General features: G+C 40.8%; 5 protein-coding genes and 2 long non-coding RNA genes across 23 annotated transcripts; 1 reads left to right on the top strand and 6 right to left on the bottom strand.

Moving 5' to 3' along the window:
- Positions 1-47,184: 47,184 nt before the first annotated feature.
- Positions 47,185-50,999, bottom strand: LOC131250893 (putative disease resistance protein RGA3). The gene has a single exon (XM_058251286.1). It carries the CDS (start codon positions 50,826-50,828, stop codon positions 47,202-47,204), a length of 3,627 nt encoding a protein of 1,208 aa, XP_058107269.1. The 5' UTR covers positions 50,829-50,999; the 3' UTR covers positions 47,185-47,201.
- A 13,030-nt stretch (positions 51,000-64,029) lies between these two features.
- LOC131250892 (uncharacterized) lies at positions 64,030-67,071 on the bottom strand. Of its 6 annotated transcripts, XR_009173489.1 has the most exons (6): positions 66,926-67,071; positions 66,087-66,205; positions 65,881-65,956; positions 65,076-65,441; positions 64,319-64,787; positions 64,030-64,153 (listed from the first exon to the last, which is right to left on the bottom strand). It is a non-coding gene; the product is annotated as an uncharacterized LOC131250892 (long non-coding RNA). The 6 variants fall into 6 exon arrangements; XR_009173488.1 differs by lacking the exon at positions 66,926-67,071 and having other exon boundaries at positions 65,076-65,459; positions 66,087-66,915; XR_009173486.1 differs by lacking the exon at positions 66,926-67,071 and having other exon boundaries at positions 65,076-65,143; positions 65,264-65,441; positions 65,881-66,913.
- Positions 67,072-67,920: 849 nt separating this feature from the next.
- LOC131251911 (uncharacterized) lies at positions 67,921-71,355 on the bottom strand. Its single transcript, XR_009174047.1, has 3 exons — positions 70,676-71,355; positions 70,472-70,508; positions 67,921-68,670 (listed from the first exon to the last, which is right to left on the bottom strand). It is a non-coding gene; the product is annotated as an uncharacterized LOC131251911 (long non-coding RNA).
- A 14,910-nt stretch (positions 71,356-86,265) lies between these two features.
- LOC131250891 (putative disease resistance protein RGA3) lies at positions 86,266-89,839 on the bottom strand. Its single transcript, XM_058251283.1, has one exon. The coding sequence runs from the start codon at positions 89,485-89,487 to the stop codon at positions 86,266-86,268; it is 3,222 nt and encodes a 1,073-aa protein (XP_058107266.1). The 5' UTR covers positions 89,488-89,839.
- A 17,337-nt stretch (positions 89,840-107,176) lies between these two features.
- Positions 107,177-107,948, top strand: LOC131250890 (succinate dehydrogenase assembly factor 1, mitochondrial). The gene has a single exon (XM_058251282.1). It carries the CDS (start codon positions 107,392-107,394, stop codon positions 107,665-107,667), a length of 276 nt encoding a protein of 91 aa, XP_058107265.1. The 5' UTR covers positions 107,177-107,391; the 3' UTR covers positions 107,668-107,948.
- Positions 107,949-113,484: 5,536 nt separating this feature from the next.
- LOC131250888 (uncharacterized) lies at positions 113,485-120,636 on the bottom strand. Of its 12 annotated transcripts, none has more exons than XM_058251273.1 (7): positions 120,480-120,593; positions 118,037-118,133; positions 117,775-117,896; positions 117,595-117,637; positions 117,410-117,498; positions 116,828-117,086; positions 113,485-114,465 (listed from the first exon to the last, which is right to left on the bottom strand). In XM_058251273.1, the coding sequence occupies exons 3-6, from the start codon at positions 117,862-117,864 to the stop codon at positions 116,829-116,831; spliced, it is 480 nt and encodes a 159-aa protein (XP_058107256.1). In that variant the 5' UTR covers positions 117,865-117,896; positions 118,037-118,133; positions 120,480-120,593; the 3' UTR covers positions 113,485-114,465; position 116,828. The 12 variants fall into 12 exon arrangements, 9 of the variants coding, with proteins under 9 accessions (XP_058107256.1, XP_058107257.1, XP_058107262.1 ...); XM_058251274.1 differs by having other exon boundaries at positions 118,037-118,127; positions 120,480-120,569; XR_009173483.1 differs by lacking the exons at positions 118,037-118,133; positions 120,480-120,593 and adding an exon at positions 114,594-114,650 and having other exon boundaries at positions 117,775-118,029.
- Positions 120,637-125,154: 4,518 nt separating this feature from the next.
- LOC131250887 (probable glycerol-3-phosphate dehydrogenase [NAD(+)] 1, cytosolic) lies at positions 125,155-143,105 on the bottom strand. Its single transcript, XM_058251272.1, has 5 exons — positions 141,502-143,105; positions 140,256-140,477; positions 128,548-128,795; positions 126,929-127,068; positions 125,155-125,428 (listed from the first exon to the last, which is right to left on the bottom strand). Exons 1-5 carry the CDS (start codon positions 142,157-142,159, stop codon positions 125,305-125,307), a joined length of 1,392 nt encoding a protein of 463 aa, XP_058107255.1. The 5' UTR covers positions 142,160-143,105; the 3' UTR covers positions 125,155-125,304.
- Between the last annotated feature and the right edge of the window lie 1,074 nt (positions 143,106-144,179).

Below are 144,179 nucleotides of genomic sequence, written 5' to 3'. Positions count from 1 at the left end.
ATGGGGTGTGTAAGAAACTTTGACTTATGGGTTGCTTGGGGATGGGTGTGAGGTGATGTTGTACTTGACCCTTGATGGGATTGATTGATTGATTGATGTGAGTGATTGATTAATGGGACATGTTGTAGAGATTTTCTTGGGATTGTAAATGCGCGGTGTTTCTTCGAAATAAACGCCGACCCGCATCTTCTGGTCAGGGTATCGGATCGGTGCATAAGACGCGGCGTTAGAACCACGGCGACGGCGCGGTCGCTAAGGTACAAGTTTTGAATCGAGCCGACATTGGTATGTGGGACCCAGCTTAAGATCGCGCGCAAACGTCGGATATGAGTCGAGGATTGCCGGAATTAGACCGGAAGGACCGTGGAAGCCTACGGAATGGTATGGACTAGGATACGGGTCTTACATGTATGTATGGATGCGTAAGTCTTTACCTTGAATATCCCCGCATCATTCACCCTAGATGTGTGCACCATCCATTCACATTTATCTTCGAAACACGCCATGGTAAATTTCTTGGGTGACGTGTAACGCCCCGAACTTTTCGATACTAGAGCATCAAAAGTCCTCGAGTGTTACCAAGAAGTTAGTATAATTTGTGCACGTGTACGATACAAATCTCACCATCCTTACCTTACACCTATACCCTGACATAAATCCAACCGTTGGGAATAATGCCCATTCACCAAACAGGTCATCCGACCGTTGATCATGTGGATTAATATACGTACATTCCCTTAAGTCAAATCGATGGATGATCCTGCATCCATAAATATTTGGACATAAGTCCTTTAATAAGAAAGGCTTAGAACCACAACCACAATGGTGTACAACAGTTAGATTTCACAAAACCTACACATTTTTAATAATTGCACAAATACCATTACACTAAACCCCTGTATTCAAGATCACACGATTTCCATGATCCTTTTGGCCTGATAACCGTGTACAAAGCTTAGGTATCATAAAATAACCGTACGTTCAGAGTTCACCCCATCAGATCATGGTACAAGTGGGCCAGATTGAGATCAGACATTAAACGCCAGTTCGGGGCCCACCTGTTCATTGGATATGCTGAAAATTTGGAATCCCCACCTAAAATAGACAGACATAGTGTATGGATGGACTAGATTACATGAAAAACATCCCTGTGGGCCCATCTGCGATGTGTGCGTACACTCGACGCGTGCACGCGAGGTACACAGCACCGGGACGCCTGGTCAAACCGCGTTGACCCGACGGCATCCCGCTCGAACCGGGATTCTCTTCCCCTGTTACGCAGGCCGAACGGCGGGTCTGACTGGATGGTTGTGTGGCCCACCGAAGATGATCGAAGGATCGATCCGGACTGTTCATCACGTCCATACGGAAAAAATTACTACACAGAAATCAGTTTCTCAACTGGAAAACCCCGCATGCGCGCACGAGCTGGTCCGTAGAGGAGTCCGGCCGCGGCTGTGTTTCGCACTTCCTTTCATGTTCGGGTGTGAATCTAGCACCGTGGGAGGATTCGGTGGGGCCCACTGCCAAGGTAACGAGGCCGATATGGACCGTTCGTCGGACACCATAGCCACGACCAGATCAAACCTCCAAAAAATGTGGCTGATCAGACAACAGACGATCCTGTATTGCGTTCGGTCGCCGCTGCGAAATAAGGATGACTACGCAGAGGATTTCCCAGGCTCTCTGCGAGATAGTTACGCAGGGAAGTAGAGAACCAACAGAGGACTTGGGGAGTTCTCTCCTGGTTTATAAAAAGGACTGCTGTCTAACGACAGAAAGAAAAAACAGAGAGAGAGAGGGGTTGCGGCTGATCACAGCAGCCCCGTCCGCCTTGCTGTCGTCCCAGAAAAGTAGAAAGGGAAAAAGGAAAGAAAGACAGGAAGAGAAGGAGAAGAAACGTGAGGGCGAGGGAGAGAAGACTACTGCAGCAACTGAGTCACCTTGCTAGACGTTGCAACTAGAAAGAAAGAAAGAAAAAGGGAAGAAGAAAGGAAGAAAAAGAGAGAAAGAAAAGAAAAGAAAGAAAGAAAGGGAAAGGCGGGAGAGCAAACCGAGTCAACTCAAGATGACTCAGCGAGTCAACTGGCTGAGTTGGGCCGACTTGATAGGTAAGTTCTGCTTAAATTGGAGTTTTACTGATCGAGGTTAGGGTAAATCGCTCATATGCTAATGACCCTATACTAGACTCAGGTCTCAAATCATTACTACTTTAAGCCTAAACCTAGATCTTAGGCAAAATTCTAACCTCTTGAATTGTTTTAGAATTAAATCATGAGGCGTAAACCCAAGAGCTATAATGACAAATGAGGGCGATCCGACATCAAAGGTGAGGGTTTTATCCTTTAAGCTTACGTTAATTTAAGTTGATATATTTATCCTGCCCTTTTATGCCTTCATGCTATTTTATCATGCCCTTCTCGTACCTTTTGTCTTAATTGAGTGGATATTTTTATCTTACCTTTACACCTATCCTTTACATGCCTTTTATCTATCCTCAGATTTTCATTATTTTCCTTCTGTTTTCATTTTAATTTGTTATCATCAATTATCGACCCTTTTGAGATTTTTACATGATATCCATTGTAAGAGGCTTTCCTAGATTTATGGGAGGCTATGGATACAAGTCTTACTCTTGCTTTACCATTGATTTGGCTCTGCCACTCTCCATTACCAAGAATCGACGATGGTCGCTCTTCTAATTATGGAGTTGGCCATTGCTACCCCTAATAAAGAATTGGCTGTTGCCGCTCTTCTATTATTTGAGTTGGCTTTAACCTCTCTCCTCATCTTCGAGTTGACCTTTCTCACTCTCCTCTTATTCGAGCTGGTTATTGTCACTCGCAAATGGCCTTAACCACTCTTCTCAGTTTGAGTTGACCTTTGTCACTCGCCTCTTTATACCTTAAGGGCTTGGCAGGTGTCTTGATATTCTTAATGGACCATGGATAAATGAATTCTCTCTTGATGCAAGTATTATGTTGGAATCCCTCCTTTAGCGATAGATGAAATATTGTGGACGTAATACGCTTTCGGTAGCGGCCCTTGGGGCGACACGTAAACCCTTGTTTCATGGCTAGTGGTATGGGATGTGGGTCGAGTCGGATAGTTCTAATCATATTCCACATCGTGGCGATCGCTAAGTGTGATATACCGCATATACTTTGCTAGGCACACATCTCATATAGATTGTTTGCGTATTGATATCTCTTGTAATGTGGATTACTTGACGTATTAGAACATTTATCTTGCTTTCATGAATCTCTTGAATTACTGTTAATCTTAAAAGATAACCTTCACTATGAGTAGGGCATTGACCCTCTCCCAACCGTACAGTTGATGCAAGTGGTGTACAGATTGACGACCTAGATAACTACTTCCCTATAGAAGATTATCTTGAAAGACTAAGAAGATAGTTTTACTATTTAGTTTTATACTTCCGCTGTGAACTCTGATGTTGTAATGATCCTCCCATTGTGAGGCCATCTGATTATTCTTTTTACTCTAATGAAATATAATCAATACAGTTGATTTGTTCTCGTAAATGAGTACCTTCATGAATGTATATGGATGTAATTAAACAAAAAAAAGGGTGCCATCTTAGAGCATCCAGTTGTACATTATTAACACCGGGTTTCCTCGGGCACGAGTACATAGTCTGGTCGTGAAAATTCGCAATGTTACATGACGAGTACAAAACCCTATATTGAAAGTTGTTGCGAATTACAAATTGACTCAAAACATACTGACATCGGCTCTTGTCCTTAAACGTTTCGCCAACGACTATATCAATCGTCTCATCTAGTGGATACTTATACAGTGACAGGTCTACATTAGTGAATGCATCAACCTCAAGAGGGACAATGGCTTGACCAGTGATGAAGTGCGATGTTCGAGCCTGCTCGGGCATGGAATGTTGCTTCCCCATACATATTTGGCGTTGGCTGATGAAGGTAAATCCACTCTTATACATGAAGGTGATGTCGTATATTTACTTCTGAGTTTCCTCTCAACTACCAAGCTCACTTGACTAGTCATGAAGTTTGATACTTGAACCGATTCGAGTAGTGGAGTGTTACTTGGAGGAATCTGTGAAGGTGATGCCATATATTGATATTTTGTAACACCCCGTACTTTCCAGTACTCGAGTGTTACCATGTAATTTAATATAAATACAAAGAATAATACAACCTAAATATATATATACTATGAAGTGTATATACTTTGTAAAGATTTAAAATTTCATGCTAAAATGATACATATGTATTTAATGTATATAAGACATTATGAAAATAATATTATATTAAATAAACACAATGAAAAATAATTTCACAACATAAAATCAAATTTTAAATAATAATGTAGCAGTGAATATTTTTATATCCGTATGTATACAAAAATCATTAGATATTTTAATGAAGTTTTATATTTAACAATATTATTAAATACAAATATAGTTTTAATTAAATATAATATTGTATATTAAGAATTATGTATATTAATGAATGTGTGAACAACAACATGTAATTAGTGATATGTTAATATTAAAATTATATTTATATATATGTATGAGATTTTAAATATTGTAATTATAGGTAAGATACAAAAATAATAATAAAAAAATTTATATTAATATTAATATCAGTTAGTAATATATGACAAAAGCCTTACAAATGGCCCATTAAGACCTTTTAACCGTTGACGTCCAACGTCGGGATGATCTGACCGTCAGATCAATGAAAACCCCCAATTTAGAGGCAAAATCCGCATGTATGGCCCACCTGAGACTTGGGTCAACCTGTTCTTTGGTCAGAGACATTAAGTAGGCCCATCAAGCGAGATGGTCGGATCAGATCTCCCGCAGACATCATGATGGGGCCCACACAAGGGTGCGCATGCACCACAGCCAGCGTGCAAGACGTGCACCAGTCCGCTCGACCATTTAAACCGGGCACTGACCCGCTATTTCCTTAAGCGGAGAGAGATTCTCTCTCCCTCTCGTTGTGCCAGCTGACGGACAGCGTCCGTTTTGGACCCACCATGGCCCACAAATGTGGACCCACCTTGATGATTCAGACCGTCCATCGTGTGCACGGCATAGGTGCAACCAAAACCTAGCCTTTTCCAAGTGCTGTAGAACGTTTGCGCGTGCACCATGTTCGACCCAATCAAGACCTTCAAACTCAACATTTCCAGAAATGGAAACTGTCTTCCTTCCAGCTCAGCGATCCGCGTGCCCTCTCCCCTTCCAATCCCAGCCATCCTTCCTAGCGAGATCTCAGCCGTCCAAACCTGGTTTCCACCTCAACAAAACCCGACCGGTCTCCATTCCGCCCACTGTTTTGGAGGCGGTTTCAGCCAGCAGAGATCCTGGCCACTTGTTATTGATCCGACAGTTTAGGAGGGATCAGGGCAAGGATATAAGGCGTGCGGATCGAGGAACAGTAGCTCACCCTCCATTTTCGCAGCCACAACCAAAAACCGGCTGTTTCCCTCCAACCTTCGAACCCACCAAGAAAACGTTGTTAGAGCTCCACTCCTACTATCCCCCAAGTTCCATTACACCCCTAGAAACCCTCTCATGTTGTCGGATTAAAGGAAGAAGCTGAGGGAGAGAATCTGCCATTAATGGCGGAGCTTCTTCCTCTTTCAAGTGGCGCCAAACCGAGTTGATTCGGGTCGAATCTGGCAGTTCAGTGACTCCGCTGGACCTGCAACAGAGATGGAAGAAGAAAAGGAAGAAAAAGAGAGAAACAGTGGGAGAGAGTGAGGGAGAGGGCAAGTGCAACTGTTGCACTCACTGCCGAGTCAAGGGGACCCGACTCGCCGGCATCTTCTGCCTTCATTGAGTCGAGCTGACCCAGCTGAGTTGCATGTCTGGTAGGATTCAGGCCTGACAAGCATCCCTTCCATCAATTGAAATGTGGAGTGTGTGTGCTTGTGTGCTGCGTTGGCTCAACCCAACCGAGTCGCTGGTGCGACTGCTCGACTCGCTGGGTTGAGCTAGGCGTTTGGAGTCGGGGTTAGCTCGAGCTAGGTGCGAGTTTGGTCTGTCCCAGACCCTGTGAAAAACCAGGGAGAGTATAGGGGCATGTAATAGAAAGAGAGAAAGCAGGATCAGTTGGTGGGTTGCAAGGCAAGCGAGTTGACTTGACCGTGTTGGGTCTCGCCAGCCTCCTTGCTGGAGTTTTCCAGCTAAAGCAAGAGAAGAAAAGAAGAAGAAAGAAATAGAAGAGAGAGAGAGAGAGATTCTAGAGAGAGAGAGAAGAGAGAAAATGAAGGAGAAGAAGATGGGCTGTCCGGCCCAAACTGAGTCAACTCATCGAGTCTGAGCAAGTCAAGCTGGGTTGGTCTGTCCAGACCCATTGCTGGACATCCTAGCAAGGGATAGAGGAATGGAGGAATGAAAGAGAAAAGAAAGAAAAGAAAGAAGAAGGAGAAGGTGAGATTGAGAGAGTTGAGCTGAGTTAACTCAAATGCCAAGTTGTATTGATTCAAGTCAAATGAATTGCAGGTGCGTTTTCTCTAAAAATCTTGTATTGGAATTTTAATTAGAACATTGGTAAGTTATTTATGCTATAACTAGCTATTATAATCAAAGGCTGTAATTATCAAATCTTAGTATTTATTACCATCATTAATGTGGCTATGATTATTGCGATTATTAAATATGGCTAACTATTTGTTAATTCTGCTAGTGTTAGTTATTATGAGCATTAGGTACAAACATTTATCATGCTATACCTTTTATCAGTATAGGTTATTAACAATAAGATTAACATTGATAGCATTAATAGGAAATTATTATCTACCTTTACTTCATTCTAAAATTAATATTAATTAATTATATGAATTTGATTTCTAAACTCTAAGCCAAAGCCTAAAGTTAGGTTAGTGGACGAAATCCTGAGTCTAAGTAACCTAAACCATAAGTTATGATCCTAATCGTACAAATTAATAAGTTGTTCTCTAAGATATCATTATAGGTCCCTTTTACCGTTGTTATTACTATCATGAGTCACTATTAGTATCACTATCCGTGTGTTGTTAGATATAATTTAATATGATATTAGCCGCTGTAATATTCTTAAAATTTACAACTAATTTATTTATTAATTTTACTCATTCATTACTCCCATTAACAATACCATTAATGGCCACACGAAATAGAGTTCAAATTTCATAATCTAAACCTAGAACTAAATCCTAAGATGAAGCCCTAAACTTTACATTAAAATCCTAAAATCTAAGTATGGGACTAGACTCTAGAATAAAACTCTAAAAATATGTAACCTAAACCCTAGGTCATATTAACCTTGACCTTAAATACTTTGTAGAAACCTGATCTCACGTACAACTTCACAATCCATGGTAGGATTCAATCCTGAGGGTGCACGCGCTTCGTAGCAACGCCAGTTGGCGATTCGATGCATGAGGTGATGATTCTTCCCCTTGAGCTTTCCATCTTCTCATTAGCTTAAGTTATAGTTTTTATTAAAAATTATAATTGATATCTCTCTCTTATAATCACATGTGTTAGCTGGTGAAAATTGAATTGTTATATTACCTGCTTAATGTTCATCCTGTATATTTGTTCATGCCTGTGGATTATTTATGTATTGCTTATGGACTTTAAACTGGTACATTAGTGGGAAACCCCCACCTATAAATGTACACCCATACTTAGGATGTAACCCGACTGGTTGTAATTAAAATGGACCTTTGACTTAGTGGTTATTGAGTAGTGGTCTAAATGGATCATTGATGTGGGCCTACCATCCAGGGTTATTGTGTCCAAATGGTTTTCAAGGATGGTCTTTCATCGCATGGTTTTGACACTCGCCCTATGAGGCCTATTTTGATAATTGCCCTATGTGGCTTGTTTGATATCGCCCTATGTGGCTTTGTTCTAATATTTTTCCTATATGGGTTCGATGTTTTATACTGTGTAACCATACGATGGTAAGCCCCATATATTGTAATATGATTGGCCACTAGTCGACGGGTTTCCATTAAACATCCCAAGATGGTAGCCTCATGAGCCGGGGATGGTGGTAATGGGACACTATGCCCGAGCTGTCGGCCTACGCTGGGCCATGTGCTCCCCGTAGTGACCTTTGAGCTTATTTAAATCGGCTGGTTGTAAATGGACTAATAATGACTTGGCTAATCATGCATGGCATACTACGACGGATTGGATCATTATGCCCATGCGATTACGCTGCGAGTTGCGCTAATGACTAGCCGATCGATTTATGATGATGACTTGGATCACTCATGCCCATACGATTACGCTGCGTGTTGCGCTGATGACCACTCACATCTTTTGGGTGACGACCCCATTGCCTGTCTGGATGTTTTTCCTGGGGCACCGACCGTCCGGATGATTTATCCGGGTCGATGATTGCATTCATGCATCCATGCACCTAATAAGACTGCATTTACTCTGTTTTGGTTGTCTGGATGTTTTATACTATCTCTTACCTAATGTGGCGGTGTGTAATCTTGAGGGGAATTCACACCGAGTTGGTCACTCATCCATCAAATATAAAACCGTACAGGTAGTACAAGTGGCTGAAGTGATTTTCATGTTCAGTCTTGATAAGGAGCAGGGTACGATCACCAGGAATGCATGACTATATGCTTGGAGGAGTTATGTGATCTTGCGGCTTATATTTATATGCTTTCTATTATTTCTCATGTATTTAAATCATGTAATTCTTGTATTTCTAAGTTTTGGAGACAGTGGTTTGTATAAGTCATTATGGGCATATTTGAATGATAATGAAAATTTTCTTTATATCGATTTGTCCACACTACGCTCATTTGCTTACTCTGATAAAAGAAAAATATTATATCTGACCATCCTTTAAAGTTAACACTCGGGTTTTTGGGACACGGGTCATATAATCGGGTCCTGAAAATCGGGGCGTTACATATTTCACGCCATGTTCCTCAACCAAACTTCCAACTGTTGGGGCGTCATGTTTGACACCACTATAAGCCACGGGGTCTTCGAGTATTGCCTTGTTAACGCGCTGCATTGTCTCGATGAATAAAGGGATGTAGTTATCCGGATGGTCCGACTGTGCTGCCAAGAACATTCTCACATCTCTGTTGTCTTCAATTACAGTCGGAGGGATTGATGGGTTTGAGCAAGTGTACAATGCTTTCAACCTAATATCATAATCCTCAGGCGTACTATTCACAATCCTATACATTTTAGATAGAAGTTCATCATATGTAGTCTCGACGCCCACAATAGTAGTTTTCAAGTTTTCACCCTTGTACATGTATCGGTTGTTTTCGCTTAGTAACTCCCTACCATATGAGTATATGATGATTAACGAAGCCATTTTCTGAAAACAAACACAATGACACATCAAATATAACTCGTTTAATATTCACATGTATAAGGTGGAGTTGACCAAGTAGTAGTAAATTCACCAGTGTACGAGGTCAAATATGACCGACTTATCGGTCAAATTTTTAAAGTTCTTGATCAATCACTTCGCGGTTAAGTTCACTCACTTCGTGGTCAAGTCTAATCACTTCGCAGTGAATTTTAATCACTTCGCGGTAAAGTTCAATCACTTCGTAGTGAATTTCACTCACTTCGCGGTCAAGTGAGTGAAATTCACCGCGATGTGTGTCAACTTGACCGCGAAGTGATTGGAATTCACCGTGAAGTGAGTGAACTTGACCGAGATGTGAGAGAAACTAACCCTGAAGTGATTGGACTTGACCTCGAAGTGATTGAAATTCACCGCGAAGTGATTGGAATTCACCGCGAAGTGAATGAAATTGACCATGAAGTGAGTGAACCTGACTGAAGAGTGAGAGATTCACTGCGAAGTGAGTGGAGATCACATGAAAGTGAGTGAAATTGACCGCGAAGTGCGTGAAATTCATCGTAAAGTGAGTGAAGTTCACCGCGAAATTCACCGAGCCTCCCACAGCCGCCGTATCAAAAGACAAAAGACTGATTGAGAGATACAACAATAATACAATTCAAACCTGAAAAAGGCCATACACTACCAAAAAACTGGGCAAAGTTGACGGACTGGGGGTGTTTTTGGCTACGGCGTTTAGCCTTCAGTAACGCTGATGGATTTTAGCCGTAGCCGTAGCCCAAATCGGCGAAGATTGATTTTTAATGGTGGACGTCTAACCAATAATGTTTTATGATTGTGTGGTCCACAAAAGATTTATTTCAATCTAGTTTTTTGGGATCTTATACAAAATGATTTCTTGAAATGGATGGACGGTATGGATGAAACAAATCTATCATGGTGGGGCCCATAGAGCAATACCAGGTCCAAAGATCGGCTTACCGTTTTAGATTTTAAGTGTTGCATTGTGAGTCTTGTATTTTGTGTAAAATGGTGGTGACTCATCCCTAACAATAGTGGATAAGATATAGAATTATCCAGACCATCCAAATAATTAGTCTAGTTGTAAATAGTAAGTATTTATACATTTTATTATGTAAAACAATTTTAACTATCCATAAAATGGTCTAATGTATGTACAATCGTTAATAGAGTTTGTGTTGTAAATAATGGTAAACTCGCAGTATACGGATTTGAAATTTTTATCTAAAACCACCCAACGCCCGCTCCTCTTTTCCCTCTTTTCATCTTTTCCCTCTTTCCTTTATCTTCCATTGACGAGAAATCCTCCCAGGGCCGTTTGAGCATCATACGAGAAATCCTCCTAGGGCCGTTTGAGTGTCATCTTCCATTGAGCATCACCTTCAAACGGAAGGCCCTGCATTCCTTTTCACCTCCACTGAGGTATATTCTACTTTCCCATTTCATTCCTCCCTCGAATTGTATTACAACAAATTTCTCTAATGCATTTCCTTTTCTTCTCCTTACTTTCCTTACAAAATCTCTTGCATGCATTTCCATCAAAATGGTGGACCCCACGGAACGCTTGACAACACTGTCCATGTCTAATTTTATTTTTTATTTTTAATTTTAAATTTTAGGTGGATTTGTTAGGGTTGGCAGGTTGTCCAGATGAGATGAGTGGGTGCAGCTCATTGTTTTGATTATTTTTAGTCCAGGTTATTCAGATGCTGCTATTGGCATAGATCGTTTCATGGTTCAAAGTTGGATCTACAATGGGTTTTGGGCTGCCTATTGCATCTGAGTTTGCAATAGTATCCATCCATATGCCCATCAATGCAACCCATTGTTTAAGAGAATGTATTCTATCTCAAGGGGAAAGTTGGAAATAAAAATCTCGAGGGGATTGGTCTTTTTTAATATAGGTGTGAAGTGATTACATACTGTATCTGTAAGGACGGGTAATTCCCAGTTAAAAGAGGTCTCAAGTTCAACTGCTTGGGCTATCAGTTGGTACACCCGCTAGGTAACTTCTAACCTTTGTGTGTATGTACCACAAGAACCGTCCAACATGTTAGCCCTTTGATGAGTGTGAGACCCGTATCCTATCCCATACCATTCCGTATGCCCCCACGGTCCTTCCCGATAAATTCCGGCGACCTGCAATTTGTTATTGGCGTTTGCACGCGATCCTGAGTCGTGTGTCGTATGTCAGAGTCGACTTGACTCGAAACTTGTACCCTTACGACCGCACCGTCGCCGCGGTTCCGATGCCGCGTATTACGCGCCAAGCCGATACCCGGGCCAGGAGATGTGAGCCTGCGTTCAGTTCAAGGAAAACGCCGCACGTTGCGAATTTTAAGGGAATCTCTACGACCTATCCCATCAATCAATCAATCAAGTACATCACCTACCCATACCCATGCCACCTCACCCCCCTCACAAGTCAACTCTCTCTCTCCCTACTCATTCATTCTTTATACAAAATTCAAACCAAACCATGCCTTCCCATCCCCTCCCTTACAACAACCATTTCATCCATCCCTTTTCATCCATGATTTCTCTCTTTCATTTCTATCTCTCCAACCCCAAGAGATGCACCAAACGTCCATGGCTCACCATGAGAAGAGCTAGTGTAGCCCACCTTCCTACCATCTAATCTCATCCTCCATTATCAATCTCAACCATTGAAATTCTTTCCTTGGAGTTCTAACATGCATTGGCGGAAGAAGGAGGAGATCCAAAGGTGGGTGATCTAGAATTTTTACCATGGATTTGTATGATTAAGGGCCCACTTATGGTGGGACCCATTTGATTTATGCATTGTATCACGTATAAGGAGGGCTCATAGTGGCGGAATCCCTCCCCTCCATGCGTCCATTCTCTCTCTTTTTTTTTATCCCTCTTTTCTTTGTTGATGGCCCACCTTGATTTGGAGTGGGGCAGCCCACCCTTTCGTGGACCCCACCACAACGTATCTACCATCCATGCCGTTCGTACAATGATCAGGGGTCCATCGTGCTGCTGGATAGACCGTCCAGCGGCCTCCCTGCTGACAGCTCTGGATAGGACTATTTGAAGGGAAAACCCTCCCTGTACAGCAACTGCTGGACTCTGGTTTTGATCCATACCGTTCGGTCCAGCGTGGACCATGAGCCCCACCTTATTGCATGCGTTGTATATTCGTGCCGTTTGTCCAGGTGGGCCTAAACGTGATGCTTGTGTCTTATATCCATACGGACCATACACGTGGACCCCATGGCGTGGCCCACCTTCAGGCCGGGCCATCCAGACCGTCCAATTAAGGGCGTCCAGCAACATTTGGAAGGGGAGGACGGTGGGTCCTACACGTGTGGACCACCTTTACTGTATGTATTTCGTCCATGCCATTCATCTGCACGACAGCTCGTGGGGCCCACCCACACATTCTGCACGTGTGGGATGGGACCACCTTGATGTGTTTATTCTACATCCACACCGTCTCCCAGGACGGTGGGACCACTGTAACGTATGTGTTTTATTCGTACCGTCCAAACATTTTGGGCATGGGACCCACCCACACGTGTGACACGTGTGAGCAGTGGGTCCCACCTGTGATATATGTTGTGTTGTACCCACCCTGTTCGTTCGGACCACAGGTCCCACCATGATGTATTGTTTCATCCACACCGTCCAGATCATCTGGACGATGTTGGACTACTTGGATGGTGCCGTGGACCCCACACATGATCTATGTATTTTATCCATGCTATCCAGTAGCGCAGGCCCTACATGCGTGTGGACCCCACCTACATACTGATGTATTGGCGCCACCAAGTTATGTGGGCCACACGCTGATGCATGTGCACCATGATACATGCATTTCTTCAACGTTGTCCATCCGTTTTCCTGATGGGTGGGCCCATCCAGACGTGCTACACGTGTGGGATGGGCCCACCTTAATGAATGTATCCTTCATTCCCATTGTCCATTTGATTTGGGACGATGGGATGACACGTGATGCATGAGTTTTCCCTAGTCGTCCATCAATGGACGTGCTGGAGCCTTGCAATCATTGTGATGTACGTGTTTTACTCCCACCGTCCATCTGCTGTCTGGACGGTGCAGATGTGGGGCCAGCCATGATGTATATTTTGATCCGCACCGTCCAGAATGTCTGGACGGTGCTGGACCACCTTTGGACGATGTTGTAGACCCCACCTCGATGTATGTTTCATATCCACAGCATCCGGAGTATTTGGACAGTGCTGGCAATATTTGGACGGTGCCGGCAATGCTGGACAATGCTGGATCATGTTTGGACAGTGGTGATCATCATTAGTGGGCCATGTGCCCCATGGAATGACTGTGTATAGTGATACACATGTTGCACCTGCAACTATTTAAATGATTTTAAATGTAATCCAAGCTCCCACATGAGGCCCACTTTGATCTATTTCATGGCCCATCCATCAAGTCCACTTTGATGTATTTTATGGCCCATTTGAGAGGCCCACTTCAATATACTTGTGGCCCATCTGTGAGGCCCACCTTGATATAATTGTAGCCCAGGTATGAGGCCCGATATGATGTATTTAAGGCTCATGAGTAAGGCCCAATGTGATGTTTATATGGCTCACGTGAGGAGGCCCATTGTGATGTGTTGGAAGCCCAATGTGATGTTTATATGGCCCACGTGAGGAGGCCCATTGTGATGTGTTGGAGGCCCAATGTGATGTTTATATGGCCCACGTGAGGAGGCCCATTGTGATGTGTTGGAGGCCCATAGGCAAGGCCCATTGTGATGTATTTGTGGCCTATGGGCAAGGCCTATTGTGATATGTATTGGGCCCATGATGCGTGACCCATTTGATGTATTTGGACTCAAATACATGGCCCATTTGATGCATATGAAACCCTTGTGTAGGGCCCACATGTTATGTATTTGAGACCCATAAACAGGGCCCACCTGCTGTGTATAGGAGGTCCATTGGTGTGGCCCATTGATGTGGCCCACTTGTTGAATTTAAGGCCTATGGGTTGCAGCCCATCATGATGCGTATTAGGCCCATGTGATACGACCCACCGTGACGTGTATTAGGACCATGCAATGCGGCCCTTAGTGATGTGTATGTAACCCTCGTATGAGGCCCATTGTGATGTACTTCCGACCATATATCGTAGCTCACTGAGATGTATTTCCAGCCCATTTGGTAAGGCCCATCGCTATGTATATTAGCCCTTGTTTGAGGCCTTGGGCCCACTATATGTTTGTTTCTATGTGGGCCAGTCCTTTGGAGCAATATTGGTTAAATGTCCACATTGATAGGCAATGACGGTTAAATGTCCACATTGTGACCTTCTCTTAAGCCCTTTGTTAGGTCGATTCCGTTTGTCGAGGCTGATTCGGATTGTCGATTCCGATTGTTGAGGCCGAGTTCGATTGTCAAGGCCGAGTTCGATTGTCGAGGCTGATTCCGATTGTTGAAGCCGATTGTCAAGGCCGATTTCAATTGTCGATTCCGATTGTTGAAGCTGAGTCCGATTGATGAGGTCGATTCCGTTAGTCAAGGTCGATTGTCGATTCCGATCGTCGATTCTAATTTATCGAGACCGATTGTATAGGCCGATTCCGATTGTTGAGACCGCTTGTATAGGCTCTTATCGATGTCAATTGCCAATTACTGATTCCGATTGTCGAGGCCGAGTAACGAGGTTGATTCCGATTGCCGAGGCCAATTTTATAGACCGATTCCGATTGTCGAGTCCGAGTATCGAGGCCGATTCCGAGTGTCGATTCCTATTGTCGAGGCCGATTTTGATTGTCGAGGCCAATTTCGATTACCAAGGCCGATGGTTGAGACCTATATGATGTATATGCGACCTGTAGTTGGGGCCCATTATGATATGTATTCAACTTGTGTGATGTATATGCAGCTCGTGTTTAAGGCCTAATGTGATGAATATGAGGTCTATGTGATGAGGCCCATTATAATGCATTTGAGGGCCAGGTGATTGAGTCTATTGTGATGTATATTAGGCCCATATGAGAAGCCACTACAAGAAATACCACTTTTAGCGACGAAGATTTTCGTTGCTAAAAGTCATATTTTCGTAGCTAAAACAATTTAGCGACGAAAATTTTCGTCGCCAGATTTGTCGCTAAAAGACCGACGTGCATGCCATTTAACAGCGAAAAAATGAAATCGTCGCTGAAGAAAGACTTTTAGCGACGAAAATTTTCGTCGCTTACGAGACTTTTAGCCGCGAAACTTTTCGCTGCTAAAAATTCATAGTTTTAGCGACGAATACTTTCGTCGCCAAAAAAACTATAAAACACTTTTAGCAGCGAAACTTTTCGCCGCTAAAAGTATTATAAAGTTTTTAGCGGCAAATATTTTTGTTGCAAAAAACATACTTTTTCGCTGCTAAAATTTTATACTTTTAGCGACGCAACTATCCGTCGCCAAAAAAAAACTGCGCAAGACTTTTTAGCAGCGAAATGTTTCGCTGCCAAAATCTTCCATTTTAGCGACGAAAAGTTTCGTCGCTAAAATTCTCATTCACAAATTTTAGCTACGAAAAATATCGTAGCAAAAAGTAATCGGTTCGAGAAATTATGTGTAGCCTTTGGCGACGAAAATTTTCGCGGCTAAAAATCTCATCTACGATATTTAGCTACGAAAATTTTCGTAGCTAAAAGTAAATTGTTTGCACCCTTTCGCAGCGAAACTTTTCGTCGCCAAAAGTCTCATCCACGATTTGTAGCTACGAAAATTTTCGTAACTAAAAGTAATCCATTCCATTACGCGGAAAAGTTTGTTGCAGCCTTTAGCGACGAATATTTTCGTGGCTAAAAAGCACATCTACGATATTTAGTTACGAAAAGTTTCGTAGCTACAAGTAAAATGTTTGCACCGTTTAGCGGCGAAAAATTTCGTCGCTAAACGTCTCATCCACATTTTTTAGCTACGAAAATCTTCGTAGCTAAAAGTAATCCACTCGTTTTTAGGTTACGGCCTTTAGCGACGAAAATTTTCGCCGCTAAAAGTCTCAACGATGATTTTTAGCTACGAAAATTTTCGTAGCTAAAAGTAATCTAATTCATTTTGGTGGAAAAGGTGGATGCGGCCTTTAGCAACGAAAATTTTCGCCGCTAAAAGTCTCATCCATGATTTTTAGCTGCGAAAATTTTCGTCGCAAAAAATTTCGTCGCTAAAAGTACACTTTTGGCGACGAAAAACTATTTCGTCGCTAAAAGTGTACTTTTAGCGACGAAAATGTGTTTCGTCGCTAAAAATTTCGTCACTAAAAACCCTCTTTCTTGTAGTGAGCCCATCATGATGTGTATTAAGTTCTTGAGTGAGGCCCGTGGTGTTGTATATTAGGTCCTTGTGTGAGGCCATGGGTCCACTATATGTTAGGCTTCATGTGGGCCATTCCTTGGGGGTAATGTTGGTTAAATATTCACATTATCGAGGCCGATTGTTGATGCCGGTTATTAATACCGATTATGAGTATATGATAGCATAACATCATGATACATGCCCATACACATCATCTGCATGTTTGTTATGAGATGTGGTTGACCATTGCATGTCATTGGGCAGGTTACTATAAGACTCCCTGATAGGCGGAGGTTATCTCATATGAGCGCATAGTATGCGCAGGATTGATGCATGACTGGATTGTATGACTCATACATCTTACATTGTGTGTTGTGACTACTGTACGCCCTAGCGACATCAGGGCCGTAGCCTCCATAAGCATATCGTGGATGGCCAGATGGGACATCAAAAATTTGTTATTAGCATCGGGCTGCCATAGATGGCCCTGAGTGAAAATCCCTAAACATCCGGATCAGGAGACCCCCCAATGTCGAGACCGAGTGGATATATGAGCACGTGAGGGTCATATACCAATAGGCTGCGTCTCCCACTATGTCGTGGTCGGTTAGGAGGGGGTGTGGCCTTACCCACCCGAGGCTAGGGGGCATAACTAGGCTGAGCTTGACCAGCTCGTGAATGGGTACGCTATCGACATGCCGGATAGATATTGGCTGACTACTGGCTAGGCGGATAGTGAGGTCTCTTCCACTTGCATGGTCGCACATCAGTGGCGATGATTTGCATGTAGAGTGTATTAGACCCCGATGATGATCCCAGAGATGAACTGTACTGATGTGTGGACTTATTGAGCAGGAGTTGCATACTCATTCATTCACTATCCACTCGGGTTGGTGGCGCGCAACTATTTGATATATGTACATTCGTAATGGCTAGGATTTCGATTGGGGCACGCGACTAACCTGAGATCAGGAGTTTACCGCATAGAGTTTGACTATCCAAATCTAGGTATGAGACTGGTTTGGATAGAAGTCCCTTGTGATGGACCTCATAGCCTGCGATATTACATACTATCATCCCGACTTTACACTCCAGCATAGTCATTCCATTCACACCGCATATTGCATTACATCTGCGGCATATGATATTTTAGGTTACTGTGTTTCTGCATTTATATGGCCTAGATACGGCTGATGCTATTCGTGAACTCATAAGGAATTGTATATTACATTGCATCATCGACATCTGATATTTGGCTCTTTATAATTCCTCATTTGCATAGCTAATTTGTATTACATACTCTGATATGGTTTGACTCGTGGACTTGTCAGTATTTTCGTTTCCTCTGATATCATATAATTCATGATCTTACCAGTATTTCTGATATTGTATGATTATGACATTGCATTGAATACTTGACCCTTACCTTGTGCACACACTTATACCACCCTCTAAGTTTTTTATACGCTTATGCACGATAGATGCGTGCAGGTGATGTTAGGTTGCAGTAGCGTGGAGTTTGGAGCATGTAGCTAACGATATATATATATATATATATATATATATATATATATTATCCCTTTCAACATTGTATTCAAATGATTATATTAGTGGATATATGATGATGATGTTGCCTTTGTAATTTGGGTAAACTTATGGTTATGCTTCTTTTTAAAAAAATGTATGTTAAAAAATCCTCTTTGTAGGATCCCAGGATTGGAAAGTGGCGTATAGACGCCGGGAGCCGAGAATGAGGTACTACGGAGGCTGTCGGCACCGGATTCGGCGATCGGAATTCCTGTGAGTCCGATCTCCGGGTCTGGAGCGTGATAATGAGGATCACCTTGTAAAAATACGAATGACGTTATGAATAGTATGGATATGGGGGCGTTGCTGGTGGATGGATGGAGAGGAGAGAAGGGAAGAGCAGATGATCTGTTTTGGGATTGTAGAGGGAAGAACCCCATGTTTTGTTTATGGTAGAAATGCAAGAGATCTAGATCCATGAGTAGCTTCCTTTTGTGTGCTTGATTTTTTTAATGTCATTGCATTGTTTTTATTTTATTTTATTTTATTTTTAGCCATTAGATGCGGATGGGATTTTTGGTTTTTTATCTGCCTGGTGATTGATTAAAGGCTGGAGATTTAATTTTGGCTGGGGTGGTCATAATTCAGTGATCCAAACTGTTTATATGGTGGGCCACAGCAGATGCAATACCCAGAAATAGAAAAGAATTCTCATATTGGATCTGCTGGGCCATCTCAACCATTGTTTTGTGGGCCATTGATTTAGAGTTTAGGATATCTGTTTCATGGCCGTTGATCAAAAGTTTAGGATCTTCCATTTTGGAAGATTTCAAGGCTGCCAGCTTTGGAATTAATCGAACTATATAATAATGCATAGTACAAACTACACTAGTAGTTGTACCTATTTAATTTAATGTGTTACTGTTGGACATGAATCTGGGCTGTCAAAGATGGTGGCTGAACTCCCATGCCAGTATTTTGTTTATACATTATTTAATCATTGTCATCATCATTATCATTTTAGCCTTTTCCCAACTAGTTGGGGCTGCTACACGAATCCTATTCTGCCATTCTACTCCATAAAGGACCATATCCACAGTTAAATCGTATATTGAAGAAATGGAATATTATTTTTAACGATATATTGTAATTATTTACGTGTAAAAAATTCCAATAGATAAATAATGATAACAATAAGGGAATTGCTATTGGCACCCACTGACCTTCAATCGCAAGTACAATTCTATATTATAAATAGAAGTACAAACAATTCTTTAAATAAAAAAAAAAAAAAAGCAAAGCAAGGATGAGTGTTTTAGCAGTTGATGTGAGTGTACGTAGTGGTTTCCCATTCCCTAATGATATACCTCAAATTTAATTACTTTTGCAATGTTGTTATTTCAAAATTTAAATATTAGTCTTGAGTCGTGTCCACTGTTGTCAAGCAGGTGGAGTTTGGACACAGACTCCATGTTGGCACGACTCAATTTCAGAAGTGTGCTCGTTGCTAGGTACATACCCTTTAGCATGGTACAAAAATACAGTAGTTCATCTGGACAAGTTTATAACTGATATAAACTTGTAAAACATGAATGTCTAAAAGTCCATGGTCATTCTCTCTCACACAAATTATTGCCTTGGGCCGCTATGTAACAAGGACACCACTTCTTTTGAAATTGTGCTAGTGTGAGTCCTGCAACGTGTTCATGTACATGTCCGCGTCTAGCTGATACTCATGGCTAATAAAATGGTATTTTCATCTGTCGTTATCATTATCTTCTATTGCTGGGGTACATTTTTTACATGTAATTATTTTTTAGGTTTATTACCATCATTAGCTGACCCCAAATAATGATGAAGTTTATTGTTCTCATTATTCAATGGTTGGGTTCTTTTCTACATACAAATAAGTAAAAGTAATAAGGATCTTGGGAAGAGAGAGGCTGGAAGACTTAAAGGAAATGTTGGAATAGGCATCCAGGCTAAAGAATGTAAAAGCTTGTAAAGTTGTCTTTGCTCAGATTGTAATTACTGGGACTGTATTCTTTTCCACAATGATGTTTGTCAGTGTTTTTTTTTTTTTTTTTTCAAATAAAATGGAACCAATTATCCTTCAGAAAAAAGTACATAAATATTTGTTGGGTTCTTTTCTAGGTACAAATAAGTAAAGGGTACTACTAAAATTTTTAATAGATCTGACCCAAAATTCCACCCTAACCCATTGCCAGACCAGAATTTGTTGATCAAGTGACATTGGATTGTTGAAGACTTTCTTAGCATTTGGAATGCAACGGAAAAGGGCAATATAAGGCTCGTTCCTGGTTCTCTCTAATCCTAGATTTTGATCTAATCAGTCCAATTCAGATTTTCCATATTCCTTGGCCTGGGACCATCACTAAAGCACACAATGACTTAGACCTTCTCTATCAAGTCATTGCTTCTGTTGTCAAAACTAACTAAAATCCGTCAACAATTTCATTGTTAGAGGCTTAGAGATGCCCTTTTTGTGACTTGATATTGCTTTTTCTTTTTGCAATTTATCATATTTAACTATGTTTTGGCTTTATCAACCTGTTCAGGGTATAAGAGTATTACATCCTATTTTTGTTTGAGGCTTTTTGTTTTAAGGTGTCTAAGATGTAGTGGTTTTCTTTTTTCCAGGGGTTGTTGACTGGATTGCTTAGGCAAGCTACATACAACAACACAACTTGGGTCATTTAGGTGAAACTCTTGCACATGAAGTACAAATAATTTAGACCGTGTATGATGTTTTCGAGATAAATATGTTTTCTGTACTTATTTATAGTTATGCTTAAAAAACTGTTGAAATAATTGATTGTGTTTCACTATAACCCATTTCTTCTTAGATGTTCCTTCATGATACAATTACAATTAGTATTTATGCCACCTAGTGGTTTACAATGTATCCCCCGTTTAGAAATTTATATTGAACAAGTATATTTATTTGGCTGAAAATGCTTGTTCTTTATGGATTCCTATATTGTCCCATTTTGAACAGTTCGGTACCATACCATGTACTTAAGTTGTCATCATTTTCAGTTTACATATAGTTGAAAATTTGGTAGTGTCTCCCTATATTTTCTCTGGATATGTGGTTCTTTACTAATTGGTTTCCTCTATCCATGTGTAATGGATTACCTATGGCAACTAGGTTTTTTTTTTTCATTCATCACAGAAAAATGATGGGTCGCAGAAGATATCAGGAAATGCTTTAAAAGATCTCTACAAATCATTTGTGGCTGAGTATCCAATTGTATCAATAGAAAACCCGTTTGATCAACAATGACTGGGAGCATTACTCCAAGTTAACCTATGAGATTGGAAACAAAGTACAGATAGTGGGCGATGACCTCTTGGTCACCAACCCAAATGTTAGCTCCGGTAACTCTTTGTTTTTTGTTTTTGATTTTTTTTTTCCCTTTCTTTTCATTTTAGTAGAAATCATGAATGTTACGTGTCCAGTGTTTTTATAGTAATAAAGAAGCACGTGGAAAATCTTTTGGCTAATGGTTATAGGTTGTTTATTTCATTCCTTATAGTTAATACATACGAGAAATAGAATCAATCAATGCATCCAAGAAAGGTCTTAACTAGTTCCAATCATATTAGCATAGCTAAGAACTGATCACCTACACTCGTAGAATAAGTTATGATGCAATCCCATCTTTTATCATGTCATTATCATGCAAATGGTAGGCCATCATGAAGATCACATGGCACAGAAATCAGGTTGGTCCACTCATAGCCCATCTGACTCAACATGCAAGGTGTGGCCCAACTAATGTGTGGATTCGCCTTATTTTTTGAAGTGGGTGATCTTCAAGATGGAGCCTACCATTTTCCATGGTGCATATATCATACACAAAATGGGATGGGTGATCTTCAAGATGGAGCCTACCATTTTTGGCTTTTGTTTTTCATTTTCTAAGTCCAGGATGGTATATGACATATCATGAAAGAAAAAGCTTCTCCCAATGGTCCAAAGGTGCTCTTAAAATATGAAGTAAAATTATTTAAATACAGCACAATCAAACACTTGTTTGTTCAGTTGCATGTGTGCTCTTTATTGTCTGTTTTTGAGTTATAATTTTTTATATAATTGACACCTTTTATCTCGGAATATGATCTATGAAGTAGCATATGAACGCAATCCTTATCAAAATCCACACCTAGGGGAGCGCAAATAAGAGGATTGATCTTAACAGTATGGTCGTCATGTACATAAAATGCTTGCAATGAATGTTTATGAGTACTTGGTAATTTTGGAGTCCTTCTTGGTTAGGGTTTGGGCTGAAAGTACGAGTGTTGGAGCCGACTCTTTCGGAGTCTGAACTCATTCTTTTGAAAAATAGAAAAATGGGAATATTAGTAAATATAGATTTTCTTGTTAAGAAGAAAATGGAAGATGGATTGAAAAAATATAAAAGAGATTTTTTTTTTTTTTCTTCTTCTTTTTTGCTTCAAGAGAGAGAGATGGAGAGGTGAGAGTGGGAAAATCGGGGGAGATAGTGGGGGAATGAAGTGGCTGCATGAGATTTGAAAATAGCGAGTGTAGGCAATTTGTGGGGAAATCTTTTAAGATAGTGATTTGATTTTATTGAAGACAATTGAATTACATAGGCAAGTGTTAAATGCAGGGAACTTCTCTGGAAATGTTATTCTGATAACTAACCTGATGAGAGTAATTTGTAGTTCAGTTTCTAGACCAATCTCTCTATATTATTCAAAGAAATCCACATTTTTTTCGTGTTTCTTACATGGTTCTTTTTCCCATTTTTGTTTGACTTGAAAGTAAAGGTGATGCATCTTCTTATTTATTCAATCATGGAATGTAGGATGTTGCTGTTAAGGTTCTTACAGATCAGGACTTTCATAAGGATCAACTGAAGGACTTTCTAAGGGAGGTATGCATTTGAAACATTGCTAATAATGTTCTTTGAAACTGTACTCATTTATGTATCACAATTCACAAGCAATGTTTTCCGTATCGTTATTGCGTAATGTATCACACCCTTGGGATACAGATACATATCACACCCTTATAGTTCAAGTTTTGTGATATTCTTACATTTGCAACTTCTTTTACTTTGACTTCTTTATTACTTACATATGCCATTTCTTATTTTCATTTTTTTGATAGCTATTATTGTTTAACACATTTTTTTGAATCATCTTCTCCACTAAACTTTCCTTTAATTGAGTACTAATCCCCACCAAACTTTCCTTTATGTTCCTATCTCAGGCTAAAAGAAAAGAATGGTTAATTGAGAAGCTGAGGAAGTGTGTGTATTCACCTTTAAAAAAAAATAATCCGAAATGATTCTCATTCATTTTCTCACAAATCCTCTCAAGAGTAGGCAAAATAGAGAAAAGACTCATTTCAGATTTTTTTCTTTTTTAAATGAATGGTCTAGAAGGTGGGAGCAGACCCGGATGTGCGTCGGAGTTATCCGGATGTTGAGCAGGGGTTCCTTGAAGGTGGGAACCACTATTATGACCATGATGAAGTTGTCCATTTCCTATGGATAGCATTCGAGTGGCCCTGCCATTTGGACAGGTCGTGTTTATATATTAGCTCGAATTTGTAGGAGCAGGCCCATGTAAATGTATTCTCAAATCCCTAAACCTAAACCTAAACCTATAACCTACAACATTAACATAAACTTATAACCTACAACATTAACCTAAACCTATTCTCAAATCCCAAAACCTATAACCTAAACCTATAACCTAAACCTTAACCTATAACGTATAACTTATGACCTAAACCTATAACCTAAACCTAAAACTAAAACCTAAACCTATAACCTAACCTAAACCTAAACTTATAACCTACACTTATAACCTAAACCTAAACCTAAACCTAAAACCTAAATGGATTTTCAAATCCCTAAACCTAAACCTACACTTAATCCTATTCTCAACTCTCTAACCTAAACCTAAACCTAAACTTGAAAACCCAAACCTAAACCCGATCCCGAACCCAAACCCGATTTCCTAAACCTAAACCTTAACCTATTCTCAATTCCCTAAAGCTATAACCTATAACCTAAACCTAAACGTATGACCTTAACCTAAACCTAAAACCTAAACCTAAACCTAAACCTAAAACCTAAATGCATTCTCAAATCCCAAAACCTAAACCTACACTTAATTCTAATCTCAATTCCCTTACCTAAACCTAAACCTAAACTTGAAAACTCAAACCTAAACCCGATCCCGAACCCGAACCCGATTTCCTAAACCTAAACCTTAACTTATTCTCAATTCCCTAAAGGTATAACCTATATAACCTATAACTTATAACCTAAACTTAAACCTTAACCTAAACCTATAACCTAAACCTAAACCTTAACCTAAAACCTTAACCTATAACCTAAACCTTATCCTATAACCTAAACTCAATTCCCTAAACCTTAACTAACCTAAACCTAAACCTATAACCTACCCTTATAACCTAAACCTAAACCAAAACCTAAACCCTAAACCTAAACCTATAACCTTAACCTAAACCAAAACCTATAACCTAAACCTTAACCTATAAACTATAACCTATAACCTAAACTTATAACCTATAACCTAACCTTAACTTAAACCAAAAACCTAAACCTAAACCTAAAACTTAAACCTATAACCTAAAACCTAAACCTAAACCTAAAACTTAAATGTATTCTCAAATCCCTAAACCTAAACCTACACCTAATCCTAATCTCAACTCCCTAACTTAAACCTAAACCTAAACTTGAAAACCCAAACCTAAATCCGATCCCGAACCCGAACCTGATTTCCTAAACCTAAACCTTAACCTATTTTCAATTCCCTAAAGTTATAACCTATAACCTATAACCTAAACCTAAACCTAAACCTAAACCTCAACATGAACGTATAACCTAAACCTAAACCTAAACATATAACCTTAAGATAAACCAAAACCTATAACCTAAACCTTAACCTATAACCTATAACCAAAACTTATAACCTATAACCTAACATTAACATAAACCTAAAACCAAAACCTAAACCTAAAACCTAAAACCTAAACCTAAACCTATAACCTAAAACCTAAATGTATTCTCAAATCCCTAAACCTAAACCTACACCTAATCCTGATCTCAACTCCCTAACCTAAACTTAAACCTAAACTTGAAAACCCAAACCTAAACCTGATCCCGATCCCGAACCCGAACCCGATTTCCTAAACCTAAACCTTAACCTTGTTCTCATTTCTTTGATTTCCATTTTCTTTCTAGAATTTTCATGGTGCTTGTGTTATTATTGTCAGGGCTCAAAGGAGAATATATATTCCTTACAACAACAAAACAAGGAAACTTGCAAAAGCTATTCTAAGGAAATATGGTAACATCCATAGATTGTTGTTCTTTTCATAATGGGCCTTTGAGGAATTCCATCCATTTGAAATGGAGAAACACAATCTCTCTTTTCATAATAGGCCTGTTTCAAATTGCTTAAGATGGAAGCACAGCATATTCGCAATTCCAGCTTGTGTACCACACGCGTGGCAATGTTGGTCCTCTTGTGAGCAAATCTCTGTATCCTTATAAATTTTTTGTGTTGGTTATTAGGTCTCACAATTTGTCATTCACATATAAGGCTTGCATATTATGGATATAGTCGTCAATTTCTGCAGGTTGGGTTGTTTTCGCATTTCATCTTGCTAGGGGATCTTTTTCCTTTTCATTTCATCAATTTCATTACTATATTTGTCTTATCTTTTTGCATTATCTCTGTTCTAATGTGCTTAATAATGTGATTGTTTGTCTTCAACATAATCACGTGCAAATGCAACCCAGATCTGAATTTTTGAATGTGGACTACATTTCTAGATTTAAAGACAAAGACTTCAAGAAAACCTCCACAGGTCAAGTAGCAAAAAAAACTAAGAGACTTAAATGATATGTGGTCTCTTTTTTTTAAAGCATATATCCAATCAAAATATTTGGAATTTGGATGACATATTTGATTTTGATTTCTTCCTTTTCTATTGTGTAGACTTACCTTCTCAAATAGGTTGATTCGTTCAAAACTATGGAGAAATGGGTATATCCAGTTTTGGATGTGCGTGTTGATTAATACACAACTAGATATACCAATTTCTCTCAAGCTCTAATTAACCAACTTATTTGAGAATGAAAAGTCTACACAATAGAAAAGGAAGAAATCGAAATCAAATATATCATTCAAATTCTTAATTTTTTTAATTATTTTTTTAATTAATGAAAATCGCCAACGGATTTTAGCCGCCGACAACACCAACGGATTTTAGCTGTCGACAACGCTGACGGTTTTTATCCGTCGGTGAGCAACGCCGATGCACCCTTTACAGACGGACCTTGCGATGGCTAAAAACCGTCAGGGAAGGTCACTGGCGATGGTTTTTAGCCATTGGCATTGCCCTATTTTTTGATAGTGATATATTTGGTGGCTAACATTTTTCAATCTTAAATAAAGCTATCAATGGTGATATCTATCATATCAACGGTTTGGATCACCACATAAAACTAGAAAAACCCAAACATACCATGCAAAACCTCTACAGAGCTTTAAAGAAAGGACCTCAAGGCAAATATCAATTTGAAATTGACCAAGCCTAACATGAAATGACTGAGCCCAACTTGAAAATGACCGAGCCTAACATGAAATTGACCGAGCCCAACTTGAAATTGACCAAGCCTAACATGAAATTCACCGAGCCCAACAAGAAATTGACCAAGCCTAAGATGAATTTCACCGAGCCCAACATGATATTGACCGAGCTTAACACAAAATTGACTGAACCCAACATGAAATTCACCGAGGCAAATATGAAATTGACCGAGCCTTGGTGAAATTCATGTTAGGCTCAGTCAATTTCAAGTTTGCCTTGGTGAATTTCATGTTCGCCTCGTTCAATTTCATGTTAGGTCGGTGAGTTTCATGTTAAGCTCATTCAATTACGTAAGCCTCGTATCCTAGATCGTACCGTTCCTTAGACTTCTGCGGTCTTCCCGGTCGATTTCCGGCAACCGTCGACCCTTAACCGGTATTTACGCGCGACCTTGATTCTCATGCCGTCAACCCGAGTCGACTCAACCCAAGACCTTGTGCCATAGCGACCACGCCGTCGTCGCGGTTCCGATGCCGCGACTCGCGCGCCAAGGCGATACCCTGGTCGGAAGATGTGGGACAGCGTTCAGTGCGAGAAAAACGCCGCACGTTGCAAAACCTGAGAGAATCTCTACGACTTGTCACATCAATCAATCCCATCATATTAAATACATGTCAAGTACACATCACCTTTCACCCTTTCCCAAGCAAGCCCCAAAAGTCAAAAAGTTCTTACAAAGCCCATACTTTTCTTACAACATTTGCCACAAAAGTTAAAAAAGGGCTCTTACACCCATCACTCACCACATCAACACATCCATCACCCATCTCTCTCCCTTTACAAGTCTCTCTTTTATTCATTTTTAAACTCATTCCCAAGCAAGAAAGAATCCACACATCCAAGCCTCTCCCCATATCTCCCAAGCTACAAGTGTGGTCCACCTTTCCTCCCCTTTCATCTCCCATCTCAACCATCCAAACCTCATCTCCTTCGTTGGAATCGAAGCTAAGGAGCAAAGGAAGCCAAGGGAGCAAGAAAATCAAGCAGTGGGTGCTTTGATAAGGTAGTTTTAATATTTTTAAGATGGGCTAAGTGAGGCCAACCGATCAATGGTTTGGATCTCACTTTGGACACTAAGATGTGGCCGATGGCCCACTTGGATCATCATGATCATTCCATGTTGGGGCCATTCTCCATGGACCCCATCATGATGTTTATTTTCCTTGCATACTTAGGGTCATCTAGACCATCAATTTTAGTGGAGAAGGGATCTCCACCGTTGAATTTTGATTTAATGGGCCCATGTGTAATGGGACCCACTTGATGTATGATTGATCTCATGGGAGGGCTCATAGTGTCGGGGTCCCTCCATCACGCGTGTCCCACTCCCACTCTTTCTTTCTCTCTCCCTTTTATGTTTTTTTTTATGAAGATAATGAGGCTGTGTGGCCCACTTGAATGGACCCCACCATGAGGCATGTATTCTATCCAAACCATCTACAAGTGGGGCCCACTTTGTGTGTGTTGTATCCACACCACCCTCCATGAGGTGGCCCACCTAAGCAGGGCCCACCTCTATTGTAATTGCTACGTGCAACGTCTAGCGTCCAGGGACACTGGACGTTTGTTGGAAAACACAAATATTAGTTTGGTTCCAAGCCAATGGGGTGGCCCACTTGTGTAGGCCCCATCTTGATGTATGTTTTCAATCCATACCATCCATTCCTTTCCCAAGCTCCTTTTAGGCGTTGAGCCGAAAGATGGGACCAATCAGACCTTCGGGCAGGCCATACCATAGCAAATGGTAGTTTTCATCATTGAAACCTTCCCTGATATTTTTATACACCGAAATATGCCCAATATTGGGCTTGTTTTACTTATCTTGAGCCATGGAGGTCTATTGGACGAAGTGGATTCTTAAGATGTGGACCCCACTTGTGAAAACCATAAAAAAACTTGAAATAAAAAAAAAATGTATAACACAACTGCCGACGCTGCTATGTCAGAAGGCAGCAGGCGTTGCCTATGCACGCTCGGGCGAACGGGCTGGCGGTCAGCAACCCACGGCTCTAGCCGTGGGCCCCACCTTGATGTTTATTTGTCATCCAACCCGTTCACGAGGTGGGCCACTCCCAGCAGTGGGCTCCCTCCAAATTTCAGATCCATCCATAACTCAGGTGGCCCTCACTGCAGGAAACAGCGATCTTAAACTTCTGCCTTTGAAACTGTTTTGTGGGTCACAGAAGTTTTGGATTAGGATGAAATTTGTTTTCACTCTTCATGTAGGTCTGCGTGACCTTATGGGCAGAATGGATGGCACATAAGCATTATGGTGGGCCCCCCATGGGACCCACAGTGATGTATTTGTTTTATTCACACCGTCCACCATGGACGGTGGAACCCACCATAGTGCATGTGTCTTCACCACACCGTCCAGGGCTAGACGGTGGGACCCGATGATGCATGTGTTCTCTCCATGTTGTCCATCCATGCGGACCCCACCATGATGCTTGTGTTGCACCCCAACCGTCAATTCATTTTGCAAGCTCATTTTAAGGCATGAGCTAAAGAATGAGTCAGATCCGTGGTTCAAGTGGGTCCTGCCACTACTATTTGAAGTGAGGATCGGTTGATCCTTTGACATGATTCATGTATATGTATATACTTATATATATATATATATATATATATGTATGTATGTATTTGTGGCCATTTTTTTAGGGCCCACCTTGGCATTTATAAGGCCCATGTTATGAGGCCCATTTGATGAACATATGTGGCCTAATTGGTGCTGCCCATTTGATTTACATAAGGCCCATGTGATTAGACCCATTGTGATGTATTTTAAGGCCCATGGGCTATGGCCCATTGCAATGTACATAAGGCTCGTTAGTGAGGCCCATTAACGCGGCCCATTTAATGAATGTAAGGCCCATGTGATACGGCCCATTTGATATATTGAAGGCCCAATGGGATGTACCTAAGGTCCATTGCAATGTTTGATCCCAACATGATTTATGCAATGATGTTTACGACGGTCGTGCCTTGGGAGCAATGTTGGTTTGACGTCCACAATGCAAGTATAATGTTGGTTAATTGTTAACATTACAACTCTCCCTAGGGCCCATTGTTTGACCCGTACTTGTTGTATGTAAGCCGTCTAGGCCATCTGCATTATAAGGATAGTGCATTACTTTATAACATGTATAGTATAGCTCCATAACTCATGATCATACGCATTATATGTATGCTTGATATGAGAAGTGACTGATCATAGCATATGCCCTCGGGCAAATTGTTCATGGGCTCCCGGATATGCGGTGCTGCCCTGTATAAGCGCATGATATGCGCAAGATTGCTGCATGACTGGATAGCGTGATTCATGTATACGAATTGTGTGATATGGTATTGTACGCCCTAGCGACATCAGGGCCGTAGCCTCCACAGGAGTATTGTGGTTGGCAGGATTGGATACCAAAAATCTTATTCTACATGGGGTGCTATAGATATCCCTGAGTGAAAGTCCATAAACCCTTATGGTACCAAGAGGTTGCTCCAACGTCTAGACCGAGTGAGTGCATGAGCGCCGAGTGCCGATTACCAGACGGTTGGGCTTTTCACCGTGTCGTGGTCGGTTGGAAGGGGGTGCGGCCTTACCCACCCTTGAGGAGGGGGCAAAGCTAGGCTGAGTCTGACCGAGTCTGACCAGCTCGAGGAATGGGTCCGCTATTGACTAGCCGAGCCCGATATTGGCAGGCAGATAGTGAGGTCTCTTTCACTCACCTTATTGTGCGCGATGGGGCGGTAATCTGGTTGGAGTGTACTAGACCCCGGTGATATTCCAGATTTTGAGCTGTATTGATATGTGGACTTAGATGAGGATTTGTATGCTTGAGTTACATTTCGCATTGTATGGCCTTAGTATGGCCGACATCATTCTTTGAACCGCAAGGCCTTGGTACGGCTAATGGTATTCTTGGCTTTTATCAGCATGTTTCGCATTACTCTGATACTGCATAACTGCATTACCACCTTGAGCACACACTTTCACCACCCTCTAAGCTTTTTATAAGCTTATGCACGACTGTTGCGTGCAGGTGACGTTAGATCGCAGTAGCGCTGAGGCTTGAGCACGTGGCAGATTATTTTGGAGTTTTTGTTCATCATCATTGTATTTCCCTTTATGCTTATTGTACTTGTAAAGTTTTTTATCATAGTGAAAATGTGATGGAGTTTTTGGTTGTTGTTGTGAGTTATGCCTTTGGTTATGCTTATTACAAATCAAACTGATGTTGAAAATCCTCCTTGTAGCATCCCAGGATCGGAACTTGGCGAATGGGCACTGGGAGCTGAGAATGGGGTTTTACGGAGGCTGTCGGTGCCGGATTCGGCGATCGAGAATTTTGTGAGCCTGATTTCTGAGTTTGGGGCGTGACAGAAGTTGGTATTAGAGCATAACTCGAGAATAACTAAGAACAACATTACATGTCTGCTATGCATGATTAAGTCCTAAGTTCAGATAGCTTAGCAATATTTTATTTCAGACCCTTAACGTGCATGCCTTCACGAGCCTTTAAGTTAATAGGCACCTTTGCTCTTTCCTGTAGGACATGCCGTGCAGGAAAGTGACCCGATCGACTCTCGCACCACCCCCTGAGACTCCGGCTCCACCACCTGCGACTCCCGCCCTACCACCTACGATCCCTGCTCCACCACCAGAGATTCTCACTGCCCATCCTATGGATGTAGCTCCTCCACCAGAGACCGGTGCGGATCCGAGCGTATCTGTGAGTGCCTCCCAGTTACAGCAGATGTTATAGGCTGTGACGGTCGCACTTTAGGTACAAAGCAGACACCCAGTTGTTTCACCGGCCTAGGCAGAGCAGGAGCGCGCGAGTGCCCTCCTTCGAGAGTTCCGACGACTCGATCCCCTGCATTTCCAGGGTGAGCCAGACCCGACGGTAGCTGAGAGATGGCGCGCCGATGTGGAGAAGATATTCGAGATGATAGGATGTGCGACCGAGCGGCGAGTCCTATTAGCCGTATTTCTTCTCCATGTTGAGGCTGAGCACTGGTGGACGTCAGTCTCCTGAGCAACGGGCGTTGATTTTGTATAGATTTGGGAGGATTTTGTAGATCGGTTTAACTGATAGTATTTTCCTGATCACATCCGACGATAGTGAGCGTTGTAGTTTGAGGCCTTAGTGCAGGGTGATATGACGGTGGCTCAGTATGCCGCTCATTTTGTAGCACTGTCCAGATTTGCACCATATCTGGTGGATGATGAGGAGCGGAGAGCCCGCCGATTTGAGGGCGGCTTGCGTTACAGTCTTCGAGGCCGTGTTATTAGGCATAAGCTCCCGACTTTCGAGGGAGTGGTACGGAAGGCCCAGATTTTTGAGGCTGAGTGGGACGGTTCTCAGTCTGATCGCAATCAGTGGAGAGACCGGAAGAGGCAAGCTTCTTCCAGTGATACCCAGCAAGGTTGACCACAGCAGAGGCGCAAAGGTCGCCTAGCCTTCTGAGCACTAGCAGCACCTTCAGCACCACCTCCAAGGCAGTTCACTGGCACTTGTTTTAGGTGCGGTGCGGCAGGACATCGTATGTGGGAGTGTCCTCACCCCCAGCAGCAGCAGAAAGGTCCACAGCAACCTCCACCACCACAGCAGCAGCAGAGACCCCCACAGCAGCAGCGATAGCAGCCCCCACTATCGAGGCCACCTCAGTAGCAGCATCAGCATCAGCCTTCGAGGCCATAACATTAGAGACAGCAGTTTCGACCACCTCAGCGACAGTAGCAGCAGCAGCATGCTCAGAGGGGATAGGCACCTCCCCATCCGACTCAGGCTAGGTTTTATGCGGCTCAGCAGGACCCGCAATCATCTGGGGGAGTCGTTAAGGGTATACTTCCAGTATCTGCATGCATTACACGTGTGTTGTTTGATTCTGGTGCATCACATTCTTTTATGGCCGAGAGTTTTTACCGATCGTCTGGCTTACCATTGGAGTCTGCTCGTGAGGGGTTGACAGTATCGACTCTCTTGGGAAAGACTATAGTGTTGGGCCGATTTTGCTCGTCTTGCCCCGTTCTGGTTGGGGAGATCTTTTTACCTGTCGATTTGTTTGCATTGCCGATGTTCGAGTTCGACGTCATCCTAGGCATGGATTAGCTTGTTGAGTACCATGCCATATTGGATTGTTCCGCGAGGACAATCACATTTTGTATACTTGGCTTGCCGCAGTTCCAGTTCGTTGCTGAGCCCAAAGGAGAGCCGTTGTCTTGTTTGATGTCATGTGCCATAGAGGAGCCCATAGCGGTGAACATCGACCAATTGCCTATGGTTTGTGATTTTTTCGATGTGTTCTAGAAGATTCCGGGATTACCGCCTCGCCGACTCACCGAGTTTCAGATTGATCTCGTGCCCGATACCGCGCCTATTTCGAAGGCCCCGTATCGTATGGCATCATTGGAGTTGCGGGAACTGCAGAAGCAATTGGACGAGTTGCGCGAGTTGGGCTTTATTCGTCCGATCAGTTCACCGTGGGGAGCGCCGGTACTCTTCTTGAAGAAGAAGGATGGCTCGTTGAGACTTTGCGTAGATTACCGCGAGCTCAATAAGGTCATGATTAAGAACAAGTACCCGCTCCCGAAGATTGATGATTTGTTTGATCAGCTGCAGGGTGCACAGTAATTTTCGAAGATTGACTTACGTTCCGGTTATCATCAGATTCGAGTCCGAGAGGAGGACATTCTGAAGACAGCATTCAGGACGCGTTATGGTCATTTCGAGTTTCAGGTTATGTCCTTCGAACTGACCAATGCGCCCGCAGTATTCATGCAGTTGATGAATGAGGTCTTCTGCCTTTATCTCGATCAGTTTGTTGTAGTCTTCATCGACGATATTCTGATCTATTCGAGGACCCGTGAGAAGCACGAGCAGCATTTGGAGGTTACGTTGTAGACCCTCTGCACACACCAGCTGTATGCGAAGCTAGAGAAGTGCGAGTTTTGGCAGGAGGAGGTGAAGTTTCTCGGTCACGTGGTGACGAGGGAGGGTGTCGCAATGGACCCCTCAAAGGTTGAGGCAGTGCGTCAGTGGGGCAAGCCCACGAACGCGTCCGAGATCCGCAGTTTCCTTAGTTTGGCGGGCTACTGCCGGCATTTCATTGAGGGATTCTCTAGTATTGCAGCCCGCTGACTAGGTTGACTCAGAAGGGTGTAGAGTTTATTTGGAGCGATGCCTGCGAGCGAGCATTTATGGAGTTGAAGGACCGCCTCACGTCCGCTCCTGTCCTCACTCTTCCTTCTAGGAGTGATGGATTTATAGTATTCACCGATGCCTCGCATATTGGTTTGGGTGCTGTCCTGATGCAGCATGGGAGACCAGTGGCCTTCGCGTCTCGCCAGCTCAAGATCCATGAGCTGAACTACCCCATGCATGATTTAGAGTTGGCTGCAGTTGTCTTTGCACTGAAGGTGTGGAGACACTATCTTTATGGGGTCAAGTTTGAGCTATTCTCCGATCATAAGAGCTTGAAGTACCTCTTCTCGCAGTATGAGTTGAATATGAGGCAGAGGCGCTGGATGGAGCTCCTGAAGGACTATGATTTCGATCTCCAATACCACCCGGGCAAGGCGAATGTGGTGGCAGATGCCCTCAGCCGTCAGCCACGAGGCCTGGTGGTGCATATGATGATTCAGGAGTGGCGGATGCTCGAGGATATAGCAAAGTACGACTTTGAGTTTGGCTTGCAGTCTTCTATTATGCAGTTATCGAGCCTGTCGATTCAATCCTCTCTTATCGTAAGGGTTATCGAGGCTCAGCAGGCAGACGAGTCATTACAGGATTACCGAGCAAAGGCAGCATCTGAAAGTCAGGCAGATTGGTTCTGACGGTGGACTTCGCTTTAGAGGCCGGTTATGTGTCCCGGATATTCCTGAGTTACGCAGGGATCTTATAACCGAGGCACATCGATCGCGGTTTTCATTCCATGTTGGGGCCATTCTCCATGGACCCCATCATGATGTTTATTTTCCTTGCATACTTAGGGTCATCTAGACCATCAATTTTAGTGGAGAAGGGATCTCCACCGTTGAATTTTGATTTAATGGGCCCATGTGTAATGGGACCCACTTGATGTGTGATTGATCTCATGGGAGGGCTCATAGTGTCGGGGTCCCTCCATCACGCGTGTCCCACTCCCACTCTTTCTTTCTCTCTCCCTTTTATGTTTTTTTTTATGAAGATAATGAGGCTGTGTGGCCCACTTGAATGGACCCCACCATGAGGCATGTATTCTATCCAAACCATCTACAAGTGGGGCCCACTTTGTGTGTGTTGTATCCACACCACCCTCCATGAGGTAGCCCACCTAAGCAGGGCCCACCTCTATTGTAATTGCTACGTGCAACGTCCAGCGTCCAGGGACGCTGGACGTTTGTTGGAAAACACAAATATTAGTTTGGTTCCAAGCCAATGGGGTGGCCCACTTGTGTAGGCCCCATCTTGATGTATGTTTTCAATCCATACCATCCATTCCTTTTCCAAGCTCCTTTTAGGTGTTGAGCCGAAAGATGAGACCAATCAGACCTTCAGGCGGGCCATACCATAGCAAATGGTAGTTTTCACCATTAAAACTGTAAGACCCGTATCCTAACCCGTACCATTCCATAAACTTCCGCGGTCCTCCCAGTCGAATTTCGACGACCCGCGACGCGTAGATAGCATTGGCGTACGCTCTTGAGTCACATCCTGTAAACCCGAGCCGACTCAAAATGAGACCTATGTCATTGCGACAGCGCCGTCACCGCGGTTCCGACGACGCGTCTTGTGCGTCAATGCGACGCTCAGATTATGAGATCCGGCCCGTACATTATCTTGGTCGTTGATCGCTTGATCGTGGGACCCACCTATCACTGTTGTTGTACTTCCCTAGAAACATAATTACTATGATGTCACCCTCGGTGTGACATCAGCCTACCATACCCCTAGCCTTAACCCCTTATAAGCAACCACCCCTCCCATTTTCCCCATAAGTCAAACTCATTAATTGCCATCACATCTCTCTCTCTCTTATCTCTCTCCCTCCCTCTTTCTTTCTTATTTCCTAACAAGAGGAAGCTCCCTACGTCCATGAGAGCTCTCCATTTTCAACCCTTTTGCAAGCTCTCCACCCTTAAATCCAACCCTCCAAAATCAATCCCAACTATTGAATCTTGTTCCCTTGGAGCTCTAGATCACATTGGTGGAAGAAGAAGTCCAAGATCTAAAGTGGGTATTTCTCTCTCTCTCTCTCTCTCTCTCTCTCTCTCTCTCTCTCTCTTTCATTTTTGTGTGATGTATGGCCCACTTGGATGGACCCACCTTGATATATGTCTTATCCCAACCATTCAAGTCATGTGAACCTTACCTTATGGATGATGAGAAAACATTAGAAGACCCATTAGGTGGGCCACGTTCATGTGAAACCCACCTTAATAAAGCATGGGCCACATACATATGGGACCCACCATAATAATGTGTTTATCCAAGCCTTGGGCGCTGGACGTGAAGCTGGCTAGCATGGATTGCGTGGACTGACATGGGTGTGCACTGACAAGCTAACAAAAAAAATGTAAATATAATATATATACACATAACGTCAGGGGATTTTAGACTTTTGGGTGGGTCACTTATACAGGCCCCACCTTGATGTATTAATTTAATCCATGCCGTCTATTCTGCTCCCTAGCTTATTTTAAGCGTTGAGCCGAAAAATGAAGTAAATCCGATTATTCGGCGGGCCATAGCATAGAAAACAGTATTTTCTACCCTTAAAATCTTCCCTGATGTTTTTATACACCCAAAATATCTCGAACATTAGGCTCATTTAGCCTGCCATGGGCCATAGAATCCAATGGCTGGATTGGATTCTCCGGACGTGGGCCCTACCATAGAAAATCCTCAAAAATTCTTGTTTTCAAAAAAAAAACTTTTGCAGCAGCATGCGCAGCAGCGGTTGCACCGTGGACGGTAAAAAGGGGCAGGGACCATGGGCCCTAGCCACAGGCCCCACCGTGATGTGTGCCAATTATCCACACCGTGCATTAGGTGGCCCCCCTGCTGACCGTGGGCCACCCCAAAGATCAGTTGTACCTAGAACTCAGGTGGCCCACATTACAGGGAACAGTGAGATTAAATGGCTGCCGTTGAAACTCTTTTTGGGCATCACAGAAGTTTTGGGTTAATGCGAAATTTGTTTATCCTCTTGATTTAGGTCTTTGTGACTTTACCAACGGATGGGATGGAAAGTAAATGTTATGGTGGGCCCCACATGGGACCCACTTACTGTAACAGCACCTGAGAACCGTCCATTCATCGGGCAGGCGGGGGCCACCATGATATGCGTTTCATATCCACACGCATGTAGCCCACCTTGATTTTTGTGAGTTAGATCAGCACCGTCCAGAGCATCCAGGGGTCTCTGGACGGTGGCTCTTCTTATGTACCCCATGTTATGTGATAATATAATATTATATATTATATTATATCATCTTGATATGATATTATAATATATTATAGTATATATATATATATATATATATATATATATCAGCTGACATCTGCAGCTTGTGGGTTCCACCAGGTATGTGTTATACCTAACTGTCCATCCCTCTACAGTATCTCGTACGCCCCACCCTGATGTGTTGTTCAACCCATGCCGTCCATTCAAATGCCGTGGGACCCACCTTACTTGATGATGATTGGCTGGCTACCACATCCCAGCCACCTTATTGTTGTGGTGAGCATCAGCAGACATGGTGGGTCCCACCACCGTGCACCCTACCAGGATGTATGTATTTTATTCACATTGTCCTTATGTGGGACCCACTCAATGTATGTGTTTTATACCCACTGATGTATGAGTTTTATTCACACTGTCTATTACATGGACGTGAGCCGCCTTAATGCATGTACTGTATATCCATGCCGTCCATCTGTCTACCGCTTGGATCACACCATGATGTATTTGTTTCATCCACACCATCCAGACAGTTCTGGATAGTGCTGGATATGTTTGGATGGTGCAGATTAACATTGTCAATGTTTGGGTGGTGCTGATTTACTGGGAAAATGTTTGGACAGTGCTGATCACATTAGTGAACCATGTACCCCTATAATAGCGTGCAGTAATGCACATGTTACACCTACAACTATTGAAATGATTTTTGTTGTGGTCCAAGCCCACTTGTAGCCCATTTAGTGAGGCCCGTGTAATGTATTTAAGGCCCATGTGCAGGGTCCGCCTATTGTGTATTTATGGCCCATTTGGCGAGGCCCATCCGTATATATATTTATGGCCCGTTTGGTGAGGCCCACTAGTGCGGCCCATTGATGCGGCCCACTTGGTGTATGCAAGGCCCACCTTGGTATATTTGTAGCCCATCCATGAGGCCCACCTCGATGTATTTGTGTCCCATCCATAAGGCCCAACGTGTTGCATATGAGGCCTATGTAATGTAGCCCACTTGATGTATCTGGGGCCCATGGGTCGTGGCCCATTGAGATGTATCTTCGGCCCATATCTCATGACCCATTGGGATGTATTTGAGGCCCATAGTGATGGGTATGTAGCCCTTGTATGAGGTCCATTGCGATGTATGTTAGGCCTTTGTGTGAGGCAATGGGCCCACTATATGTTTAGCCCTATGTGGGCCACTCATTGGGAGAAATGTTGGTTAGATGTCCACATTGATGGGCAATGATGGTTAGATGTCCTTATTATAACCTTCCCTTAGGCCTTGCTAGGCCATTCTCATTGATGTCGATTGCCGATTCCGATTTTAAGGCCGATTATCGATCAATTCTGATTGTCGTGACCGATTGCCGACTCCGATTGTCATGATCGATTTGCCGATTCTGGTTATTGATCGACCCGATTATCATGGCCGATTGTCAATTTTGATTTACGTGACCGATTTACCGACTCTGATTATTGATCGACCTCGATTGTTATGGTCGATTGCTGATTCTGATTTACATAGCCGATTTGCCGATTCTGATTATCGATCGATTCTGATTGTCATGACCGATTACTGACTCCGATTGCCGTGACCGATTTGCCGATTCTGGTTGTTAATCGATCCGATTGTCATGACCGATTACGGACTCCGATTGCCATGACCGATTTGCCGATTCTGGTTATTAATCGATCCGATTGTCGTGACCGATTTGCCGACTCTGATTATTGATCGACCCCGATTGTCGTGGCCGCTTGCCGATTCTGATTTACATGACCGATTTGCCGATTATGGTTATCAATCGATCCGATTGTCGTAACCGATTTGCCAACTCTGATTATTGATCAACCCCGATTGTCGTGGCCGATTGTCAATTCCGATTTACGTGACTGATTTACCGACTCTGATTATTGATCGACCTCGATTGTCGTGGCAGGTTGCCGATTCTAATCTACATGACCGATTTGCTAATTCTGATTATCGATCGATCCCGATTGTCGAGGCCGATTGTCGAGACCTATATAGTGTATATGTGACTCGTAATTGAGGCCCATTGTGATGCATTTGAGGGTTAGGCAATGGAGGCCATTATGATGTATGTTAGGCCCATGTGAAAGGTCCATCGTGATGTGTATTAAGCTCTTGAGTGAGCCCTATGTTGTTGTATATTTGGCCCTTGTGTGAGGTCATGGGTTCATTACATGTTAGGATCTATGAGGGTCATTCCTCGGGGACAATGTTGGTTAAATGTCCACATTATCGAGGTCGATTGTCGATGCCGGTTATTGATACCGATTATGAATATGTGACAGTATAACATAATGATACATGCCCATACGCATCATCTGCATGTTTGTTATAAGATGTGGTTGACCATTGCATATGTCATTGGGCAGGTTGTTATGAGACTCCTTGATAGGCAGAGATTGTCTCACCTGAGCGCATGGTATGCGTAGGAGTGTGCATGATTGGATTGTATGACTCATGCATCTTACATTTTGATCACTGTACGCCCTAGCGACATCAGGGTCGTAGCCTCCACAGGTATTTCATGGATGGCCAGATGGGACACCGAAAATCTATTTTACATGGGGTGCTATAGATATCCCTGGGTGAAAGTCCCTAAACCCTATTGGTTTTAGAGGTTGCTCCAATGTCTAGACCGAGTGGATGCATGAGCGCATGAGGGCCATATACCGTTAGGCCGCGTCTCCCACTATGTCGTAGTCGGTTGTAAGGGGGTATGGCCTTACCTGCCCCAGAGGAGGGGGCATTGCTAGGCTGAGTCTGACTAGCTCGAGGAACGGGTCCGCTATCGACGAGCCGGGCCCGATATTAGCAGGCAGATAGTGAGGTCTCTTTCACTCACTTTGTTGCACGCGATGGAGCGGCAACCTGGTTTGGAGTGTAATAGACCCCGGTGATTTTTCAGAGAGTAATCATACTGATATGTGGACTTATTGAGCAGGAATTACATATTCATTCATTCATTCATTCACTATCTACTCGGGCTGGTGGTGCACAATTAATTGCTGTGTACCTTCGCATGGCCAGGATTTCGGTTGGGGGCGCGATTAACCTGAGATCAGGAGTTTATATATTGGGTCTGACTATCCAAATTTAAGTATGGGACTAGTTTGGATAGAAGTCCCTTGTGATGGACCCCATAGCCTACGATACTATGTACTATCATCCCGACTTCACACTCTAGCATGGTCGTTCCATTTGCACCGCATATTGCATTACATTCATGGCATATGGTATTTTGGGTTACTGTGTTTCTGCATTATATGGTCTAGAAACGACTGATGCTATTTATGGACTTATCAGGAATTCATATTGCATCGCATCCTCGGCATCTGATACCTGGCTCTTTACGACTCCTCATTTACATAGCTATTCTATATTGCGTATTCTTATATTGATTAATTCATGAAATTGTCCGTATTTCCGCTTACTTTGTTATCGTATGATTTATGATCTTGTCATGAACTTGTCAGTATTTCTGTTTACCCTGATAATTCATGAGCTTGCCAGTATTTCTGTTTTTCATGTTTTTCCCGCTGTTTTCATGTTTCCCCCGCTATTTTTCTAATTTGTCCCGCTGTTTTTCATGTTTCTTCCACTGTTTTTCATGTTTCCCCCGCTGTTTTTCTAGTTTGCCCCGCTATTTTTCATGTTTCCCCCGTTGTTTTTCTAGTTTGCCCCGCTGTTTTTCTAGTTTTCCCCACTGTTTTTCACGTTTCCCCCGTTTTTTTTTATGTTTGCCCCACTGTTTTTCATGTTTCCCCCGTTACTTTTCTAGTTTGCCCCACTGTTTTTCTAGTTTGCCCCGCTCATACTTCAGTTTGCCTTGCTATTTTTCTAGCTTGCCCCACTCATATTTCATGCTTACCTTGCTCATTTTCATGTTTGCCCCGCTCTTTTTCATGCTTGCCCCGCTCTTAGGATCAATACCAAGACCTCAAGCGTTGAAACGAGGTATTTCCACTCAGTCTGCCAGTTGAGCTATGGATCTAGGTGATAGCTAGATCTGTCTTATTTTTCATCTCAAGCCTTAATACGAGCTCGTCAAATAGATGGACGGTTTGGATATAACACGTACCTTATAATGGGACCCACAAAATGCCGTAGGAATTATAACGAAAAAAGAAAAAGAAAAAGAAGCTAGTGAATTAGGGTCAGTGGGGCCCTATAGCTAATGGTGAAAATAAGTGTTTTGACCTGATAGAGGGAGGTGGTTTCACACATACTGCATAGTGGGCTATATAGAGCATGAGTGTAGGCCTATTTTATTTTGCCCCGCTGTTTTTCTAGTTTGCCCCACTCATATTTCAGTTTACCCCGCTGTTTTTCTTGTTTGCCCAGCTCATATTTTAGTTTGCCCCGCTGTTTTTCTACTTTGCCCCGCTCATATTTCAATTTGCCCCGCTGTTTTTCTACTTTGCCCCACTAGATTTTCAACCATCGACCCGAGGAAATCTTGGAAAATAACTAGGTTAGTTGGATAAATTAGCTTCTCCTACCCCAAAATCATATGTGCATTATACCCTCGGTATCTGATATTTGGCTCTCTTGACTTCTCATTTATATGGCTGATCTGAATTGCGTACTCTGATATCGTATGACTTATGGGCATACCAGTATAATTCTGCTTACTCTGATATCATATCTTGTCAGTATTTCTATTTATTCTACTGTCTGATTCATGGCATTGTATTATATACTTGGCACTTACCTTGTGCACACACTTTCACCACCCTCTAAGCTTTCTATAAGCTTACGCACGATAGATGCGTGCAGGTGTTATTAGGTTGCAGCAACGTTGAACTTGGAGCGTGCAGTTGTCTTCTGGAGATTTGATTTCGATATATGTATTTCCCTTTCAGCATTGTGCTCAAATGATTATATTAGTGGATATGTGATGATGATGTTGCCTTTGTGAATTGGGTAATCTTGTGGTTATGCTTATTATGAGTTAAATGTACAAAAAAAATCCTCCTTGTAGGATCACAGGATCGGAATCTGGCGTATGGACGCTAGGGGCCGAGAATCGGGTACTACGGAGGCTGTCGGCACCAGATTCGGTGATCGGGATTCCTGCGAATCCGATTTTCGGGTTTAGGGTGTGACAGTTTATTTGCATCCAATCTGTTCATATGGTCACGTGGACCTGGGCCCACCGTGATATGTATTTGCCATCCAACGTATACATGGGGCCCACCATGATATGTATTTGCCATCCAACGTATATATGGGGCCCACCGTGATATTTTTCTGACATCCAACTTATTTAAAAAGGTCACGTGGACCTGGGAAAACTAGGCCCACTGGAATGTTTATTTGCCACCTAAACTGTTCATAAGGTCACAGTCAGGGGCCCACCGTAATGTGGTTCGCAAATCTAGCCCACCCGTTATGTGTGTCCCGCTTGGCTGAGGGTTCAAACCAAGTTTCAGCAGCATCCAAATTTCAGGTAGGCCCCACCAAGTGATTTTATATGTTTTAGGCATGTCTTCACATGATTTTAGATGGTGTGGCCCACCCGAGTTCCGTATACGGCTGATTTTTGGGGTGGCCTCCTGGTCCGAGGGGACCCATCAAATGCATGGTGTTCATGTTCGAAACGCATCACGGTGGGGCCCACAACTGGGGCCGTGGGAGCCAGCCCGTCCGTCCGCCAGGCGCAAGCAGCGCCTGCGTATGCTCTGACAGTAGCAGCGCTGCTGCTTATTGTTTTTAAAATTAAAAAAACAGTTTTTCTGCGGTTTTTAGTAGGTGGGGCCCGCATCAGCAAGATCCACTCTAGCCATTGGTCCTTGTGGCTCGATACAAACCTATCGAGTCTAATATTGGATGGTTTTTTATGTACAGGAGTGTCAGGGAGTGTATCAATGGTAAGAACACTGTTTCCTATACCATGGCCTGCCAGGAAACCATATTAAGTTCATTTTTCGGCTCAACGCCTAAAATGATCTGAGGAAGAGGATGGATGGCTTGGATTAAGTACCTGCATCAAGGTGGGGCCTACATGTGCAGCCCACCTCAAAAGCAAATATTATTATTTTTGTTAGTACACACTCCATATATCCATGCCCAGCGTCCAGCGTCCAGAGACGTTGGACAAACGGATGACAGTGGGCCCCACATGCATGGACGGTTTGATGAAACACATGCATCATGCGGTGGGGCCCACATAGTGCACACACCAGCTAGCCACCCTTGCTAGGGATTGACACCAAGACCTCAAGTGCTGAAACGAGGTATCTCCACTAAGTCTGCCAGTTAAGCTATGAATCTGGGTGTGTGTACTGCACGGTGGAGTCCCATTGTCCACGATGGACAGTGCATATAAGACATGAATTAGTGGGGCCCACTACATCAAAATGGATAGAGAGAGACGGTGAGATAGAGAGGAGGGACTCCGCTATTATGGGCCCCTCATGAACACAATACATACATCATAATGGGTCCCACCAACAAGTGGGCCCAAAAGTTGAAATCATTGGTGGATCACCCACCTCTAGGCCTCCTCCTTGCTCCCTTAGCCTTCTATGCTCATTGCCTTCACTTTTGATAGTGGTAGATGATGGATCAACGGTTGAGATGGGAAATGAGAGAGTAAGGAAAGTCGGCCACACTTGGCATTTGGGAGGGAGAAGCTTGAAAGTATGAAATTGTTGCTTAGGAGAGTGTTTGAGTAAATGAGGGATAGAGAATATTAAGAGTGATGGATGGAGTGGTGGGTGTAAGGAAAAATGATGGAAAAGTAAGATTGTGTTTGAAATTTGTGAAAAGAGGTATGGTGGGGGATGAGAGAATATTGACTTAAGAAAAAGGAGGGATGGGTTGTTGTACTTTGGGTAAGGCTTTTACTTGACATTGATTGATGGGAAATATCATAGAAATTCCCTCGATATTCGCAACACGCGACGTTTCTTCGGAATAAATGCAGGCCCACATTTCCTGGCCTGGGTATCGGTTCGGTGCGCAAGTCGCGGCATTGGAACCGCGGCGACGGCGCGGTCGCTATGATACAAGTTTTGGTTCGAATCAACTTAGATATGCGGGACTTGGTTTAGGATCGTGCGCAAACGTCGGATACGGGTCGAGGATTGCCGGAACTCGACCAGAAGGGCTGCGGAAGCTAATGGAACGGTACGGACTAGGACACAGGCCTTACACTTTGTCTAGTAGAATCTTGTAACTGTCCAACAACTCCATCACTTTGTCTAATGAATCATGTCACTTTATCAAGTAAGACTCCATTTTGTCTAATGGAACCACGTTACTTTGTCTAGAAACTCTGTCCCTTTGTCTAGTAGAACTCCATCATTTCATCCCATAATTCTATCACTTTATCTAGTGAAACCCCGTCATTTTATCCAGCAACCTCGTCAATTTGTCTTGCAGAATCCCGTCACTTTGTCTATTGGAATCTTGTCACTTTATCCGTTAATCCAGTCACCTTGTCTAATAGAACTTCATTACTTTATCCGGCAATCGAGTCACCTTGTCTAGTACCCATCACTTTGTCTAATAGAACTTCTTCGACTGTATATGGAGTTTACTTACAAAAAAAATATTTCTATGGACATAGTTATTGACTTGGGGCCCACCGTAATGTTTTTTAAAGATTTACTCTGACCATTTGTTATTAAGTCTCATATTGGACATAAAGACAAAAAGTCATAACGACATATGATTCCGGCGTGCCGCATTAAAGGAAATGGTTGCAAGAGAGATGTATACCCTTGATTTTTAAAGGGTTCACCATGATACTTGTATGAAATTCACTCCAACTACTAAATTGCAAAAAATAATAATAATAATAATAATAATAATGAGGCCTATGCTCTAAAAATTGTAACCGGACGTGAATCACTTGGGCCACACCAATGGAAATAGTTTAGCAGAGCCCTTTACATTAAAGTCAACGTAAATGATAAATGGAATTGATTTTTGGGCCCATGGCCTAACATAAGGTCAAAAACCTAGTGTTGGGGTTTATTTTACGTAAATATTATATCGAGTCCAACTTGATACACCAATTAACCATTTGCTGTTGCAGGTGGCTGTGAGAAATGATACTTAGATTGCGTAGGGCAGCATGCACCATGGAGGGTTGCATGCTACTGGAAAAGCTTTGTAGGTCCTACCATCATGTATGAATATTATTCACGTTGTCCATCCATTTTTATGGATCGTTGTAGTGCATGAGCACAAATTTGAGTTAGATCTAGATCTCAGGTAGAACAACCACAAGAACTTGGTGCATGAGCACAAATTTGAGTTAGATCTAGATCTCAGGTAGAACAACCACAAGAACTTGGTGATTGGACGCCCACTGTTGAAAACTTCGGTGACACTACGAAAGTTTGGATCAAGCTGATATTTGTATTTTCTTTTCATCCATGACTTTGTAACTTTATCAAGAGGGGTGTTTTTTTTCCTAACACACGCATGCACACCACCACACAGTCACGCAGTAGTGGAATTTCACCACCTATGGGTACTCGAACCCTCAACCAGGTGTTGAAACTCCTTAGAGTCTATCACTGGAGTAAGAGTAAGGACCCTTATCAAGAGGTTGGATGGTAAATAAACATTAAGTAGGCCTTAGGAAGTTTTTAATGGTGAGCTTTCAATCACTATTGTTTAGGTGTGATCGACTTGAGATTTGGATCTACCTCATTTTTTGGGCTCATGCCTTAATATGAGGTGAAAAAATGGATGCACACCGTGGATACGACACATCTATCATGGTGTGCTCATGAAGATTGTGCATTAGTACATAGCACCCACATGGGTGCTCCTTGCTACACCATGCAATCTGGTCTTGAAAATGTAATGCAGTAAAAAAAAAAAAAAAAAAAGGAAAAAAGCTTGAGGGTGTAGATATATAAAGCATGCATTGAGGTGACGGTCAGGTCCCACCAATATCACCAAAATCGGATTGCCTCCTCTTATCAGTTGGGCCCACCTTGAATGTATATGAACTATCCACGACGTCCATTTATTTTTCCATCTAATTTAAGGGTCAATTCCAAAATTGAAGCATATCCAAAGATCAAGTGGATCATAACACAGGAAACAGTGGGTATAATGATTTTGACCGTTGAAACCTTGCTAGGCCCCACAATGATCTATATTTGTCATCTAACCTGTTCATGAGAGCATACAGACATGGATAAACGGTAAACACAAATATAAGCTTGATCCAAAACTTTCGTGGCTCCTAAGAAATTTTCAACTGTAGAGGTTCAAATCGACTGTTTCCTGTGGTGTTGTCCATTTGAACATTTTATATGATTTATTTTTGGGTTCAAGCACTAAATTTATCTGGGAAAATGGATGGACGGAGAGGATAAAATAAATAAATCAAGGTGGACCTCACTGAGTCTACTCAGTAAACTCACTATGCAATCCGCCTCCCAACATCACCCATCCCGGGTGGCAGCCAGGCGCTCTTGAGTGAGCTGTTGGAAACGTAACAATCTTCTTAATCAAGCAGTATTTTGTAAACTGGTCATTACTTCATTGAAGTATTGTGCTGACATGAGCATAAATGACGCGGACCAATTAAATTTCAAGACGCGGGGAGCCACAGTTCGCTGGAAACAGAGGATCCGCACACGCAAGCTTTATTAATAAAAGGAAAAATTACATAAGTAGGAGGGGGGCAAAGAACCTAACCTCCAAAACAACAAACAACAAGACGTGAAATAAGTAGAAAGGCTGTCATATAGATTAATTGACATGTATTAAAAGTAAATTCATTAAAAAAAAGGAAAATGAAAATAAATAAATAAAAAGTACACAAATCATGAAAAGCTGTTGTTGATTTCCTCTCCTCGAATTGGAGTGGATCATTCAAATCCCATGTCGATATACTTGATGTGGGCAATCTTGTGATGATCTTCTCCTCCATCTTTGTAGCGCTCTTTTAAGACTGGACAATTCCGGATCAGAAGATTTTGGAGGGCTTTGAGTTGTCCCAATTCCTTGGGCAGATACTCCAACTGTGGACAATTATTGATCCACATATGTTTGAGGGCTTTGAGTTGTCCTAACTCCTCTGGTAGAGACTTCAACTGTGGACAATCATAGATATGCAGAATTTGGAGGGCTTTGAGTTGTCCCAACTCCTCTGGTAGAGACTCCAATTGTGGGAAATTCTTGATTTCCAGAGTTTGGAGGGCTTTGAGTTGTCCCAACTCCTCTGGTAGAGACTCCAACTGTGGGCAATTCTCGATTTCCAGTGTTTGGAGGGCTTTGAGTAGTCCTAACTCCTCTGGTATAGATCTCAACTGTGGGCAATTCTTGATTTGCAGAGTTTGGAGGGCTTTGAGTTGTCCTAACTCCTCTGGGATAGACTTCAACTGTGGACAATCATAGATCCGTAGATTTTGGAGGGCTTTGAGTTGTCCCAACTCCTCTGGTAGAGACTTCAACTGTGGACAATTGAATATCTCCAGATTTTGGAGGGCTTTGAGTTGTCCCAACTCCTTTGGTAGAGACTTCAACTGTGGACAATTGAATATCTCCAGATTTTGGAGGGCTTTGAGTTGTCCCAACTCCTCTGGTAGAGACTTCAACTGTGGACAACTGGAGATCTCCAGAGTATGGAGGGCTCTTAGTTGTCCCAACCAATCACCAAGTAGTGACGTCAGCTCATGAATCCCACTAATCCTCAAAAGGTTAAGGTTGGGGAGCACAGGTAAGTGCCCTCCTGATAACGTCCCATTGTTAATATGGGCTAAAATCAGGTTTCGGAGGAGAGGGAGAAGGTTGCAGTGCAAAGCCTTCAGCTTTGGGCAGTCTTCTATTTTTAATTCAAGGAGTGATGGCATAACCTCTCCATCTCCACCTCTCAATTCCCACTCCTCCCAATTTGGCATTTTATAGAAAAAGAGGGTCTCCAGCTTGGGGAATGAGACACCACCACCACCACTTCCATCATTTTGATCATCCCCACTAAATTCACCGCCCACTTTTTTCAACTCTACCATTCCCTGAATAAAAAGGAATTTAAGGGACGGTAGTTTCCCAAGACCCGGAAGTTGTTTACACTTGAGACATTTCCAGAGATTCACATTAATTAGATTGGAGAATATTGGATTCCCTATCCACTTGGGAAGCTTGGAACCTTTGTAATATTCTATGTTCAACCGTTTCAAGTTTGTGTGGGGCTGAAGGCTTTCGAGTACATCCTCCATCCTCTTCACCTCATCATCCAACGGTTCAGCATCTTCATCATCGTACTCCAAGGATAGAGCATGAAGGTGCTGCTTCTCATGCAGTTCTGCCTTGCTAGCTTCGTCCCTGCTCCTGACATTTTGCAAGCCGATAATTGGAAGACAACCTTGAAGATGATTGAGGTGTTTCAGTTCTCCACATTTACAACCTTGGTCGTCACCCCCCACAATGAACTCTGTTAGCGTCCGAAGCTCGGTTAGTCTCCCTATACCCTCTGGTAAGTACCTCAGATCATCTGAACCTTCAAATTCCAGATGTCTCAGGCTAATCATTTTCCTCAATCCTCTAGGCAGTTTTCTTAGCTTCCGACAGCAATTGAGTCTCAAGGTCTGTAAATTTCTGCAATTACTTAATTCCTCTGGCAACTCCTCTATGTATGTGCCAGATAAATCAAGATATCTTAAGTGTTTCAACTGTCCTACTGTCCTAGACAATTTCTTGATGTCAGTGCTACTGAAGTCCAATGCTCTTAGGCATCTCAAATGATGAAATAACTTGTCTGGCACCTTGGAGATTCTCGAGTATTGTAGTAGCAACGTCTGCAACTTGTGGGCCTTATGCAAGGTGGCCAAAATGGAAGCCAATTTATGATCTTCATCACCAGCTTCGTCATTGTCAACTATAAAAGAATGCCGGACATTATTTAGGTTTAACGAGGCTTCCTTGCTAATCTCCACCACTGAACAATCACTTCCTGCAACATATTGTGCTAGATCATGAACTAAATCATGCATCTTGCAAGAGACTATGCTGCCATCACTATTGATTTCTGCATCTTGGAGCAGTGAGCGCCTTAGAAAATCATCAAAATACAGTTCACCGATTTCCTCCATGTCACCACTCCCACTAATGGAGCAGATGAAACCTTGTGCCACCCATAACTTGACTATCATATCCTTCCCTATCACCCAATCTTTCGGAAAGACAGAGCAATATACAAAGCACTGCTTCAGAGCTGGAGGCAAATCATAGTAGCTTAATAACAAAGCTGGTAAAATGCCTTCAAAGACATTACCTGAGTTCCACATCTCGCTTCGCAAGACAAGCTCCCACTGGCCTCTAGTCCTTCTCGAGTGCATGACACTCCCTATTGTCTTTGCAGCGAGAGGCACCCCTCCACATTTCTTTACGATTTGCCTTCCAATCTCTTCCAGCTCAGAACACTCTTCTTCAATCCGATGATCCAGCGCTTTAATTCTGAACAGTGACCAGCAATCCTCATCGGATAATACCGCCAGTTTGTGCATGTGATCAGTGCTTCCCATGATACCTGCAACATCTTCAATACGAGTGGTTACAATGATTCGACTCCCGGGTGCACCAGCTTGGAAGGGAAGTCTCAGCTTCTCCCATTTCTCACTATCTTTGCTCCAAACGTCATCAAGCACCAGCAAGAATTTCTTTGCCTGCAACACACGACATAGGCGATCCTGCAACGGGTCCAAGTCTAATGACTCGCAACCAGTTCCAGTTGCAGATTCTATGATTGATTTCGTAATTCGTTTTACATCGTAATCTTCTGAAACACAGACCCACATTCGCATGTCAAAATGCCCCTTCACTTTCTCATCGTTGTAGATGAGCTGAGCAAGGGCGGTCTTGCCCAAACCCCCCATTCCAACGATAGAAATGACAAAGGGCACCTCAGTTACCTCCTGCAGCAGCAAGCCTATGACTTCATTTTTTTCACCTTCTCTGCCTATCACTGACGGTGGGTTGACCAAGGAGCTTGTCTCTCGCTCTCTGTTCTCACCCCGCCTGATCAATTCACTGATCACTCTCTCACCCTCCCCACTATCTGCTCTAAGACCCAATTGATTCTTCTCTTCAGCAATACCATGTAATCTACCCCTCACTTCCTTTATCCTACTCCCAATTTTGTGGCGTAACTTGAGGTGATTGAAGCTAGAAACAGAGGAGAGGAAGCTTCTTACCTTCTTCTTGCTGAAAGGGGACCCAATACCTTCATCGGGTGCTTGTGATTTGAGAGCTTCTATCATCCATTCATCTAGTATGTCATCTACATCATAGGCCACATCTTTGACATTCTGCAACCAGATCTTCACAGCCTCGTCCTTCGATCGCCGAGTTTCAGCATCTTTAAGCACAGCTTGGATTAAGGTGAACGTACAGGAAAGCTTTTTGATCTCGTCGGTGACACCCACCAACAAAGCTACCTCATCTTGGATGAGGTTATTCAACTTCTCTGCTACGATCGAGACCAGCGGATAAGCCATACTTTTTTTTTTTTTTCCTTTCGGTATGTATGGATGGTAAGAAGGGAGGAGTTTGATGTGTTAGAGAGCTCTGTAAGGCTTAGAAATTTGCAATGGTAAGTTCTTTCATGAATCGAGGAAGAGAGTGGATAGAGAAGAAAAAAAGCTGAGAGAGAGAGAGAGTGTGTAAAAGCAGTAAAAGCTGCAAATGTAGAGAATAATAGTAGAGGAGAAAGAAAGGTGAGGTGTCGATGTTTCCGATGATTAAGAAAAGTAGCATAGAAATGGTTAAAAGTGAGGTTGCATGTGAACAATATCAAAAGACCTAAAGGAAGCGGATTAGCTGTACCAACCATCAGAGGGAAACGGATTGGCTACTCCCCCTGCCACCGGCCCCCTGGCTGGTGTTCGGTGCTCTGTGGGCCCCACTATGATGTATGGGTTTCATCCATTCATTTCATCCATTTTAAAATATCATTTTAGGGCTTGATCCCAAAAATCAGAGGGATATAAATCTCAGGTGGACACACCATAGGAAAACAATAATGATTGGATATCCACCATTAAAATCCTCCTAAGGCCCACTGTACCGTTTTTTTGACATCCAATCTGTTGATTAGGTCATAAAGACCCAGATGAAGGGAAAAAACAAAGATCAGCTTGATCCAAAACTTTTATGGCACCCAAAAAGTTTTTAATGGTTAACGTTCATTCAACACTGCTTCCTATAATGTGGTTCACTTGAGATGGGGATATATCTCATTTTTGTTCTCATAATATAAAATGATCTAGAAAAATAGATGGACGGCATGGATGAAACGCATATATCATGATGGGGCCCACAGAGCACCGACCACCAACCATTGGCTGGTGGCAGGGGAGTAGCCAATCCGTTTCCCCATCGGAGTACCAAACCATGGGCCCCATTTTAAAACCAACGGTCGAGCCACTTGCATAATTCAATCCATCAGCCTAAGCTATTAGTTTTTAAAGGCATCCGTTGGGTTATCATGGCATCCAACTATTCCCTTAAAAAATGAGCGGTTGAGATTGTTTGTACAGAAATAAGTCCAATCAACATTCTGAGCCATCCTTTTGTCAGAGACTATCATGGATCACTTACTGTTTTAAAGAACTTCTTTTATTAGGCAATTCTACCCATTGCATCCGCCGCTTAAAAAACAAACATCTATGTAAGAGAAGGAAAACTTATGAAATGCTTAAATCATCCTCTCATTGTTAATTTTAACCGTAACCCTTAAAAATATGTTCCGGATGTAGTGATCGGTTCAGATTGAACGATTGGATTATCTAAATATCACAGCTCTGACTATCATGAACATGCGGCATTGAGACTGAGGGCGAAGTCAGGTCGGTACGCGAATTGCGTGAGAACCGAGTCCGACGGGACCACACAGCATTGAGACGGGGCGAATTGCAAGGTGGGTAGGTGGTCGGTCCTCTATGGGCCCCACCATGGTGTATGTGTTTTATCCGTACCGTCCATTCATTTTTTCAGATAATTTTAGTGCTTGATCGCAAAAACGAGGTATTATAAATCTCAGGTGGACCACACTACGGGAAAAGAGTAGTGATTGAATGTCCACCGTTGAAAACCTCCCATGGCCCACTGTAATGATTATTTTACATCCAAACTATTGATCAGGTCAGACACACAGACCTGGATGAAGGGAAAAAACAAATATCAGCTTGATCTAACTTTTGTGTCCTCTAAAAGGTTTTTAACGGTGGTTGTTCAATCAACACCGTTTTGGTAACGTGGTCCACTTGAGATTTGGATCTACCTAATTTTTGGACTTATACCATAAAATGACTTGAAAACAATAATAGTTAGCATGGATGAAACAAATACATCACGGTGGGGCTCATAGACCACTGACTACTGGCCATTGGCTAGTGGCAGGATCACCGGCTAATCCGCGTCGGTTGAAAATGAAATGCATCCAACGGTCCTATTTCCACTGACAAGTTTCTCCGAATCAAAGGTTAGGATTGTTCAACTAATCTGATCTTGGGATTATGAATTGAAGACGGTCGTTGATTTTGAGTCAGGGCCCATCTACACTGGAGCTCACAATATAGTAGGTTTTATTTCAGTCAATATATGCCACGTGTACAAGTTCTAACTGCCTGCGTATCAAGTGTTGTACGCAGCCTGAGTATTATATAACTCTTATTTTTCATTGTAGATTTGTATAATAGTTTACCACCATTTTGAAAAGTGGTTGTGGGTTGTGGCCGCTCTATCTAACACATGTAACGGTTGAAAGGAAATCCAGACCGTCCAAATTGTTGAAACAATTGTCCGATAGAGAATTTCATTAAAATTTTCATGGGCCCATAAGACTGACCATCTTACCCTTTTCATCAGAATTTAGACCGCTCACTATCGTAAGTTTAACTATCCATTTAATGGCCATTAATTGGATGGTTGTGATTGCATGATTACCAAGATTTTAAATACATGCTTCACAGACTATGGTATCCACAGTTTGGTTGGTATGGATAGTGATAAATTAGTGCCACGTGTCACGAGGATGAATCACCACCATTTTCAAAATGGTTCTGAGACACCACCTTCTAATGTGCACCGGTTTAGATATTGTGGTGACTGCTCAATCTCACACAGGGGAGTGGTTTTGAAGCAATCTAGACCGTCGAAATCCCTGAAACAATTTTGGAGATCATAACCGAAACTTAAACTAAGAAAATGATATTAACCATCTCATTTTGCAGTTAGAATTTGGACCACTGACTGTTTTACTCATAACCATCCATTTGGTTGCCATCATTTGTATGGTTAAGATTATTTAGTCAGTGTGGTATTAGATATATGATCCATCCACATTTTGTATGGTCTAGATAAGTGCACTCACGTGTGAGGATGAAGATGATGAGGCGATACCATTTTACAAGCGGTTGTGAACTATCATAGTAGTCCTTAATCTCTCTTTTAAATTAATTTGGAGAAAGAAAAAAAATCTGATGGAGAGTATGATAGTTCACACACATGCATGTGAAGTTGGCATTTTTAGCACGTATGGTCTGCGAGCTACCAAACTTTTTTTTTTTTTCCGTTTCTTTGACAGAACGTCAAGACCTAATGACGAGCAGCATTGGAAACAAGTGGGCCCATGATTCGGTAATCCAGACCATTGATACGTTGACTCCAACTAAAGTGAGATCATGCTTTTAAACTCTCCCAGTTTGGACTATTCTAGTAGCAAATATAAGGATTTTTTTTCCGGTTGAACATGGACCGTGGTCGTGTTTTTCATTCCAACCGTTTATCTCTAGGCCTAAAAATGAAAAATTGTAATCGTACCAACATGGATGATTTTCATATCTTGTCCATCCACGGTGGGAAAAAATTGATCAATTGTCTAGATTACCGAAATATATGTCCCACTTGTCAGAATTGAAACCCATGTGTACTGTAGAGAGATCCCGGCCACATATCATACGATTCCAATTCGAGGCGTGTAGCCGTTTGGAGTGCTAAGTTCATTCGAGCGCGTGTGCTTTTTTAACATTAATCTCTCAAGCGTGTAAACATGTCATGATTTTGCAAGATCCAATCCATTCATCAAGTGTATCTAACGTTTATTTTCTATTTATTATATAAAAATTTCAACACGACTATTTTATGGACCAAATATCAAGATAAATTAAACAGTGGTCCAAGTTACAAGTATATGTTCCGACTGATAAAAGATCAGATCTATCTGATTTTGGACACAAGCATACATATGCCGATATCCAACTGATGGGAGGATTGAATATCGAACACGTGAGCAAACTTGAAGCGTGTGCGAGGCAAGCACTGAAGAAGTGAACTACCTTTCTTACGCGCGCATTGCTTAGAGCGTTGGCGCTGCCGATGATTCCGAAGGCATTTCATCGATGCGGCCACACGTCTTAGTTGAATGGTCGTTTTCCAGAGCTTAGGAAACGACGGATTATAAATTACTCGGCCCGAGATTTTATATATCGCTTGCTCGGGTTTTTCATTCTGTATTGGTGGGGCCCATCGTTCAATGATCCAAACCTTTGATATGGTGGGCCCCATAGTCTATACACCATAAACCAAGAATCTCCGAGATTGATAGATCCTGGACGTTAATTTTTTGAGTTTTGATGATTGAGCATGGACAACTGTATATTTCCTCAGGTTAATTGCACCCACCTCACCTCCGTTACATTACGATAATCAGATACAGAGATACTTCCCTTCTATTGCAAGATTTATTATTTTAGCAACTGACCATTTTACCCCTATCCTATAAGTAACTAAATGTAGGCGTGTGGCCCACCATTGTGCATGCATATCATCCAGTCCATTTGATGTGATGTTTCCACCGTGAAAATGGGACATGCCAAAAATCAAGTTGATCCAACCATCAGATAAGCCACCATGTGAATTAGAAGGTTTGTCATGTAAAATTTGGAGGGTTTTTGGTAGTTTTTTATTTTTTATATGGTGTGGCCCACCTGGTAATTAAACTAGCCTCATTTTAAGGCATCCAACTTCTATGGTAGCAACGACTTTTCTAACTGGTTAGATGACATTTATACATAACGGTGGGCCCACAAGTGGAAAAATGAAATTTTAGAAGAGGGTATTTTTGTCATTTAGTATAAATTCCACCGACATCTCAAAAGAGCTCATGCAATAATCCAAACAAAGGGATGTAAGTATAATAGTTAGGTAATTGAAGGAAGATTCAACGTACGTACATTATTTAGATGAGCTTAGTGGGTGTTACCCTAACCGTGTGGGGCCTACCTTGATGCATTTGTGGTATATCCACTCCGTCCATCTGTTTTTCCATCTTATTTTAGCACTCGATCCCAAAACTTATGAAGATCTAAATCTTAGGTGGACCATACCACTAAAAACAGTGATGAATGACCATTAAAAACATTTTGGGGGCCATGAAAGTTTTAAAACAATATGATCTTTGTATTTTTCCTTCATCCATATCTTCTTGACACTATCAACGGTTTGGATGGCAAATAAACATTATGAAAACCTTATGATAGGCCCTTTGGAATTTTTAACGGTGAAGCACTTGATCACCACTGATTCCTGTGATGTGGTCCACCTGAGATTTGGATCTAATTACTTATTAAGACCACGTCCTAAAATAGGCTGGAGAAATGGATGTACAGCACGGATATAAAACATCATCAAGGTGGGCCCCACCGTAAGGTGGGTGTTTCCCGGGTACACGTAATCCGCTCCTTATTCAGACAGCCGTACATGAGTGCCACGTGTAGAGAAACCAGTGGCTACCATGTTTTTATAACGGTCATATCTTATATTTGAAATTGTCATGTCAGCCAACGATACCAAAGTCCATGAAATTGCGTAGACTTGAAGATTCCAGGAAGCGGAAAGATGGAGTTGAAAAATAGAAACTTTGGTAATAAATAACTGAGGCTGGATTCTATACGACCTGATTTTCAAATAGTGGCCCACCTATTTTTTGTACAAACTTGATTTTTAAATTAGAATCATCTACAACACTTATTTTTCCACCTACTACCTTAAATCCATTCCATCCATCAGGTGACCGTTACTTTAATCGAGGATATAAAATATTAGCCAGAGACCTTGATGATGATAGGATGACTAAAAAACGACTGAACAATCATCAGGTGGACCACACCATGAAAGATGATACCCCACCCAAAATGTCCAAATTCATGTGTGATCCGTCTAACGATTGGAAAGAATTTCACCTTAGGAAATTGCATTTATCAATCCAACAGAATTGTTTTTTAATTTTAGTTTAGTTTCCATTAAAAGTATTTACATAACTTAATACTCATTGTATGATTGCACAAGTTAGATAGGGTACAGTTCGAACAAGTTCCAGAAGCAATTAACAGGTCAGATTTACATATTGAATAGTCTGCCCACTCATTTTCATCCAAAATTAATAGGTAACACTCAAACATACTTTATTTAGATAAAGTTGTTCAGACTATTTCAAAGGCTTTAAAAAGTCCAAAGGAACACCTCAGAAGAGCCTTCAATGAGATTTGAAAAATATCAAAGAAGCAGATTGACGAACCCACATTCCGTTTGGCTTGATATTGGCCTAGCCTAAAGATATTTGAAAGTTTCAAGTCAATTAAGATACATTTCTTCAACTCCAATGATACCAAAAGCTCATGAAAATCCAACTGAAAAGATCTCTGACACCTCCCCAAGATAAGCAACATATTTAATCATCCAGTACCGAAAAATAAGTAGGCAATAGGATCAAAATGAGCACCAAACACTTTAAGCGTTGAGCTGGAAAAGAGCACTCCAAAATAAAGCCCTTGAAGGCCAATGGCAAGAAAGGTCCATTAAAGGTAGCCTAGATACCCCTTATCAGGCTAATATGCTATACCCATAAAGAAAACCTATGGGTCATTATTTGGCTTATTTAAGGACTGTGGCTTTGAGCCATTCCAAAAAGGATGGACGGTCGAGATTTGAGAGGGGTTGAAGCTGTTGAGGTGATGAGGATGATTGAAACTCTTGATGAGCTACACTGAAGTCATTTCGCCCTTGCAATCCAAGGATACATATTTACAAGTTCATTCTAATTCATTGTCAACTTCAAAAAGATATGTGCATCGTTTCTTCTGTCTAACCAAAGGCTTAAACAAGCTATTCAGTATGAGCTTTAAAAGCCAAGAGAATGATTGGAATATATATATGTTTGATTTCTCATTTTTCTTCTCACATTTTAAATGAACTTGCTACACTCCCACATTACGCATATATGCACATTTTTATTTTTCTTTTTTATCATTCCTTTTTTATTTTTTAAATATTTTTATTATTTGAGGCCTTGTTATCCTGCCCAATATGAATTCATATGGTAATTATGAGGTTCATTTGAATCCTTCCAAATAAATATAAAATTTCATAAAGTAAAGATTGTGTTCTATGTCGGTGAAAAAGGATACCTAATTCCCTTTTTTTTTTTTTGTTTTTAATAATTGAGGCTTTTATCTAAAATTTATGGTGCAAATCAACCAATAGAAATTACATGGGTTAAAATTTTTAGTAATTTCCTAATTCATGAACGATTCTACAGATTTTAAGCAATCATAAATTTTAAAATATATTTAAATGGGTGACTCCTGGCAAATTATCTAAATCCAAGATATATCCCAGAACATTGCACAACAAAAGCCATAAAAGTGATTCAAGCTCATAAATTATTGTAAAATAAACTGGATTAGAAGGTACATAAGGCAGGAAATCATAGCTTGCTGAGTGCGTTTGAGTTTGCTCACATAATGGCGTTCATAATACTATGGCTAGGTATGATAAACAGTATGCAAGTAGTTAGAGGTTACAGGAAAATTAATTGTGCACATAGCATAAAAATAATTCAAACTAAACCTTTTAAATTATCGTCATCATTTTAAATAATGAGTCTCACACACACACATATATACGGGAAATGTTATTATGAGGTCGACCTCATGGGAAGGTTGAGCTATGTGGCCCTTACCATGATGTGTATTAAGCATCAACATCGTGCATTTGATGGTTCCCCTTTAGGTTATGGGATATCGAAAAAATCAGTCGTATAAGGAATTTAGGTGGGCCATACCATCTAAAACCATGTGAAGACATTCCTAGAACATATAAAAGCACTTGGTGGAGCCCATCTGAGTTTTGGATGCTACTGAAACTTGGCTTGACTACTCATCGAAGCAAGACACGCATAATGGATGGGCTGGATTTGTGAACCACATCTCAGTGGCCCAATAAATGATTATAAATGTTTTAATAGGAGGATAATCCCTCTCAACTTTTGTATGTGGTGTGGCCCACCCAAGTTATGGATTAACTAGATTTTTAAGCATGTGGCCCACCATGAAATGGTGCATCTGGTTGATAGGGTAGATGTTCAACACACATTATGGTGGGACCCCACACAGCTCATCCTCATGGAAAGTTCTCATAAGATCGACCTCGTGGTACCATTTTCATTATATATATATATATATATATATATATATATATATATATATATATGTGTGTGTGTGTGTGTGTGTGTGTGTGTGTGTGTGTGTCCCCACACACTCATGCTAAAGGGGGATTTCACCGCCTATGGATACTCGAGCCCTTGACCAGGTATTAAAACTCCGGGAGTCTACAGCCAGAGCAAGAGTAAGGATCCCTCTTTTGTAATTTGGTCAGCCTAATTTAAGTAAACATAAGCTAGGAGTCATTTCGAGAATGCTTGCGTATGAAGCATCTCATGCAGACATAGTATCAACTAACTCCCTAAATCATTCGACAAGATTGCCCTGCTAAGAAAAATTAAATATTTTACCATTTTTCTACTGTACTATATCTTAAATACATGCGTACAACTTCATGCAACACTGTGAATCCTTGCGTATGGGGGAGTTATTTGCTACTCCGGCTGGGAATAATGCTTGATATGCAGGCACTTAAAGATGATACACGTGTCATATCCTGGTAGTTTACACTCTAAAATCAAGATGGTTTGAACAATCTTGGCCTCGGAGTAGTGTATGCTTGTTTTATTTTTATTTTTTATAATCAGAACATAGGTTTTTTGTTTTCATGTTTAACTGTACAATAAATAAATGCCCAGAAATTTAATGAAGTCATATGAACATAAAATTTAAATATTAATTCATAATACATCTAAAACGGTACTGATATTGTGACGGTTTTGTTTTAATTAATTACATAATTTCTCAGTAATTTCTAACTGCCTGCGTATCATCCTTCACAGTCTGCCAGAGTATCAAATCATTTCTCTTGCGTGTGATCCATGATATTGACCCAAAAGTAAATGATGAAAAAGTAATGGCCCAAAATGGGTACATTGCTTCAGTTGGTCCACACATGCGATTTATCAATCCTCGGGTCAAAACCATATCTTACAGTAGAGGACGTATAAATGAACTTACCCAGTGTACTTTGTAGGTGTAATCGGCTTACACGTGTAAACAACATGAGTGGCCAAGATCGGAGCTGTGCGTTACACGATGTCCGGTATTTAGATACCATATCTCTAAACTCAGAACAATCTGATCATCAAAGGAACCACACGTGTGTACATGTAATTTAGACCGCTGATCAAAATAGATTGACCATTCGTTTGTTCTGTATATGCATGGCATATGTGATGATCATAAAGAGATGAGATTTGAGGAATTTGGACATTGGGAACCGTCTAATGAGCGGATCTCATCTTGCAGAAGTACGCCTCAGTCGCACGTGAGGGGATTACGGAATTACAAAGCGTACTCGCGCGAGTGCACTCAGCATTTCTAATTCTGGTGCTTTCCCGAGGAGGAAATGGCGCGGAAACGGATTGGCTACTCCCCGTGCCACCAGCCAATGGCTGGTGGTCGGTAATCTGTGGGCCCCAAATGATGTATATGTTTCATCCATGCCGTCCATCTATTTTTCCGGATCATTTTATTGTACGAGACCAAAAATGAGGTATATCCAAATCTCAAGTGGACCACATTGCAGGAAACAGTATTGAATGAGCATCGACCATTAAAAATATTTTGGGGGTCATAAAATTTTTGGATCAAGCTGATTTTTTGTTTTTTCCCTTCATCTGGGCGTTTATGACCTAATCAACAGATTGGATGTCAAACAAACACTATAGTGGGCCTTAATAGGGTTTTAATGGTGGATATCCAATCACTATTCTTTTTTTTTTTTTTGGTGTGGTACACCTGAGATTTATTTACCTCTCAGTTTTTGGATCAAGCCTTAAAATGAATGATAAAAATGAATGAACGGACTGGATGAAACACATACATCATGGTGGGGCCCACGGAGCACCGACCACCAGGCTGGTGGTAGGGGGACTAGGCAATCAAAGTGACAAGATTAGATAAAGTGATTGGCTTACCAGATAAAGTGACAAGATTCCACTAAACAAAGTGACAGGATTTTGCAAAACAAACTGACGGAGTTTTTGGACAAAGTAACAAGGTTTCACTAGACGAAGTGACAAATTTCCACTAAACGAAGTGACAGGATTATGGGTCAAAGTGATGGAGTTCTATTAGACAAAGAGACGGGGTTTCCAGACAAAATATCATGGTTCCACTAAACAAAGTAATGGGGTCTTATTTGACAAAGTGATGAGATTAGCAGGCAAAGTGACATGATTCACTAGACAAAGTGATGGAGTTGTTAAACAAATAAACAAAATTCTACTAGACAAAGTGATGAGACTATGAGATAAAGTGTTATGGTTATAATAGACAAAGTGATGGGTTTTATTAGAGAAAGTGACTGAGTTGCTCGACAAAGTGGTGAGGTTCTACTAAATAAAGTGACTGGGTTGCTAGAAAAAGTGTAGTGGTTTTATAAGATAAAGTGATGGGGTTGTTGGACAAAGTGACGGGATTCAACTAGACAAAGTGACAGAATTACTAGACATAGTGACGGGTTCCACTAGAAAAGGTGATGGAATTGTAGACAAAGTGGTGTGGTTATACTAACCAAAGTGATGGAGTTTTATTAGATAAAATGATGAGGTTTTACCAAACAATTTAATGGGGTTCGATTGAGTAAAGTTATGGGGTTACTGAACAAACTGACACAGTTCCACAAGATAAAGTGGCGGAGTTGAATGACAAAATAACAGGGTTATCAGACAAAGTGATGAGATTCCTCTACATAAAGTATGAGATTATTGAAAAAAGTGATATGGTTTCACTAAACAAATTGACAAAATTCTATTAGATAAAGTGATGGGATTCTCCTAAGTAAAATGATCAGGTTCTATGAAACTTCTATATATAAAATTCACTCCAATCACTTGGATTTTTTTAGGTTAGTTTGCTTTATGCTGTTTTAAGTTAGTTGGTTTTATGCCATTAGGTTAGTTTGCTTCCTGCATTATTTTAGGATAGTTTGCTTTCGTGTCTTCACTCTCGTGCTGACCGGCTTTCATGCTGTGATAATTGTGGAAACGCCTTCCTCGATTCCTTCGTCCAGGTACTATCTTTCCATCACTTCTCATTTACTTTCGTTGTCCTAGGTGCATTGTATGCTCATATATATTTTATATTGAGGATAATGTAGATTTTAAGTTGGGGTGGGAGATTAGGTCACCTAATCAGTGTTTTCTTGGTCTTGAGCAAAAAATTTGTGAAAATTTTTAAAATTTTTCTGAAATTTCTTGTAAATTCGATGTGATTTTGACAGCCATCTTTGATTTAGAATTATAAGATACGTGATGTTGGTAATTTATGACTCTTGGATTCAGTATCTGTTAGATTTCACAGTTAAGTTTAAATTGTTAATCCAGAATTAGAAGTTGTAAACATTGATTGAGTTATGATTTCACATGTCACATCTCGCTTTCATATTAAGGTTTCAGTTTGATATTGAAGGGTTAACTTGGTAATCACTAAGCATGCAAGGAACCAACCTGAAAAATTTGCTTGTCATAATCAATTGAAAAAAAAAAAAAAAAAACAAATACCTTTGAAAAGAGTTGGGTGAATAATCTTCACCAGAGGTTTGCTCCCTATAGGTGTAGATTTAATTCCTCATGGATGATATATAAAAATGGTTGGGCGTACAGTCACTACAAGAAAAGACACTTTTATCTACAAAAATTTTCGTAGGCAAAAGCCTTTTTTTCGTAGGCAAAAACTTTTGCCAACGAAAAGTTTTGTCGGCAAGTTCGTTGGTAAAAGACCGTGGGAAAACACTTTTACTAATGAAAAAAACATATTGATGGTAAAGGTAAGCCTTTTGCCAACGAAATTTTGCGTAGGTAAAAATATTGACAAAACTTTTTACCTACGAATATTTTCGCCGGTAAAATATTTACAACACTTCTACCTACGAATATTTTCGTAGCTAAAAATATTTTACCTACCAACATTTTCGTAGCTAAAAAGTAGTACAAGACTTTTACCCACGAATATATTCGTTGGAAAAAATACTTCGAAAACATTTGCTTACGGATATATTCGTAGCTAAAAATTTTACAAAGATAATTACAAAACATACACTTAGGGATTGTTTCGTAGGTAAAAATATGTACAAAGGTTTTACCTACGAATTCTTTCGTTGGTAAAAATATTTACAAAACCAAAACTTATACCTATGAATAATTTCGTAGCTAAAAATACTTACAGAACTTTTACCTACGAAAAGTTTTGTAGATCCATGACTTTTACCCACAAAAAGTTTCGTAGGTAAAAGTCAATATTCGTAGGTAGAAGTTCCTTTTTTTTTTTCCTACTATTCCAGCGCAAAATTCTTGATATAGACTTGATATACACCTGTTACAATATATTTTATCATATTCTTCCTGATATAGACCTGTTATGTAATATATTTCATCATATTTTGACTTAGGCATCAGTCTAATGAAGGCCATAAAAAATAAGGCAAAAATGTGATGCTGGCTTGAGAAATTTGTTCAGGAACAACCTTATGTGTTCAAGCCATGTTTATGATTTATCAATCTCCTTATTAATGGGAACCAATACAACAATTAGTAACTATACCTTCACTTATACCCTTGATCAAGTTTTGACTCATCGGTCAACCAAGGTGAATCTGCATTCCTAGTTTTCAAACAATTTTTCAAAAGCTTATTCTAGCCATATGTTTAAAGTAAATGCTTAAAGTAGTGCTGGGTACGAAGGTTTTGATATCATTACCTCAACCAAGGGCTTTTTACTATGGAGCAACATATCAACACTCCTTTCAGTTTGCATAGAATAAAAGAATAATATAAGATGCATAGATTAAAAGAATCATGTAAGATGCAAGGATTATCACCCATGATCATGTCTCGAAATATTCTGAACAAATGTGTGCAATGAGCCAATGACAAACATATAACATGAGCTCTTTCACTTTTAGATAGGAAAAGACCTATATCTGGAGCTAGTAATTCATAAATAGAGTGCAAATGAATGAAATGTAAATAGAGTACATAGATGCTGAGAATATCAAAGTTTGAAGGCATGTTTTCTTTATGGGCTACACAACTGTATTTTCCACCATTTGGGCTACACAACTGTATTTTCCACCATTTGCTTCAAATGGTGGAGAAGACTGATCCACGGTACATGCGGCATGAATGGATGTCACTCCAGACCATCCAAATTGTGGTCTCAATTGTTAACATACCCGATGCGTGACCCAATATTTCTTTTCCCTCATTTCAATCAAAAAATGGAAGGTTGTAGGAGCTTCTCTCAAGAATGCTTTTCTGACAACCTCTAGCACGGGCTTCATCATCTCCAAGAGTAACAGTCTCAACTCCCCTAACCTAGATATAAATTGACTCAAGTCAAACTGAATAAATTGTAGAAATCGTTGTCTCAAGCTTGCAGCCCAAAAGCTATATTCATTGAACAAATCCAACATCAACTTAATACAAGTGTGTGCATAATCAGAATGGCTCATCAGTCGATCCCCAAATGAGGTTTCTCACCTGTCGGATGTTCAGATTCTATTGCTGACTCAGGTCCAGTCCCAAATTTGCTCTTTGTTTTTGTGCCGCCATAGACAAAACTCCCAACTATTAAATGTACAAGACCAATAACCATCTGGTTTTGTTAAAAAATATAAGCACTTCTCTAATCAATGCTAAAGATCCACATTTTTCAGTAACAGAGTTACTATTCATATAAAAAATGCTCCAGATAACCAAACTTCATCAAAATTTGATTAACCATTGCCTTGATAACCAAGTTGCATTAAAATGTGATGTGTCGATCTGTGCATGTGTTATATAGCTACAACATGTGTTTTTCCTGACTTCATTGTGTTCAACACGCATGATCCTTGTTAGCATCACCCACCTGTAACCAAAAATAAAAACTCGCATTGCTCTGTTTTCTCTGCTTCTCTTTCTTTCAAGCCCTCTAAAAATCCCAAAAACCATTTTCATTGCTTAAAATCTTCAACAATCCAAAAAAAAATAATTAAAAAAAAAAAAAAAGCTTTTTGTCTGTTATTCTTCTTTTCTTCTAAAAAAAACTCTAAAACATTATAGGAACCAGAAACCAACATTCCAATAACGGCTGGAAAAACCTAGCAAAGAAATCCAAAAAAAAAAAAATCCCAAACAAATGGAAAATACAAATTAAACAGCTTTTTGCTGAAAAGAAACAGAGATCCCACATGAGAAAAAAGAAAAAGAAAGCAAATCCAACCCCAAAAAGAATTAGAGAAAAAGAAAAAGCAACCTGCACATATATGGTGTTTTGATGACAGTAGCTTTGAGAAGATAATCAGTACCCCAACGAATAGCTTCCTACAACGAATATCATCATACAGAAAAGTTATGCAGCAAAATTGAAGAACTAAAAATATAGAAAAAGATAAGGATGAGATGTCAGAGAGAGAGAGAGAGAGAGAGAGAGAGAGAGAGTACTTCAAGAGCACATGCTCATCCTCTCAATTATAAACTTTGAAAAACTAAGCAAAATCTGCATTATTTAAAAACCAAATAAACATCCAACAATTCATGGGCTGAAGTGAATGCTTCCCCATAGTTTTGTTCAAATATTAATCTTTCCCGCTCTTTCTTTAGATCCATAGGTGCCTCAAACCTGTTGGACAGTCATGGCCTGAAAATCAGCAATACATAGCCTCCAAAACATATAGTATTCAATTATCAACTTTCTTTTAGAAAGTTTTAAATCTCAAGTTGGTAACACTGGAGTAAAATGCGAAATATGGCATGGACATTTCAAACATGAGAATTATCTTCAAATTACCCCACATTATGATCCCAACCATTGAATGAGTGGGCCTTACTAAAACTTGCTGTCCAACTATTTTTGGGCACTCAGAAACATCCAACCAGTAAGATATTACAATGTGTGACCCATAGATTGGTAGATTTGGAAAAGCCAAACAAATGCACCAAATGGACAGAAAAGATAGCTTATGTGTTCAATGTCTTGTGCATCTATTTTTATTTCATGTTGGGAAAACACTACTTTTGCAATTGGTGCAATATTTGAATGGAAAGTTCTGTTCTCGCACCTTATGTTATATTGGTACATATGGCTGTATGTTGTTGCAGAAGGCTCTACCCATGTGTGGGCTTAGCAAACTTCACCTAGAAAATATGCCCAGGTCCAAGAATCAGGTTGGTGTCAAACTAGGTGAGTTAAATGTATGCTAAAGAAATGGACAGTCAACATTTAATCTATATATATGGCTTATCAAATGATAAGAGTTAGACTGACCAGAATTTTGGGTAGGGAAGGCAGGATTGTGACCTGCACCTGCACCTGTTGGGCAGCTTTGATCATGGACCTATGTAAACTCCCCGGTGAAGCATTGTGGACCTCCTCTCGAGCCTACACTCTAAATAACTGTTTCACTTTGAATGAGCATATTACATCCAAACATAGATAAAGTATTAATACATCTCAAGCATTATAGAAACAACTTATTGTATTGAAGTACTGAACATTAGTAGCCAAACCAAACCACAAAAAAAAAAAAAAAAAAACCCCACACACAAATGCCTATCCTTAAAGCATTATTCCACTTTTCAGGCTAAAAATTCAAATAAGGGTGCCTAAATGCCCATCCTTGTAGTGTTTTGCCTACTTTTCAAGATAAAAATCATGGTAAAGCCACAGGCTATTCTTGAGGCATTTTGCTCTCTATTCAAGTTAACAATTCTAGCAAGGGCATGTAAATGCCTATCCTTGAGGCATTTAACCCACTGTTCAGGATAAAAAAATTATGTAAGGGAACCTAAGTGGCCATCCTTGATGAAAATGTCACATCTTTTCAAGATAAAAATCATGTAAGAGAAGCTAAATGCATTTCCTTGATGCATTTTCATCACTTTTCAGGCTAAAAATCAATATGCCAGCATGTAAATTTGTATCCTTGTGGCATATTCCCACTTGTCAAGGAAAAAATTGGAGTAAATGCACCTAAATGCCTATCCAAGAGGCATTTTCCTGCTCTTAAAGCTAAAAATAAATGTAATGGCACCCAAATTCCCATCCTTGAGGCATTTTGCCCTCAGTTTCAAATTTAAAAAATCCATGTAAGGTCACCTAAATACTGTGCAGTATCGCCAGGCACATGGATCTTAAAAATTACAGACTCAGCCATTGAAATTGAGATAGAATTAAGAGAGGGGGAATATTGCCTCGGAAGCAACAACAATAAAACAGGTCATGAAGATCGTCAGCATTATGCATTTGGCCAATGCGGATGGACACAAATCAAGTCACAGAATGAGATATGGCTTTAAAAATGACACACATAATCTCATGGATGAACTGGAATATACCCGGGGGGACCATACCTGTAAATTCGCCATGGGCGCCAATTCACAGCCCAGAGTATGGAAACAGATAGACTGTCATGCTCTGCTGGACATAGAATTCTGTGCAAGCATTACACCTGCAAAGAGGATTTCTCCATATCTTAGAAAGAAACATGGGTTTTTTCTTCTCGGAAACAAATGAGGTTTGACGTGGATCCACTCCAAATATACAGTTGGGATTTGAAACGCTACCATGGGCTGCATCCTACTTTAAAGCCACATTTTTCTCCAAATTCACTCCAAGCAGAGGATCCTTCTCACTCGGCACAATATTTGCAAATAACCTGATTTATCAAAGGGAAACAATCATAGTTAAAAGCTTAGTATAGGTATTATAAGAAGAAAAACTTACTCAAATGAAATAAAAAAGAAAATGTACGCATTTTCCTTCAAAAATTTTGATCTGACAATGAAGACTGACCTCAATGATGTTGCCGACTAAGGGAGCTGTTTGTTGAGTTCAACAGAGAAAAATGTGCATCGTATGCTCCAACGAAAGGGACTTTATGAGGGAAGGTGCAAAATCCTAACTGTGGCCGCACCACCACGCTAGAGCAACAATGCTGAGTAGAAAAACTACAACAACTAGCATAACGTAAATAGTCCCTCCTAAGATTATAAAAAGTAAAGCATTCCTCAGGCAAGATAGTAGCCATAATACAAATCATTGAAAAAAAAAAACCAATCTACTTCAATGTGAGATTTATGGCCTTTTTCATATCGATTTTACAGCACATGCCAAGGGATATTACTAACTTTGTAGATATCTCATACGGCATGATATTACTCACTGACCTATGACCAATAGTTCCCGCTTACTATCAGTTCTAAAGTCAGACAAGTAGAAGGGCAAATATCAGCCTGCAACTTATCTATAGTATAGAGTTAGTCATGTCATAACACTGTCAATATCAGCATGTTGCATTGCAGAATGTATAAAATGCACCTAATGAAATGGGATATAGTTAAAAATTGGGGCACATATATTGGTGATCCTGGAAGAGCTGGAATTTGAAGAGGCTTCAAATCTATGCCGAGTGAATATGTTGCCACAAGCAGAAGCATTAACAACATACTCTTTCTTATCATGAACTGTAACACAAGCCAGCAGCCAAATGATCAGTGCCATCACATTCACAAGTAGCTTGGGAGTTAATGTGGCCTGTTAGCACTTAAATGAAAGACAAAAATGCTAAGTAGGATACATTATTCAGCCGAATCATATCACCACTAGTCATAAATAGGTATTTAGACCACCATATTAAAATGAGGTTGCCAGATGTGGGAAATTAGGGAAAATTGACATCCAAGGAGTTGCCTTTCCTCAGACCTTAACCGTTAAACAATCTGTATTAAGAAATTGAGAAGGTCAAGGATTTCTGCAAAGGCATCAAGTACCTTCCAAGGGATGACAATCCTCTTGCTAGCCCCAAAAGAACACCATTGAGGGTGTATCCCTTGATGATTAAACCATAACCCTGTGAGACAGAAAGGTGCATCTCAAACTCATCTAAAGTGACTTGGACTAAGCCACTGTAATCATTTCCTCAAGGGTGCCTATGTGGAGAAGTAAAACTAGCCAACAAGAATGGCATTAAACACTCTCATAACTGATGGATCCTGGGTTGTTTTTGCTGGAAAACAGTCAACCTTATAAGTAGGAAACAAGATTTTAAAAAATAATAATAATAAAAAACAAACAAAAAAACAAAACAAGAAAAAAGCCCATGCAATAACAATGTGTCTCCACAAAAGCGTAACTAATCTTTCCCCAACTTTTTGTAGCCAAAGTAAATATCTTAGGGAAGTAAGGAAGGTAGCAGGCTAGTAGTTCTATTGTTCACCTCCCATCTTTGTATAGCTAACAAGGTAAAGTTCATAAGCATATGCGACATTAAAGAAATGATCAGGTTTCTATTTAGCCATAACCACCAAGAATGGTGAATGAACATAGATCATAGTAGACATTTATCATATTGTTTGATGTTTGATTTAGACATTTCAAAATCCAAAAATATAATCTGAACCTGCCACCACACAGATTACCACAATTGATTCTTTCTGCAACTAGAAAGCAGGAATTACTTCAATGCAAAATTCAAATTACCCAAACAAATAGGCTGAAGTATCCAAAACAATCAAAATCTGGGAAGATAAATTAGCAAAAGAGTAACTGCAAGTCTTTACTGGTGCTGGAACTAGCAGTCCCTAACAATTGATGAATAAATGCCCCTTCAGTTTTCTCAGCTGAACAAAAGAGTAACTGCAAGTCTTTAATAGTATTTGTGTTTTCAGAAATCTAGTTTGCCAACTGCCAAAGGGTTACATGCCAAAACAAGGCACTGCATTAGCATCAGTTGCACGAAACAAGGTACTGCAGCAAGGAACAAATAGAAATTGAGTTACATGCCAAATTCCTGAAGTAGTGTTAAGGGGACAAAGAAAGACTTCGATGCATACATCATATCTACCCATCCACCAGGTAAATTTATTGACATTAGCCCTTGGGACCAAAAATCAGCCCAAACCAAACCTTAGGCAGTGAAAACCAATGGACGGAGAATGATATCATATACACATGTAGGACCAAAAATCCATGCCAATGCCGCAAAACCAAAACCCATCAAGGCAATCGAGTCATAACGAGGTGGAATTAATCAAATACAATATGCAGGACCAACGGCACGAAAACTTTGAAAACCAAAACATTTATCCAGAATCAACAAAAAAATAAAAAAATAAAAATCAAGTGAATTGAATTGCAGCAAATAGTTAGTTTAATCAACAAGAAATGAGAAAAACTAATGATGTTTTCTAGTATTCATAGGGGGAAAGAAGCCCTCAACTTGCAGTCATGTTTCATTTGAGTCCAACTTGAGAGGAACATGACTGCAATTTGGAGCTCAACCCTCGATAGGAAGGCTAACTACAATCTATTTATCTCCACTTTATTATACAACAGAATTGCAATCCAATTTAAAATTGCATCCAAACGCACCCTGAAGAACCAGAAACAACGTGTAATGCATAATCTTCACCAAATGCTCAAAATCAAAACCTACTACACGCAGAATCTACAGGCAACACTGCAACCATTTAAAAATAATCTCATGCAAAATCTTGCCTAATGCTCTGAAAATCATACGAACCCCTGCAAGAGCCAATGAACTCACATCCACAATCTTCAGAAAATACTAACAATCAAAATCCATATGCAGAATCAACACAAAAACACTCCAATTACAAAACAGAATCAACACAAAAACACTCCACACTTACAGCCCCTACTCATGGGCTTGTGCAGGCCCTTCTTTACCTGCAACCCACATATAAAATCAGCAATTTCACTTGCAAACGTAAACAAAGGAAAAGAAGAGTAAAGTTTGAATGATTTTCTCTGATAATCGAGATCTTCGGTCGAGAATCGGAGAAGATTCGCAAAAGATAAGGAAATCAGTAAAAAGAAAATGAGAAATCGCTCACCTTTCCAAGTCCGTTGAGATGGCGAGAGAGAGAGAAAATGCTAGGGCTTTGAAAATGGGATGGTTGAGAGAGAGGGAGGGAGGGAGGGAAGGAGGGAGAGGGTTTTGGGCGTAAAGAGGGAGAGTCGGTTTTGGACGGGGAGAGAGAGAGAGAGGAGGCCGTATGTATTTTTGGGCGCGCGGCTCTATTTTGAGCGCGCGCTCAATTATTTTGGGCGCGGATTGGGTGCCTACGTGGGGCACCCAATGATGCATATGGTTTATCCATTCCATCCATTTATTTTTATAAATACATTCAGTGAATGATCCTAAAAATGAAGTATATTGAAGGCTCAAGTGGACCACACCATAGGTATCACGTGTGATTTAATATCTACTGTTTCCGACTGTGTGGTCCACCTGAGATTTTGATCTACCTCGTTTATGTGATATAGTATTAAAATGATGTGCAAAAATTGAAAGATGGTGCAAGTAAAATGCATAGATCTTGGTGGGGCCCACAGAGCACCAACCACTGGACACCTGGCTTCTCGCATCACTAGCCAAATCATGTCCAAATTGGCACATTTACCACACACCACCGATGTTGCTGGTGTGTTCTGTGGGTCCCATATGAGGTATGTGTTATATCCAAACCGTCTCTCCACTTGGAGGGCCGAAAAATAAGACAAATCCAAAGATCAAGTGAACCACACTACAAAAGGCAGTGGGAGAATGAATGTCTACCATTGAAACCCTTTGGAGGGTCACAAAAGTTTTGGATCAAAATAATTTTTTGTTTTTCCACTTCATCCAGGTATGTGTGATATTATTAACAGATTGGATGGAAAGTAAACGTTATGGTGGGCCCTACGGATGTTTTAATGGTGAGAATCATTGTCCATGTCTGTATTAACTTATGACAAGTTGGATCTAAAAAAACATGTGGCGGCCCATAAAAAGGTTTCATCGGTTGGTGTCACCATCCTACTCTTTTCCATGGTGTAGTTCACTTGAAATTTAGATCTGCCCCATCAATCAGATGCAACATTCATGGCGGGCAACTCTGAAAGGGCCGCAACATAGGAAAAGGAGAGAGAGAGAGAGAGAGAGAGAGAGAGAGAGAGAGAGAGAGAGAGAGAGAGAGAGAGAGAGAGAGAGAGAGAGAGAGAGACCGTATGAAATCCCTAATTTTGGGTGCAACTTTTTTTTAAGCACGCGCCCAAATTTGAGAGGCAGATTGGCTACTGATGGTGGGTGCTCTGTGAGCCCCACCATTATATATGTGTTTCATCCATTCCGTTCATCTATTTTTAGATATCATTTTAGGGCTTAGTACAAAAAACGATAGGTATATAAATCTCAAGTGAACTACACCATAGGAAATCAATAATGGTTGGATATACACTATTAAAATCCTCCTAAGACTCACTGTACTGTTTTTTTGAAATCTAATATGTTGATTAGGTCATAAAGACCCGAATGAAGGGAAATAATAAATATCAGCTTGATCCAAAACTTTTATGGCCCCCAAAATGTTTTCCATGGTCAACGTTCATCTAACACTTTTTTCTGTAATGTGGTCCACTTGAGATTTAGATATACCTCATTTTTTCTATCATATCATAAAATGATCTATAAAAATAGATGGACGGCATGGATTAAACACATACGTTAGGGAAGGGCCCACAGAGCACCAACCACAAGCCATTAGATGGTGTCAGGGGGAGCAGCCAATTTGTTCCCCTTATTTGTGGTGTGGTTCATTTAATTAATATTTGGATATAAATAATTTTTTGGATAGTTCTCTAAAATGATATCGAAAAATGGATGAACAAGCCAATGATCCCGAATTTTCGGTAAATCCAAAACTCAAGTGGACCATGCCACACGAAATAGTGTGGAATAATGATTTCCACCGTTGATACCTTCCTTAGGTGCATAGTAATGTTTATTTTTAATATCCTTTCATGCAAAGGTCAGCAAGTTAAGCGAAGAACGCGTCCTTTCGACTAACTATACTACAAGAAAATCATCAACAACTTCCTCGAAGAAAAAGATGTACAAAGAATGGACACGGATTAGGTGGATCCCTGACTGTGGGGCCCACCACATCCCACAGTCAAGGATCCATTAAAGCCCTGTTCATATAGAATGAGATTTTGTAAAAATCATCAGGTCAAGTCAGTCCTTGAGAAAATCACCAGCAACTTCCTTAAATAAAAAGATTACACATATCAAGCAATTAGGACACCTCTGGCCCACCAGACCAAAAATTCTAATCACCATATATGTGCTACATCTAAGACAATTAGCTGTTCATGCTGAAGAGAGTTGGGCCATGGCTCAACACCTGAGATGAACCAGACATGTTTATGGTGGTACCTCAAATTGTGTTTCTCACCAAATTCATGCCAAGAAAGCCTAACCAAATGGCCTCATCAACTAATTAGTTGCGATCAAGATCGCACACATCTTTATGGTGGAGATTGGATTGAACACAATTTGTGAAAGAGCTTCCTAGAAATGTAACCTGATTAATGGAGTTGATTAAATATATACCACATGGTGGCCCATGCACAAACAAACCTATATATGGTTGACATCCCATTTACATCATTTCATGTGGTGTGGCCCATTTAATTTGCGGATCTAGTTGATTTTTTTTAAACCTCAGGACCTAACATTGAGTATAAAATTTGTTTAGCATAATAAATTTTGTAATTAAAACATGATGGGGCTCCTAGACTTGGTAACTAGTGTCGAACATCTACCCCATCAGTCAGATGTACCATTCCATGATGGGCCTGATGCTTAAAAATCAAGACAATCCGTGACTTTTTCGGGCCACACCACATACAAAAGTTGAGAGGGGTTACCCACCATTAAAATATTCATAATCATCTGTTGGGCCCACCGAGATGTGGTTCACAAATCCAGACCATCCATTATGTGTGTCCCACTTGGATGAGGAGTCATACCAAGTTTCATATGCATCAAAATTTCAGGTGGGCCCCACCAAGTGCTTTTATATGTTTGAGCCATTTATTCACATGATTTTAGATGGTATGGCCCACCTAAGTTTCGTATATAGCTGATTTTTGGCATATCCCATAATTTAAAGAGGGCCCATCAAATGCACGGTGTTGATGGTCGACACGCATCACAGTGGGGCCCATTTAACTTTGACATCCTTTAAACCGTTCATACAACTCAGAGCACGAGGAACGTTAGTGCATAAACACTCTCCCAACCCTCTCTCCCTACCCTCTCTCCCTATTCCTCTCTATCCCCCCTTCTCTCACTCTCGTGCCCTAAATATCAGCAGTGAGGGGCCGTTGCAGCAGGTATTTCTCTCCTCTCCTCTCCTCTCGTTGATTTCATGCTTGGTCGTTTTTCTTTTGTTGAAACTTGAAGAGAATTGTCAAAAATCAGAATTGGATGTGGTCCCATTCTCAAACTGCCTGCATTATTATGATTGCCTCCATTAAATTAAGATCCTCAAAAGGCATTACCATCGAAAATTCTGGATTTTCATAATTCTGGGCTATGCAAGATACTACAGTCATATTTTTGAAATCGTTTCATCCCTTTCGAATTCCGAAATCCACTAAAACCGCAGGCGCAAAATTTGAGTTCCTCCCTATTTCAATAACATTACAGACCGCTGGACGAAATCCGCATCTGCATAAACCCTAGAAAAATGAGAATTCGGGTTTTGGTATGGAACACGGAATCTGATGAAATTGAAATAAAATCCTACTTCCTATTCGTCAAGGATAGTCCAAATAGAGAAGAAAATGCGACAGATATTTCAGGATTTTGTGATTTATAGGGTTTTGAATGAATTGAGAAATCGACAGACGAAAATTGCACGATTTTTTTCCTTTTTTCTCCAGATATTCGTTTCATATCATCGCATAAAAAGAGAGAAATCGCGATTTTTTTTACAGAAAATGGAAATTTAAATAGAAAAATCAGAAAATTCGAAGAAATTACCAGAGGTTTTGACGATCTAAAATTCGGAGGCCTGCAAAAGCAGCTAAGAACGAGGGACAGAGAAGCTTCTGCCTTTTGCTGGAAAGGAAGTGGAAAGCTAGATGTATTCGACATGTGGCAGGGATGAGAGGGTAACTGGAGATGGATGGCTGATATTGAAGAAAATGGATGGAGGACGGTGGGAAAGAAAAGTACCACAGAATCATCCACCACACCTGTTTTGCGCAACTCCGTAAAACATCCAATCTCTGTGGGGATCACCGAATTTATTTTTTTGTGTAAATCCACTCCGTCCATAAGGTGACAAACATTATTCTAACCGTACATACAAATGATCCGAATGATTAGAAACTCTCATGGGACACATTAAGGGAACAAAACCTTGAGGCCTGCCCAAGGTTTTGTGCCACTGATCTAATTAACCCTACAGTGGATAGTCCATCCCTAAAAATCTTCTAGATGAAAGATCCTAGCCACCAACCTTTGACATTTTTTTCAATTGAAAGTTGACCACTGGTGATGCAGTTAACTTGAAAGCGGAGAGTTTTGAACTAGACAAGTGCTTTTCCTTGATCATCACTGGGATGCATCAACTGTTTTATATTTTTCTTAACCATCTATTTGTAGAAGTGAGTCAACTTGGTTTTGGTGGGCGATGGTAAAAGAAAGTGTTTTAGCGGTCAAAGAAACAAGTCGCTAAGTAATTCATGTTCCAAAACCGGACTGTGTTGGAAGTTGGAACAAGTCTTAGTGAATTATACTGATAGGGCTGTCAACAGGCCAGGCCTAGGGTTGTCTTTGGCTTGGATTTTGAGCTGGTTGGGCTGGATCTATTCAAAATTTTTACTCTGTCTGGCCAGGCCCTAGCTCCTATTCAAAATTGAGAGGGCTAGCCTTATTCTCATAATTGTCACAGTATGTGTGACTATTGTGGGTATGTATTTCTCGCTGAATGCTTAGAATTATCATTAAAAACAGCAAGACCTCAAACTTGCTTAATTCATCCTAGTTTTTATTGATTTCATCTACATCAAGATGATGATTGAAATTCAGCATGATTGCAAAATCCAAATGCAGGCTTCTAACACTGTATTTCCTGATGCTGCTGCAAAGATTTACTTTCAAACAGCTTAGAGAAATGGTAAGATAGTCAACTGTATCACAAGCTATGGTACAACTAGTTTTCTGTATGAATGTATCTTTAAAAAAAAGGAAAAAAGAAAAAGAAAAATCAGCAATCCAGCAAAAGAAACAACAAGGAATTAGAACAAAGATTGATCTAATATTAAGTAATGCATGTATGGAATGGGACAAGATGTATAGAAGACAAATGGAACAATCGGTGTAGAAGACATACCAAATTTAATAAAAGCATAAGGCCTGGCAGCAATTTCTATTTGACTCCCATTAACTTTCTCAAATTCGTTTTTGAGGTCTTCTAGGCATTGAAAAGTAAGTTTCTTCGGATAAGAACGATCACACATGGTTAAATAACATACACAACCTTTAATAATATAGTTGCAAAATTAGGTCAGGGTAACAATTGCATTTGATTTAAATGGACTGGACATAAAATGCCTAACATAGAAAAATACGGAACAGGGGAGAAAATCCATGTTGTTTTCTTAAGTAGCCAGTTCTGCTACATGGATCAAGCTGAAATGCTACAATTTCTTGTTCTGCAATTGGAATCCTTAGGAGAGCACTTCTTATAAACAGGTGGTGTGAGTTGGCCATTTTTCTTATTTGGTGCAATTGCTTCTTAGTTATTAGTAGTACATGTGACTCTAATCACCGGTTAGAAATTATCGTTGCGCATCCTTCCCTGCTCTCTCCCTTTATATATATATATATATATATATATATATATATATATATATATATATATATATATATAGAGAGAGAGTGAGAGAGTAGTGGCACGGAACTGGTGCGAACTTTTTTGAGAACCCATCATACGTGATGTGGATCCAAAATCTAAACCGTTCATGTGAAGCAGCGCCTCGTTAAACCCTCCACGCCCAAGTTTTACTTTGATCTAAAACTTTGATGGGCCATGAAAAATGAAAACAGTTTCCTCCCTTGATTTGCATTTCTCTTTGCTATGGCCCACCAGAATTTTAGATCAGGGTGAAAATTTGTCACATGGGGTTTCATGGGATTCTGCATCACATGGACCGTTCAGATTAGACACCCATGACACGTGTGCAAAGGTGCGCACGTGCGTAGGTGCGCAGGTGAGCATGACTCTCTCTCTCTCTCTCTCTCTCTCTCTCTCTCTCTCTCTCTCTATATATATATATATATATATATATATATATATAAAGATATATATATATAGTAAATTCTTGATGTAGTTTGTTTTCCATTCAGCATTGATTTCTTTCGGGGATTGGCACTATTGATTTGTGCATTGCAGGCCCTTTATCTGAATTGCCCAGAGCTTAACGACCTAAATCTCAATTCATGTACAAACTTGCATCCAGGTAGTTACTGAATGTTCTACTTGTAGGTAGCTGACATGGAGACTCAGTGTTAGACACTACAAACCTTGAGAATCCAAATGCAGACATCTCTATATGGGTTATATGTTATTGTCAAAACTTAGAAGATACAATCATCATCTCCATAACTTTGTCCTAGCCATTTGTTGCGTGATGTGAGATTATACATGCGTACATATAGAAAAAAATGTTTCTAGTTAAATAGGAATTTGCCTAGAACTACATAGTTAGAATGTGGATGGTGCTTGTAAATGAACAAGACCATGAACTTAGATTTTACCCTACCAGCTATTTCAATGTGTTTAGCACAGATGTGCAGCTTATGCCCGGGATGGGTATTGTTTGAAAAAAAAAACAAAGTTCTTTATACATAGATTGGAGGTGGGTGGGGGAAACATTTAGTACGTAAAAATATAATTAGGTTCTTTTGAAGCATAATCCTTCTTTCAAATTTGAGGCCTTGCTCTTTTCTGGTTCTTCAAGTTTGCATTACTGCATCACCTTCTTCTCCTTCTTCTTCTTTTTAAATTTTTTTTACACATTTAAACCAAATCTGATGACTACAAAGAAACTGTCTTAGTTCACTGATTATGTTACATACTTAGATTTCATTTCTTTATACAAATTTTTTATACACATTTAAACCAAATCTGCTTTTTTATATGAAAGAGCAATTTGCACTATTGGAGCCAAATAAGAATGGGTGCATCTCACTAGAAAATATAAGAATGGTTAGTTTCTTTCTGTAATATCTAGATTTCTTACTGGGCATGTTTACTGTTGGTTGTTAAGCTACAATGCTCAGTTACTTCTGTTGATGATTACTATTGAATATTTTGGCCAGGCATTGGTGAAAAATGCAACAGATGCTATGAAGGAATCCCGCATTCATGATTTTCTTGCTTTGGTATCTATTTTACTGTTGACTCTGTAGTTATTCTTCAATTTCAAATGGTTCTGTATGTTTTATAACTTTTTACCAATACTCTTTTCTTCTATGACAGTTGAATGCTCTTCAATATAGAAAGATGGACTTCCACACTAGTAGCTTTATGGTCAGAAGCTAACAAACACGTCTACACACAAATGAGAGAGAGAGAGAGAGGATCCATTCTAGTGTAAAGAAGAATCATCAACGCCTGATGAAAGGGTGCTGTTCTTTGAAGTGGACATAGTCGAAGTGGACATAGTCCTTGATGTTGTCTCCTTCCAACTTGAAGCTGGCCCACCACACCAAATCGCCTTCCACCTTTAGAGAACCCCCACCAACAGTGGTGGTAGAAGCAGCAGCATTATTACAGGGAACTTGAAGAGGAAGATTATTCAGCTTCGGACATCCACTCACTCTCAGTTTCTCCAATGTCGGCAAGCACACCTCACCACAAAAACTCTCCAACTTAGGTAGCTCCCACAGACACACTGTACGTAGTCTTTGGAGTGAGCCTTTAGCTACCCCTTGAAACACCGCCTCCAGTCTATTGCAGAATTTGATAAGGAGAGTTTTCAGGCTTTCTAAGCATACAGCTGAGGAGAAGATGACCAAAAGTCTCGGGCAACAATCCAGATATATGTGCAATTCCTAAAAAAACACAACCAAGGAAAAATTCTCTCAATGAAACCAGCAGCAGCGGCAATAGCAACAATGACAAAAATCTTGGATGTACAGCAGCAACAGCAATGGCAGTGTGTTTGTTTTGAAAACTTTAAATATACGATTAATTGTTTTGTTGGTTTTGTGCTGATTGTTGTCTTGATGGATGTTAAATGGGCGAAACATGCACAGTTCAATCATTGGTTGATTATACTATTGTTAGCTTTTGTTGATGGAAACTAGATATAGCCTTGGTTATTGATAAATGATGTTAAAAATTGAATTTAGTCCTAGTTGATGCCAACAAAGGCTAAATCTATCTTTAGTCTTAGTTTTGCCTCAATTACCTAAACTGAGACTACAACTCCCGTAGTTAAAGGCTTTAGCCTCAGTTGTTGAGAACTGAGGTTAAAAATGGATTTAGCTTCAATTGGAGGCAACTGAGGCTAAAATTTGGATTTAGTCTCAGTTGGAAACAATAGAGGCTAAAATTTTGATTTAGCCTCATTTCAAGAAAACTGAAGCTAAAATTAAAGGTTCTTTTAGCCTCACTTAAAGAATCGAGGCTATAAAAGTCATTTTAGCCTCGGTTGCTAAAACTGAGGCTAAAGCCTTTAGCCACGAGGGTTTCAACCTTGGTTTGGATAACTTAGGCAAAACCCAAACCTAAACTTAAATATATTCTCAAATCCTTAAACCTAAACCTACACCTAATTCTCATCTCAAGTCTCTAACCTAAACCTAAACCTAAACTTGAAAACCCAAACCTAAACCCGATCTCGAACCCGAACCCGATTTCCTAAACCTAAACCTTAACCTATTCTCAATTCCCTAAAGCTATAACTTATAACCTAAACTTAAACCTTAACCTTAACCTAAACTTATAACCTTAACCTAAACCAAAACCTATGAGCTAAACCTTAACCTATAACCTAAAACCTAAACTTATATCCTATAACCTAATCTTAACCTTAACCTAAACCTAAAACCTAAACCTTAACTTATAACCTAAAACCTAAACCTAAACCTAAAACCTAAATGTATTCTCAAATCCCTAAACTTAAACCTACATCTAATCTTAATCTCAACTCCCTAACCTAAACCTAAACCTAGACTTGAAAACCTGATCCTGAACCCGAACCCGATTTCCTAAACCTAAACCTTAACTTATTCTCAATTCCCTAACACTATGAATAATTTTTTGTATTTTATTTATGATGTTAAACTTATATGTATTTATGCGTGGATGAATGTCATGTGGATAAGATTATTTGTGTTTGAATGGATGTAGTTTATGTTTGGATGGATTTACGTAGTTTGGGTTTAGATGGATGTAAATATGAATATGATGAAATATATTATATAATAGGTGTATATCAAGAAGAACATAATGAACTATATTGTAACAGGTGTAGATCAGAAATTTTGAACTGGGAAAAAAAAAGACTTTTACCTACGAATTATTTTGTAGGAAAAGGTTTAAATCATGTAAGTGAAATATTATATTTTTACCTACGAATTATTTCGTGGGTAGAAGTAGTTTTTACCTACGAAATGTTTCGTAGGTAAAGGTCTCAACTATGTTTAATTTAAATTTTTTAGCTACAAAATATTTCGTAGGTAAATGTCAATTTAAGTTACTTTTATATTACTACCTACAAATTATTTCGTTAGGAAATGTCTCATAAATATTTTTACCTACGAAAATAGTCGTAGGTAAAAGTCATTTCAAAACACCTTTGCCTACGACAACTTTCATAGGTAAAGATGGGTTTTACCTACCAAATTACATTTCGTAGGTAAAAGTAATCTTTCGTTTATTTGTATTTTGAAAAATTGAAAACACCCTTTACCTACGAAAATTGTCCTAGGGAAAGATGACTTTTACAAATTCAAAACACCTTTTACTTACGAAAATGTTTGTAGGTAAAGATGACTTTAGGTAAAAATCAACTTTTCGTATGTTGTATGTTGAAAATTTGAAAACACCATTTACCTACGAAATTGGCGTAGGGAAAGATGACTTTTACCTACGAAAATTAAAATCGTTGGTAAAAGTAAACTTTAATACATTTTTCAAAGGGGGAAGAAATTCAAAACACCTTTTACCTACGAAAATATTCATAGGTAAAGATGGCTTTTACCTACGAAATTACAGTTCATAGGTAAAAATTTTTTTTTGTATTTAAAAAAAATTTGAAAATACACTTTACCTACGACAATTTTCATAGGTAAATATGACATTTACCTACAAAATATAGTTTCGTTGGTAAAAGTGAAGATGCCCTTTACCTACGAAAATTAGTTTCGTCGGTAAAAGTTTCGTCGGTAAAAATCATATTTCTTGTAGTGAGTCTTCATCATAGGTTTGTTCCCTATAGGTGAGGATTTGATTCCCCTTCTTGGCATTACTTTTAATGGAAAAATCAAAAGCTGGAAGAATGAAAAGATGATCTGTGAGGCAAGTTTTGGTTATCATGAATTCTCTTATTGGTTACCAATGATATCCTGAAATAGAGAAGTGAATTTTAATGATGATAAGCCGAGATTAGACTATACCCTCATGGATCCTAATGTTTAGAATTTTTTTCTAATTGATGGATTAATACTTTGATCTTGATTATGAAGTCTACCAAGTGCTTGAGTATAGGGAATGTAATGCCCAACATTCATGAATCTTAGAATTCTAGTATCTGGATTGTTTTCAAAAATCACTCTAATTCATAGAAATTGGTCCTGTAATTCTCAACTTATTTTCTGCATACTTCGCCCAGGACTAGAAAAATGCTGGTTGGGGGTTGTGTTAAGGGTGAAGTATTGCATAGTAAACCCCAATTATTACCTGATTTTACGAACCTGATACCGTTTAATGCTCTATTTTAATCGCGTTTGTGCTGCAAGGTAAATTTAGGAGCTTAGACTGAAAAAAGGTGCTAAATGCATGAATTTGATGCTCTAGAATCACCAAAGCAAGGGACGGACCCCAGGGGACCGAGATCGATAGATTTACATGCCAGATATCTGAAAAAACCAAGAAACTGAAGCTCAAGTGGCTAAAAAGGGTCCAAAATGTGAAATCATAGGGTTCCCGCCATCCGATTGGCTTGAAAGTGTATATATGGCCTACGGACTATAAATTAACCGTACATGTAGAATTTCAACCATTGGATCCCTGTGAAAGTGGCCCAACGGACATATCAACCCATAAATTATCAATTTTTGGGCTCACTTAATCTCTGGATATGTCTCAATTTTGAACTCAACGCCTTAAATGATATAACAGAATGGATGGACGGAGAGGATTTCATATATACATCACAAGTGGACCCCACTGGCAGCTCCATGCACAATGCACAAGTGCACTTGACGTGCACTGGACAAAGAACCCCAGTCAACGGAAGGAGACCCGTCTCCTTCTCCAGCACGGACGACCACCGGACGCACGTGGTCCGTCCAGTTTTGGCCAGTGGGCCCCACTCATTGCTCGGATCACTGATTGGGACCGTACATTGCATCTCTATGGCGGGCAAGACCTTCTGCTACGTGTCTGTTTTGTCTCTTGCAAACATACACAGATTCCAGCCGTTTAAACGTAAGATAGACGATGATAAGAAGAGTCCATGTCCCACACCAAATTCGAGCCATAACGCATCAAACCTAAAAAAAATTTCGATATGATTTCAATGGACGGTGTGGATTTCCCAACCGAGCTCAATCATGGGTCCCACCGAACACATCATCGCTTCTTTGTTTACGCAAGAACCGAGCTTGCGACTGCCGTCCGTTCGGAGGATGTGTGGCCCACATTCATCATCCGGATGGATGATCCGAACCATCCCACGTACTCAGGGGGAGAAATATATCAAACCCTGATCCTTTCCATCCATTCGTGCACAAGAACAGGACTGCACAGTCCAGATCTTTCTCCGTACGTTAATCAATGCCGTGGCTCACCAAAAGCTCAGATCCTCTTCAAATTTGGCATGATATACTAAATCAACCTCACAGAGCCAATGGACGACTCTGATGAGACGTGAAGTCGCTATAAGTGGGCCCCACAGACACCATCGACTCTAATACCCAACGTGCGTCCGCTTTCTGCTACGAAAGAAGGGTCAGTGCTCCACCTCAGCCGACCTACATCAGGAATAAAAGGATGAGGGAGAGAGTAGGGCAGGGATCGGATCTGGGAGGGGACATGGAGCAGAGAGAGAGAGAGTAATATTTATTTTTATTTTGTTTATTTCTACTGTTTCTTTTTATGTTTAGCCTAATCATGTCTATTCTAGGCTAAAACTCTTAGCTAGGGCTAAGAGGTGAAGCTTGTAGCGTGATGGGGAGACTTTTTATTTGTGCCTTTTATTTAAACTGAACTATGTTGATTTTAGTTTAATTAAAGGAATGTTTTTAGTTTTTAATGATCTGTTGTGACTAAAATTACAATGGGTCTGCGATAACTTTGAGCATGTTCATTCTTTTTTTAATGTTTATGACGTCAGGAAGCCCCGTTGTTCACCATCGTCTCCTAGGCATGGTCGGATGACGGTACCCTTCCTAACCTTCATACATTGTTGATTGGTTGGTAATTAGTTTAATTTTGTTATTTACTTTGTCTCCTGGGCATGGTTTAGTGATGGAATCCATTCTAATTCATATACCTTTCATCTCTTGAAAACTATATCAAAGGAAGTTCAGTCTTAATTTCCATGGTTACACTCTTCAACTAGATGAAGATGGGACTCTAAGTCCAGTTGAGTTCTTGAAGCAGGCATAAGATCTCCCTGATCTCTACAAGTGGATCATCTGAATCCCTAGTTTCCTTCTCCTAAATTCTTTAAGTTTTAGATAATTATTTCATCATTATTCCTCAAATTACAGTCGATTTAGATTTCATCTTATTTTAGTTTTAGTTCTGATTATTTTCAGATTACGTACAGGTTTCAGTCCCTTAGGATTCGACCTCGGTCTCACCGAGTTTATTACTACATCACAACCATATACTTGGGGAGTGAACAATAGAACTTCTTCAACTGTATATGTAGTTTACTTACAAAAAAATATTTCTATGGACATAGTTATTGACTTAGGGCCCACTGTAATGCTTTTTGTAAGATCCACTATGACCATTTGTTATTAAGTCTCATATTGGGCATAAAGACAAAAATCATAATGACATGTGATTCTCGTGTGCCGCATTAAAAGAAATGGTTGGGTGAGAGATGTATATTTTTTTATTTTTAAAGGGTTCACCATGATACTTGTACGAAATTCACTCCAACTACTAAATTGCAAAAGAAAAAAAAAAAAACCCGAGACCTATGCTCTAAAAATTGTAACTGGACATGAATCACTTGGGCCACACCAATGAAAATAGTTTGGCAGAGTCGTTTTATACATTATATCCAAGTCAATGTGAATGATAAATGGAATTGATTTATGGGCCCATGGCCTAACATGGGGTCAAAAACCTAGTGGTTGTGGTTTATTTTACATAAATATTATATTGAGTCCAACTTGATACACCAATTAACCATTTACTATTGCAGGTGGCTGTGAAAGATGGTACTTAGATTGCCTAGGGCAGCATGCACTATGGAAGTTGCATGCTACTGGAAAAGCTTTGTAGGTCCTACCATGATTTATGCATGTTATTCATGTTGTCCATCCATTTTTATGGATCATTGTAGTGCATGAGCACAAAATTGAGTTAAATCTAGATCTCAGGTAGATCACCCACAAGAACCTGGTGATTGGACGCCCACCCATAAAAACTTCTCGGTGGCTCTACAAAAATTTGGATCAAGCTGATATTTGTATTTTCTCTTCATCCATGACTCTGCAACTTTATCAAGAGGTTGGATACAAATAAACATTACAGTGGGCCTTGTAACTTTATCAAGAGGTTGGATACAAATAAACATTACAGTGGGCCTTACGTGGTTTTTAATGGTGAGCTTTCAATCACTATTGGTTAGGTGTGATCCACTTAAGATTTGGATCTATCTCCTTTTTTGGGCTCATGCCCTAATATGAGGTGAAAAAATGGATGCACACCGCGGATAAGACACATCTATCATGGTGTGCCCATGAAGATTGTGCATTAGTACATAACACCCACACGGGTGCTGCTTGCTACACCATGCAATCTGGTCTTGAAAATGTAACGCCGCTTTGTTGCAACCGCAGATGCCAAGACGTGAGTGGGACATTATCATGGAGTGCACTTTGATGTATGTAGCATATATTATGTTATATATTTGTTTTGATTTTAAGGAATGTAAAAAAATAAACAACAAAACAGACGCAAATCTTGAGAAATAAATATAGCCATGGATAATAGGAAGTTTTTCATGGTGGTCGTTCGGTGACCAATGTTCCCCGTGACGTGGTCCACCTAATATTGTATCTTCTTCATTTTTTGGAGAATGAATGTACAAAAAAAAAGAAGGAATGGAGGATGTAGATATATAAAGCATACATTGAGGTGCACCACGGTCAGGTCCCACCAATGTCACCAAAATCGGATTGCCCCCTTAGGCTCTTATCAGTTGGGCCCACCTTGAATGTATATGGACCATCCACGACGTCCATTCGTTTTTCCATCTAATTTAAGGGGTCGATTCCAAAAATGAAGCATATCCAAAGATTAAGTGGATCATACCACAGGAAACAGTGGGTAAAATGATTTCCACCGTTGAAACCTTGCTAGGCCCAACAATGATGTTTATTTGTCATCTAACCTGTTCATGTGATTATAAAGACATGGATGAATGGTAAACACAAATATAAGCTTGATCCAAAACTTCTGTGGCTCTTAAGAAATTTTCAACGGTAGACATTCAAATCAACCGTTTCTGTGGTGTGGTCCATTTGAACATTTTATCTGATTTATTTTTGGGCTCAAGCAATAAAATTATCTGGGAAAATGGATGGACAGAGCAGATAAAATAAATAAATCAAGTTGGACCTCACTGAGTCTATTCAGTAAACTCACTATGCAATCAGCTTCCCAACGTCACTCGTGGCAGCTAGGCGCTCTTGAGTGAGCTGTTGGAAACGTAACATTCTTCTTAATCAAAGCAGTATTTTGTAAACTGATCATTATTTCATTAAAGTATTGTGCTGATGACAGCACAAATGACGTGGACCAATTTAATTTCAAAACGCGGGGAGCCACAGTCCTCTGGAAACAGAGGATCTGCACTCTATCTTTATTTTTGTTTGTGCCGGTGTTTTTTCTTTTTTTTTTGTTTGGTGTGTGTGTGTGTGAAGGTGGACAGTACCACTGCAAGCTTTATTAATAGAAGGAAACGTTACATAAGTTGGAGGGGGGCAAACAACCTTACCTCCAAAACAACAAACAACAATACGTGGAATAAGTAAACAGGCTGTCATATAGATTAATTGACATGTATTAAAAGTAAATCTATTAAAAAAAGGAAAATGAAAATAAATAAATAAAAAGTACACAAATCATGAAAAGCTATTGTTGATTTCCTCTCCTCGAATTGGAGTGGATCATTCAAATCCCATGTCGATATACTTGATGTGGGCAATCTTGTGATGATCTTCTCCTCCATCTTTGTAGCGCTCTTTTAAGAGTGGACAATTCCGGATCAGAAGATTTTGAAGCACGGTGAGGTGTTGCAATTCTTCCGGCAGAGACTTCAACTGTGGACAAGCACAGATCAGCAGAGCTTGGAGGGCTTGGAGTTGTCCCAACTCCGCTGGTAGAGACTTCAACTGTGGACAATTGGAGATCTTCAGAGTTTGGAGGGCTTGGAGTTGTCCCAACTCCTCTGGTAGAGACTTCAACTGTGGACAAACGGAGATCTCCAGAGTTTGGAGGGCTTTGAGTTGTCCCAACTCCTCTGGTATAGACTCCAACTGTGGACAAGTGAAGATCTCCAGAGTTTGGAGGGCTTTGAGTTGTCCCAACTCCTCTGGTAGAGACTTCAACTGTGGACAATTGGCGATGTCCAGAGTTTGGAGAGCTCTTAGTTGTCCCAACCAATCACCTGGTAGTGATGTCAGCTTTTTGCAGTCTTTTATTGTTAATTGGAGGAGTGATGGCATAACCTCTCTATTTCCAACTCTCAATTCCCACTCCTCCCAGTTTGGCATATCCAGGAAACAGAGGGTCTCCAGCTTGGGGAATGAGACACCACTTCCATCATTTTGATCATCCCCGCTAAACTCACCACCCACTTTTTTCACCTCTACCATTCCGTTAATAAAAAGGAATTTAAGGGACGGTAGCTTCCCAAGACCCGGAAGTTGTTTAATCTTGGGACAATGCGAGAGTTTCACCTCAAGTAGATTGGAGAACATTGGATTCCCTATCCACCTGGGAAGCTTGGAACCTATATAATTCTGTATTTCTATCTCTTTCAAGTTTTTGTGAGGCTGGAGGCTTTCGAGCACATCCTCCATCCTCTTCACCTCATCATCCAACGGTTCACCATCTAAGTCATCGTACTCCAAGGATAGAGCACGAAGGTGCTGCTTCTCATGCAGTTCTGCCTCGCTAGCTTCGTCCCTGCTCCTGACACCTTCCAAGCGGGTAATTCGAAGATTACCTTGAAGATGATTGAGGTGTCTCAGTTCTCCACATTTACATCCTTGGTCGTCACCCCCCACAATGAACTTTGTTAGCGTCCGAAGCTCTGTTAGTCTCCCTATACCCTCTGGTAAGTACCTCAGATTATATAAACCTTCAAATTCTAGATGTCTCAGGCTAATCATTTTCCTCATCCCTCTAGGCAGTTTTCTTAGCGTCTGACAGTAATCGAGTATCAAGGTCTGTAAATTGATGCAATTACTCAATTCCTCTGGCAACTCCTCTATGTCCATGCCAGATAAATCAAGATATCTCAAGTGTTTCAATTGTCCTACTGTCTTAGGCAATTTCTTGATGTCAGTACTCCTACTGACAGATATATCATAATATCTGGGGCGAAAGTCCAATGCTCTTAAGCGTCTCAAATGATGAAATAACTTGTCTGGCACCTTGGAGATTCTTGAGTATTGTAGTAGCAACGTCCGCAACTTGTGGGCCTTACACAAGGTGGCCGAAATGGAAGCCAATTTATGAGCTTCATCACCAGCTTCGTCATTGTCAACTAAAAAAGAATGCCGGACATTATTTAGGTTTAACGAGGCTTCCTTGCTAATCTCCACCACTGAACAATCACTTCCTGCAACATATTGTGCTAGATCATGAACTAAATCATGCGTCTTGCAAGAGACTATGCTGCCATCACTATTGATTTCTGCATCTTGGAGCAATGAGCGCCTTAGCAAATCATCAAAATACAGTTCGCCAATTTCCTCCATGTCTCCACTTCCATTAATGGAGCAGATGAAACCTTGTGCCACCCATAACTTGACTATCATATCCTTCCTTATCACCCAATCTTTTGGAAAGACAGAGCAATATGCAAAACACTGCTTCAGAGCAGGAGGCAAGTCATAGTAGCTTAGTAACAAAGCTGGTAAAATGCCTTCAAAGACATCACCTGAGTTCCACATCTCGCTTCGCAAGACAAGCTCCCACTGGCTTCTAGTCCTTCTAGACTGCATGACACTCCCTATTGTCTTTGCAGCGAGAGGCACCCCACCACATTTCTTTACAATTTGCCTTCCAATATCTTCCAGCTCAGAACACTCTTCTGCACGCCGATGCTCCAGCGCTTTACTTCTGAACAATAACCAGCAATCCTCATCGGATAAGACTGCCAGTTTGTGCATGTGATCAATGCTTCCCATGATGCCTGCAACATCTTCCAAACGAGTGGTTACAATGATTCGACTCCCGGGTGCACCAGCTTGGAAGGGAAGTCTCAGCTTCTCCCATTTCTCGCTGTCTTTGCTCCAAACGTCATCAAGCACCAACAAGAATTTCTTTGCCTGCAACATACAACATAGGCGATCCTGCAACGGGTCCAAGTCTAATGACTCGCAACCAGTCCCAGTTGCAGATTCTATGATTGATTTTGTAATTCGTTTAACATCGTAATCTTCAGAAACACAAACCCACATTTTCATGTCAAAATGCCCCTTCACTTTCTCATCGTTGTAGATGAGCTGAGCAAGAGTGGTCTTGCCCAAACCCCCCATTCCAACGATAGAAATGACAAAGGGCACCTCAGTTACCTCCTGCAGCAGCAAGCCTAGAACTTCATTTTTATCACCTTCTCTGCCTATCACTGACGGTGGGTTGACTAAGGAGCTTGTCTCTCGCTCTCTGTTCTCACCCCGCCTCATCAATTCACTAACCACTCTCTCACCCTCCCCACTATCTGCTCTAAGACCCAATTGATTCTTCTCTTCAGCAATATCACGTAATCTACCCCTCACCTCCTTTATCCTATTCCCAATTTTGTGGCGTAACTTGAGATGATTGAAGCTAGGAACAGAGGAGAGTAAGCTTCTTACCTTCTTCTTGCTGAAAGAGGACCCAATACCTTCATCAGGTGCTTGTGATTTGAGAGCTTCTATCATCCATTCATCTAGTATGTCATCTACATCATAGGCCACATCTTTGACATTCTGCAACCAGATCTTCACACCTTCATCCTTCGATCGCCGAGTTTCAGCATCTTTAAGCACAGCTTGGATTAAGGTGAACGTACGGGAAAGCTTTTTGATCTCGTCGGGGACACCCACCAACAAAGTTACCTCATCTTGGATGAGGTTATTCAACTTCTCTGCTACGATCGAGACCAGCGGATAAGCCATACTTTTTTTCTTTTTTTTTTTTTTTTTTCCTTTCTTTATGCTTTAGGTATGTATGGATGGTAAGAAGGGAGGAGTTTGAAGTGTGAGAGAGCTCTGTAAGGTTTAGAAATTTGTAATGGTAAGGACTTTCATGAATCGAGGAAGAGAGTGGATAGAGAAGAAAAAAAGCTGAGAGAGAGAGAGTGTAAAAGCAGTAAAAGCTGCAAATGTAGAGAAGAATAGTAGAGGAGAAAGGAAGGTGAGGTCTCGATGTTTCAGATGATTAAGAAAAGTAGCGTAGAAATGGTTAAAGGTGGAGGTTGCATGTGAACAATATCAAAAAGAGTTTTGAATCATCGTCCACCCACATCATGACTAAACGGAAGCGAATTAGCGGTTACCAACCATCATAGTAGCAAACCATGGGCCCATTTAATCCATTCTGTTCATCCATTTTTACGGATCATTTTAACACTTTATCCCAAAAATGAGAGGGATATAAATGTCAGGTTGAACACACCACACGCAAACAATAGTGATTGGATATCCACCATTAAAATCCTCCTAAGCCCACTGTACTGTTTATTTGACATCCAATCTGTTGATTTGGTCATACATCCTATAATGTGGTCCAGTTGAGATTGGGATATACCTCATTTTTGTTCTCGCTAACATAAAATGATCTAGAAAAATAGATGAATGGCATGGATGAAACACATACATCATGGTGGGGCCCACAGAGCACCGACCACCAGCCATTGGCCGGTGGCAGGGGGAGTAGCCAATCCGTTCCCCCATCCGAGTAGCAAACCATGGGCCCCATTTTAAAACCAACGGTCGACCCACTTGCATAATTCAATCATCAGCCTAAGCTGTTAGCTTTTAAAGGCATGCTTTCGGTTATCAAGCTAAAATCGGAAAATCAAGGCATCCAACTATTCCCTTAAAAAATGAGCGGTTGAGATTGTTTGTACATAAATAAGTCCAATCAACAATCTGAGCCATCCTTTTGTTAGAGATTATCATGGATCACTTACCATTTTAAATAACTTCTTTTATCAGGCAATTCTACCCATTCCATCCGCTGCTTAGAAAACAAACATCTATGTAAGAGAAGGAAAACTTATGGAATGCTTAAATCATCCTCTCATTGTTAATTTTAACTGTAATCCTTAAAAATATGCTACTGATGATACAATCGTAAGCTACTGATGATATAAAATCCACTCCACTCATTAGACACCATGTTAAAATTTAGGCCAGTAGCCCAAACTTAAAACCATCCATCATTCAAGTGAGCTTACACCATAGCAAACAGTTCAGATGCAAACACTTATTGTCCGGACGAATTTCACCTAAATTTCATGGTGAGACCCACCTGAGCCGCTAACCCATTTCCTCACATGGGCGGTTGTTAAAAGTAAAAAATTTTACAAATTACTACCCTATTAATTAGATGTTTACATCCTGTTACCTTTTAAAAATCAATTTCAAAAAAGGTTTTCAATAAAGGTTTTTAATAAACTACCTTATTCATTCAAGTTTCATCTTCCGTGAGATTGCATTAAGGGAAGTTAAAAGATTGCTTTAAGGGAAGTTAGGTTTTGATGTGCCAATAAGGGTCCATAGCCCAAGTGAGCGGCATTGTAACGTTTATATGAAATCCACTCTAACCAACAAGTGTCACCCCACATTAGGCTTAGGGCTAAAAAATCAGCTCCATTCATGCTTCAGGTGGACCGAATGACATAGAATTTTGGAACCCACCAAAGCCACTTACCATTTGCTTTCCTGGCGTGACCAGTTGAATTAATGTGTGGGCTTATTGAAAACCTTTACTGAAAAAGGTAGCATGATGTAAAAACATATGTAATAATGTAGAATTTTATAAAATTCTATAAAAATATAATAGAATAATAATTAATTAAATAAGGTAGCTTAATGTAAATTATATATTAGTTAGTTAGTTTTTTAAACCTCCTAAAAATAACAATCACTTTTAGGGCCTGTTTGATTTTCTAATTACAGTGCTATTTCAAAGTAAATGGGTAATAAATATTTACTTTTGTATTTACCGTTGGATTTTCAAGGTGATCGTTCACGGCCACCTTCATTTATAGCGCCCCCCGTGGTGCACTGAGGATAAAAAAAACGTTAAATCATGGTGCCCACTACGATGTATGTGTCTTATCCGCACTGTCCAACCTTTTAACAGCTCATTTTAGGTTGCGTGCTGAAAAATGATGCAGATCTAAAGCTAGCTCAAGTGGACCACACCACAGGAAACAGTAAGAATTGAACTCCTACCATTCAAAGCTTCTTGAGGACCCCAAAAGTTTCGGTTCAACCTGGTATTTTTGTTTCCCCTTTGTCCATAACCGTCTGACCTTATGACCAGGTTGGATGACAAATAAACATCAATGTAGGCATACAGAGAAAACAACTTTCAACTACTGACATCTTTATGATAATTTTTTTCCTGTGATATGGTGCACTTGAGCTTTGGATTTACCTCATTTTTGGGCTCATACCTTTAAATGTTCTGTTAAAAAGAATGAATAGTGTGGATAAGTCACACACATCATGATGGTCCCACATATTTAAATTAGTAATAACATAGTTTTTATACACCAATTTTCAAAACATAATTCCTTCCAATTTAGTAAGTCATAATTAATTATTTTCATGTATTTATTAGGGAAATTAAAAATTAAACAGCCCCTTAAGGATTTGGGAGATCCAATTTTAAAATAAAAAATTATTCATGTCCGTTTCAATGGAGCCGGTGATTGAAAAAGATCCATCGTTCTGGTTAATTTCCAAGATTCCATGTGTCTGGTGCATGTCTTGGGAAAAGAACTAGCCGTCCACTTGCCATTAAATACTTCTTTTTAGACGAATTTTCAAGTGCCGCGTGATTCATGAGATTCCTTTAATCTATGTCTTTGTTAAAAAATAGCTGCCCACTTGCCATTGAATACCGTACATCTTCTGAGACGCAGATTGCACCGTGAACCCAAGCCACGCAATTCCCTGATGTAAAGTTTGTATGGTTCACTTTGATCTTTGTGTTTTATCCATGCCGTCCATCTATTTTGCCAGCTCATTTTACGCCTTGTTTAGCCAATTACATTAGGTGGGATTAAGCGGATGGAATTGTAAAAGTTACAATAAATACATGTGTAAGGTATTATCCCTGATTGGGTGTATCCATGTTTTCAAATTGCATTTGGATTGAACTTGGATGAAGCAAATATTCAATATCAGTGGGTTTTATAATCCCATCTCATACTTTCCAATACAAGGCTCATTTTCGAAAGCCTACAAAGTTAATTTTAATCCCATCTCACACTCCTTCTAAACATGTCATTTTGAATTTTAAAGTGAGATTAGTAATGCAATCCCATTTACTACAACTTAATACCACTGGCCAAACAAGCTCAAAATTCATAATATTTTCTTTCTCTTTTTTTACCCGAACAAGTGTCGCACCCATTTCGATCCAGCCACTTAGCAGCTCGGCCCATTTGTCATCACTGTTCATCTTATTCATTGATCAGCCTTACCCCTCCTCTCTCTCCTCTTTCATTCTCTGTATCTAATATCTCTCCCTCTTAAAATCCTATGGAACCTCTATGCTGGAGAGATCTTGAACCAGATGTCGTTTATTGAATCAAATGTCATCAATGTTGTTGCACCCAGTTTCAAATTCAGCCTCTGGATCTCGATGTGGCTCGGTTTGGTCTGCAGCTCCTCGGGAATGTTTCATTAGTAGGACAGGTCTACTAGAAGGGTTTGAGGAGATTGCGCAGGTCTGATTTTTTTTTTTTTTTTTTTTAATTTTCCATTAAAAAAACCCATTTGAACCGATCGGAACTGTACCTAATTCGATTCGACTCGGTTTCTCTAACCGAGTTGGACTCAGATCGAATCAGTCCAGCAATGCATCGAATCGGATAGAGTCAGATGACCCAGACTTAGTCCCGGATCGGATCGAGTTCAAGTCAGGCTATGAAAATTTCTGACTGAGTCGAGTTGGACCCAATAGACCGGTGGGTTTGTGTTTTTCCCTCATCTCTCTAGCCAATTTTCTTAGCTTCTTACAGCTATTGAGACTCCTGCCTGTGAATTTCCCTAGAGTGGATAGAGAAGAAAAAATGTTGAGAGAGTGGGTAAAAGCTGTAAAAGCTGCAAATGCAGATGAAAAAAAGTAGAGGAGAAAGAGAGGTCAGGTCTCCATGTTTCATATGGTTAAGAAAAGTAGCACAGAAATGGTTCAAGGTGGAGGTTGCGTGTGAACAATATCAGAAAGAGTTGATGGTCCACCCACATCATGACTAAACGGAAGTGGATTAGCTGTTACCAACCATTAGACTAGCAAACCATGGGCCCATTTTAAAACCAACGGTCGAGCCACTTGCATAATTCAATCGATCAGCCTAAGCTATTAGCTCTTAAAGGCATGCTTTCGGTTATCAAGCTAAAATCGGAAAATCAAGGCATTCAACCGTTCCCTTAAAAGATGAGCGGTTGAGATTGTTTGTACATAAATAAGTCCAATCAACAATCTGAGCCATCCTTTTGTTAGAGATTATCATGGATCACTTACCATTTTAAATAACTTTTTTTATCAATAAAATTCTACCCATTCCATCCGCTGCTTAGAAACAAACATCCAAGTACGAGAAGGAAAAATTATGGAATGCTTAAATCATCCTCTCATTGTTAATTTTAACCGTAACCCTTAAAAATATGTTCCCGATATAGTGATCGGTTCAGATTGAACGATTGGATTATCTAAATATCACAGTTCTGACTATCATGAACATGCGGCAGTGTACTCCCTCGTGAGAACAACCAGTAAAATTGATAAGGTCACGGGTGAAAGATGCCTCCGGCGATATGACTGAGGAGATCTCCAATGGCAAGTGGACTGGCACGGGGGAGCGCATCAGGTGTTACCCATGGGAAGCGGATTGGATACTCCCTGGCACTAGCCAATGGCTGATGGTCGGTGAACTGTGGGACCCACCATGATGTATGTATTTCATTGTAGGACGTCTGATCAAAAAAGAGTTAGATCCACGACTCAATTGAGTCACACGAGGGAAAATTGGGGAAAGAGATTTATACTGTTGAAACTTTCTTGGACTCCATTCTGATGTCTATGGGCCATCCAAACCGTTTATAAGGTCACTCTCAGTAGGATAAAGTGAAAGAACCGAAAAAATATCCTGATACAGAACTTTCATGTCCATAAGAATGTTTCAGCGGTGCTCGCGGAATTCCCATTGTTTCCTCTCTTGTGGCTCACTTGAGCTTTGGATCCACCTAATTTTTGGTCACGTGTCCTAAAATGATCTACTAAAACGGATGAATGGAGTGTATTTCTCCAAAATATCTCAGTGGGCCCTACCTAGCATTTATGACTGAGGAGATCTCCAATGGCAAGTGGACTGGCACGGGGGAGCGCATCAGGTGTTACCCATGGGAAGCGGATTGGATACTCCCTGGCACTAGCCAATGGCTGATGGTCGGTGAACTGTGGGACCCACCATGATGTATGTATTTCATCCATACCGTCCATCTATTTTTCCAGAGCATTTTGTGGCTTGAGACAAAAAATGAGATATATAACGATCTCAAGTGGACCACATTATAGGAAACAGTTTTGAATGTGTGTTGACCGTTAAAAACCTTTTGGGGCCATAGCAACCTGATATTTGTTTTTCCCCTTCAACCGGGCCTGTGTGACCTAATAAACAACCGGGCCTGTGTGACCTAATAAACAGATTGGATTTCAAACAAACAGTACAGCAGACCTTAAGAGGATTTTAATGGTGGATATCCAATCACTATTGTTTGCTTGTGGTGTGTTTCACGTGAGATTTATATCCCTCTAATTTTTGGGATAAAGCCCTAAAATGATATGTAAAAATGGATGAATAGAATGGATTAAACACATACATCATGGTGGGGCCCACAGAGCACCGACCAGCAGGGGGAGTAGCCAATCCGTTCCTTACCCATTGGTGTTGCCCTTAACCGTGTGGCCCATCTTGATGCTTGCGTTGTATCGACGCCGTCCATCACTTTCTCCACCTCATTTTAGTCCCAAAAATAAAATGTATCTAAATCTCAAGTGGACCACAGCATTAAAAACAATGATTATTAAAAACTTCCTAAAAGCCACCGTAATATTTTTATGCTATAATGCAATGTGTACATGCGACGAAGTTACGCGAATTGCGTGAGACCTAAGTCCGACAGCCCGACGGGACCCACGCGGCATTGAGACGAGGTCTGCCAGCCCTACCCACGCGGCATTGAGACTGAGGGGCGACTTGACCAGCAAGGTGGGTAGGTGATGTATGCATTGTATATCCACACGGTCTATCTTCTTCGGGAGTTTATTTTAGAGCTAGGTCACAAGAATGAAGCATATCTAAATTTGAGGTTTTGGACACTACAGAAACAGTGGTTATTAACTATTAAAAACCTTCGTGGGCTACAGAAGTTTTGGATCAAGCTGATATTTGTTTTTACTCTTTTCATCCAAGTCTATCGGACCTGACGGACATTAGGAAGTTTTTAATGGTGGGCATTCAACAATTACTATTTTTTGTGGTGTGGTCCACCTGAAAAAACAGGGCAGGGGCTTTGAGTGGCCACCGTGATGTATGGGTCTTATTCACACACGCTCATCCATTTTTTTCATATCATTTCAGGATATAAGCCCAAAATTGAAGTAGATTCAAGACAAATGTGGACTATATAATAGGGATTAAACTCTTACTGTTGGAAACTTCCCGAGGGCCACATACTTGAAGTAGATTCAAGACAAATGTGGACTATACAATGGGGATTAAACTCTTATTGTTGGAAACTTCCCGAGGGCCACATAATTTTTGGATAAAGCTGACATCTGTGTTTGCTCTTTGTCCAAGTCTATGTAACTTTATGAATAGGTCAGATTAGGGCTGAAAGTTGGGTGGGTTGGATTAGGTTGATGCCCAACCCAACCCAACCCAACCCAACCCAACCCAACCCAGGGTTAAGAATTATCAACCCAAGCGTAGCTTAAGTGGGCTCGGTTGTGTTAGTCCGGTTGATACATGTTAATATTTTCGTTATTACATTAGTTTATTATATTTTCAATACACGTCTTATTTTTTTAATCTATAATTTTATTAATTATAAATGGAGTTATTTATAGTAAAGAATTTCAATTTTTCTAAACAAACAAGTTAAAATATAGGACAACTATTCTCTTAAAAGTCGTATTGTGTAGCATGCAATCTATTTGGGAGAGAAATCTGGCCTATCGTATTAGCTTGAGTCATAGGAAATGATGTGGACCAATGAAACCTGATGGCACTGGAATTTCTCGTGCCTTTAACACAGATGATCCGCACTCAATTATAATTTATAAGTAACTTATATATCAATCGGGTTCGGGTTGGGTACCTCAACTTGAGCCCGACCTAAGTTTTATCGATTCGGGTTGGGTACCTCAACCTAAGCCACAATTCGCTGGAAACAAAGGATCGACATTCATTATATATTTGTTAATTTTGTTAATTAAGGAAAAAAAAATAGAAAGTGTTACGGATTGCTGAAGCACGTATGACCACGTTATCTTTAAAGCAATATTCATCCTTTTTTTCAAAGTAATTAAGATTGCTGACATGTTAAAGGCAAATAGCTTGTAGGAAAAGATGAGCCTATGTGTGGTTTTGTGTTCAATGAACACGAAGAAACTACTAATAGAACTCTATTTACACAGTTTGCTAGTAGATTTAAAAAACTTAAAAGAAAAATCTAAAATCATAGAGAAAGTTAGAAAATAAATTGTTGACTTAGACCACTACACTTGTCTATTTCTTGAGGACTTGTTGGCTAAGGTTTGTATTAAACTTTGCCTACTTGATCAAAGAACTCTCGAGTTTTTTACTGGTTCATATGAGAAGGTGATTTGAGTGGTTTGTGATGGTGAAATGAACCATTCAAGATTTATTTATATAGGCTAGGGTAGCTGGACGTTTTGATCCAAGATCATAACTCCAAATGACCATTTCTGACTATTGATGAGAAACTAGTCGTTATTTGGCTGTTTTTGACCGTTTTGCATTTAAGAAAACCAATTGCATGCTACCCGTTTAGACTCAGTGGCTAGTTGTTTATGACTGTTGGGCTAGCCACATGCAATAATTTCTACATGGTCCAGTTTATCACTGCACGAGCAACTGTTGCACCAGTTCGCATAAGGTCGAAGTGTAAAGTGCACTACTAACACCTATACAGCCACACTACCTCACACGCCCATGTTTAAGCCCAAGGCCGTGACCGAGCATGTATGCCTGTGTTCAGTGCAAAGTCTCGATACTTCACGAATTCACCAAGCAAATAATAAGGTACTCGACACCCTACTTATTAAGACCAAAATTTCTTCTTTCCTTTCTAATATGGGACTATTCCCAAAACACAAAAAATTGAGTTTTTACAAACCTCTTATATATATTTATATATAATTTTTAATTGAAAATATTTTTAAATCAAAACATTTTGTATAACACTTCATTTTTAAGCTCATGCCATAAAATAATTTGACAAAACATACGTAGAGCATGCATATATCAAAGTAGGCCCCACAGGGAAGGCAACGCTATTTTGGGTGTTCATACCTCAAGCATAGATTGAGCAAAAATAACCTTGTTTCAACACTAAGGCTTTGGTATCTATTTTGGGTGTTCATAGCTCAAGCATAGATTGAGCAAAAATAACCTTGTTTCAACACTAACGCTTTGGTATCGATTCCCAAGTAAGGTGTGGCTAACATTAGTGTATGCACTAACAAGTTAACTAAAAGAAGAAAAAGAAGAAGAGCAAATTAGGCAAGACACCAAAGGATAAAAATTAGGCCAGATACCATACTCACCCAAAGATAGTGCATTCCTTTACCGTGGGGCCCACATGGATATATTTAATCTATTTATTTTAATGGCATTGTCCTATAAATGAAGTAGATCTAATTATCAGGTAGACCATACCATAGGAAATAATGACGATTGAATGCCCTATTAAAAACTTCTTAGGACATACGTTAATGTTTTGGTAGTGTTTATGTTCCATCCAATTTATTGATAAGGTCAAATCATGAAGGTAAGAGAGCAAATATCAGCTAGATCCAGCACTTTTGTGGCCCATTAACGGTCAATCACCACCGTTTCCTATGATATAGTCTACCAGGATCTACTTCATATTTGGGATAATAACTTAAAATAATTTTTTTAAAAATGGATGAACAATATATCTACATACATCAAGGTGGGCTCCACAGTAGGGGCCACGTCATCTTAGGTAAGTATGGAAACGGATTGGCCACTCCCCCTGCCACCAGCCAATGGATGGTGGTTGGTGCTCCGTGGGCCCCACCATGATGTATGTGTTTCATCCATGCCGTCCATATAATTTTCCAGATCATTTTATTGTATGTGACCAAAAATGAGGTATATCACAATCTCAAGTGGACCACATTACAGGAAAAATTTTTGAATCAGCGTCGACCATCAAAATCCTTTTGGGGGCCATAAAAGTTTTGGATCAAGCCGATCTTTGTTTTTCCCTTCATCTGGGCCTATTTGACCTAATCAATATATTGGATGTCAAATAAACAATACAGTGGGCCTTAGGTGGATTTTAATGGTGGATATCCAATTGTTATTGTTTTCCTGTGGTGTGGTCCACCACAGATTTATATACCTCTCATTTTTGGTATAAATCCCTAAAATGATATGTAAAAATGGATGAAAGGAATGGATGAAACACATACATCATAGTGGGCCCACGGAGCACCAACCACCGGCCACGTGGCCAGCTGGTGGCGAGGGAAGTAGCCAATCCGTCTCCGTTAAGTATTTAGTCTCACCTCACCCCTGATGGTGCATCAAATCTCTCCGGCCTCACCCCCTCTACCCAGGCCTCAACGAATTCAGTTTTCACACATGAAACTGAATTCGATCGGTCCACTTATGAGTGAATTAGTCAACTTGCTTTGTGTAGCTCTTTTTCCTCATAGCACATATGGACGCTGATTGCGTACTGAGTAAACTCTATAGGGTCACCATCATTTACATATTTTATCCACTCCGTCTATCCATTTTAAAAGATAATTTGAGGTCTTTAGACCAAAAATGAAGTATATCCAAATCTCAAGTGGACCCAACCAAGGGAAACAGTGTGAATTGAAATTATACCATTGAAAATTTCTTGGGGGCCACAAAAGCTTTGGATCAATCTGTTATTTGTGTTTTCCTTTCATCCATGTTGCGTGTGATCTTATGAACAGTTTGGATGACAAATAAACATCACTGTGGCCCACTTGAGCTTTGGGCATGCTTCAATTTTCGGCTCAACCACTAAAATTAGCTGAAAAAACGGATGCATGGCATGGATAACCCACGCACATTCACAGTAAGCCCAACTGAGTTTACTCAATACGATAAAGGCGTAAGCAGTAGCTCAGCATGCAATCCGATTTCAACACATGGCACACTTGGCCCGATGACCCAATCAAATCTCACCTGCCTTATTGTCTCCTGTTTTTTTACTCATGCTCTAAATCGATCAGTCAAAATGGTTCGACAACTTTGCTAAAACATATATATATATATATATATATATATATATAGAGAGAGAGAGAGAGAGAGAGAGAGAGAGAGAGAGAGAGAGTCCCTGTCTCCTGCGCACTGTACCACATGAGATATTTTACGCACCAACCAACACAAGTAAAAATGCGTGGGCTGAGATTAGGCCCCATCATGATGCGTTCATGAAATCCACCCCCATCATTTGGTCTGTGATAGAAATTTAGTAGTATATCTTAAAAATTAGGTAGATTCGTGATTCATTTCGGTCACACCAAGTAAAACCGTTTGGATAGTTGGCATCCCCTACACTGTTTTTGCTCATGTGGCCCACCAATATTATAAATGTGGCCGATCTTTTATCCCTATGATTAAATTATTGTCACACACCTTATGGATGGAGCGGATTCAAATAAACATCAAGGTGAGCCAACCCCTAGCCAACTCAGTAGTGGTTGGGTTGCGTCAAAGACGCGGATTGCATGCCGACCCTGTCAGTAATTAACAACCTTGCTAATGGTTGGTGTAAGCCAAACGAATGATGTATATATTTAATCCAAGTCGTCCATCCATTTTTCTACCTCAATTTATGGTATGATCCCATAAATGCATAATATCCAAATTTAAAGTGGACCACACTACATGAAAATAGTGGTGATTAAACAGGTTAAACGCCCATCATTAAATTTTTTTTAGGTATAGTTTATCTACCATCCAACCTATTGATTAGGTCATAGAGTCTCGGATGAAGGAAAAAAACAAATATTAGCTTGACCCAAAGCTTACTTTAGCCCAAGGAATTTTTAATGGTGGGCTTTCCAGCAATCTTTCTCATGGCATGGTCCACTTGATATTTGGATCTAACTCATTTTTTTGGAACATGCCATACATTCAGTTGGAAAAATAGGTGGATGGCTTGGATTAAACACATACATCATTGTTGGGCCAACTAGCATGAACCAGTTGTTAGGTGGCTGATGCCCGTCGCGGCATCTAATCCACAGCCCAGGACAACGTCCCAACCAATACTGGGTCAACCAGAGGTGGGCCCACCTTGACATGTATGTAAAATCCACTCCAACCATAATGGATCACTATGATAATTTAGGGGTATTGATCCAACATCAACCACATCCATAATTCTAGTGGGCCACATGAGTGGAAACCGTGTAAGGAACACCCACTATTAAAATCACTTCATTTGGTGTGATCAACATAAATCAGGTATAGGTCTAATATTTGGTCTCCATGAATTAACCTCTACGAGGCAATTAATGGATGGAATGGATTTCACATAAACATCATGGTGAGCCCTGTAAAAATTCAAAGGTAGGTTTTTCCTTTCTTACTGTTTTATATTTTGTGGCCTAGTAAATCACAAATCAGCCATATTTTTCAACCATATTTTTTGCACCCTACGGTTCAATTAATATCATGGACTGAATTGTTAGAATGGATCATAGGAAAACATTATGGTGAGGCTCACCTACAACATACATGCACATATTCTACTACTTTTACTTCTGTTTTTTTATACTCTTCCTACTTTTCTATTACTTATATATATATATATATAGATATATATATATATATATATATATATATATATATATATATATATATATATATATATATATGTGGAAAAGGTATTATGCGCTCGACCTCACAATAAGCTCCCATGAGGTCGAGCTGTGTAGGCCCCACCGTGATGCGTGTCGACCATTAACATTGTGCGTTTGATGGGTCCCCTTTAAATTATGGGATATCCTAAAAATCAGCCGTATATGGAACTCAGGTGGGCCATACCATCTAAAATCATGTGAAGACACCGTTAAAACATATAAAAGCACTTGGTGGGGCCCACCTGAGTTTTGAATGCTTCTGAAACTTGGTATGAACCCTCATCCAAGTGGGACACACATAATGGATGGACTGGATTTGCAAACCACATCTTGATGGACCCAAAAAATGATTATGAATGTTTTAATGGTGCACGGCCCCTCCCCACTTCTGTATGTGGTGTGGCCCACACAAGTCACGAATTGACTTGATTTTTGAGACCTAGGCCCATGATGGAATGGTGCATCTGACTGATGGGGTAGATGTTCGAAACACATCACAGTGGGGCCCACACAACTCAACCTCACGGGACGTTCCCATCCGCTCGAGCGCATAGTACCTCACAACAAGCTCCCTTGAGGTTGAGCTGTGTGGGCCTCACCATGATGCGTGTCGACCATCAACACCGTGCATTTGATGGATGCCCTCTAAATTATGGGATATCCCAAAAATCAGCCGTATACGGAACTCAGATGGGCCATACCATCTAAAATCATGTGAAGATACCGTTAAAACATATAAAAGCACTTGGTGGGGCCCACCTAAGTTTTGAATGCTTCTGAAACTTGGTATGAACTCTCATCCAAGTGGGACACACATAATGGATGGGCTGGATTTGCAAACCACATCTCGGTGGACCCAAAAAATGATTATGAATGTTTTAATGGTGCACGGCCCCTCTCCACTTCTGTATGTGGTGTGGCCCGCACAAGTCACGGATTGACTTGATTTTTAAGACCTAGGCCCACGATGGAATGGTGCATCTGACTGATGGGGGATGTTCGAAACGCATCACTGTGGGGCCCACACAGCTCGACCTCATGGGATGGACTCGTGAGGTCGAGCGCATAGTACCTTTTCCCATATATATATATATATATATGTATATATATATATATATATACATATATATATATATATATATATAAAAGGCCCACAGATCATCCCTCTCTAGATAGGTGGTGGTACGGGTAGGACTTAATCCACAGCCGTTCTCCCTAACTAGTGCTTCCTTTGGATTGACACCTAACACAACACAGGTTAACAACTTGATAAGACATAACAACTTGACAAGACAGAGATAATCCCTAATAGCTGTTACCCTAAACGTAGGTGTACCTTAGTCATTTTTAAGCCTTTGTCATTCCTAAGCCAAAACCGCACCACGAGCCTAGTGATGGTTAACTTATGAATGGGTTGGATGACATATAAATACCACGTTGGCCCCATGAAAGTTTGAATAATGAGCATCCTATTCCCACTGTTACCAGTGATATGGCCCACTTAAGTTTTGAATCTTCCTAATTTTTGGACCCACTTCATTAAATGATATATAAAAACTGATGAACGGACTGGATGCCACACAGACATTACTGCAGGCCCACGTAGCCTTTTATTGCACGGAAACGGATTGGCTACTCGCCTACTCCCCCTGCCCCTGAGCCCCACAATGATGTATGTGTTTCATCCATGCCATCCATCTATTTTTATAGATCCTTTTATATTATAAAAGAAAAAAATGAGGTATATATCAATCTCATTTAGACCACATTACACGAAACGGTGTTGAATTAACGTTGACCATTAAAAATGTTTTGGGGGCCATAAAAGTTTTGGATCAAACGGATATTTATTTTTTCACTTCATCTAGGTCTTTATGACCTAATCAAATTGGATGTCAAATAAACAGTACGGTGGGCCTTTGGAGGATTTTAATGGTGGATATCCAATCATTATTGTTTTCCAGAAGTGTGGTCCACTTAAGATTTATATTCCCTATCATTTTTTATATTAATCCCTAAAATGATCTTTAAAAATGGATGAACGGAATGGATGATACACATACATCATGGTGGGGCCCATAGACACCGACCATCAACCACGGGGCAGGTTTCAGGGTAGAGCTGGGCATCGGATCGAGTCGGACCGGATTGGGTCCTACTCGACCAGGATCGAAATCTTGATGGCTGAACCCGAACTTGATCCGATCCGGAGCCGAGTCTGGGTCATCTCACCCGAACAGATCCTAATCCCTCCTAGCCTGAGCCGATCCAAGTCCGTCTCGGTCAAGACAACCGAGTCGGATCGTCATTCTTTTCAACGGTGTAAAAATCATTATTCACACTGTTTCTTATGGTGTGATTTACTTGATTATTAGATATATTTAAAATTTAGCATTAATCCCTAAAATCATCCGAAAAAACTGATGTACAGTTTAGATAAACCAAAAAAAATTCAAGATGGGCCCACATATTTTAGTCAGCTAACTTAGTAAGAAATCTATTTTTAATTCTACAAGTACGTGTATATAGACTATAGCACTTGTTGTCTCATAGGCTATATAGGTCTTGCTGTCTTATAGGTTACAGCTCCAGCAGGCTACCAGCTATACAACTGCTTTATGTCCGAGTGCGAATGGACTGGCTACTCCGGTTGGTGATCTGTGGGCCCCACCATGATGTACTTGTTTCATCCATGCCGTTCATCAATTTTTACAGATCATTTTAGGGCTTGGTACCAAAAATGATAGGGATATAAATCTTAAGTAGGCCATACCACAAGACAAAAATAATGAATGGATATTTACAATTAAAATCCTCCTAAGGCCCACTATACTGTTTATTTGACATCCAATCTGTTGATTTGGTCATTGATTTGGTCATAAAGACCTAGATGAAGGGAAAAAATAAATATCAGCTTGATCCAAAACTTTTATGGCCCCTAAAACGTTTTTAACGGTCAAAATTCATTCAACATTGTTTCTTGTAATGTGTTTTACTTGAGATTTAGATATAATTCATTTTTTTTTATCATATCATAAAATGATACATAAAAATAGATGGGCAGCATGGATGATACACATACATCATGGTGGGCCCCATAGAGCACCGACAATCAACCAATGGTTGGTGCGGGGGGAGTAGCCAATCCGTATAGGCTATAGCTCTGTACAGAGCAACGTGTCGTGTGAAGACGAGCCCTGACGCTCCTCGAGCTCCGAGTTGTACGAACGGTTCAAAGGAGATCAAAGCTACATGGCCCACAGTAATGTATTTAGTAAATCTATACCATTCATCTGTTTTTAGAGTTCATTTTAGAGCACTATCCAAAAAATAAATCATATCCTAAGATCATTTGGACCACACCATAAATAGAAGCGGAGATAATGATTTTCACTGTTGAATAATTTATATGGCCCACCATAGCGTTTATTTTCATCCAATCTATTCGTAAGGTCACAAAGACCTCAGTGAAGAGGAAAAACAAATTTCATATTGATCCAAAACTTCTGTGAACCCAAGAAGGGTTTCAATGGTAGACGTTCAATCCCCCACTACTTTCCGTAGTGTGGTCCATTTAATAGTTAGATATGTCTTAATTTTGGTCTCAAGCGTTAATACGATATTGCCAAATGGATAGACGGTTTGGATATAACACATACCTTGTAATCAAACCCACAGAGCTTGCTAACGTTACACCTACAAATCCACTTGGTACACTAGCCAATATGCTTCCGTCAACCAGCAGGTAAATAGTTGTACGCCAACCATGCCTGCTACTACTCTCTCTCTTTATTTCCCTCTCTGGCATAGAAATCGAGCTCCAAAACCCAATGCCTCTCCCTGTATATTTCTCTCCACCAGAGAAATCCCATAAAAGCTCCAAGACCCACCGCAAGACATCTAGCTAACCTTCTTCTTACCTTCTTCTTCAACAAAAAGGAGAGAGAGATACAAAGAGATACAGATATAAAGAGAGATAGAGAAATAGAGTTGGGGCTCGGGTGTATATTGGGCGGGGTTTTTTGGCGCCAAATGAAAAGCCAAAGATGCGTGGAGAAAAAGTTTTATAAAAATGAGGAATATTTATATCCCGGGTCGGGTCGGTTCGGACCCTTTCGGTCCGGGTTTCAGATCGGTTCTATTCGGATACACCCCTATCCAAATCCAACCCGAAAAACGACTGGATCTCGATGGACAGATTCGATCAAGGCCGATCTAGGCCGTTGGTTCTGTTCGGAACGGTATCGAGTCGGGTCGGATCGGGTCCAACTTACCCAACTCTATTTCAGGGGAGTAGCCAATCGTCTCCTTATTGCATGGGCTCAAGTTAGCAATTGCTGCAGGGAGTTCGCGATGCCGATTGTGTCCTACCCCTGGCCGTCTCTAGCCCCGAACGGGTAGTTCTGCGACGGGCCCACCGTGATGTATCTGTTATCCAAGCCGTCCATCTTTTTTTATATCATTTTAAGGCATTAAAAAAAAAATGAGAAAGATCCAACGCTCAAATGAACCACACCAGAGATGACTCTTGCATTTACTGCAAATGGCATTTCAATCTTTATGCATTTAATGCAACCAAGCTTATTATCTGGTGTGGTCCACTTGATTGTTAGATCTGCCTCATTATTTTTATCACGCCTTAAAATAATCTAAGAAAAAAGGATAAACGGATTGGATAAACAAACACATAACGGTGAGCCCGCCCACAGAGCTGCCCGTTCGGGGCTAGAGATGTACGGGGTAGGACGCAATCCGCCTCCCCTACCTGTCCTTCTGTAGCCACGAACGGGCGGTCTATGGGCAGGCCCACCGTGATGTATCAGCCGTCCACCTCTTCTATCAGATCATTTTAAGGTATGTGCACAAAAAATATCCAACGCTCAAGTAGACAACACCAAATAATAAGCTTGGTTGCATTAAATGCACAAAGCATTGAATGCAAGAATAATCTGTCGTGTGGTCCACTTGAGCGTGGGATCTGCCTCATTTTTTACTTAAAATATTCTGAGAGAAGGGATTGACGGCGTGGATAAACAGATACATCACGGTGGGCCCACCTACAGACTGACCGTTCGTGGCTAGAGACAGGCGGGGGTAGGACGCAATCCGCATCCGCGTCCGTCCATTTGATAGTCCGGCAGAGTGCGATGGATGATACATGTTACAAGTTTAGATGCTTCACGGCGCAACAACAACGCTTATTTAGGTATCTGCCAGTTCGTTTGGGGACGTTTATTGGACGGTTGCTAATGAAAATATCCACGAATCAGAGGTTAGGATTGTTCAACCAATCTGAGTTTACTCCCATAACTTAAGACAGTGGGTTCCACAATTTAAACGGTTTAGTTTTAATTAAACATATGCCACGTGTACATTTCTAGTTGCTGCGTATCAGGCTTTATATAGAGCAGAGTATCAAATAACAACCCTAGGGGGTAAGGAGTTCGTCTCTTCCACGTGACGGTGCGCATATGCATCAGATAGAAAAGAAAAGAAAAAGAAAGAGAAAAGGGAGTTGCAGACAATTACAGTCCATTTTTATGTGCCTGTTTATCAAGTGCCGTATGCAGCCAGAGTATTAAATAACTTCGCCACCTACCAAATACCATACCGTAGCATCAGGAGGGTGAGGGGGAAAGGAAAAAGAGGAAAATGCAATGGCAGCTCCTTCCGGTAGTCCGCAGAAGCTGTCGGGCATGCAAAAGCAAGTGCTAGCGCTGTACAGAGGGTTTCTACGGGCGGCACGTACCAAAGCGCCCGAAGAGCGACGGAACATCGAATCGGTGGTCTCCACCGAGTTCCGCAGGAACTCGGAATCGGTGGACCGCAAGAACTTTATCTACATCGAGTATCTCCTCCGCCGCGGCAAGAAGCAGCTCGATCAGCTCAAGAGCCCCGACACCGTCCGTTTATCTACCCTCAAGGTCAGTTGAAGAGGAAGAAAACCCTAGGGGCATTTTCGTAATTTAGATCAGAGCCCGGTACCCTCCGCAAGATGCCCGTCTAGAAATCTCTGATGGCGTTTTTCGTAGTTTTGGAATTTTAAGAAGCAGCTGGATCAGCTCCGTCTGATTATGACGGAGAAAAAACCCTAGGGGCATTTTTGTAATTTTTTAAAAGGAAGCAGCTCAATGAGCTCCATCCGATTATCGTGAAAAAAATAAGAATCTCCAGGGACATATTTTATAATTTAAATCAGATCCCGTTGCCCTCACGGCCCGTCTAGAATTCCCTGGTGGCAATTTTGTAATTTTGGATTTTAGAAGCAGCTCGATCAGCTTCGTCCGATTATCGTGGGAAAAAAAAAAACTCTGGGGGCATTTTCCGTCATTTGGATCAGATCCCGTTGCCTTGCCATCCGTCTAGAAATCCCTAGTGTATAATTTTGGATTTCAACAGTAGCTCGATCAGCTCGGTCCGATTATCGTGGAAAAAATCCCTAGGGGCATTTTCGGAATTTTGATCAGATCCCATTGCCTCAGGTACGTCCAGAAACCGTCTGATTATCGTGGGAAAAAAAAAACCCTATGGGCATTTCCGTAATTTAGATAAGATCCCCGGTGGCCTCACAGCCCGTTTGGAAGCGCTGGTGGCAATTTCGTAATTTCGATCGAAATCCTGTTTCATATCTGCGCTCAAGGTTCGTCAGAGAGAAAAGAACGCGGTGGCATTTTCGTAATTTTGACCCATCCCAATTCACATTGTCTGCTCTCAAGGTCTGTTTAAGAAAACCCTAGTGGCGATTCCGTAATTTCGACAGAGCCAAAGTGGTGTTTGGTAATTTCAGGGAATGAAAATGAGAGGAAGATAACCGTACATTGGGGTTGATGGTAGATTACTGGTGTTTTGGGAAAATGCTGTTTTGTTCTTGATGCGAGCATGATCTTAGCCGTTCATCCGTTGGGACAACCATGGATTGACCCTATATTGAAAGTCTCTCCGTGGGATGATCCTAACCGTCAGATTGGAGAAGTTTCTGGGATTTAGATGATCTGTAGCCTTGCGCACCAGATGAACAGTATGGATCATATGGGTGGACACCATTAATTCATTGTTTGTTGTAAGTTCAGGTTTTCACATTTTTAAAGTTGAAAGAGAGATGGGAAACTACAAATTGTTTTGGAAACAAGAGGCATTTTTCAGTAAATTTCTGAAAATTGGAATCATTTCATTCATTCCTCAGTGATTCTGATATCTTGTTTACTTGTAATTGCTTAATATTCAAGAATGATGTCTTGTTTACTTGTAATTGCTTAATATTCAAGAATGATGGAACTTGCAATGGAGTGTTTGAATGCATTTTTTTACCATAAATATTTAAATGTGTCCAAAGATTTCTATTAGGGGTGTACATTGAGTTGAACCGAGTCGAGCTGGCCTCAGCTCGACTCAGCTCGGCCACTAGCTGACCTCAGCTCGAACTCGGCTCGGCTCGGTCCTCGAGCCTGACTGGCCAGCTCGACTCGGTTCCGCCAGTAGCTCGGGCTAGTTCGAGCCAAGTTCGCCTGTGCAGCATTTTCACAAACACCTGGACTGCACCTTCAAAATCTCATTGTATTTAAGATAGCAGTAATGGCTTCACAGGTATTTTATCAAACACCTTCTAAGCAATATAAAAATCAAGAAAAAAAGGGGTATTGGTTTCATATACATACCTTCCTTGCCACCAGCCACACTTCGTTGGGTCATTTCATCAAACACTTGGTGAGCAACATCGATATCAAAGGGAGGAAGATCGAGGTGAGCGCTCGAGAGAGGAGGGAGAGACTAGAGAGAGAGGGAGGAAGACCGGAAGAGGGGAGCTTGAGCTCGGGTAATGGAAAGGGGTTAGGGGCGCTGGGTAACGGAAAGGGGTTAGGGCTCGTGTAGCCGTGTGGGTAAAGGAAAATGAGTAAAGGTAAAACTTAAAAGGGGTAGGGTTTTTTTATTTCAAGGGTATATATACCCCTGGACACCGAGTCGAACCGAGTTCGAGCTAGATTCGATCCGAGTCGAGTTGAGCTAGGGCAAGCTCGAGCTTGTTTTCGAGCTCCAAAAATCAGCTCGACTCGGTTCGAACTCAGCTTCGAACCGAGTTGAGTCGAGTCGAGCGAGCCAACCGAGCTAGCTCGGTTCATGTACACCTCTAATTTCTATCCATATTTTCTTTGGGAATTTTGTCTTTGACAGTACCTATAAACATTTAAAAAAAAAAAAAAAAAAACATTTGTAGTAAAAATAAAATAAAATAAAAATCTAAAGAAAAAGAAAAACTACAACTCTATGAGCCATTGCCTTTGATACAATCACCTATTCCATTATATTTGTTTTAGCCCTGCGAAGACCTCCGAAACTCTCCCCACCCTATTCCTAAAGCAACAATTATTCTTTTCTAGCCTATAAGCATATCAAGATATGAATATTGAAAAATCTATTTTGAAATGCATGTTAAGATACCCACCTGAGTTTTTTTTTGGGAGGATAGGAGCAAGGAATTCAATAACAGTAATGGTGGCTGCAACAGCCGCATCCCTATAAGCATTTCAAGATATGAATATTGAAAAGTCTAGTTTGAAATGCATGTTAAGACACCCACCTAAGAATTTTTTGGTTGGATGGGAGCAAGTAATTCAATAACAGTAATGGTGGCTGCAACAGCCACATCCCTGTAAGCATTTCAAGATATGAATATTGAAAATTCTATTTGAAATGCATGTTAAGTACCCACCTAAGAATTTTTTGGGAGGATGAGAGCAAGGAATTCAATAACGGTAATGGTGGCTGCAACGGCCACATCCCTTACCGTTGCTTAATGGGCCGTTAATGGCCTTTTTTCCTGCAAGTTCCCCAGTTACCTTAATGGGCAGTTAATGGCCTTTGTTTTTTTTTTTTTTTTTCCGTAAGTTCCCCAGTTACCGTTATGTAATGGCCATTATGTAACTATTTTTTAATACCTTGGATGGGAGAGAAAACCACCTGATTGTTGATGCAGCAAGTAGGGGAAAACTACCCAATTGTTCACTCAGAGACTATGAACTTGTATCTCAACACTACCCAAAACTAGCAGGTGTGAATTTTAAGAAGAATTTTAAAAGAGGCCAGTAGATCCTTTACAAACCTTTGTAGAAAAACCTCCTACAACCCTTAATCACCCGTGAGTAATGGTTCCTCAAACTTATTCACCCACATGTAAATGTTATTCGACTGCCGTGGGGTCCACTTTGATGTTTGTGTGTCATCGAACCTGTGCATCGAGTGAGTCCCCATCATATGATGATGGGATGCCCATTTATATAATCATCAGAGTCACCACCATTTTTTAGGTGTAGAACTGTCACAAGAGCCTAGGGAGAAATAGTGTAAATTTACATAGCTGTTCTGATATAGTCCAGGAGTAGGAGATGCCAAATCAGTTGAATGTTGATGGTTATTATATTTCCCTTCTCAACTGTCTTATATGTTTGCCAAAATTGAAAGGCTAAGATTTCCATATGGGTGGACTCTTTTTTTTTTTTTTTCCCTTCTTCCTGTTGGTCCATGGTGATATATGTCAGATCCATGTAGTGGATCAACCAAAAACCTTCGCTTGTCAGAATTAAAATCCTTTGCTGATGCTTGTTAGTTTTCGTGGTGACTGATGGGTAGATCATCAAAACCAATCTTAACCCTTGTCATAGGGCCTATTTGTTTTGTTCTCCATGAAAACAAGTCGACTTGGTTTCTGCAGATCTTGAAAACCAAGGTTATTGCTTGAGAATTCTGCCTGATAGTAGTTATATCCTACTGGTAGCATTTTCCACCTACAAATCCCCAACCTAAGTAAAAGAGTAGCATTCATGTAGGGTAGGCAGCTGGTCATCAAATTCTTGCTTAGTTCTCCATGACAATGAATCTTGCTTCAACAATGGGCAAAATGTGAATTGTTTCTAATCTACATCAAGATGTTTCTTTCAAGCATCATCAGTTACAATTTGATAAGGAATGGATGTGATTGTATTCATCAACACCATATAAGCTTTATCCCAATTAATTGGGGTCAGCTACATAAATCATGTCCTGCCATTCCACTCTTATCTCATTGATTGAGATCAACCTGTGTAATAGACTATTTAGATAGTGCTTGGTTGTAATCAACCTAGGAAATAGTCTATCAATGCATAGAATGTTATTTTGTGGTGGAACATATTCATCAAATCTCCACCAATAGTAAGAATCGACTCAATTAGATTTCAAGTGAAGTGATACAGGTGCATCTCCACATTGGGGTGGGGTGGCCCATGATGCGGGGTCCATGAGATGCAAAATGGCCAGTGGGACATGTGAGATGCAAGGTAGCCCACGGGGAGATCTTATTCAGTTTGCCTGAGAGGGCCTAGAGTAAGGGATATTTTGGTGCTTCCACAATAGCTCTAGAACTTTTGGTGGGTTGGCCGGTGCTCCCTGCATCAAGTGGTATTAGTGGTATTAGAGTGGGAGACCATTGTTTAAGTCTCATTATCAGTGTGGATGGAATGGGTCACAAGGTGGTCTCTGTGAGACCTGGGGAAGCCCATGGAGAGCTCTTAGTCGGTTACAACCATTTTAATTTTTTTCTGATGGCCTATATGCTTTAAATTTTAATCGTTAAAATATCGAGTTAAGCAAAGACCTGGCCCGACCTGGCTAAACATTGAGTAAAAATTTTGAACTATGGACCAGGCTGCCTAAATCCAACCTAGTCATTCATTAGGTTGGCTCTTCCATCTCTTTTCCATGCCACTCTCATCCATGTTTGAGTTCCACACAAATCACCCTTTGGTATTTAGTTTATGGGAGCGATTACTGCACATTTGGCATGGGTGGACCACCAGATTGAAACTGTTCATTTGATAGGTCAAAGTGAATGGACCATGGTCCAAAAATCATATTTCTTGGGCATTAAAATTGCTAAAGAGTTGAATAGTTAGCTATGGCTGACATTTAATTAGACAAGCTCCACTTGTTAAATGGTTATGTTAGTACAATGAAAGCAACTCTTTTTATTACTGCCTAGACAGCGATGATTCCTGGTTTGGATAAACCTAACAGTGTATGGCCTAGCCGCACAAAAATGCATTAGCAAGCTTTAACACAAGTTTTGAATTCAATGGATGCTATTTCCTAAGAACAACGAATGACCAGCCTACATATCTTAAAATGCATTGTCCGGGAGCTCTGTAAATTTCCTTTCTTCCAACACACTGTCATTTCTATTATAACTTTGGGGCTGTGACACACTTCCATAGAAGTTTTTTTTTTCATGCCTGCTTATTCGGTTGATTTGATGCCGGTCAGACAGTTTATGAAAGTTCTTGGGAATGTACAACATAAGTTGGCGTTTAGTGACACAGATTCATAGCTACCAATTCCCAAGTGGGATGTGTACTAACGTCCAAAAGGTATTGGTATCTATTCCCAAGTGGGATGTGTACTAACGCCTTAATGCCCAAGGGTTTCAACAAGAGGTCATGGGTTCTAGCACCCATTGTGAGGTGACAGCCTACCAATAAGAAGAAAATCGCTAACCATCTAAATCCAAATTCAAATTAAACGCCGTGATGTTTATATGCCATCCATACCATTCATAGAGGCATTTCCTATTGGGATGGACTGAAAACACAAAAATATTAGCCTGATCCAAAACTTATGTGGCCTTATGAATGTTTAATCAGTGGACATTCAATCCTCATTGTTTCTTGTGATGTTGCCCAATTGAGTTTTGGAACCGTCTCATCTTTAAAAAATAAAATAAAAATCCCATGTCCTAAAATGATCTGGAAAAACATATGGACGGGGTGGATTTCTCACAAGCATTTCAGTGGGTTCCACCTAGCTTCCCATCACAGGAACTTCCTGTGAAAGGCTTTTGCAGGAAATCGGAATCCTGCATCAACTGGGACATTCATTAAGCAGGTCCCACTGCAAACATGCCCTATCCACTCATCAACTGGGCTCCACGCATGAATAAAGAAGAAGAGGGATGGTTAGCTAAAAAGATAGAACAATGGCCTACATCCAATGTACACGGGTGGCCTACCTAATGAGTTGAACTGGGATGTGGGGATGTTCATGATCGAACAACCTGATGAATGGCCAGGATCTCTCACATGCATGCTACCTCAGCAAGCTGCAAGTCAGCCACAAATAGCCCCTATATTTCTCTTCATCCATCACTCACATCAAACCATATTTAACCTCATAATCAGAACATTGGGGGATTCTCTTGGAGTACAATCATCTGTTTTGGATTAACTGTCCATTCAATTGTTACTCAGCCTGACTGATAACCTACTGTGTTTGGTGAAAGAATGGAAAATGGGAACCCCACTTAATGAGGGCATCATTTTCTGCTTGTTCTGCCTCAAACCATGGGCCCCAATCTTTCAGGCTGGGCCACACCACTAGTCTGGGCATAAAAGCATCCCATCCTCCCATGTCTCGGGGACATCCAAACAGGTCCATAGATATGCAAAAAACCCATTTGAAAAAAAAGTGTTCTGATTTGTTTTGAAAGAAAAAATCAAAACCAACATATGATTGATTAGTTTGTGACACAATCCATGGCACATTTTGAAGGCCCTGCTTGTGAATAAAAGTTCTCAAACAGAGATTGTGATTGAATGGTACCGTTGTCAATGAGAAATAATTGGCTGTGGCCAGCCAGATAAGATGGATAAAAAATTACACGAGTCTATCCTCCACCAAATGTACCGATTTTGGTCTGTCTTGCTATCCTGCAAAAGCACAAACAAGGCCATCCAAATGTGAGTTCATGATCAGTAAAACCTTTTTCATTAGAAACTCATTTAGAAATCAAATAAGTTTCAGTTTATGAAATCAAAGATGGCTTATTTGGACGCACTTCCTCAAAAGGGGGTTTCTGAAAAATGGGATTTAACACCTGCTTTTTCAGTCAACCCTGCAAAAACCAATCTAAACTGAGTTAGCCTTTTAGTACACCTATTTTGTTGTGTGGGGGAGATGAGACATTGGTTTGCAAAGTGCATCCAAACTCACAATAACAACTGCAGTTTGGATCAATATGGCGTTTGGGCCTCAAACACACATCCAGAGGGTGCATCCAAACAGGCCAGCCTTTTGCAGTTTTAAGGGATCTGAGTACCGTCTCTTGGAGTAGTCTTTTTTGGGAGAGAATCCAGTGCTAACAGCTTATATATAAGTTGGTTATTAAACAGTCTCAGTACCCAAATGTCAGATCCTGACTGTGTATCTGTTGGGTCCTACTGTGCATGGACCATACCCCAAGAATTATGGCAGTCGGATGACCACTGATGCTGATTGGAGGGGCTTCGCCCATTGAATGCAAACAGCTGGTTGGACTTTCTCTAACAGTCCATTTGTTATCCTCCAATTAGTGGACCATCCAACCAGTGTATCTTTGGGCCATGGCCCACCTGATGAATGGACGATATGTGCACAATTGCACTGAAATGGAGTTGTTTGAAACAAAATTTAGATAAACTAATAGCACCAGAAACATTCCTATTTCTTTCCACTAAAAATTTCAAATCTACACTAATAGGAACGAGAATTGCTCACATACAACAATTTCTCTCCCCAAATGGATCAATTATGCAGAAGTTCCAAGCTGCGCAAAAGGTGGGCCACGTCATAAAGATTGCCTGGGGTGAAAATTGGACGAATCCACTCACTAGATGAGCCACGTCAAGTCAAGACAATCAGTTATCATTGATTTTGACAGTGTAGCCAACCTGATGGCAGAACCATCCTGCTTCTCACTGCAAATGATCTTTATGGTGTGGATCATCTCTTGCGCAGCTCAAGTGTTCTACACAAGTGGCAAATCAGATGGAAATGAAGCATTGTACGTGAAGTACATACCATTTGTATGTTTACATTCCCCAATTGAAAAGCAGATATCTTTGCCAGAAATAACACATTAGATCAACTTAGACGATAAAGCTAAAAAAGGTGATGATATTTACCACCTGTTTTAAATAGGCAAATCAGATGTGGTGTGCGCCTCTCAGATACGGTCCCTTCAGCAAAAAAAAAACGATGATTCCCCCAAGTGGAATGATGTTTTTGCCCTTTCACTGCAGGGTCCGCATCTGAGAGGCGCACATGAAACTTTTTTCCATTAGGCTGCATCAGGGGCTGCAGGAATCCCCTGCAGCTCCCACTTGCAGGCAATCCGTGTCCAGATAAACCCTGAAGTGTCCTATTTTTTCTCTCACCCATTACCAAACTGGTGTGTATGTTTCTCATTAAGGGAAGAAACATAGCCTACATGTGGCACATGCACGGTGATCAGAACCAGTCAAGAAGAGCTAAAGAGATCAAAGAGTGGAGCCATGGGAAGCTCGGAAAAGGGGAGGTTAGAAAAGAAATATTAGACCTCTTGTCAGATTTAGATGCGGAAACAATCAGCCTCTCCGTCTAGCAAAGGAATAGAAGAATCATGTTCAGACAAGAATACCATGACCTAGTTAAAATGGAAGAGATTTGCCTGGAGACTCTTCCACCACATTGCAAATCCTTGCCGAGGGGAAAATGCTAAAAAGATCAGTTTACTGCTTCAAAAAGCACTAATCAAGGAAGATTTCTCCAGGCCAAACTTGCATAGGGTTTTGTTTCTAATTTCTTGCATGTTGAGCCATGAACATTGTGATTTTGTAACAGAATAAACATCTTTCAAGGATCAAGTGATGCTAATACACAACGGGACTGAATCAGGGAGCCGAAACAAGAACTAACGACTTGCTCAAATCAACCACGTATTTGGGGGGATGAGCCTCTTCACTCCCCCAATCCGACAACAGTAATGGCTAACCAGAAGTGCGGTCATGATCATGTGCACTGGTGGAGTGGGCCCTACCTCTCTCCCTCTCAGAGGTGGCATGGCCACCAATCACATGGAGAGGGATGGCATAGCTGGCCATTCTTAGTGTCTCTATATGTGGGTGAGTGTATGCCAAATGACCACCACCTCAGCGTATTGCTACCCAAGCTCTCGAAGGCCTTCCCTAGATCCGCATGACCACACCCGATGACCTAGGTGAAAGAGAATACAAAAACAACAGCTACATAGAAGCTACCAAGTAAAGTCCATACCTCATTTAGACTCCAATTTGTGATCTGCCTCCTTTAATGCTTTCACAAGATGGGCAACTCGGTATTGGAGTTTTGCATTTTCTGCTGCAAGCTTGCCCATTTCTGCTGCAAGCTTCATAGTTTCTTCTGCCTTCTTCGCATGAGAAGCTGCAAGGTTTGCATTTCCTTCCACGAGGTCCACAATTCCTGTTTGCAGCTTCAGATTTCCTGCAGCCAGTTTTGTGTTTCTTTCTGCAAGTGCCTCAATCTCCTTTGAAGCCTACACATGAAGAGTATAAAAGTTCTCTCAATTGCACATTCTCTTTGTTGGATGTAAATGACTTGGATTGCATCAATAAGTAGCAAAGAAGTGAAATATTCATACTTTGGTAAGTCCCTCATTACTTAAGAGTAATCACACACACATTCTGATTGCATTCATCTTAAAGTTGGAAGTAATGAATGCAGTCACTATAAAATCTAGAGACAACATTTCTTATGATCATTGACTTCTACTTCGTTGAAACTTAAATATTGTAATACAAGTCAATTGTACATCCAAACGCTCAATGAGAGAATAGAACATAGATTAGAGCAGCGCACCATTAGCTTAGATATTTCCTCAGCATCTGCAGTATTTAGCTTTAGCTGGAACTCTTTCACAAAAGATGGCATTTCCTCAACCCCAGAATCTGAAACACCAACAAAATGAAATAAGTTTATTTTTATTTATTTTAAATTCATTTACTCCCATAGAGCTCATATTGAATAATGTAATCAGAGCCTACCTTTCTTACCAGCAAAAACAGCTTCAAGTCTTGACAGACGTTCCTTCAACCAAAACATGAGCTAGTTAGTACTGCAGGATAAAGAAAATTCATAGTCTAGAGGCTACAATTGCATAAGCCATACAATGGTTTATTTAATTCTTTGATCAAATGCCATGAATTCGTTGGAAAGGAGTCAACCATAATAACTTCTTCTTCATCTTCTTTTTTCAGAGCAGGAGATGCTAGGGAGATCCGGGCAAAGGCATATTCGTGGTCCACTGTGAGCATGAATCAGCTTCACTCATGAGGTGGGATGTGGGCTAGACATGAATGAGGAAAAAGGTTAGAAAATATGCCTATTCAAGTATTCAACATACACATCTGACCCTTCTGATGGTAACCAGCCGGATTTCTGGCCAAGGCATGTTCTCTCCTCAGATTAATAACCCAGATCACTCACTGGAGAGCCATGTTGGCATGTGTGCATGAATCTTCTCTTCAATCTGACTTCGCAATAATCTCCTTTGCATTTTCTTAGCCAACACACCAACCTAAAACTTGTGACAAACATTTCAGATACATAACCATGTGTGCATGTGAAGTATGCAAATTTTCTGAATTAACAATCCAGAGAGACCACAAAAGGAGCGATTTCAATACTACTCATCGTTTCAATAAAATACAACAGGCCTAAAACATTTCCCGGAAAGGTCCACGCCTTCCCAGAGAAACAATTGTGAGAAACTAGAGAGCTCAGGTAGTGCAAAGTTGTTGGCATTTTTATTTTTATTTTTATTTTTTGTTTTCTGGTAACTGCTGTAATGTAGGAGGACTAACAATGTAAAGGAAAGACATGCTGAGAATTATCATTGGAGAATAATGATAAGACACAATTGACATGCAAACATGCACCATTATATATAATATATTATAAGGAAACAAGAACTTGACTAGGAAGATGATGCTTCTATTCAAGGAGATGATACATTTACTTCTTCAATCACCATTGGCTCTATAATGAGGAGAGTTGCTGAAGAACCCTGCTAAAGAACTATGCAAAGGAAACTGAAGAGGATCCTTGTGGTGCACATGTCCAAGCTCCAGCCAATTTGTCAGATGGGAAGGCCCCACTGCAAACATGCCCTGGCCCAAAGAACATGCTGGTCCAACTGTGTACATAGCAAAGGCCCAAAAATTGGGCCGGTGGGCCACCAAAGCACACTGAAGATAGCTCATTCAGTTCTTTTTTAGCCATCGATTCTTCACACACACTCGTCTGCTCATTAGTTGGGCCACCATGTAGGTAGAATATAGACCTTTTAATTCCTCTTAACCAGGAACCAACATGATCTTCTGGTCAACCTTGGCCTCCTTGCATCAGGAGAATGGTTGAAACTCCTAAATCAACCTGGGAAACCAGGCTGAGTCACGCTGAAACCAGGAAAACTAGGATGGGCCTGGTTTTCCTGACACCCTCACCCAGTGAATGACCTGGCCTGGTTGATTCCGGAGACTCCATGTCGAATAATCTGGTTTGAAAACTATGCATTAGACCATGTTGCATTCCCAAGTATATACAATGATGAAGATCACCAAATCTAACAATGCAGCCACGACACCAAATGAATAATAGATATCTAGACATAACCCACTGAGATTATTAGTTTTTCGCTGTATTGAAAAGGAGCAGGAGTGTAAGTCTTGGACATGGTAACTAATTGGTACAAAGGCACAATGATCTAGAGAAATTTTGTACTCACAATCTCATCTACATCGTTAGAGAAAAATGATAAATATGTATTAAACAAGAAGGAAACATGCATAAAAGATGAATCCATAAATACTAACAAGAACAGTCTCGCATTTTCTTTATTGTTCAAGACATTCTCATGATGTTATTTAGATGCATGCATGGGTGCCAAGCATCGAAATCTCTCCATGTGTTAGGCACAACTGACTCTGAAAATCCAAACACTCTATACAGAATAAATAAACTATAGAAAACCAATGAGTCGACCAGCCTGATTTCTGCACCAGGCAACTTTGCTGAGAGAGAAAAAAAATAGAATAAAAGGAACTAAATCTCCGACGAAAATCTCGACACTCAGCAGGTCAAATCTAAACAGTCCATTTTCCTTTCCCATACACAGCAGCCCCAACTGATGAGTGGACGGGCCTGATTTCTGCGCCAGGTGAAGTTCATCATGGGGTCCACCTTATGCATGGCTTGGATGTCGAATAGGTGATCATTTTTTTTTTCTCGAAATTAATCACAGATTTTCTGTCACTCTACTGAGACAAAAATCGGAGGAAAAAAAAAATAGAAAAAGGAAGAGGAAAATCACGAAGAAAATTGGACAGTCCAAAGGTCCAATCTAAACCGTCCATTTTCCTTTCTCATGCAGGGAAGCCGCAACCAATGAGCGGGCCAGATTGATTTCTACGCCAGGCAACGTTCATTGTGGGGCCCACCTCATGCACGGCTCGGATGCCGTATGGGTGATCATTTTCCTCTACATTAATTTCAAACTTTCTACCGGAGACGGAAAAATCAGAAAAAAGGGAAGAAACTCTCGGTAGAAAATCGGACAGTCAGCAAGTCCAATCTAAACCGTCCATGTTCGATTTACATGGCAGCCCAGACCATGAGCGGACCAGCCTGGTTTCTGCACCGGGCAACATTCATCGTGGGGCCCACCTTATGCACGGCTCGGATGTCCCATAGGTCATCATTTTCCTCGAAATTAATTACAGATTTTCTCTCATTCTACTGAGACGAAAATCGGCAAGTGAAAAATCAGAAAAAAAGGAAAACAAAAAAATCTCAACAGAAAATCAGAGAGAGAGAGAGAGAAGAAGAAGAAGAAGAAGAAGGAGAAGGAGAAGAAGGGAAGAAAATCTACCTCAGCCTGGGCAGCTCTTTCGTAAAAGGGTTTCAGACGCTCTTCAACATCGCTCGATTTCTTCGAATCTTCTGCTGCTGCTGCCATCTTCTCTTCCAAATTCGTCAAAAATACCAACCTCCTCGTTGTATATAGGGAGAGGGAGAAGAGGTAAATTACCAAAATACCCTTCCATGACGGACTGTTCTCCAAAATACGTGGCCCACACCTTTGCACAGTGCTCACTAGTTTTATGTTCTAAGTGGGGCCCAAGGTTCCCCATAATCTGTACCGTCTATTGCTGCAAACATGGATAGGGACACTAGCCCAGCTAGCTGGTGTCAAAGCTCCAGCTCCACCGTGATGTCTGTGTTTTATCCACGCCATCCATCTATCTTTTGTCAGCTTATTTTAAAGTAGAGTCGGGATCCTCTGTTATCTGGTCAGCAGGGATTTCCTGTTACCCTAAATGGTTTGGCGTCCATAGCTTTTTTTAAATCTTTTTTATTTTTTTAGTGAGTGGTGACGTGAACCAATGACAATTGGGATATCAGGAAATCTCTGTTGACAAGATAACAGAGGATCCATACTCTTTAAAGTATTGGCCCAAAAAATAAGGTATATCCAAATCTCCGGTGGACTACACCAGACGAAACAACAGGGATTGGACGCTTACCATTGAATTTTATTTTGGGTCGGCATAAGTTTTGGATGAAGGTGATATCTTGTTTTCTGGTCATCCGTATACGTTTGACGTTATCACCGGGGGTTAGGTTAGTTGAAAAATAAACATTACAGTTGGCCGTATAACGTTTTTATTGGTGAATGTTTAATAAATATTGTTATCATACGGTGTTGTCTATTGGGAATTTGATGCACCTCATTTTTGGACTCATGCTTTGAAATAAGATGGCAAAATAAATGAATAACATGTATAAAAATTATACACCATATTGGCCCCCACGAGCATTGACACTAGTTAGTTGGCTAGTGATGGGGTCACAAGCTAAATTGCGTCCCGTGTAGAATTGTACATGAATCGTATTAGATTAATTCACTCGCCTCTTCAATTTGGTTTGAAACTAGATTTAAGCCCAGTTAAGTTGATTTTTTGAGTTTGAAAATTTTTTGAGCCAAGTCCGAATTAGAGCAAGTTTGAGCTGGCTTGAAAGTTGACTTAAACTTAATTCAGTTCAAATGGATTTGGCTCGGATTGGATTCACTTAATATAAATATTTAAATAAATTATATATTATATATTATATACATTAAAAATTATGAAACCTAAACTCAAACTCAACTTATAAACTCCAGCTTGGTTTAAAAGATTGAGCTCAAGCTTAGCTCAGCTCAATTTGGCACAGGCTGTTGACCTTGCTAAGTCAAGATGACTAGTTATGGTCTGTTTGGGCAGGAGGCTTGGATGGTATTGGAAAGAATTGGAAGTTAAATCTCTGGATTGGTCGGGCGTGCCAAACAATTTGAGAGATCTGATCCCAGAATATAGCAATCCCATGGATCTTAAGACAATCCACTGACAACACTATCATTACCTTTAAATCCCATCCAATCCATCCTAATCCATTCAAATTTGCTTGGGATGTGTTTGGTTTGAGGGATTGGAAGGGATGCGAAGGTTTAACCCTAGGATTGGCCAGGCCTGCCAAATAGACTCAATATAACAATCCCATGAATCTTCATGAATCTTAGGGCCCATTTGGCTGGTCGGATTGGAAGGGATTGAATGGTATTGGAAGGGATTGGAAGTTAAATCCTAGGATTGGCCAGGCGTGCCAAACAGAGTCGGTAATATGATCCCAATCCCATGGATCTTAAGACAATCCATTGACAACACCATCATTACCTTTAAATCCCATCCAATCCATCCTAATCCGTTCAAATTTGCCTAGATGTGTTTGGTTTTAGGGATTAGAAGAGATTGGAAAGGTTTAATACCAGGATCGGCCGGGCGTGCCAAACAGACTAGATATAGCAATTCAGGATATAGCAATCCCATGGATCTCAAGATAATTCACTGTCAACACCATCATTACCTACAAATCCATGCCATCCACCCTAATACCATTCAATCCCTTCCAATCCACCTGGCCAAATGGGCCCTTAAGACAATCCACTGACAACTCCGTCATTGCTTCATAAGGATGGAGGATGGAGGGCGTTCTGAAAAAGAATCCCCTGTTTAAAGAATATAGTATTTCCTATTTAATCGGGACCATTGTCTTTTATTTTGTATGGCATGAATCTAGAAGTTATGAATCTTCAACCCAAGAATTTATTAACTAATAGTCCATCCACTGTAGAAAAATAGCAATTGACGGTCTAGATTACTAAGGTGTGGTCCCACTTATCAGAATTTTGGGACGCTGGTAAACTGTAAAAATAGACATCACACCGTGATATAGTTGAACAAGCTTACTCTAAAAGTGCTTTGTGTGGGGCCCACTTGAATATTTGTATGAAATCCAACCCATTCATCACGTGAACCCCATCATGAAAGTGGGATGCTGTAAAAATCAGGCGAATCCTACAATCTTATGGGCCACAACATGAATTTAGAGGATTTTGTATGGTTGTCCATTGTTTCCTTAGGTGGGCCACTATGTTATTTATATGACACCCAAACCATGCGATGCTACAAATCATTAGGTAGGAAACAATAGACAACCATTCAATTCTTGTGGTGTGACCCTTGTCCTGCATGCATTCCGGTGGGCCCACATGCAATCCTTGTAAACTTTTCACTATTTGATAAAGCTGATATTTATGTTTTTCCTCCATCCAAGTCTCTGTGACCTTATTAATGGGTTGGATGGCAAATAAACATTACGGTGGGCCCTAGTAATGTTTTAATGGTGGGCATCAATGAACACTGTTTACTCTCATTTGGTTCACTTGAGCTTTGGATTTACTTCGTTTTAGGGCTCATCCCGTAAAATGACCTGCAAAAACAGATGGACGGTGTGGATATAAAATAAATACATCACATCGGCCCCACAGCGCCTGACATCAGGGATATCTTAGTGGACTTGTTTTTTTTTTCTTTTTTTTCTTTTTCTTTTTTATCAAAGTAATGTTGTCTTCATTTCCTCACGTAATGAATGGTACAGATATTTCACACGTATACTACTTAGGCAAGCATGCGGGAACGCCTCTCTCCTATTTCACTCGCGCGAGTCCCACTGGTTCTTTTGATAAATCTGCGGTGATAGTTCGATAACAATTTTTTAAGTTGTGGTGTCTGATACAACATAACGTACACCTGCTTAGTTCACTGTAATGTGGACCGTCCAAGTCCCCATTTGGATACACCAGATCACCAAATTCACACTGATCAATAGATCTTGAACATCTGACTTTTCTCATTGAATTTTCTCTCTTGACCGTTTATAACTGTTCAATTTGATGTACGATCAGTTGGATGGTTAGGATCATCCAGTTAGTGTCATTTTTGGGCTGTACTACGTCCACACTGATGTACGGCCAGTGCCAAGCTTTTTCAACGGTGGAGCTAACGATTTGGGAGGTCTGGATTGAGGAAGCGGATTGCGTCCTGCCCCCTCAGAAGGATAATCAGTCTAGTCAGGGCTCTGAAAGGCCCACCGTTATGTATTGGTTTTACTTTCCTTTTCTAATCCATTTTTCCATGTAATTTTAGAATATGAACCCAAAAATGAGGTATGTATTGGTTTTACTTTCCTTGTCTAATCCATTTTCCCATGTAATTTTAGAATATGAGCCCAAAAATGAGGTAGATCCAAGACTCAAGTGGACCACACGGTGAGGATTGAATTCCAATCATTAAAAACTTCATGTGTGCAGCAGAGGTTTTGGATCAATCCAATATTTGTGTTTTCCCTTCGTCCCGGTATATATGAACTTGTGAACAAGTTGGATGGCAAATAAACATCACAGTGGCTCTTAGGAAGGTTTCCAGGTAAGTTTCATTATGGCCACTGCATCCTCTAGTACAATCCACTTGAGACTCTTATATTTAGATTCATACCTAAAATTACAACTGGGCATTGAGTTGAGTCGGACTGAATTAGGGCTAACTTGACTTGATCTGGTTTTGAAATAGGCCTCACTAGAAACCGACCGACTCGATACCAAGTCCAGCATGCCTGACCCAATCCAAGTCCGGGTTTGGCCTGGACTAATCCAGACTGAGTCCGACCCAGTCACAAGTACCGAGTCGGGTCAGATGCAGTGGAGACTAAAATCACAACTCAAAACCTAGATTCACTTGCTAGAATTGCAACCTCTCCATTGCAACCTTTCCATCAACTCAAAACCTATGTTTTTTTTAATACATATGTACAAGTAAAGTTTCGAATTGAGTCGAGTCAGTACCAAGTTGGATTTTGGGTTGAGTCGAATCGAGTTACAGGGTGACGCAAACGGGTTTGAGTTTGGATTGGATGAAGTCAACTCAATTCGGATCGACTTGCCCACTCAGTTCGGATCGAGTTAGCCGAGTCGAGTCATTCCATGCCCAGCTCTACCTAAAATGATCTTGAAAAACATCATGGTAAGCCTCTGCTCAAACGCTGGCCCATCCATGATGGGGCCAAACATTAATGGTCTAGATTGGATTGGCGTGGTCCACAATGCAAGTGGGTCCTAATATAATCAACTTGGGGCAATCAAGAAGAACATGCATAATATTTTTTTACTAACTATATAAAAATCGCCATTGAACAAATAATCCTTTTACAAGCCCACCAAAGCACATTAAAAAACAAATGAGAATGCATCATTTTGACACTTGCCTATTCTCCCCAACCATTGCTCTTTAGCACACGCAATGACCATTGTCGGGCTGCTATCAAGGTCTAGTGAGAAGCGATGGTCTGTAGAAGGCATGGCTTTGTGCTATCTCAATGCGATCGCGGGGATCATTCATCGTTTCATCTCGTAGAGCTTGGAGAATGCTCTCTGTCGAAAGCTCCCTGCAAAACCCAGATCAAAGGTATCAGTCATACAGCCCATGGGCCATCTAAACCATAGTTCTAAAAAGACGGACTCGAAACTTGGCAATGTCAACTTGACAAGATATCAAGCTGAGGCTCTTGGAAACTCATTGGTTAGCCTCACTCCGTTGGGTCTCGACAAGACTCGTCAATTCGGCTCGAAAACATGACTACAGCTGTTTCACATCTTACTCCTGTGTTTAGAGACTGTAAATTCATCTCTATTCTTTTCATTCATGTACGGTTTTACAAGGTACATGGGGTCTGGTCCAACGGTTAAACGGTCCTGCTATGATTTAGGTCTCTACACTTGAGTACATGGTTCAGTGATTGAAAAAATTGATATCATGGGCCCCACTGTTAATGGCCCATACATCAAAAAGGAATCCCGGCCTTTCAATTGATGGTCAACAAATAGACCATTAAGAAAGAATATAAAGCACCAGTTCACATTCAACCAAAATTAGGGTCCACGGTAGCCTGTGGTTTCAATCCATTTCTCTCTGAATTATGGGCCCCACTTATAAAAACTGAAAATCCAAGTGCTATGTACAACCCTTTGGTGTGAGCACTGTACGAGACTTTCATATGTTACTGATACACCCATTCAATGAAGGTGGGATCCATGGTTTGGTGATCTAGACCATTGCTTTCATGGCCCCACTGCGAACTGGAAGATCTTTTGATGGGAGAGCCACGAAAATCTTTCAGATTGGAATATCCCTACAGCATTCATCCAGACCATCGCTGATTTTTCTTTTCCCTTGAACACTGATGGACTGCTGATTAAGGACTTGATCTTCCAATCCAAGGAGATTTTTGGGCCAAACCCTATCTATGGTGGGACCCACTCAAATGGAATGGGGGCGTCAGCCAGCTATGCATATACCGATATCCTTTCTACAAATCTTTCCGTTTTGCTTAGTAATGTCCCTTGATGCCACCATTTCACAAAACTGTTTGCATCTGTGTGACTAGCTCTGCTGCAAAGGGTCCAGCACATTAGCCACCATATATTATGCTAACAGCCCACATGGAGGGTCCATAGTTCTTGATACAAACCATTGATCTGATTTCTGCCCGCAGAAATCTCCCAGATTGGATGATAGAAACCCTTCAATTGGTAGCGTTGATAGAAACACTACGAAGGAATACACACACACACACACACACACACACACACATCCAGATTGAAAGATCTTAAACCTTCAATGCGCAGCCCATTTTTACGGAACAGTACATACAGACACAGCAATGTACCATAAAAATGGGCCACACATCGGAGGTTTAGGATTTTCAATCTGGAAGCTTTCCTGTGCGTACCACCATCCATGGTAGAATCCCATCATGTAAACGGTTCATTTCATAACCCATGGGCCCCACATGTATGGTGCTACCAAACATGCGCAAAAGATAATCACTCATATTGTTAGGCATACAGAGTAAAAGAGATAATATGAAGAGAAGATTAGCTTAAACCTTGTAATTAGTATCTTATAAAGTGTCTTCAAGATGGGGCAAAGCTCGACTGGAGCAATGGGTATTTTATCTCCTGGATGTAGAAGGCTTAAGCTCGGCTGACCGAGCAGCTCATAAAATGCTCCCACAGCAGACACGCCCTGAGGAAAGGATGCATGGTTAGCATTGCCAGACAGTAAGGTGGGAAGTGTTGAGAGCAAAAGATCCAGGCCATTCATTAGGTGAGGTCAAGGTATTCCATCCCCATAACGGAAAAAATAATACTAATAATAATAACTGTTTCGGCCCCGTAACAGGCCATTTTTTCCAAAGCTGTTATGTAACCGTTTTATAACAGCTTGGGTGAGGTCCACCAAGAACATGCTGCACTAGCCAGAAAATTCAGGCTAATCCACTCATCAGTGAAGCCATGTGTGTAGGTCGAATATAGATTGTTGGGTTGTTTATCCCCAGCCATCTATTTTCATCACATGGATCAGGACCAACTGACGAGTGGACCAGTATGATCCTTGGCACCTGCTATGGATTACCTTACCATTTCCTACAAACAATGTAGGCCCCACATACACGCAACCATCTCTTTTTAAAAATAAAAAAATAAAAATTATCACACATGCATGTGCTAACACTGTATGAATGGAAGCACTCCTGTGAGGAAATATACCACTTTAGGATATATGCATGGAATCCTGTGGTTTTCAGTTCGTACAAGGGGGACCATGGTTCAGTGATCCAGGTAGTTTGTCAGATGGGCCCCAATGTGGATGGACTGTGGCCTGAAACTCCCCCAGATTGGAAGGCCAGAGCCCTGCAATATTTGGTGTTTTTTACTAGAATGTGAACCTTTGCTGCATTTTCTTTTGCTGATCTGACAATCACATGCTACCAATCAAAGGTTATGATTGTCCCCTCCAGGAAAATTTTCGACATGCCCATCAGATCGATGGCCTGGAACACCCAACCACAGGGCCCGCTTGTACAAATATGGACCTCAGGATAGTAAACACCTCCTTGGCCCAAGGACCACATTATTACACCATTCCAATGGTATGGGGGCATGCATAAGTTTGTGTCAGCACTCTATGCTCTCTAAAATCAGGACCTGACTCGGACATGCCCAAGCTGAGACAGATCAGCAAAATGGGCATAGACAATTTGCTGAGTCAGGCAACTAGTTCCTTGACTCACTGAGTATTGAAACTGACTCGGCTAGCCAGACATACAAGTTTAAACTTGAATGAATGGCAAGGGAGTCGGCGAGTCCTGAAAACTGTATGTGTGGAGATATAAAATGCTTGAACCATATCAAGGCATCTTTTGCTCAGGCAAGTATTCCATACAGGTGGCCCCCACCTATGGGTGATCCAGAACCTGGTGGGCTGCCCACGGACAGGCAAAGCTGCAAATATTCCACCAGCAGACCATCCCAGTCCATATACAACGATGTCCATCATCTGGATATTCAATGGAGGGGTGTTTAGTTGGCTGCCCATCCATAGAGGGACCCACCAGATGAACGTTCTAGACCACCAAAAGGTTATGGAACGCTGCCCTGAACAAAATTGCTGTTTAAGGCCAAGCAACACCTAATACCTATTTGGAAAATCAAGAAACCACACCTGAATCGTGCCCTTGCCTTTGATGCTATCGCCCATGTCCAGACTCAATTCCCCCTTGACTAACATATGGCCGTACCATGAATTACGACCCTTCAACAAGGTTACGTATGTGTCTGCCAGCAAAGGGCCCGCGAGCCTCTCTGGTTCTTCTGTCAAGAGGTGTGTGATAAATATCATTTCAGATGTACAATGTGCAAAATATACTGATTTGCTGGTAGCGCTCTCGTTGGTAAGGGCGGCAACCATACCTGCAAAGGAGCAAGCTACAGAGTGAGAGTGGTTTTCGGAATCAGAGACTAACTCTTGCCAAGAGAAATTACATGAAGTAAAACCATTTACGGACTCATCCATGATACACGTGGCATACAAACATGTCGCAATCCAGAGCATCCAAATCGTGGGCCCAATGGTGAATGAAGCATAGTCTGAAACTACACTTATCAGATGAACATAGCCATCCAACTGGTGGCTGTCATACGGATGGCCAAAAGGGAAATTTTTTATGGTACAAATTCACTGGGTGAAACGAGGTGGATAAGATCGTCCTATGGACCTATAGTCACATCAAGTGTGAAGAGAGGAGGCGACAGATCCAGCGGCCACAGCAAGAAGCGTCTTTTTTAAAGCATTAGCAAGTATAAACAGCCTGGAAGCGAGTTGGGAAGCACAACTTGAAGTGGGAATGGGACCCAGGTGGAAGATTCATGCAACAAAGGACCATCCAATCAGTGTCCAATTCGGGCCCCGTTCTATCCATGAGTTGGTTCAGGATTCTGACATTCTGGACTGTTGTGCGCATTTTCCGTGTGTATTGTGGATGAGCAAGTGCACTTTGGAGTGTAGCCCAAATGGAAGATAATGCAGCTGTCATAAGATTGTAAGGAACTGAGAAAGTGGATAAAGAGAAGATCCGCACAAAATGATCCGCATGGCATAAAAGCATGTCGCAATCCAAACCATCCAAATCATGGGCTCCATAGAAAATGGAGCAAGACCGGAAAATACACTGATCAGATGAACCTAACAATCCAATTGGTAGCTGTCAAATGAGAGGATCACTGGTCTATGTACAAGTTCAGTAGGTAAATCAATGGTTAAGATCATCCAATCAGTGTGAATTTTCAAATTTGTGTTCACAATTTTGAAAATCTGGATTGATGTGCACATTTTCCTCAACTACAGCAAATTATCAAGCAGAGCAAAAAACACTGACAAGATGTCATTTTCCTGAATCAATCATAACTACCCAACAGAAAGAAAGAATAAAAGTTTTAAAAAAAGAAAAAGAAGAAGAACAGCAATATCCTTCCAAATTTACATCTATGACAAGAAAAGTGTTTTACACATCACTCAAGAAATAACGAAAGGCAATGAATTGAAATTTTCCAGTCAGTTGTGTCCTTGAGAAATCTCATATGTGTTTTACATTTCTCTTCAAAATCTGGAACCCGACTTGATCTTCATTACCTACTTTCCCGAGGTGCTATCAAGACCTTACATCCTCGAACACACCACTATTAGTTTAGATAGGAAGGTGGACAACCTTTCTAAGTCCACCTTTCCAAGCTTGCAATCCCTCATTCACTTTGTCATTCTTTCAAGGACCAACGAGGCAACGATGGCAAACACAAGTCTCCATTCTAAAATTCTCTCCTTCATTTGAAGGCAACATGAGTGGATTGAATCACAAAAACATCAACTGCAGTCCAAAATATATGTTCACTTTTTTTTTTTCTTTTTTAAATTATAAAACTTTGGTATGTTTTTGGAAGTTGCATCTTACTTCTTTTTTAAAAAAAAAAAAAACTGGGTCCTTGCTCTTGCTCGGGTGGTAGACTCTCAAGAGTTTCAACACCCGGTCAAGGGTTCGAGTACCCATAGGTGGTGAAATTCCACTAGCGTGAGTGTGTGGAGGTGTGTGCGCGTGTTAAAAATAAAAAATAAAAAATAATAATAATAATAAATCTTACTTATTGTCTGATACGTGTCATCACTTTGGTCATGACAATGTGATAAAGACCTGTCTACTGCCAGTTTCGAAAGAAAGGTTTGCTTGAATACATCCCAACGTATTACAATAAGATAAATTAGAACTCTAGCTGTGGGATTTGAGCCTTTTCAATGCCACAAACCGTTTATTTGATAAGACTCCCATTGGATGCGGGATGTCCACAAAAATTCTCAGATCGAATATTTCATCATTGATTACACAAACAATAAAGGTTACTTTGACCGTTCATGTACAAAGCAAAAGAGCCAAATTATTAAATAGTTGAAATAATCCAAATTGAGAGCTTTTGTATGTTGGCTTTCCACAATAGAAAGTGAGACTCATGATATAAAAAGTTTGGATCAATGGAAGATGACCCAGATTCAAAGGCTAAAGCCTTGATGTTTCGTATTGCAATATATTGGGATGTATTTGCGCAAACCTCTTGAAAGAATATTGTTTTTTATTTTTTATTCTTTGATGTATCGTAGAGAAGTCAGATCATCTTATATGGAATGGAATCATAGAAACATCAATTGTGATGCAAAATATATTTTCACATTTTTTTTCCTTTTTTTTTTTGAAACCATAAAACATTGCTATGTTTTGGAAATTAGATCATATTTATTGTGTCTGATATGTGACAATACCTCTTGATCTCATAATGTACTCTGAGCCTGAGAATTTAACCTTTGGTGCTTCTAAAGGCTATAGTGGCACAAAACATGAAAACAAGCAGTGGCAGATCCAGATGTGGGAGTCGGGAATCACCTATTTCAAAGTATTTGCAAGTATAAACAGTTGGAATGGAAGCGGGGGCGCGAGTTCAAAGTTGGATTCAAAGTGCAATCATGCAACTAAGGTCCTTCACTAACCTAACAGTTGTAGCTTACATGTAACCTCATCCTGCATTCTTGGTTGGCTCATCCCGAACTATCTTCTGACAGCAGGTATACAGTTCAACTCTAGTAACCTGACCATGGTGCAGGCTGAAACACATGCACACACCTAAATTATGGTTTTAAGACTCAGATAAGTCTGATGTGACTTGTCCGAGTCAACTCGGACTTTGTTGTACCCAATCTGATTCGATACCACAAGCTGCCCCCGAGTCACCCCAAACTTGGGCAAGTTGCGACATGAATCGGGGACAAACAAGTTGATCTTATTCTCAGGGTCTGAAAACCATGACCTAAATGCCAACAACTCCTATGACTTATTAGCTATGGTAAAGGAACAAAAAACCAACAGTGTGAAAAGCAATCCTAGCATTTAATGGATACTACTAAAGCCACTGAAGTGTGTAACGTAATATGTAACGTCACCATCCTATCCAAGTGTGTGATAAGCATCAACCTGCTATGCTTACATTAACATATTGCTTCTTTTGGAAAGGAAGACTCAATACGGTTCTCAACATCGACCATCTCGTAAGCAGACAAAAGGTTATTTAGGGTGCATTTGGTAGCAGCTTCTCTTTCAAAATAGAAGCCCTTCTACACTTTAAAATAGCTTCGATTTTGTAAGAGAGGCAGTCAGAAGTAGCTTCTGCTGGTGTTACCAAACGCACCCTTAATTGCTGCATATTATGCTTAAGAGACGCCAATTCACTGGACCGTTTGTTTATTAATTTCCCTTCTGCTTCACAGGTGCAGAATATTGATGCTGTTGGGAGTTCTTTGGTCCAAGATAACCTAGGTTGCAGGTCGCCTCTTGTACGCGGTATAGAAATGGGTGTTGTAAGCTACTTCCTCCGATGTGTGGTATGCTAGGGATAGGATCATGTGGATTGCTCCAATACATATGCTGGGTACATGCAAAATAGTTTTATATAGGTTTTGTAATCTATATATCATCATCTTCATTAGCCTTATCCCAATTAATTGGGTAGGCTATATGAATCCTATACCGTTTGGAATGTCATATTGTTCAGATTCATGATGAAAGTTATGGCATAGCTTTGATGCTGGCTGCCAACTTGACGCATCCCTTTTCCTTTATCCAGGCTGGGGAAAAGCAATGAGAGCACAAAACTCCCATAGGCACAAGGTATATACTACTACACATGTTGATTACAATCCAAAGCTATCTAATCGTCCATAATATAAGTTGATTACAATCAACAAGTTATTTTTAATCTATACATGAAATTATGAAATTACTATTATAGGTCCCGCATTCATGAGAGTGGAAAGAGTAAGAAGGATGTTGCCCGTAGCATTGAAGCTAGGTGGAAGAAATGGAGACGCCTCTAGAATTTTATGTGATCACCGTGTACCACTCAAACTGAAAGGGAAATTTTATAGGATACCTATAAGACAAGCCATGCTCTATGGGACAGAATGTTGGGCAATTAAGGAACAACATGTTCATAGGATCAATGTAGCTGAAATGAGGATGCTACGATGGATGAGTGCAAGATAAGAAGGATAAAATTAGAAATGAATGCGTTTGAGAGGACTTAAAAAGTAGCACCAATAGGTAATAAGATGAGATAAAGTAGACCTACATGGTTTGGTCATGTGCAACAAAGACCAAGAACTGCGCTAATTAGAAAGATTGATTTGGTACAAGTTGAAGGCTATAAAAGGGAAAGGGGAAGACCCAAAGCACATAGATTGAGGTAGTAAGAAAAGACTTGATGGCCTATGGTTTAACTGAAGGTATGGCCCTTGATAGAGAGGAATAGTGCGGAACAAGATTCAGGTAGCTAACCCCAATTAGTTGGACAAGGCTTAGATGATGATGACTGTTATGGATCCACATGCATAATACTATGTGTGTAAATGCTGTTGCATAAATCTAATATACATCTGTGTTCTGAATATGGATTGACATTACAAGTTAATCTACACTTAGGAGTATATAATCAAAACTTTGGATTGGTAAAATAGAGAACTGGATCACAATTCACAAACAACCCATAATCCAGCTCATCCTAGGATTTGGACAAAAAACGTAGGGGGGCTGACGATTTAAGTAACGTTGGTGTGGTTGATGCCAAGCGCCACAACTAATCTCGTCAAATGTCGGTTTTTAAAATAATAATAATAATAATAATAATAATAATGGGGGAGATAACCCTAGAGGTGAATGATTGGATAGAGTAGTAGATTAGGGAACTTTACTAAAACTGCCCCACGTCCTCTTCCCGCATTGAGCGGGAAGGGAACTTCGAGGCCAGCTAGCTAGTGCAGGAAGGCATCCTTGGATTGTCTCTTATATTTGGGGAGTTGATCGGGACATCACGCGCACACGCGCCTCCCCCTACGCACGTACTCATGAAAAAGGAGGGCCCCACCGTCGATCTGGATAGGTAACGACGTCCAGGGAGGGCCCCCATGCTAGAAGACGGAGTTTTGGTTCAAAAGAGTGGGCCCGATAATCAAGAAAAGCCCATCATGGGATCTCATGATCATGGCCCGCTAGTCGGATTGATTTCATATTTTAGGTTTTGCTTATTGTTATTATTTAGAACATCATGAACGCTTTAGATTTCTTTGTTTGGTTTTTATTTTACTTTACTTCATCGCCAAGTAATAAGTTGGGCACATGGCGTGAGTTTTGGGGTATAGGGTTTTCCCTATGAATAGGCACCCCTCGTAGTTCTTTTAATTCATTGAAGATTAATAAAAATTCTACATTTTCCTACTCTCTAAGTTGTGAAGCCTAATTGGGTGCGAAGCCCTCCCTTCATCGAAGGGTTAACTACCGTGGTTGGAAGCACATCTATCCCGGTTCGCCTCCATCCATCGCCATATCTACTACCCATCTTCTATCATCACTTCTTCTCATCTCACTCCATCATCTACACTTCGAATCAATCATCTATTGCAGCAATTCTCCTCCCCACAACAGAATTTCAGAATCTGGCCCTACAGGAGGGCTAAAACTTAGGCGGAGCACCACGCACAAACCGTACATCGGATCAAGCTGAGATTTGGAATTTTTGGAGTTCATCCCTGGCCGACCAGGGCCAAGGTGGCATTTTTCTGAATAGTGGGCCCCACACACGTGCGGCCGAGATCACACGCACGTGCGTCTAGGCCATTGTTGTTATCCACGCATGTGATACTTCTCTGGTTCATCTCTCTCCTCTCTTTTACTCCGCTTTCACCCAAAATCTGTAAACTTAACCGTAAATTACTCAAATCTCCAATTTTATGCCCATTTTCTTACCCTAAGGTTCCCCGAATTGGAATTTCTGAATCCCTTGGATTAGGAACTGATTACTATGCATATGTGGATGATTATGTCTTATCTTTAAGTATCGTTTGGTTCATAATTTTTATTGATCCAGCCCTATCATGTGTAGGCCTGGACTGCACAGATTCCTCTTAATTGAATGTTTGGACTTTCATGTGGGATATGGAATTTATGTAATTGTTTCTGAACTAACGTGATCTTAAGCCTGAAATCTCGCATATCATATTTAATTTTCATGTCCTGCATCAAATTTGGCATCAGAGATTAGGGTTCTTATAGGGGAATACATTATTTGTTTAGGGTTTGTTTGAGTCCGTCATGCATCTAGTCCATCACATGTAGCTTTTAGGAGTCCATAGTCCCTCATTTTATTAACTATATTGCTGGAGTAACATTGCATAGTCCTCTCATATTGAGTCTCATATGATCATTTAGTCTCATATAGTCATCATAGAAAGTCCTTAGGTGGAGTTAGCAAGTTGTACGCCCACACGTACGAGTCATGGTTTTGGCTAGCACCACATAGAACAACTGCTAGAGTCACTAAACAAGTTGTCCCAGCAGATCGAGTCTTAGGGTAAGTGCTTGGAACGAAGCATAGATCAACGCCTTGACCAAATAGAGGCCTCCCTCAAGACAAACCCTACCATTAGGGAAGATGGTCAATCTCAGGCATGACGTGAGTTTTGGGGTATGGGGTTTTCCCTATGAATAGGCACCCCTTGTAGCTTTTTTCATTCATTCAAGTTTAATAAAAATTCCTGCTTTATTTTTCTGCTCTCTTCGTGAGTTGTGGAAGAATTCAAAAGTGGGTGCGAAGCCCTCCCTTCTTCGAAGGGCTAACTACTGTGGTGCGAAGCCACATCTATCCCCATCCACCCCTACTCTCTTTCATCCATATCTCTCATCTTCTATTATTATTATTGCTTTGAATTTCCCAGCTTTTGCAGTTATTCATCCCCCCACAACCAGTTTCCAAAATCTGGACCTGTAGGAGGGCTGAAACTTCGGCGGAGCACTACGGCTCGACCTTACGTCGAATCGTCATCAAACTTGGAGGGATTAGAGGTCTCACCTGGCCGACCAAGGCCTAGGTGTCACTTTGGGGAGGCGGGCTTCCATCAAACGTGTGGCCAGCCCACCCGCGCACGTGCGTCAGCCCTGGGCCATCATCTGCATGCAGGAGCTTTCTCCGGGTCAGGTTTTCCTCTGGTTTTCCTCTTTTCATTCCTATTTCCTAAATCCTGGCCTTAGTTTGCATTAGCCCTAATTTATTTGCCTCTTTTTTTTTCACCATAGGGTTCCTTGAATTGAAATTGGGGAATCCCTTGGATTAGGGACTGATTTTTATACATGTGTAGTTGATTTCTATTTTCCTTTGACATCGTTTGGTTTATAATTTTTATTGGTCCAATTCTAGCCTGTGTCGGCCTGGACCTGCATAGATTCTCCTTTCATTGAATGTTTGGACTATCATGTGGGATGTTGAATTTGTGTAATTGTTTCTGAATTGGTATGATCTAAGCCTGAATTCTTGCACATCATACTTGAATTTCATGTCCTGCAATAAATTTGGTATCAGAGTTTAGAGTTCTTATAGAGGAATACATTATTTGTTTAGGGTAAGTTTGTTTGAGTCTGTCATGCATCTAGTCCATCACATGTAGCTTTTAGGAGTCCATAGTCCCTTATTTTATTAACTATATTGCTGGAGTAACATTGCATAGTCCCCTCATATAGAGTCTCATATGATCATTTAGTCTCATATAGTCGTCGTAGAAAGTCCTTAGGTGGAGTTAGCAAGTTATACGCCCACACGTGCGGGTCATGGTTTTGGCTAGCACCCTACACTAAACATGGAACAACTGCTAGAGTCACTAAACAAGCTGTCCAAGCAGATCGAGTCTTGGGGTAAGTGCTTGGAACGAAGCATAGATCAACGCCTTGACCAAATAGAGGCCTCCCTCAGGACAAACTCCACCATTAGGGAAGATGACCAATCTCAGGCAGGTGGCCAGGAGGATAAACCAATAAATGGAGGTGGTCAAGGAATCAGTCATGGGCGTGCACTCGTACCCCCATCCCATGAGGGACATCAAGATCATTATTTTGAGGGGTACAACATGTGCGGCCTCATGACTAGAGAGAGTGCACCAGAGGCTAGTGTAAGTTACCCACTGAGGCCTTTCCGGTAGTGGATGAGTTTCGTGATGTCATTCCTAATGATCTACCGGATGAGTTTCCCCCTAAGAGGGATATAAAGTACACTACAACATGGGACACCATAATACATATAACCGAGTTTGCGTTTAATAGTTCCGTCGATAGGTCCACAGGTCTCAGTCCTTATGAAGTCGTTACTGGTTATAAACCTGGAAAACCTATTGATCTTGTCCCCGTGCCACTGTCCAATAGGCCGTCAAAGCCTGCAGAGTCTTTTACGCATCACATTCATTCATGGCATCAAGAAATCAGGCAGAAGATCATAACTAGTAATGAACATTACTCACTTTCTGCAGACCAACATAAATGTTTTAAAGAATTCAATGTAAAGGACTCTGTCATGATCTACATTAGGCCAGAGTGGTACCCTCATTGAGCCGTTCGAAAAGTACACGTGTATAGCGCTGGACCATTCAAAATTATAAAACGAAACGGTCTCAATGCGTATGTGGCAAATCTTCCACCCTCCATGGGAATTAGTTCCACATTCAATGTGGAAGATCTAGTTGCATTTCAAGGGGGTCATTGACGCATTGTTCAGTCTTTCGCCTAACCATCCTGATTCTCCAGACCTTTCCCTTGATCCATGGCCCCCTCCCAACCAATTTTCTCAGCCTCTACGTCCCATTCCTACCCATCCTGATCCATTTTTCCAGCCTCTATCTCTCATACCTACCCGTCCCGATCCATTTTCCCAGCATCTACCTCTCATACCTACTCTTCTCGACCTTTCTTCCCAGCCTCTACCTACCATACCTAATTAGATAGTTTCAACGTTGGACGGCGGATTTTAGAAGTACCTGGTTAAATGGAAGTCACGCTTAGCTTCAGACAGCACGTGGCTCACTGAGGAGTTTCAGAGACTTGATCCTAACATCCTAGAGCGGTTCAGGAGTTTTATTTCGCCAGTGGAAAAATCTTCGCAGCCGGGGAGAATTGATGGGGACATCATGCGCACACGCGCACACAAGCCGCCCCCTACGCACGTACTCACGAAGGAGGGCCCCAGCGTCGATCTGGATCGATGACGACGTCAAGGAGGGCCCCCATGCTAGAAGACGGAGTTTTGGTTCAAAAGAATGGACTCGATAATCAAGAAAAGCCCATCATAGGATCTCATGATTATGGCCCGCTAGTCGGATTGATTTAATATTTTAAGTTTTGCTTATTGTTATTATTTAGAACATCATGAACGCTCTAGATTTCTTTATTTGGTTTTTATTTTACTTTACTTCATCGCCAAGTAATAGGTTGCGCACATGGCGCGAGTTTTGTGGTATAGGGTTTTCCCTATAAATAGGCACCCCTTGTAGTTCTTTTGATTCATTGAAGATTAATAAAAATTATGCGTTTTCCTACTCTCTAAGTTGTGAAGTCTAAATCGAAGGGTTAACTACTGTGGTGCGAAGCCACATCTATCCCGATTCGCCTCCATCCATCGCCATCTCTACTACCCATCTTCTATAATCCCTTCTTCTCATCTCACCCCATCATCTACACTTCGAATCAATCATCTATTGCAGCAATTCTCCTCCCCACAACAGAATTTCAGAATCTGACCCTACAGGAGGGCTGAAACTTCGGTGGAGCACCACACACAAACTGTACATCGGATCGAGCTGAGATTTGGGGGTTTTGGAGTCCATCCCTGGCCGACCAGGGCCAAGGTGGCTTTTTTTGAATAGTGGGCCCCACACACGTGCGGCCGAGATCACACGCAAGTGCATCTATGCCATTGTTGTTGTCCACGCGTGCGGTACTTCTTTGGTTCGTCTCTCTCCTCTCTTTTACTCCGCTTTCACCCAAAATCCGTAAACTTAACCCTAAATTACTCAAATCTCCAATTTTATGCCCATTTTCTTACCCTAAGGTTCCCTGAATTGGAATTTCTGAATCCCTTGGATTAGGGACCGATTACTATGCATGTGTGGATGATTAGTTCTTGTCTTTGAGTATCGTTTGGTTCATAATTTTTATTGATCCAGCCCTATCATGTATAGGCCTGGATCCGCCTAGATTCCCCTTAATTGAATATTTGGACTTTCATGTGGGATATGGAATTTACGTAATTGTTTCTGAACTAACGTGATCTTAAGCCTGAAATCTCGCATATCATATTTAATTTTCATGTCCTGCATCAGGAGTTCTTTCTCTTTTTCTTTTTTCTTTTCCTAAATTATTTGCTCCATTCAATAATCCTCAAAAAAAAAAAAAAAAAGCTCCATTTTATAAAATTTCCATTTTAAATCATACAAAAAAGGAAAAGATAAATGATGACTTCATCAATAAGAGAAGACTTTCCAGAAGGGATAGAGATAGACCACTACAAGGTTGCTTCCAAGGGGCACCTGATTAACCTAAGTTTATTGGTCATATCATTCACCTTTTTAGGAATGAGACCAAAGCTAACGTCAAGACTCAAAGAGTCTCAAGACTAGCCTCTATCATGATTATTTTTTTTAACAAAGTATGTATTATTTAAATAGAAAATAAGGAAGAAGATAACTTTTATTGGTCACGACCAAAACACTTTCTCCATAGTGGGGCTATCACAAACACCATAATGATTAAACCTAAAAGCCACTACTTATTATCACTTCTTTTTTTTGCCCAAGCAATCACATTGATCAAATCTCCTTCAACCACAATTCTCCTCTTATGTGGCCCCCCTTTCAACACTTACACTTGGAAGCCACTTAAAAAGAGCTCTAGCTTCCACCTCGCTGGTCTTTTTCACCTACAACACTAAAAAGTAAAAATCAGCCACTCTAAGGTCAAGGTCATTTTTATGGATACCCCTGTCCCTGTCAGACCAGAGAGGCAAATCCTTTGGGGTAAGCATGGAGGGAGTTTTTAAAAGTGTCAGGCAAGAATAATTCCTTGGCTCTTGTTTGCAAGGAGTTCAAAGGTAGTCAGGATGGCCATAATAGAGGCTGGTTCGAGTTTTTCAATGACCGCTCTTGCGGTGGCGGAGTCCTGCTGGGATTAGGGACATCTTGCACAATGAGGAAGGGATTGTCAAGAGTACATTATAGGTGAGAAATAGAAAGAGCAATGTAAATACAATGAAGACCCTTAATAAATTTACTGTTAAAAATCTCACTTTTCAGTTGGAATATTTGGGGTCACATGAGGTATACCGAATAAGACCTTGCAAAGATCTAAAATAATCTTGAATTGTTGACAAGCAGGGTACTCATTTAAATATCGAACAAGCTTTTTTTATGCAACTGTTATTCAATACTTATGTGTAACTCCTTTTAAAAGCACTAATAGAAAGAAATCATACCAGCACCAATAGCATACACGTTTTTCAAGCCACCCATGACTTCATGTGTGACAAGGTCGCTGTTATCCCACACGATGAAATGCGGCTGCCTAAGAAACTTTGCAAGAATCTTTCTCCACTTATCAGCTCCACATATTCGAGCATTAGCATACTCCTTGTTGTAAATCTCCGATGCAATATTCGGTCCTCCAAGATAAAGAATGTTCTCCAAAGGAACACCAGCTGCCAAGCATAAACTCACACTTAGAAAAAATAAAAAAATAAAAAGAAAGAAAACTAACAAACAACAAGAAGATGCCCAAGTTCCAAGAAGACCCACTCAACAGGGAGACCCCCAAAACAAAACCCAATAAGCAAATAACAAATACAGATATTGTGGATAAATGCTTGACTTTCTTTTTCTTTTTCTTTTTTTTTTCTTTTTTCTTTTTTTTTTTTTTTTCTTTTTGCCTTTTTTTTTTTTCTTTTTTGAAAAGAAAGTAAAGCAGTTGTCCTAACAATTCAGGACACCAAAATGTAAATTTCATGTTCTAGAGAAAAGTGGTGAATACCTTAAGATGGAGAACATTTAAATCCTACGTCACCAAGTAAGCAAATGCAAAGGCAGAACTCTCTTCAAAATCAACTGAGATGCCTTCAGACAAATATGTGAAAAAGGAATTATAGGATCCTAGCCTAGGATATGCAGAGCATGCTCAGGTTTTCCAGTTATAGACGTGGGGCCCATGGCTCACTGATCCAGACAATTGATGGGTCTTTCGGGCCCACCATGGATGGACCAAGCATCTCCTCAATGGGATAGGACCTAATCCTTCCATTTACAGCCTGCAGAACAACAACCTACATGCAACTGAAGAAAGGTCCAGTGCTGGTGACTAGGATCTCCCAATCTGGGAGGTTTTCAGGGAATGGACCATCCATGGTGGGTCCAATTGTAAGACAGCTGGGATCCCTAAAGACCAGGTCCCACTTGTACAATTGGAAATCCGCTATCCTTTGTGTATCCTCGGGTCAAGGATCATATGATTCCCATGCTAATCACTTGAGAATCTAAACTTATGCGGACGTGCTTTTTTAGACCATGGAACTGATAGCATGATTACTTCCAGCAATGCAAGATAAATCAAACATGATTAAGAAATAAGCATATTCACAAGCATGAAAACTGACAATACAAAAATATGACAAGAAGAACCAGATAGCAAAATCATTCATGTAGGGAAAACTAAAAAATCAAGAATCTTACTTGCACGGTGGATCATCTGTGTTGGAGTTATTATGTGGGGAACGGGCTCCAATGCAGCCTCAATACCCTTTGCCAATGATATAATAATAGGAACAGTAATCCTCTCCTTCCAATACCTACTAATCTCTTCAAACACCTCACGAGTTTCCGTTGATGGCAAGCCATTGACCACTACATCGGCATCCCACACAGCCTCCTGCAGGTTGGTCACGACTTTCATTGGGCAAAGGGGAGTGTCGATCATGTTCAAGCAGAACCCGTCCTTCAAGATCTCATCTGCGTACAACGTCCGATCGCCCAATCTCGCCTCAACATACTTCAAGTACCCACAACGTCTGATCAGACGCCGCAGCACATCCTCCCGTGAATTGATCACTTCGAAGAGATGCTCTGCCGTGGCCCTATCAACCGACCTCCCAGCCCTTCTCCATATCCTGATCTGAGCCTTTTCACGGAGATGGCCATAGCTGTCTTGCAACATAGCGGTGAAGACACTACCCCAAGCGCCGGCCCCAACACCGACGATCCTCAACGGATCTCCGTCGGATTTCCCGAGAAGCCGACGAAGCTCATCAAGTTTCTCTTCTGCACCATTAGAGCCATTAATAGAACCATTTGAATGAACATGATTGAGCTTTCCTTCGGCGCTGCTAACCATCTTCTTCCAAGAGAAATTGGCCAAAAATTCTTGGATTTTCCAACTGCTCTAAAATGGCTTTTTTTTTATAGCAAATTCTCAAATAGTAACTTCAGAGGATCAATCCAAATTACCTTGATCCTTTTGTGGGTTTTCTCCAAAGATTCAAATTTCTTCAACCTCAGCAGAATCTGCAATCGACAAAGGCTTTCTATACAACTTTACCCCTCCACACTAAAAATAAATAGAAGTCCTTCCTTGTAATCGACGATTCCACCCAGACTCAATCCCAGTTCCTCCAAAATATTTATAAATAAAAAAAAAAAAAAAAAAACTGGATTTTTCTCTGTGGTTCTTTCTCCAAAAACATAACCAATCTCCCTATGATCAGAATTTCATCCAAAGCCACTCCAGATTTCCACCCTCAAACGCTCACCAAAAAGGGTATTTCACCCGTCCAACACTCAAAAAACCCCTCCTCTGTGAGATGATCCCCCGGAAATCAAACCCAAACCCTAAAAAAATCAAAAGGATTGGAATCCCAGAAGCTTTCTTTCTCCAATCAGAAATTCAGACCCAACCAGCCCTATTATAGCAGATTGTTAAAAAACCAAGCAAAATCCTACGTGGGTTTCTCTCTAATACTACAAAAACACACGCCAAGCAATCCAAGAAATTCAAATATTCAAATAGAGCTTCGAAATTACCGTTGGGGGTTGGGTCATCTGCCCAACTAAAATTCAAGAAATGGAGACCTTTCCTAGTCGGAGACTCCAATGACGTTGAAATGGGTTCTTTCTTAATTGATTTTTCTCTTTTATCACCCAAAACCCATTGAAAGAGATTGGATATTAAGAGCCGGCATTTTAGATTGGTAGTTGGTTATTTTGGAGATGTTTGAAAATCAATGCCTGGAATGAAAAATTGCGTGGAAAAAGGTCATGACTCAGGAGAGAAAGGAGTTTTACAGATTTGGACGTACTTGTCTTTTGATTGAGAGAAAGAGGGACACGGATTCCGGATTCCCTGCGAAAGGCTTTCCCAGGAAGTTCCTGCGCAAGGATGCTGGGTGGGGCCCAGATCCATGTTTTTGAGAAATCAATCCTGTCCATCCTTTTCTAGAGGTCATTTTAAGATAGATGGTAAAAAATGAGGTGGATTCAAAACTCAAGTCGGCCACACGAGAGGAAACGTGGGGATTTAGTGAGCACCGTTGAAACATTCTTATGGCCATTTAAAAAATGCTATTTTTTGTGTTTTTTCACTTCATCCAGGTGGGAATGACCTTATAAACCGTTTAGATGGCATATAAACATCAAGGTGGGCTCAGGAAAATTTCAACGGTAGAAATTTCTTTCCCTAATTTTCCCTCTCGTGTGACCCACTTGAGTTTTGGATCCACCTCATTTTTTATCACATACTTTAAAATGATCTCTCAAAACGGATGGACGGAGTTGATTTCTTAAAAACATGGAAGTAGGACCCACCCAGCATCCTTGTGCAGGAACTACCTGCGAAATTCGCAGGAAATCCCAGTCCGAGAGAGAGCGTGAGAGAGAGCGATGAACCCGGAGAGAGACAGACGATACGGTGAAAATGAACCGACAGGGAGAGAGGGAGAGATTTGCACAGCTCCACAGCTCATTACACCAGAAGATGAGTCACACGTGTGAAGGATCCCAGCCAGTAACCAGGTGATGTATATGTCCATATCTTAAAAAAAGCCTATAAGATCATCATGTGGGCCACACTTATATCAGAATAACGAACGGTTAAAGATAACAGATGGTTCAAATTCTGCCCACATATGTGGGCCACTTAGTGATCATATTCGTCCCATCGTAGATACATGGACGGAATCTACACAGACCGGACCGGCGGACAATCCGGCCCAATCTCACACACATGTGATTCGTTGACACGTGTGATGCGAGTGCACTCTGACAGTGCACCCGAGCAAGTCACATTAGCTATTCTTTTCTAGACGTTGGGTCAAATACATCTGGATGTATTCAAAATAAGATACGTCGAGACACTGGCC

The sequence above is a fragment of the Magnolia sinica genome, chromosome 7, assembly GCF_029962835.1.
Source record: "Magnolia sinica isolate HGM2019 chromosome 7, MsV1, whole genome shotgun sequence".
NCBI lineage: Eukaryota > Viridiplantae > Streptophyta > Magnoliopsida > Magnoliales > Magnoliaceae > Magnolia > Magnolia sinica.
The sequence above is the reverse complement of the archived record's forward strand: the minus strand, read 5'-3'. Positions and strand labels throughout refer to the sequence as shown.

Excerpts from the sequence above, each read along its gene's own strand:
- LOC131250893 (XM_058251286.1), bottom strand. The coding sequence starts at position 50,828 with ATGGCTTATCCGCTGGTCTCGATCGTAGCAGAGAAGTTGAATAACCTC.
- LOC131250891 (XM_058251283.1), bottom strand. The coding sequence starts at position 89,487 with ATGGCTTATCCGCTGGTCTCGATCGTAGCAGAGAAGTTGAATAACCTC.
- LOC131250890 (XM_058251282.1), top strand. The coding sequence starts at position 107,392 with ATGGCAGCTCCTTCCGGTAGTCCGCAGAAGCTGTCGGGCATGCAAAAG.
- LOC131250888 (XM_058251273.1), bottom strand. The coding sequence starts at position 117,864 with ATGCTCACAGTGGACCACGAATATGCCTTTGCCCGGATCTCCCTAGCA. Across the intron at positions 117,499-117,594 it reads TGTTTTTGCTGGTAAGAAAG|ATTCTGGGGTTGAGGAAATG; the intron begins GTAGGCTCTGAT and ends TTGGTGTTTCAG. Across the intron at positions 117,087-117,409 it reads AGGAAATATCTAAGCTAATG|GCTTCAAAGGAGATTGAGGC; the intron begins GTGCGCTGCTCT and ends CTTCATGTGTAG.
- LOC131250887 (XM_058251272.1), bottom strand. The coding sequence starts at position 142,159 with ATGGTTAGCAGCGCCGAAGGAAAGCTCAATCATGTTCATTCAAATGGT. Across the intron at positions 128,796-140,255 it reads CGTGTATGCTATTGGTGCTG|GTATGGTTGCCGCCCTTACC; the intron begins GTATGATTTCTT and ends GCTCCTTTGCAG. Across the intron at positions 127,069-128,547 it reads AAGGCAAGGGCACGATTCAG|GGCGTGTCTGCTGTGGGAGC; the intron begins GTGTGGTTTCTT and ends TCCTTTCCTCAG.